The sequence below is a fragment of the Dermacentor andersoni genome, chromosome 3 (assembly GCF_023375885.2).
Source record: "Dermacentor andersoni chromosome 3, qqDerAnde1_hic_scaffold, whole genome shotgun sequence".
NCBI classification, from domain to species: domain Eukaryota; kingdom Metazoa; phylum Arthropoda; class Arachnida; order Ixodida; family Ixodidae; genus Dermacentor; species Dermacentor andersoni.
Window position 1 is genome coordinate 128350290 of NC_092816.1, and position 138232 is coordinate 128488521.

General features: G+C 47.4%; 1 protein-coding gene and 1 non-coding gene across 2 annotated transcripts; one reads left to right on the forward strand and one right to left on the reverse strand.

Moving 5' to 3' along the window:
- Positions 1 to 3601: 3601 nt before the first annotated feature.
- LOC126525290 (monocarboxylate transporter 5-like) lies at positions 3602 to 63249 on the forward strand. Its single transcript, XM_072286895.1, has 7 exons — positions 3602 to 4399; positions 40282 to 40497; positions 41536 to 41620; positions 43449 to 43592; positions 48106 to 48382; positions 60152 to 60741; positions 61957 to 63249. The coding sequence occupies exons 1-7, from the start codon at positions 4358 to 4360 to the stop codon at positions 62130 to 62132; spliced, it is 1530 nt and encodes a 509-aa protein (XP_072142996.1). The 5' UTR covers positions 3602 to 4357; the 3' UTR covers positions 62133 to 63249.
- Positions 42585 to 42657, reverse strand: TRNAS-CGA (transfer RNA serine (anticodon CGA)). The gene has a single exon. It is a non-coding gene; the product is annotated as a tRNA-Ser (tRNA).
- Positions 63250 to 138232: the final 74983 nt, after the last annotated feature.

Consider the following 138232-nt stretch of genomic DNA (forward strand, 5'->3'; position numbering starts at 1 on the left):
TCCACGCAAAAATTCCGCTTGTACGGAGTAAAAATTCTACTCCGATCATACGGAGCATAATAAACTCCGAACCAGGGGGTCTCTAGAGGACAAGCAGTATACTCCCACCTCGGAGTGATTTCCGTTTACAGTGTAGTACTCACCGCTGAGTTTCCTTCGAAACGATAGAAGCACGAAGGTCACATTGCTCGCTGCTGCTGCCGCGATTCCTCACGCTAGCATTTAGACAGGGATTGTCCACGGTGAATGTTTAAACGGGGCGTTCGACTTCCCCTGCTGCTGCGTGTGGCGCGGCCCCGCGAGCCCTGTCTTGATTACGATCTGTGATGCCGGCCGTGTAGGCGTCGAGGCGCACGGAGGGCCGATAGCGTCGTGTGCGCAATAGCACCCATACGTTTGCGCGTCGCCCACGTTCACGAAGTTAAACGTCGCTAACGTTTTGGTTGCGTGTGATACTGCATGCTACGCGCGCCTCATTGGGAACTGATTTTCTGAAGTTGCGATAATAGAGAGCTTTAACTATTGAAGCCGGTGTTTGACTTAGCCGCCAAAAGAAACAGTCGCTCGTTATGTGAGCTTGGTGCACGATGCCCGTTATCCAAGGGACTCCAAGAGTGCACGGAGGAGCTATCATAAGAAAACTGTGTTGAGTAATTACCAGTAATTGGAACTTGGCTTAGTTATGAAATTATTCGTAAGTCTGCCCCGCCGTGCCGTCTTGGAGCCCCATCGACTAACCGTGTTGCAGCTCATACTGAACGCGAGGTGACGTGGGTCACAAAAAACAAGTGTTACGGTGTGAAGACCATGAGGTCAACGAACCGACTCACGAGATAGATGTGACCAATGGGTTTCAAACGTTGCTACTGAGTCGTTCCGAAAGTAGTCATACGCTACGAAACTTACAGCAAGATCTATTGACCTAACTCGGAATAGATTCAGACGAAACATGGGCGAGAAGCAATAGCAGCAATGTCGACAAGACACTTACAAGCATAGCGAACATTGCCGTTACGTAAACTAAATCACGTTGTTCTGCTCACACCTTCCAGAGGGCTGCCTTAGCAAAAAGCTCATCAAGATAACGCGTGGACCTCTACAATTCCGACTGTAGCGTACGATATTAGACGAAGACAGTATACCCCCTGTAAGAAAGCTGTGGCTTAACCAGAACAGCGAAACACACTTTGAAACATAAATTGTAACACGTTCAATCTAAGAGTTACGCAGGAAATAAATTAATCACAATAAGTTAGCTATAAAGCTCACATTAGGTGCAAGTGTCGTCGTTCGTGGTGTGAACACCTTAACATTCTTTCTTTTGCCTGCATTAGCCAATGCTTTGTAGAAAATTCCTCTTTGTCCCCTGTGACGTTTGAAAAGTAGCAAGTGCTCGTGCTGCATTTCTCTCTTCCTTAGAAGGCTGTGCATCCTATATTATTCTCGATTACGTGAAACACCGCAGCGCAAACAGGCAACATCGCACGGGTCATGAAGCGGTATACAACACGTCAGTATATAGAGTTTCAGCCCATGATTTTCTTCGATAACAAGTTTCAGTTTTGACGTTGATATGCAAAAAAAAAAAAAGAAAACTTAGTGCCCTTCCACTTTGTGAAGAAGACTAAGCAGAGAAGCTGTATTGGGATGAATATTCTGACAACTATAATGACTTAATAACGACACATACACGTAACTTCGTGTTTGTTATCGTCTTTTGTTTTCTCTCACTCCTTACCACAGTGACGATAGCTCTGTGGTCGCTGTAGTACACTGACGAAGAAGTAGAGTGAGCCCGTCTGGAGCGTCGGCAGCAGCATCAACGTTGATATGCTCGGCGACGGCGAGCGAATACGACCGACGAGGAGCCGGCCGCGGATGCCAAGCCCAAGCGTTGCGCCCGTCGGGACCCTGAGTGCACACACTGGCGCAACGCCACCGCCGCACACTCACGCTGATGTTGATCACGCACGTCGCCGATGGTGGTCAAGTCCCCGACAAAACACAGTCGATCACACACCACACACGTGGCACCAAACGGGTTGCCCACGAATTCCCTCTCGAACCTCGCCGTCGCTCCGGGGAAACGTTCCAATGGATTGTAGTAACGTTGACGCCTTGCGTTTTCCAACCCACGGTACTACGGGTGCTGACGGACCCAACGCTTGCACTTGGCAGCCGCGGCCCGGTCCTCGTAGGTCGTATTCGCCCGCTGTCGTCGGACATATTCTCGCTGTTTACGCTACGCTCCAGACGCACTTGGTTGGTAAGTGAGCAGCTACTCGATGGTCTCGAACGGTTGGCCGCTGCGCTTTCGATGGCAGCGGCTTCCCGTCGCTTTTGCGCCCATTCGCGCTGTTGTTCAACGTCGGCGCTCTTAGAGGGCATGTTCTTCTTCTTCAAAGCAAACTACGCGCGTCCTGTCCATAGCAAGTTCAAAGTGCAACAGATGATAACGTCGCTAGGGCGATGACTATGTAAGAAGAAAATGAGGCACAACGATCGGTTGGTAGACTATGACGTTTTATTTTCTCTGTCGACGCGACTCGATAAACGGACGCAAAGATTTTCAGAACCTAGTCAGAGAAAGTTACGCCAAAAAAAAAAAAAAATACTCAGTCACCGCTTACCACTGCTAACAATATTTTACGACAGCTGCGCGCAATTGCGTCACGGGTGAGCGCCAATGGCGGTCGACTGCGGCGTGACAAGTGCAGTGCCCTATGGGGCTCCGTAGTTTATCCAACCTTGCCCACTCTCATTTATCAATGTGCCGTGATACCCCGTATTTCTTGTGCTATTTCCTTCACACTGTGACGCCATCGCATACAGAACGAACCTCGAGTTTTATTAGATGCCTTTAAAGAGAGGGAAACGAGCCAATAATGCCATAAAAAATGCGCGGCCGATGGTGGGATCCAACCTCTATCTTACAGGTGGTCTTGCCATTAGACCACGATCGTAATTTTATTACTTAGTAGGCCGCGATCGCACGCATGTTTCTCTCGTGCCAAAGGCACTCTTTAAAAAGTTCTAGTTTCTCTCATTCTTTCCTCGTGAGAGCGAACCCTTTGCGACGGTGGTGTAGACTCTGCTTAATCAAGATCGGCCGGCCTATTTTGACTACTGCCTTCGGAGTCAGCCCACGTTTTTCGTCTAACGTATACATATGCAAAGTGTGCTATTATGCTTTCGTAATAAAAATATAGATCCGTGTAGAAGTACTCTTGAACATGACAAGCATAGTCCATGCTATCATATATATGCCTCATTTGCTTGTTTCTAATGTTTCCTGAAGTGTTACGCACGCCCGATTTTCACGGTCCCAAATGAAACATTCAAGGAATGCACTTGTATAACTCAACCCGATTTTCATACTTCAGTACACCATTACGCATCCGGCATGCAGGCAGACGTCTGTCATCGCTCAAGATATCGTACCATTTTCGTGGCCGTTCCAGCGGTCGGCGTCACATTCTTGCAGTACACTAAAATTGCCGTAGCGCTGACTGGCCAGCGCATACTCTTCCTATAGGTGCTTGCAAAACTGCGGCAATGCTGTGAACGACGAGTCTGACTATGACGTGAGGGTGATTATTTCTTGCTTTTTTGCACACGCAAGAATAGTTAGAACACGAACGGCTGTCTGCTAAGTTTGCTCAGCGATCTAGATGACGTCGATTGCGCTCGTAGCGGTCAAGCGCTTGTGATGAACGAACACCTGCACCAGTTGCATGTCCCTCTTTTTTTCGATATTCTTTTCCCTAAACCCGGTGTGGCATACATTATCATCTACTTTCCTCCTTCTCTCGCCCTATCATTTTGGTACTATAGGTACCAAACACTGCACGGCTGTTATCTGCCTCCGGTTGCTTTTCATCTCCCTCTCTTTTCATGTTGTTGACGTACGGTTTTTTTTATGTCCCGGAAATGTGAACTCGAAGTGCAATTCACGCGACGAGACCTTTTTATTGCATCACATTCTCAAGCTTTATCCTAAAATCAGAGGCCCCTATACGGGACCGCGCGTGGATAGGAAACATCACGCGCCAATTGGGAAAGGGCTCGCCGTTGCAGCGCATTTGTAACGCCGTGTCAGAGCAGGTGGCAGTCGAGCCAAACACGACCGATACAAGCGGTGACCGTGCGTGCAGTTTGAAATGTCGACAGCGGATACAGCGGCGGCGGCGGCGGCGGCGCTAGCAGCAGCAGCAGCAGCCACAGCAGTGTCCTTCCATGTCCACGATTTTACGTCAAGCGACTCGCTGATTCCGCTGCCAAAACGGAAGGCGCGACCAGCGCGAATGAAACTGGACTCAAGCACGGGATTCGTGGCGGCGTCCTCGCGGGAGAACAAATGTCGGACCAGGGCAACAATCCCCCGACGGAAAGGGCGAGGGTGAGTGAGCCGTGTTGCTTTTCCCGAAGGTAAACGCTACTTCTCCCAGGGTAAAGAGTACTCTTATTTTACACAAGCCGGGATGCGTGGTCTGCATTTCCTTCCAGTGTTGCAAGGTTAATGGGGCGGTGTGGAAAAGTGATCAGTAATTGCCCTTCTTGCCGACCTGAAAACTGTGCGCCGTGGTTACTAAAGCAGAAGTTTGTTCTCACTCCATTTAAAACGAGGAACGTCGTTTCTTTTTTTAGGCAGTGTTACTCAGTTCCACAGTCGCAATTCAGCTGAAGCATAGGAAGTCTCATGCCGAGTGTGCCGGCTCCAGCCAGATCACCAGCGCTCAGATGATTCGGCACGGTCAGCCTGATGAAGGCTGAATATACGTGCTTCCAGGTTTACAGAGCACAATTCATTCCTAGTTCATTGTCGTGGCTTGACCATGTGGCAGGAAATATTTTTCCATAACGTACAATAAACGAAGCAATATATACTGAAAAGTTTAATAGAAATAGGAGTCATGTTTTTCTGCACTCGCACATTCAGAGTCTGTCTTTTATTCATCTCATATTATGCACAAATAGTAGTGGTAGCGTGTTAGATTTTCTTGTGTCTTCAGAAGGACTGAAAGCGGGGCTAGCTGGTACGGGTTCATTTGTTGTGTAATGGCGTGACATAAAGAATTCGAAAACGAAATAAAAATAACACACGTTGTTACAAATTAGGTTTACAAATTTATATACCCAAGTGTTTCTATGCCTACCCAACGAGAAAACACGTCCTTCCGTCACTCTGTGTGTACATTCGTTCATCACTTCAGGCTGTCGTTTTCAAGAGAGGGCCCGCAGCAGCGAGCGAATTGACACTCTCGCCGCCTCACGCTTCAACGCGAGGCGGCGAGAACACAGCGCACACGAAGCTATTTAGCGCTCGGTGCCCTCTGTCTCATTTGCCGAATGCTTTCAAGATAGCGCCCGCACGTCCGTGCCATACGCAGCCACTGCCGAAGTACTCTTGGTCACGGTTGGTATTGGTTTGACGCGGTTAGATCACACCTTAATTAGCGCTAACGGCTTATAACAATCGGAACATCATCAGCGCACTTGGAACTGCCACTTGCAATAGTTTGCTTGCGTCATCAATGCAATTTGTGCCGCTTTCAGCAGCAGTTCGTGTCGCCGCTGCGCTGTCGTTTATATTTGTCGAATCAAGTTTCTTAATATTTACAATCACGCCGGGTCGCCTTGAGATGAGCAAGTGGCACAGTGGTTACCTATACTTAGACAACTCGCACAGAAGTTTCTGCGTGATTTTATTTTCACCTTCGTTTGATTGCTGAAACACGATTGCACCAGAACATTTCCTGCGTCTATTGCCGTGTCGAGTTGGAGATGCTTCTTCATATTGGGGAAATGTGGACGGCACTTATGTGGTTGGTGCTCAAATATGGTATCGTGCGCAGTATGCGAATTATCGGCTGACAATACTTGCGAGTATTGTATATGTGGAGGATACTAATCATTCGGTCGCAGCGTTACGCCATCGGCCGTGGTACTATGACGTGCGTTGTTATTTGGCTATTCCAGATTTACACTGATGACGCGTGCCCTGCTTGCGGGGATAGATCAACACTTTCGCACATGCTCTAGGGATGTATCTCTATAGCAAGCCCTGACCTCAGCTCAGCCAGGTGGGAGGTGGCCCTCCGCAACCCACTCCTGGCTGAGCAACGTTGGGCTGTCCAGCAGGCCCACGATGCGGCTGGCAGGCTAGGCCTGTCGGTCCCGACGTTGGAGCGGCCCACGACGTGCTAATACGCGTTCTGCAGGACTGTAAAATAAGTTACTCAATCAATCAATCAGTCAATCAATCTCCTCAGGCTGTGAACTGTGACTGTTAGATAAAAACGTGTATTATTTCTACAGCTACTACCGAAACCTGAGGTAACTTGGGTCGGGAACTGCTACACTGATTCTGCCATGCCCTCTTTCTTTTTGTGCTGAGCAATTTGTATTTGAGATGGCAAATTCCCTTTTGCGTTGGGAATGGTTCGTGTAATCTCGTCGAACTCCTTTGCTTGTCGTGGGTCTAATGAACGCATGTCAACTGCCATAAAAGACGCAGAAAGGAAAATAAATCAAGCGGAGCCAGGTTCAACCTAAGAACAATCGTAGACTCACCAGAACTGAGTCTGGTTCGGTATCGTACATTGGCGTAAGGACGAATGCGAGGCAAACGCTAAGATATGGACAGAAACTCCACTGTTGATGTTGCAGGCATAGTGAAAGTTCTCTCTTCTGTATCGCGGAGGGTCGCTCCGTCCGGGAGCCTTCTGAAATGGCAGCAGCGCTTTCGTGTCCTTCTGCATATCCTACATGCGACACCATTGTCACGAGATCTCAACAGGAAAGTGTTTTGTGCCGGGGTCCACTATCAATGTCATTTAACAGATGTGACGTCGGCGCGAACGTGTTCTCCCTTGACAGGGATGACGCCGCCATCTAGGAGCTGTGAAGCGAAAAAGTGCATCAAGATACAAATGAGCGCCGACAGTGCCGCGTCGGCGCTGTCACATAGTTTGTCTTTCGCGTCCGATTTGCTTTTGACACCTCGTAGCCTAAGGAGTGCAGCTTGAACATTCATCAGCAGTACTCGCACGCCGTCTATGGGTTCGCTTGCCATGGCACCATCTAAGAAAATTGCTGCGCTAAGCGGCGCACAAAGGCAACGACGTCGACGGGCGGATTTCGCTTTCGTCCGGTGAGAGACACGCCAGTGTGAAGCAAAACACCTTCGCGCTTTCGCGGCGGGCGGTGCGAGCTCTGTCACTCGCATTCGTGAAGCTGAGAGCGTCGTAACTCAACTGGCTGCCCAAGACACTATGGAGTCGGAACGAAATGCTGGTACGTTCGCCGACGCTACTGGGCACCAGGATGCCACTCTACAACAGGACGCCACGTGCCATTCAAGCCTGCAACACCGTCGCCGTCACACAAATCGTGCGCCTTACGCTGCAGCGTAACGTGAGTTCATGAAGAAAACATGCACCAGCTTTTGTGAAGACACGTTTCTCTTCCGTGTTCTACAGATTCCTGTGAAATAGGGATGAACCCTATCTATTCAACGAGGAAGGTGTTCCGCGAGCCTGATTTAGAGGTGCGCGTAGGTCGAGAGTTCCATCTTCAAAAGTGCGGCTGTAGTACAGAAGGTGTTCTTTAGTTTCTTCGCCGCTGCTGGCATTGCGATTCGGCGCATCACCTGTCATTGCAATCAAGAATGAGTATGCATCGGTGACTCACACGCTCATGTGTAAGTTACACAGTACTGCTTCCTCATTTCCCAGAAAATCAGGTAAAAGGCACAGTTGCATAGAAGGACCGAGTGAACGCAATCGGTGGTGAGGGAAGTAAGGTGCGTGCCACTTCTACAATATCTAATCATGCGCTAGCTTACTTACGGGCTGTGGGGGAGGGGAGGCTGCGTCAGTCCTCTATAATGTTATCTAAACAAGGTTGATTCCTTCTAGAGTTATTCTAGCGGCTTCGTCGGCGATATTGTTGCGGGAGATATCGCAATACCGGCTCAACACTGAAATATGCACTTTGTGTATGAAAGCCTTGCACCGGCCAGTGGGCGCTATGACACTTTCACTTATTACCCAGGCGTCTTTGGCACCGGCCGTGAGGCATTCGTGGAGATTTTGACTACAATAACAACGGCAACAACTCATATTTCATCAATCGCGTCAACGATAGGTAGCGAACTCTGCCGAGTTAAAGTGGGAAAAATTCCGTGCTTTTGATCTAAATTTAAATCATTCCGAATCATACGGAGCATGCGCCCTTACGTATTTTTATATATCGGAACCTCTAGATAAGCGGTCAGAGATATTACGGCCATTGTTTGTCGCGACCCCTCCTTCTTGCCTCCGCCGCTCGTTACGAGGCGCGTTGTGGTGCTGCTGTCAAAAATGGTAATCTTTAGCGCGAGGTGGAAATCATCTTCCATTCGATAAATATTTGCTTATTTATCTATTTGTACACATACCTCACAGGATCTAAGTGGAGTAATGCGTGAAGGGGGTAAGAACAACATATAGCGAGAACAGGACATCATAACGAACAACAAACGAAAAAAAAAAAGACGCTGTTTAACATCAAGCAAACGAGGAACGACAACAACACTCTGAGCAATAAAAACGCGCATGTCTCAAAGAAACTTTTGGGAAAGAACTGGAAGCATAGGTATATATATATATATATATATATATAAAAATAGGAGGCAAGAAAGGATGATGACAGCTAAGTCAGATGGAAGAACGAAAGATATGCGCATGACTGCTCTATGGAATCTTTTTCTTTTTCTCGAAAGAAGCCCAGGTTACTAAATTCAACAATGTGGCTTAGAAGTTTGTTCCAAGCCGCTATTGGCAGAGGTAGTGCAGGTTTATGAAATGCGTTTGCATGGCCAAGCACACTTGTGAAACTGTGTGTGTCTTATAAGTGGCGAGATGTGCGAAATGTTCGGGAAAGTGCTAATGCAGTTGCGTATGGACCGTGAGTGAATTTTTGCAGTGAGAAAAAGCAGAGCTATCGTCCTTCTTTATTCAATTGATTGATGTGATACTGATTTCTTTATAGCTTTGGCACTACAATGCCCACTGTTTCTTTTGTTTTTGGCGATGAAATATGCGACATGGTATTAAACAGATTCGAGAGAATTGAATAAATATTCCTGATGTCGCAACCACGGTCCGTATTCTGAAACGTTCGCCTTCCGCGAAACTCGCCCTGGCTACGCCTACGCCAACGGCGTGCGCTGATTGGCGGTTTTAGCAAAACCGAAAAATAAACAGCGCCATTTAGTAGTTCCGGCCTACGTCATTTTACCGCCATGGCGTGAATGGGTGCTCTCGACATATAATGAATAAACGATCATGTCTTTTGGCGTTCGGTTGGTGGTGGTGTGTAGTAGATAAAAGATAGGTGGTAGTAGCCTTTTTTGTGGGGTCTTACACGCGTTTTTTTGCGGCGATATTTCATGATTCATATAAAATAAAACATTTCACACTACCTTATTCAATTGAGTTTACCTAATGAGGCCCTAACCAACCGTTGTCAGTGCGTAGAGCCCGTACTGTGGCCACTACACTCGAAAACAACACACCCGAGCCGCTCTGCACTCGCACGGTGCGCTCTCTCATGCGATGTGAAGCGTTCGACAGCGCGTGTTGGTAGTGCACGCTGACATCACGCGTAAGCAATCGCTTGATGTATTGAACGTGATTATCGCGGCGGTGAAACTGTAGCGGAAGGCAAACTTTTCTGAATACGTCCCCAGGTGGCGGATGCGAATTCGAGCTGTGGACGAACAAAAGTTCTGTACGCTATCATGAGTGGCTGAAAGGGTTTCACGTAGGTTTCGTTTTAGGTAACCAAGTGTGCTAGATGCTATTGCTGTAACGTGTTTCATATGCACCTTCAATAATATGTTTCTAATATGGGTACCGATATATTTGTGCAAGGGGATGGCTGTGAGAGTACTGTTATTAAGCTAGTAAGTGCAAACAGAGCTTCTTTGTTTTCAGTTGATGGTCATCAATATACATTTTTCTTTACTTAGTGACATTCGGCATAGCGTGCACGAGTTTGTAATTTCCTCTAGATTTTTTTGAAGAGCCAAGTGGTCATCGGGTGTCTTAATGTTGCGATAAGTTACGCAAGCTTCGGTAAATAGTCTGATTGTTGATGTAATCATGGACGGCAAAGCATAGATGTAGATAATAAACAGTAGCGGAAAGAGCGCGTTACCTTGATGTACACCAGAGCGCCTTCAGCTTGCGTTCCATTTGTATTCCCGCCATTGGCCTACGCGGCGCCGAGTCGTCAGCCGCGACGTTTTGAACAACAATACCAGTTCGCGTCCCAGATCTCACATCGGCCAAGCAAGATGAATGATTGTCAGTAAACGTAAACTGTTAACGGGATGTGAGAAAATCCCTTATCCAAGATATTGTAAGGCTGTCCAAATGTAATTACTATAGTTTGGCTATCAATGTATAATGGGGAACTCAGTTAGAGGCTTTGGCAAAGTCAATGAAAATGCTATCAATCTGAAATCTATGGTATATGCATGTCAATAGCTCATTAGAGAATTCGATAAGTTGAGTCTCACAGGAGAGTCCTTTCCTATAACCGTGTTGATTTAGATAGAAAGAATTGTTCGCTTCTAAATGCTGCACAATATTAGACGCTATGACATGCTGTAGTACCATGTTCTAGCTAGTAGTTTAATTAGAATGCTCTTTAATGACGTAGGCTGGTAATTACTTGCCTTGATTTTATTGCCGGACTGAAACATCCCCATGATTTTCGAGGCTTTACAGTGACATGCTTGATAAGGGCTGCTCATAAGTGCGTGAAATGGTGGCGGCTGTATATATTAATGTATACTTTAATATTTTATTATTAAAACCGTGAACGCTGGATGAGATGGACACCTTTGGGCTCTTCATTATAGACGACATGCCAGAGACATTCGGTCTGACTGTTCTCAAGCGGAAATCACTCAGACTCTATACCGCCCCAAACTGCAAGCACGTGGGCTCACCCGATTGAAAGCGCGGCTGGATATATCAATGTGTCGGTACTATTGATCTCAGTTGGGCTGCAGGCGATGAACGGTGAAAGTATACGGTACTATTCTAGTGGTTCACGGCGAAAAAGCACGACTGTTGACAAGCTTGATTATTTTTCTTTGCTTGCTGATGTGCATGTCAGGCACAGATATTACACGGCGAGACACTGCTTGTCATGCCGGGGGATAAATTCGCCACGCGTCAGTTTGACTAATTCCTTTCAAAGTTCCTATTGGTTTGTGTTTCTTTTTTATTAAAGAGCAATTCGCTATTATGATGTCGTGTGGTCCAAGATAACTCCTTGTTATGTTTTTCCATTCGTTGGTTGCTATGTGCTATCCCGCTGCGCAAGTGACCTTGTTTACGGTTTCGCGTCAGTGAAACGGAAACCTGCACAAACAGCGTGACATTTTGTGCGTGCTTCCGCCCGTCATTCCCGTCATACATTTATGATTGCCCTCTTTTTTTTGTGTGCAAACGTAATAAATAACGCGCCAGAATGTTTTTTACACGCTTCTGAAGCGCGGTACGCTAATTTGCGAGTTATTCTTTAAATCGGAAATGTTCAAAAATACCAGCAATGCGCCGGCGGCAGGTCACTTTGAGATCGATGATTGCTTCTAATTTTTCCTGGACTTGGTGCTCGTTTAAAACATGAGACTTTGTGCGCTGCATTCAAGAAAAAAGTTCATCGACGATTACGATACTCACTAATGCGAAATTTGAGCGCATCTCTATGCGGGTTCTTGTTTCGCGTGTCAGTATTTTGTAAAATGGTTATATCGCAGCACAGTTTATATTAGGAAGAGAAGGCTGCGGATAGCGCGCTTTGTTTCCATAGGCAGGGCGCGCACTACTCTGACGCCGTGTCGCAGCCATCGTCGGCCGTCTTGCGCGGCACCACGCTCTATTCTTCTCACGCTTTCGTTCCACCGACGACGAGAGCGGTCCTTCGTCGTGGGGAAATCGTGCCACCAGTGTCAGCGGCGACAACAACCAAGGGAGCGGTACAACGAGCCTTGCTCGCAGCCGCTCGCCATCTCCCCTTACAGGAGCTGTGATCCTCGTCGCACATGCTCGCACCGTAGAGAAATTCGACAAGAGCGGACGCTGCTTAGAGCCCAACTTCCGAATCGACTGTAGCACTCCAAGCCGCCGGCATTAATACCTGAACCACACTGCCGGCTTCGGCTTTAGGCGCGCGCGTTTTGAACGCAAGCTGTAAGGCATAACGCCAGCTGCGCTATTCGGCGCGGCATTTGTTTCTTGGCTTCTGCTGCTGAACCGCGCGCCGTCTAGGTAGGGAATCATTTTATTAAGACAAAATGAGTGCGGGCGACCTTTACGGACCTCCATCGGATATATTCCACGTCCAATTTCATAAAGTAGATGCAAGATGCCTTGTAAAATGAAAAAAAAAGAAAGAAAATGTTCATTTCGATTTATATATACGCTTCTGGCGGGTTCTTCTGTATTGATCCAACGCTGTGGCACCCGGTTAACATGAGTAATTCCCGCACGAAGCTCGGCCGGATGGCATCAGTTGAACAAAGCTAATTACAAGCATGTGTCATTTCGGTATTAACACCTTATAGGAATGCTGCATGCAGAGGCGAAACGTGCGAAAGTGGTGAACGGGCGTCATCACAAATAAAAGCAATTCACTTTTACATACATGGCGTAAAAAACATCCGCCTCCATCCCAAACAGTGCCATATATGTAATACGACGAAAATGTCAGACTTCCAAGCATTGCCCCATGTGCGGGCATTTGTGCGCTTTAAGAGCACAAAGAAACGGGTGATGGCGCGTTACCTAACTACTTGGCGTTAGCCGACGTGATAGTGCTACTTACGCAGAGGTAGCCACAACCCAGGCTCTGAACCAGACCATGCTAAAGGCTCGCATATATCCGTCTACTAGCACTCAAGAGCAATGCGCGGGCGCAAAGCCTGTTTTCAGTCCTTTAGAAGACAGAATTTTCGAGTTACAAGTTCCTGGTGTTTGTGCTCCTTGGCGTTATCCTTTGTGCATTTCCCAGCTCAAGCAACATGCTCCCGTGTTATCACCCTTGGCAATCAATCATCCCGTTTTCGACAAGTGTGAGTACCGAAAGAAGATACATGTTGTTGCACGGCCATAAAAACCCTCATAAGCTTGTCCCACTAAGATTCCGTACACGGGAAACTAACTGCGTCACACGGCCGAACTGATTTTCGCTCACTGCATCAGAACACCAGGCACAGCAAGCTTGCCTCAAATGTACCCAAAAAAGTAACAAAAATATTTACTATAATAGTCTGGATTAGAGAAAGCGTCACGAACTTGTCGGAGTAAGATTCAGTGCGCTTGAAACTGACTCCCTCACACAACCGATCTGATTTTCGCTCAATGCGTCACAACGCCAGGAGCAGTGAGCACGCCCAAAACTATTCAAATTAATTACAATAATGATGGGACTGATAGAAAGCGCTGCAAATATCCCCAGTACGTGCCATTACTTCCAAATTAACTCCGCCAGGATGGCTGAGCTGTTTTTCAGTGACTGCGTCACAAATCTAGGTTCCGTGCCATGATGCTAAATTGATTGGAAGGGGTCGCAGACTGTCGAGCAATGTTTCTCGCCTTGGCGTAGTCAAATAGTGCAGTGGTGCTGCGCCAAAGTGCGGAACGGACGCTAGAATACGCCGGGAGCTCAAAAAACCAGGCTACGTCTGAAAACAGAAAACAAATGAGAGACAGAGAGAGAGAGAGAGACGGGTCGCCAAATAGGCTAACTTCACAAGGGCTGCCGTTCTGTGAAGTCTGGCGGCGTGTCTGGTGCATGCATCTGGCTCGTCTCGCGTGCCATATTAGCTTGTTGCTAAGTAACACAAGGAAAATAAGGCGAAAATATAAGTTCGTTTATATGCAAAACTATATAGTTTTAGCGGAAAATAAAAAGAGGTAACAATGTCTGTTAACTTCATTTCACATTCTAATTTTCCATGCTCGCGGCCGCTAACGAACTGCACTAATACTAGCGTGACGTAATTCCTGTTCCCAGTTTTCACCGAGTTTCCCTTCTTGTTGAACTTTCTCTATTCTGGTACCACGGACTGACAACGCCGCGGACGGCCGCAGCACTCCCCACCTTACGCTACCCTGCTCCCCCCTCCCTCGGAACTGTAAGTGAGATCGCCCACGCAGATGCGGATGCCGTGGCTGCCGGCAACTCAACCCATGCGCAGACCGTCTCCCCTTCGCTCATTGTCCGCGTCATGCTTTCACTGTAGCGTCCTCCTCTAGTTACCTCACGCGCTATTAAGGCGGAAGCCTTTAATGGCTCATTGTCAAGGTCATCTGCCGTTAGCAGAAACTGTCACAGCTTTCCGGCCTCCTGATTGGTCTCCTCTGTGTCTTGACGTTACTGTCGCTAGGCGCAAGTGTGCGTCTCCTGATTGGCTCGCGTGCGGGACGTCACTGTTGTCAAGTGCAGGTGTCGGGATGGTTCGGCGCCGCGCGGGATGATTCATCACATCGGAACGCGTGGCGGCCGTGTGATCGACGTTGCGCCCTGACCTCACTGTCGTCAGGCGCCTGAGGTGGTCTCCCGATTGGGCGCTGTGTGGCCTTACGTCACTATCGCGAAGCGCGCGTGGTGACCGTCTGATTGGGTGTGGTGTGGTGTGTGGATTGGGTGTGGTGGGATGCCTCACCTCGCCAAACCAGTGTCTCCCAACGCGCGACGTGCGGCAGCGGCTGAACGCAAGCGGGTGAGCGTATACGTCGTATGCATGAGAGCGGCGAGGCGTATCCGACACCACAGAGTCCAGGGACGCGACGGGCCAACGCAAGAGAGGCAATGCGTTTGAAGCGACTCGCTGCATCTCCGGGTGCCAAGGCAAATGAAGCTCGGAAGCGCCGTGACCGCCATCTTGCCCCGGCAAGCCGAGCCAGTACAACTCAATCGAGCGAAGTGAATGATGAGAATGGCCAACTAATCCCCGACACCGTCATGGAAGGTGCGTCTACTCCTAATACACAAACGGCGCTGCAAAGCAGCCAGCCTGGATGTGGACCCACTAAAGCACAAGGAGTTCACCGGCCATGAGTTGCAAGCCGACATCCTCCCAGATGACAGCTTTGAAATCATGGACTCAGATGACATCGAAACGATAGGCATAGGCGTAAACGACGTTTCAGGAATTTAATAAACAAACAAACATTCACATAACAGTGTACGAGTTGTTCTCCTCCGTGGTGTTTCCGACGCAACTAATCGCCATTGGCAATGGTGTCAGGCTTCCGCCGTTTTACACTTAAGTCTCGGCAAAGTGTCTTCCGTTTTTCTTTCCCACTGCGATCCGCATTCGCTTTCATCTTTTGCTGTAGTCGTTCGCTAGGTTACGCCGCCGGAACTCGACGCAGGAACGGACGCCTGAAGAGCTGCACTCTAAAAAAAGTGAGGAGTACGACCCCCATAAGACCACTACTAACCACCATGTGTGTGCGCGAGCTTTGGTCTATTAAATTGCTGTTCGAAGTTGTAGCTATGAAAGCCATGGCACAAGCGAGTAGGCCTACTGACAGTATTTTATGCTCTTCGTTGTTTAAATTGCGTTCTCATGGTGAAGTTTAGACGTTCTCACGCGAATCTGCACTTATAAAGCCTAGAAAAAGAAATATGCAGGTCCAACCAACAAGTTCGAATTTACCCATTCGAAGGTTTTCGAGTGGGTAAATAAACGCCTGAATATTTTCTGCATAGTGTTTTTTATCGTGGCGATGAGGCCAGTGATGATGGCCAGACGCGGAGAGCCCGATTACAACAATCTCCCCGCGCCGGTCACCCTATATCACGCCGCGCATGCATAGCCAACGCCGGAGCGGAGATCCATTGCGGAGGTCCCAGTTCGAGATTCCATTGGTATACTCTCGGCCAACTTTCAGTGGCAAACAAGGAAAATCTACTGTGGCTAAGCACGCTCAAATAAAAGCCCTCCTGAATATAGTACAGAATTCCCCTTCCCATTACTTCAAGCTGCGAAAAGGAAATCATAAACATATACAACGCTTATAGTAAAATAAGACCTAAATTTGCGCCACTCAGCGTTAAATTTGTCTTCGCACTTTTCTCTTCCCCCTTAGTGCAAATGCTAAACTGTTGCACGTGCGAAACTAGACGCTGGTTCGATATCTGATCGAGAATTCGAAAGCGCTGTCGTGGTCTGGTGGAATACTTAGCGGTGTAACACATCTGCAGGAGCGACACCCCTTTAGCTTTGCCACAGAATGTAGTCCGCGAGTATAACAGAACTCAATAACAAGATTTATAACTCAACGATGGAGTTGCCTGTGTGGAAAAGAGCGGAAACGAAATTCGCTACAGTGACATGGGTGTATTGCTCTCCATGTGAGGTCGTGGGCTGCGTTAAACTGCCGGGACAGGTTAGGTATGACCTGCAGTACCCTCCTGTTTTTCCAACTATTGTTGAACGTTTTGTTCTGTCCTCGACATGATGCCATTGTGCTGATAATAATTATTGGGGCCCTACAGAAGCACTGAGTCGCAGCTGTGCAGCAAGTGAACATATAAACTTCCTGCTACTCACCTTCCTGTAACAATGCTAAGTAACAAAAACGAGGGCGCACTGAAGCAATATTCCGGTTTCTATTGAAACCAAACCATGACACCTTCCCAAAGTTCCATGTAGTTCACAGTGAAGGCAACACAACTATTAGAAAATTATCGCCTTTGTTAGTATCCAAATGCCTATCAAACACGATCGGATCAGGCTATAAAGCATCAAAGATGGCAAGCGGAGACCTCCTCCTTGAACTGACCAAGAAAGACCAAGTAAAGAAAATCGGTGAACTCACAAGTATCGGTGACATTAATGTCAAAATCTCCCCACATAGCTCGCTCAACACCAGCAGAGGAGTAATATCAAATGAAGATTTCTTGAACCTTAGTGACGAAGAGCTCCTTAAGGGATTCCAGGAGCAAAATGTAATCAATGTACAAAGGATAACATTTCGACGAAACGACCAACATATCCCCACAAAACACGTAGTACTCACATTTGGCTCGAGTACTGTGCCAAGTTCACTCGATGCAGGCTACCTCAAAATCAACGTCCGACCATACATACCAAACCCGAGGCGGTGCTTCAGTACTAGAGATTCGGACATGCATCACAATCATGCAGAGCAAAGGAAACATGCGCGAAGTGTAGTGCCAGCGAGCATCCATCTGACAACTGCAATGCTCCCGCACAGTGTGTCAACTGCAAGGGCGACCATCCAGCTTACTCAAGGAGCTGGCCTTGCTGGAAAAGTGAAAAAGAAATAATCGCAATAACTATAAAGGAAAAAATCTCATTCTATGAAGCGAGGAAAAGGCTAGGGCACTTACCTCAAGTAAGCTATGCCAGTTTGACGCGGCAGGGGGCAGCGCTACACCGGTTTCAGGAGTTTACAGGGTCGACGTCTGGTACTCCTGTAGAAACTCATACCGCCCCCTTGATGGCTGCAGCCAGTGCTGCTCCATCATCAACGAAGAGTGGCTGGCAGACCACAGTGACGCAGAGCTCGAAGTTGAACCGAAACCCACGTCCCGAGACGCGCGTCTCGGCGCCAGGATCCCGATAATCCAGTGCCTCGGAAAAGGCGATGGAGGGCGATCTGAAAACACAGGCGTCATTGACGCCAAAAGACCAGCGCTCCTTGGAGCTTTCCCAGAAGGAGAAACATATTGTAACCCCGTTGAGAAAGGGAAAGGTATCTAGAACGGTTACCGCCCTTCATAAGAGTAATCAGCTTTTTTATACACGTCACCTACAACTTGTAAGCTCACGCACATAAGTATATATATATATATATATATATATATATATATATATATATATATATATATATATATATATATATATATATATATATATATTCAATTCCAATAAGAAGATGGCTTTCATCATTCATTGCAATTGCAGAGGCCTAATTCATAATCTAGGTGACATCAAAGACATTATAAATAGGTTATCACCAGTAGCATTCTGCCTCCAATAAACGAACCTAGGACGCAAACATACACATTTCCTGAAAGGTTTTAGTGTCATAAGAAAGGACCGCCAGCACTCCAGCCGTCTATTAGGAGGTGTCGCTATTGTCGTCCAAGGAGGCATCCCCGCAATGAACGTTTTATTAAATACTCCGTATGAGGCAGTAGCTGTCACCGTTTTGTCATTTAAGACTGACACCATCTGTGAATTGTACATTCCTCCCCATAGCCATTTCACAACTCGAGACCCGGAAAATTTAATTGGCCAGCTGCCGGAGCCTTTTGTTTTAGTTGGAGATTTTAATGCTCATTGCACTATTTGGGGCAGCGATAAGAATGACCAACGACGAGAACTTATGGAAGATTTTATTTCTACAAATAACATCTGTCTTTTGAATTCAGGTGCGCCAACTCATTTTTCACCTAGGTCACGTAACTTTAGCTGCCTCGATTTAGCAGTTTGCTCTCCGGACATTTTTGCCGATTTCAAATGGGATCTACTGGAGGCTCCATATGGCAGTGATCATCTACCTACTATAATCAACATCACCTCAACGCTATTCATTATATCTCACAAACCGCGCCATTGGAAAAAACAAATGGCAGACCGGTCTGTTCTCACAGAAAGTGCTGGGCTGGAGAAGCTTATTTTAACAGACTTAAGCATTGAGAAATTAATGAAAAATTTACTAACTGTATTATTTCTGCAGCTGAAAAGGTCATTCCACAATCTTCTGGCGTTGTTCCGTAAAAGCTGAATCCTTGGTGGACACATGAGTGCACCGTAGCAAAAAAGCACCAAAATAAGGCCTGGGGAATCCTACGCAGATACCCAACACCAGATTTGCTGAATTTCAAGCAAGCCAAAGCGAAAACTCAATATATTCGGAGACAGGCGGAAAAATTGTCTTGGCAGAAATATATATCTACAATTAGTAGCACCGTCACATCGAAAAGGATGTGGGAACAGCTCAGGAAGTTTAAGGGGGACTAATCATGATACACGATACCCTTACTAACACCTTCAGGGATTCAGACAGCACTACAAGAACAAGCGAATATACTTGGGGAGCATTTCTATACCATTTCTAGTTCGTCTAATTATTCAAACAGGCTTTTAAAATACAAACTGTCAGCAGAAAAGGAGGAACTACCAACTGCTTGTATGTCGAGGGACGAATACAACTCTCCGTTCACGGTACAAGAACTTAATGGGGTTCTGTGTCGGCAAAAAAACTAATAGGTCCGGACCGGATCCATTATTCCATGCGTTCACACCTGTCCCAAGCATCCGCAGATGCTCTTCTTAAATTTTTTTAACAAAGTATTTGAATCCGGAAGCATGTCAATAAGTCGGAAAAACGCAATAGTTGTGCCTTTTTTAAATACAGGTAAATCCCCCACATCCCCAAGCAGCTTTCGACCTATTGCTCTGACAAGCTGTTTGGCGAAATCGTACGAAAGTGCCGTAAATGCGAGATTAACCTTCACGCTGGATATACGGAACTTCATCGATTTTCATCAGTGCGGGTATAAAAAAGGGTGTTCAACGACGGACCACCTCGTCCGACTTGAACACGAAATATGTGAAGCTTTCTTACACAAACAGCACTGCCTGGCAATATTCTTCACTCTAGAAAAAGCGTATGACACCACGTGGATTATCGGAATCTTACGTGACCTCCCTGCGTTAGGAATCCGTGGCAAAATGCTAAACTGTCTCGCTAATTTTATGTCCAGCAGAACATTCCATATCCGTCTAGGCACTGTGCTCTCGCGCGCATTTATCCAGGAAAACGGCATGCCACAAGGTAGCGTACTAAGCACAACACTCTTTATAGTAAAAATGAACTCTGTTAACAGTCATTCCTCCCCTCCCACCCTGCTATGCACTTCATATACGTCGATGATCTGCAAATAGCGTGCCGCGCTTCAAACTTACCAACATGTGAAAGGCAGCTGCAGATAACAATGAATAAACTAGTGGAGTGGGCTGAGAAAAATGGCTTCCGCTTCTCTACTCAAAAAACTGTTACAGTGCTATTCTCGCGAAAACGGGGATTGTACTTAGACACGGTTCTAAAATTGAATGATGTTGCACTGCCGGTAAAACAAGAATATAAATTCTTGGGAGTAATCTTTGACAAAACACTAAACTTCCCAGCCCACATTAAAACACTAAAGATTAAGGCAAATAAAGCATTGAATATCCTCAAAGTGTTATCTCATAAGCACTGGGGTTCCGACCGAAGCTGTCTTTTACATATTTACCGGTCTCTTGTGCGTAGCCTTTTAGACTACGGCTCCGTGGTTTACGGCTCAGCCAGACAGACCTACATCCAACGACTTGGACCAGTACATAGCCTTGGATTGCGACTGGCAAGTGGTGCCTACAGAACGTCACCTATTCAAAGCTTATAGGTTTAGTGTAAGGAACCCTCATTGCAGCAGCGCAGAGCATTACGCACTTTCTCTTACGTACTCAGAATTCAGTCATCATCGCAACACATATGCTACAACATCCTCACAAAATTCAACTCACGCTAACACTATACAAATTAACCGAAGATGATTAGGCCACTTTCCTGCGGTATGAGCAATATTGTCGGGACTATGACATTCCCCATGAAGTCCTCCAGATTGCCAAAAAACCACCACGGTTGTCCCCGTGGCACGATTTCACACAGTTATGTGACTGGACGCTAACACATCTAAATACAGAGACACCCACACGAATGCATTATACAAGAATTCCGTGCACTTCAGGACAAATATCAAAATAACATGAAATATTACACTGATCGCTCTAGAATAAAAGGACACGTGGGTGTAGAGGCCGTAGCGGAAAATTGGGAAACAAGTATTCGATTGCCACAACACGCCTCTGTTTTCAGGGCCGAAGTTTACGCTATATGGGTTGTTGTTAAAGAGATTATCACTGATAAACACGAAAATGCTGTCATATACACTGATTCTTTAAGCACCCTGAAGGCTCTACATCTGAAGTCTGAGTGTGAATCCCTGATAGGAGACATTTTAAAGATGGTGGCGCTTAACAAATACGGGAGGTCAATTCGTTTCTGCTGGGTTCCAAGCCATGTCAGGATACCGGGTAACGAAGCAGCTGATACATGTGCATCGGTGGCAGCGTACAAAGAGATAAACATAACACTTCCATATAAAGATAGCATCCGTGCGATTAAGAAAGCCTTAACGGAAAAATGGCAACGCGAATGGGGCTGTTGTGCCGACAAAACGCTACATCTCACTAAACCCATAGTTTGCGAGTCGAAGTCATGTTATCATCAGGAGTGGTTCATCGAAGTAGTTTTATGCCGACTACGCATGGGCACACCTCAAACACAATTGTTTACTTACGAAAGAAGACACACCAACATGCGAGAAATGTCAAGAGCCACTAACAGTAATGCACATATTACTGACATGTACACACATTGCAATACACACACGAACACTTTTGCACAAATTATATCAACTACACACACCTTTACACCCTACTCTAATTTTAGGCGATGATGCCCTAGTAGTGCCATTATGTGACGTCTGTAAATTTCTAGACGACACTGGCTTTTACGTAAAATATAGATGGTTAACACAGCCCTCTCCTTCATCAACTGTATTTTAAAACACCTCGTGTTTGGCGCAGCGTAGTCTTAGCCACTTTTGCGCCGCTAAACCACATTTAACTAGCTTTGCCTCCTGCTTCTTTCCCCGCTTCGCTAAACGACACGTATACTTTCCTTTATACTCTATCTCACAATCTGTTGAGAGCACTGTCAAAGATAGATCTCTCTCGTTCAATGTGGGTTGTAGGAATACAGAAAATAGCCATCCAAATAATATCGCAGTAGCGTTAAGGGCCCCGTGTGGAAGAAAATCTGGCGTCGTCCTGCCGCGTCCAGCGTCGACCTTCGTTTCTACAAAAACAATTTCAAACAATGCAAATCCAACCACGCAAACCTTCCGTGTAACGCAAAGAAGTTACTGAACTAATTCATTTTCTCAGATTCAAATGCGTCAGAAAAACCGCTAACTACGAATTACACATAAGGCACAGGTATGATCGTATTGGAATGTATTTTGATTATACGAGAAAACATAATTCTGTTACACCCGCCGTGGTTGCTCAGTGGCTATGGTGTTGGGCTGCTGAGCACGAGGTCGCGGGATCGAATCCCGGCCACGGCGGCCGCATTTCGATGGGGGCGAAATGCGAAAACACCCGTGTGCTTAGATTTAGGTGCACGTTAAAGAACCCCAGGTGGTCGAAATTTCCGGAGTCCTCCACTACGGCGTGCCTCATAATCAGAAAGTGGTTTTGGCACGTAAAACCCCATAATTTTTTTTTATAATTCTGTTACACGGAAACTCAAACACAAACCTCTTTTCTCGGGTTTCTGCCAGGCATAGACCAGCCACGGCGTCTTAAATGTGCTCGCGCCGACGCGTGCAAATTTGGGGTGATGAAGCAGCGCGTCCGGTTCCTTACGACACGTCCAGATGGCGCTCGCCCCCCCCCCCCTTCCCCCCCGCATCGCGGCCCACGCAAGATGCCGCGTTCTAACAGAAATCTCGCCTTCGTGCGTAGCGTTCGCCGCCAGTGCTTCCTGGTAAACATTACGGCTACATAAGCTACAGTAGCCGGGAAGCTTGAGAAGCGTCGAAGATCTTTCAATGCTATCGCGTTCTACTTTTAAAGGCGAAGCTTAAGTGCACTCCGAAGTTTTGTTAGCAACATACGACTATATTCCAAGCTATAAGCACATAAAATTAAAGCATGGTTAGGACTGATATTCTTAAAGTATAGAGAGGGTTTCAATCAGGTATTCAATTAATTGACAAAGCGGGCACGGACACATCGCTGCGGAGGCCTGTTGCGAGGTGCTGATGCGCCACCTTTCACTAGCATGGCGCTGCCCGAGTCGATTGTGTCAGCACGAGCTGTGCCGCCTGTGTGTCGCCCATCCAATGTGCGCGATTTTCCCAAGCTGGGGGAGCAGTTAGCTTTGAACGTTATTAATGCGCTTTGCATCCAGTGCGGGGCACTTCAAGTAAGAATTGACTCTTCATGAGCATGGCAAAACTCACCTAGATGGATACTGCACAAGAGAGGTGGATGCTCAAGAAGCTTTGCTTGCAGCCCAAGAAGCGCTCTCGGAATGCACTGCTGATTGAAGCGACGAACATTGTGCAGTGTCACCGCAGGTACGTGCGCCAGATAGCGCAGCTGTGACGCCAGGGCAAGCCAACTTTTTTCACCAAGGAAACGGGGGTCAACTGAAGCACGGTATCAGACCGGGCTAGTTGCAAGGGGTCAAGACCTGCGACAAGCGCAGTCGGTTGTGGTTTGACAGCACCATCTAGGTTGCGCACGAAGCACGCTGATCCGGACTCTTGACTGGTCTGCGAAACCTCAGTGGCAAAGGCAGCAGACTTACTGTGGCGCATTGCAGCACCAAACGGTATTTTTTCGAAGGCGCTGCGGAAGTCTTCTGAACTAAGAGCTCAGGCGACTACCACGATGAAATGAACGAAGACCACTACGAAAAGTACTCCCAGAACTGGGAGTACTGGGAGCTTCTGAGAGTGGTAAACCACTTCCAGTAGATGCTCCTACAGCTACTACCAGGAAGTGCTATAGTGATGAATAGCGCGCCTTATCATTCAGTGAAGAAGGATAAGGTGCCGCGCATGAGTAGCCTCAAAGAGGGTATACAGGCTTTGTTGCGTGGAGCTGCGAGCCGGCGAAGGCAGAGCTCATGAAGGTTGTCGACAACGTAAGCATAGACGGAGTGTGGACTCCATCGCTGAGGCTGCTGACCACCTGGTTGCGCGCTTACAACCCTACCATTGCTAACGGAATCATATAGAGATTTATTTGAGCGGCGTCATCGATTTCGTGGCCAGTGCAAGCAAGACGTTTAAGCTCCAAGACATGGAGTCTTTGGTTTGCAAGGTATCATGCAAGTGCGCGCTAAGAAGTGGAAGGGCTATGTGGACCATGTTATCAATGAGGAAGATGTGATAATAGAACAGGACCACATCGTCGGCGATGTTGTTGGCCATGGTCCAGAGAGAGAGAAAACAAAGATAGGAAGGCCAGGGAGGTCAAACAGAAGAGCATCCGGTTTGCTACCCTACACTGAGGGTGGGGGAAAGGGAATAGAAAGAGGAGAAAAGGGAGAGAGTAAGCACAGAGTGCATGTGCGAGAGACACCATACACAGCAACGCTATAAACAGTCTCTTAAGCCGGTGCACTTCAAGTATTGCACTAGTGCACGAATCGCTTTTCGATTCAGTGACGGGTGTGGCCATGGTCCGAGTATCTTTGACTCGGTGAATGGTCTCGAGTACGGTCGGTGTAAAGCTTCCTGCAGAGAGAGGCATTGGACATCGTAGCGAGGGCAGGTACACAGTAGGTGCTCGATGGTGTCCTCGCACCCACAGGAGTCGCACATCGGGCTCGCGGTCATTCCCAAACGATAGGAGTATGCGTTCGTGAACGCTACTCCCAGCCACAAGCGGCACAGCAATTTTGTTTCACCGCGGGAAAGGCTAGATGGCAGTTGTAGCAGTAGCGTGGGGTACAGTTTATATAATCGGCAATTGAAGGCACTGGAACTCCAGAGATCTTGTGACTTCTTGCGTGCAAGTAGGCGAAGTTCCCTGGCAGCGTCCGACCTCGCCAAAGGTGTTCGACACGTGTGGGTATCTTCGTGGGTAGACCGGGCAGCGTTGTCAGCTAGGTTGTTGCCGACGATGCCACAGTGAGCAGGAATCCATTGAACTATGATGTCGTGCCCTCTTTCCAGAGCATGGTGGTGCACTTCCCTGATGTCAGATATCATCTGCTCGTAAGTTCTGTGATGTAATTCAGACTTGATACTCTGAAGAGCTGCCTTCGAATCACAAACTACGACCCACTTCTCTGTTGGCTCCTCGGTGATGTACGTCATAGCGGTATGGAGAGCTGCAAGTTCTGCCGACGTAGATGTAGTCATGTGTGACAATTTGAATCTAACTCTAACCCTCCTAGCTGGGACGACGAATGCGGCAGTTGAGCTGGTTGGTGAAGTCGAACCAGCGGTATATATATGAATGTTGTCATGATACATCTGGTGCAGCAATAGGAGCGTAATTTGCTTCAGAGCCGGTGATGGATGATTGGACTTTGTAATTCTAGGAATAGCAAAATTCACTTGAGGCTGTCGCAGGCACCACAAGGGCGATGAAGGCTTCGCTGCCGGTGTAAAACATGTTGGTATGCACCCTTGATGAGCGCTAATCACTCGTGAAAAGGTCGCTTGAGGTCTCTCGGCTGTCAGGGAGGCCAAGTGATGGTCGCGTATCCTTGACAGATGGCGAATGTGCGCTCTGAGAGTGTCGACAGCTACATGTGTCTGGATTATATGGTCTCCGGCGATGGCAATTGACGTTGCTGTTGAGGTGCACCAAGGCAGCCCTAAAGGCGTGCGTAGGGCTTGACCTTGTATGCCCTCCACAGGGCGAAAGTTCGTCTTGCATGCATTTGACAACACTGGTAGACTGTAACGTAGCAATCTGCGAAACAATACCCTGTACAGCTGCGTCATAGAATGGACTGGTGTACCCCAGTCTTTCCCACCTGAGCACTGGCAACTGACTTCTTCTTCAGATAGACGCAGTGAGGGCCCCACGAGAGGTTGCGTTCAATGATGACGCCCAGAAGGCGATGCGTCTTAATATAGGATACAACTTGACCATTGATTGAAACAAGAAACAATATTTGTTTGCGCGTAAAACCAACCCATGCGCACTTTTCAGTAGACACACTGAGTCCTTGTTCTCGGAGATAAGATGCCGTCATGGTTGCCGCCCGCTGAAGCCTGGCTCGTACCTGAGGGCGAGTCCCCGCAGAGGCCCAGATGCAAATGTCGTCGGCCTGTATTGAGACATGGAGCGGCAGGTACTCCGCTAGTCCTACCAGGACGAGGTTGAACAAAATAGGGCTCAACACAACTGTTGTAATAAAGCTAGAGGGCGAAACTATCAGTAGTTCTGATTCGTGTTGTGATGAGGACAATGAAATCTGAACTGGAAAATAACATTTTTAATCGATATATTGATTGATTGATTGATTGATTGATTGATTGATTGATTGATTGATTGATTGATTTCGCTTCCATCAACATAGGGCCGCCATGGCCTGTATGGCACTGGAGACACTGAAGTAAATATTTGCATCAACACGTGGCAGAAACATTGAGTGAGTGAGTGAGTGAAGAAACTTTGTTATGAATGCCTGCAGAACGGTTAGCCTTCCCCTGTTAGGGAGGCGTTACCGTGACGCGGCCATGACGTCTTCGCTGCGTGTGGCGCCTCTACTTGGACCGCGGCCGCACTACTCCCTTTGGTCGACCGCGCCTGCCCCTTTTTTGGGGTGGCAGCCTCCCTCCGGTTTCTCACGGTTGTTGCCTTTCGAGGGCCGCCGAGATCTGCTGGACGTCCTGGGCTTGGACATCTTGATCATAGCACCTCGTTGCGGCCTCGAGCCACGGTGGGATCGTTGCTATCGTTGCAGCTTCGTGCGGATTCTTAGCACAGTCCCAAAGGATGTGAGCTGCAGTGGCTCTTTCCTTTCGGCACACAGAATACAGGTCACTTTCATAAACACTTGGACACACGTGCCTCATCAGCACCGTGGTGAATAACGACCCCGTTTGAAGCTGTCGATATTAAACGCCTTCCTTACGGGTCAAGACATTGGAAAAAATGCTGACGTAACAAGAACTGATACAATCAGGTGTCGATAAAAAGTCGGGCCAGTGACTTTGGAACGCTAGTTTCTCCTGGACTCTGCGGTGCGCTTTATTTAATACGGCGCTACATCTGCATGCCCTACGTAATTTCCCACTTGACATGTTTGCATGGCGTTTCGTTTCAGAAATAGCAGTAACGTAGTGTAACGTATCTTGAACTTAAGCTTATCCTGTTTCCCCGCAACCACTGTCGTATAGTAGTGGGGTTTCCTTGCATACTCACGTCACCTCCCCACAGGGGCGTAGCCAGGGGGGAGGGGGCTTATGGAACTTCAGCCCCTACCGAAATGTTTTCGTGCTGTCTATGAGCCACCAACCAAACGACCCCCGGCGCCGGAAATCGTCCTGGATTTCGTCTAGAAGGTCTTTTTCACGCTCGAAAAGACATCTCAGCGTGTACACTGCGAACTCGCACTGGATTTCGCGGCAACGCCAATGCACTTGGAGTCACATAAAGCAAGGAGCCCCACCCTAGCACAAACTTTCAAAAGCGTTTTGATGGCGAGCAGGCTCGTCGCGGCATGTCGCGGAGGCCGCGGAATGTACGGAGCGCATGATTTCAATTCTGTAACTTTATGGGTATGACGTTCTCATAAACCTTTTATGCGAAAGTGCATTGATATTCTTAAAGCTATGCTTTATATTTTCAGTTCCGGAACTTTGTGAGTATAATATTGTTATAAACATTTGGCGCCAAAGGTGCATTGATGTTTCTAAAGTCGTACAGTGGAACATACAACGAGACAAGCCAAATCAACACACTATCAGACAAGTTGACACAGCGTGTAACTTCTCTGCGAGGTCCGATGAAACAAAGCGTTGTGATGGTTCTTTCTTGCTGTTATGTCACAGAAAAAAAAAATATCAACATTTTTTTTCACCTACGCCAAAGCATCCATGTCAAGACACAAAGCCAACAAAGGTAACTGCGTTCTTATTTATTTTTCTACTTTGACTTTAATTCGCGAGGACACATTGATCATCTTCAATTTTCTTGTTCTCGCTACCCACGGGCTGCCAGAGCCAGCCAGAGCGCATGCGTTTTTGTTTTTTTCGTGTTGCCCCGACCACCGCGTGGCGCGATTCGGTGCGCATTCGTTTTTCTCTGGCGAGTGGATTATCGCCTGGCAGAGTTTTGGATGGTTTCTGGCTAGCATACGAGAAAAGGAAACAATGGTCGCTCGCCGCCATCAGCCTGGGGGCTCGACGGATTGCAACGCGTTCGCTTGAGCGGAACCTTTCCGGAAAGTCTTGCCTCGCCGGTGTAGGAAAGCGAGCACTATGCGCATGTTTCTCTGTGGACCAAGCGTCTCACTTTTTCTTCGATATTTCTTCGGTAGCCACATTAGGTGCCCAAAGTAGGCATTCGATTGCGGCCAACATGCGTTCCCTCGTTTTTTTTCTTTTCATTTCGGTGCCCCCACCCCACAAAGAAAGATATTGTTGCTGAGCAGCGAATTGTCGCATGGTGAAAGTTCGATTTTGTTCTTCGTTTGCCAAAGTGATGAGCCGCGGGGTGCTTCAGTTGTTCGATACTCTTACTATATTATTGCGATAGCAATTATGTGGACACTCCAGGCGCATTCCTGCCGTCATCGTCACCCTCATGTTCCGTATAAAGTCCAAGGGCGATAACATCCTAACTGCACGCTGCATGCTGTATTGCCGAGTGAAAGCGTAGGGGGAGAGGAGGGTTGGCATGGGTGAGCCAAGGATGGTGGCTTAGTCTTGAGTGCGCAAGGAATGAAAGTGGGGAGGAAGCGTACCGCCTTCCGTCGCGCGCCTTACGTGAGGGGGAATGGAGGGAGTGGGGCGGGCCTTAGGATTCTGTGGTATGTGAATCTGATTGCGCAACATGTTTATTTGCCTTGTTTGACGCATTATATACCGTGACTTTTCTTAGATACGTAGACTTATTAGAGACTTAGCCGTGTAATATTTAAATATCTTAATGCGAAGTTTTGTGCATACGTCAAGTGAACTTTGTTTTCAGCGACGTCTTTTTGCCCTATATCAAGCTGTGTCTCGGCATGTGTATATTCCATTGTATCTTCGAATCTTTTATTGTGCGGGGGCGAGTCAAGTAAAAGTGAGCCAATCAACTCCGCGCAATAATGGTTTGGTTCATTATCTGCAAGGCATGTGCGTAGCACACAGATATCTCTCTTTTACAGAAGTGACAAGCATGTGTGAGGATAAATGTTCTTTAATGCGCTCATACAGTGACTTGAACATGGTTGCGTGACAAAATGGACGCTCCAAAAGTTGAACAGCGTGGTGTCATGAGCTTTTTGACAGCTGAAGGTGTATGCACAAAAAGAAATCATTTGCCGTATGATTGCCGTGTACGTTGAACATTGCATTTCATTGGTCACTGTGAAGCGTTGGTGGAAACTGTTCAATGAAGGACGTGAAAGTTGCAAAAAGGATCCAAGACCGCGCCAAAGCCACCGTACAATCACACCCAAGGCAATTGCAAAGGCTGATGAGCTGATTAGACAAGAACGGACGATAATCATCGACGAACTGGCAGAGCGTGTGAATATCAGACACGGTTCGGTTCACACCATAATTCATTATCATCTCAGTCATGGTCTCTTGTGTGCGCAACGGATGCCCAAGATTTTGAGCCACCACCAGATAACGGAGCAGTTCGGCGCTGCCTTGACTCAACCAATCTGGTATCACAATGAGGGTGACGACTACTTGTCTGCAATTGGGACCGGGAACGAATAATGGTGCCACTACTACGAGCCTGAAACACGATGGCAAAGCCCACAGTGGAAACATTCCAATGGACCGCCCCCAAAGAAAGCAAAGCCGGCATTTACGCCGGATAGGTGTTAGTGACATTTTTTTCGATCTTCAGGGGCCATTACTGATAGAATTTGCTAAACCCTGAGAGACTATCAATCGTTTCCGATATTGTGACACGCGGAATCGGCTGCGTATCGCAATAAATAACAAATGACGTGGACAATTGACGAATTGGGTCATGTTGCTCCACTGCAATGCCCGTGCCTACGTCGCTGATGTGGTTAATACAAAACTGACAAAGTTCAACTGTAAATCGCTGCAACATCCACCATACAGCCCAGACCTGTCTCCTTGCGACTTCCACATTTTGGGGCATTTGAAAAAACAGCACAAGGGAACCAGATTTGTGTCGGACGATGACGTGAAAGAGTGAGTTATACTTTTTGAAGCCGCTACCACAGGCGTTCTATGAGACGGGAATCACGCGACTCGTTAGTCGGTGGGACAAATTCCTAAATGCTCTTGGAGACTACTTTTCAATAAAGTGCCCCGTCGGTGATATATTCGCATAGGATAACTTTCATTTGACTCACCCTCGTATATCTTGCAGAACTCCTGTTTTCGATATGTGTTCTCTGTTGCGACTATAATTTCGGTACAATTACTCACAATACAGGGTCATTGCACAGCTGCTCTTGAGCAATGCATTGGAACAAATGACAACTTCATTGAAAATTTTCATTGGCCGTTGCATATGTACAAAAATGTAAAGAAGGTTCTTGAATGACAACGTTTCATTAAAACATTTGTCCTCAACTTGTTCATTTCACTGCCTTTACATTGTTCATATCAGCGGCATGCACTGTTTTGCTGGTTTCGAACTGATATAGTTCTAAAGTTCGTGTGATATTTTCGTTCCTTATTAAATATACAAAAACATGGTAGCATTGATATCAGTTATTTCGGACACAATTTTTGGGACATCCGAGTGTATTATTTTGTAAAAAAATTATTTTACTTGTCTTGACAGGGCGTAGCGTTCAAGAATTCATTTGCAGCATCTTTGGCAATGACAATGCAGGTATTATTCATATACTGGATCACTCGACAAGCTCTATAAAGAGGAGGTGTCGCTGCAACGTGAGCCCCCCCACCGAACAAAATTTCTGGCTACGCCACTGCCTCCCCGCTCTCTTATATTGGAACTGCCTCTTCTCCCTCTCTTTCTCCTTTCTACAGTTCTGTGTCTCCTCTGGCGTCGGTCGCTAGTAGAAAGGGAAGCGCTGCAGTTTGGCCATTGCTTTGAAGGGGAGTCCCCGATAATTACAGCTGTCAAGCGGCTAATGTGGCGACGGCCAGGGAGCTCACGAGGGCATTCTGCACAATCGACGTGGTGGGGCGAAAACTAGCATCTCCCGTCGCCTTTTCTCTCTTACTCGCGCTGTCAGTTTTATACACGCTCTGAAACACCCCCCGACGTGGTGTGTGCGACAGCAGCCCACAGCAGCAGCAGTGGTAAAGTCGAAGGAAGAAGCAAAAAAGCTTCGCTTTAATAAAAAAAAACTAGCTAAATAATATAGTTACACCTTTTTCCGCACATATAGCGCCACCTGTTAAATCACGCGGGTGGCACGCGCGTGGTAACCCAATTATGTAGTGCGCTCTGTCAGGAGTGGCTCAGCGCGCCCTTACGATCCACAGTGCTGTCAACAGGTTGTGAGATGGAGTATAGGTGGCGTTGCTTTGCCCTGCGCTCTAAGACCCCTGAATAAAACTAAAAGTTAGCGACATACTTTTATGTTGCCGCCTCCACTGCTGCGAGGAGCATGGGAGGAGGCAGGAGAGAAGGTCTGCGCCTCCCAATTACTTGAGCGGCGTCGCGCGGTATTTTTGTCGCACTTTCCTCTATTTTTTCTTATCTTCCGCGTCTCGGCACACTCACCATCATGACAGTTAGTCGCCGATATTCCACGCCGAGGCTTCTGTAAGCGATTTCGGATGTCTTGGTAAAGTTTCGTGGCCAACCGCGTCATTGAAAAACTCAGTTTTTGTTTTGTTTTGTGTTAGTGAAATGTGCACGAAGGGAGCTTTTCTTGTTGTTGACAGGTACAGAACTCAGGCATGGATAAGATTATGCGTGGGCGCTATTCTCGGCGCTCTTTCAGATTTGTTTTCCTGATCGCGCTATCGTCAACAGGTGTATGAAGCTATGGAATGCGTAGGCTGTGTTCTTTCATATATCGTGCTAGAAACTTAACACATGTTATTGTTGTAGCACTGAACGTGCGTAGCTTTGTCAGTCCATGCTTTTGTTAGGCGCTGCGAATATATTTTGCGAGGGCAAGCTGTTCCCTACCAGTGCAAATGATTTTAATGATTGTGAGTAAGCTTTCTCGTGTGCGCCGTCACGGCAGAATAATGTGGTGCACGAGTTTGCTTGCTCATATTGACTTGGAAATGCGCAAAGGGGAAAAGTGCTCATTTAGGGAAACCGTTTCTACGTGCAACTTTCATCCTTGCCTACGCTTCGTTCACAAATGAAGTACAGGTTCCACTGTAATGTTTGCGCTTGAGAGCTAACGGCATGAGCCTATCGTAAAACCGTAGGACCAGCTTCAATGCATAAAGAGATGCCAGGGTCGTGACGAAACGACGAGAATAACTTAGATGCTACGCGTTGATCTTGTACGTTTGTAGATGACGCTCGCGTTATCTAGGCGAATATGTCACGCGCCTTGCGTTCGGTCATCATGGTACTAAGATGATTAAATTATGGTGCTGTACAAGCTAGACACAGCAGTAGATTGGGTGCACGCAAATACACACGTACGCACTTCGAGCAGCGCACACGAATCTAAGTTGTTGAACCGGCAGCTACGTAGTGCTGCACACAGGCGAGCGTATCGCCATTGGCGTGTACCGGCAAAAACTTAATCGCAGCCCTTTCACGCCGGGCAAGAGTCTTTAAAAAACTAAATAATTAGTGTGATCAATGCAATTGAAATAACTTGCGAAGCGGGTAGATCTGTGCAAGCAGCGGCAGTGTTTTTGCCTTCGAGTACAATGCATAACCGTGGACGACATAACACTCAAACAAAGCTCCAGCATCTATATAAATATTGTGTGCAATACGTAAACATTTATTGGCGAGACAAGCAATTCTGCTTTTTGTGCTAGTACTCGACACTAAAAGGAATTTATCCAACAAACTAGCCTCAAAATCCGCCTTGTAACTGGAAGCAGGTAGCCAACCCGCAGCCACAAATCAAGCACGCAGTTACGCGCCGTAAAAGCACAAGAAACATATGCGTCTGCCAGTTTCATAGCATTCCGTCATCACTCCTAGCACAATACACAATAATCAAGCCATAAATACAGTAAAAATTCATGCGCAACGACCCAACAACAATTTGAAATCCCCGCAGGGGCGTCGGCGTCAGCAGGCGTTTGGTGTGTTGCGACACCACGTACCCGAGCACACGAGGGCTGGAACCTCCCGCGTGTAGCCGTGCGCGGCTTAGCCGTGTCTGGGGAAAGGAGGATCCTGGAGGTTGAGCCGATGCTGGGTGTTTGGACCTTCGAGGCCCCCCGGCGGAGGCAACACACCTCTTCGGCCTCTGCTTCACATAGACGGCACCCCCGGGCTGACCCACCCGGGGGAAATCGGTAGTCGCCTCTTCCTGTCTCTCTCTCCTCAAACCTTCGTCTTTATCTCTCACTTTTTGATCTTTCCTGTCTTCTTCTCTCTTCCAGTTACTTCCTTTCTCCACGGCGGCAAGGGTTAACCTTGTGTGGCTATCCTACCTTGGGTACACCATATTTGGTAATGGTGACGGCGTACGGCTGGCGTCGTGCAAGCTTGGACACAAGCTCTGCCGCGTCCCCTCGTTGGGCTCCGTGGTGGGCGGTCGGCGCTGTTGCCGAACACACACACTTTCCTATGGCAGCTCAAATCTCTGTTGTCCATGATCGGCGTCTGAAAAGATGCCGCACCGAAGTACCATTTCAATTCTCCTTTCGAAGCAACGCTCCATCTTTCCCCAGATACTATGTAGTCCACAGTGAAAGCAACACGCCTGTTAGAAAGCTCTCTCCATTCTTGGTAGCCAAATGCCTGAAAGATAAAATCGGACAGACATACGAAGCCTCCAAGATGTCTAGCGGGGACCTCCTCCTAGAACTGAATTATAAAGATCAAGCAGATAAGCTGTCTGAACGTACCAGTATTGGCGAGGCGACAGTGACTGTTTCAGCCCACAGAACACTTAATACAAGCAGGGGAGTAATATATGAAGAAGACTTTACTGGTTTAAGCGACGATGAACTGCTGGAAGGTTTCCAGGAACAAAATGTCACCAAAGTGCAAAGAACAGTAATCCGCAGAAAGTATCAAGAAACCCCCAATAAACATGTTATACTCACCTTCGGATCAAGCGTAATGCCTACCTCTCTCGATGCCGGTTATGTCAAAGTCAATGTGAGACCATATATCCCAAACCCCAGAAGATGTTTCAAATGCCAAAGGTTTGGACACGCTTCACATGCATGCCGAGGACAAACAACTTGTGCTAAATGCAGCTCCAACGAACACCAATCTGGCAATTGCACCTCTTCCCCACTTTGTGTTAACTGCAAGGGAGATCACCCAGCATATTCGCGGTCCTGCCCTTGCTGGAAAAAAGAAAAAGAAGTCATTGCACTAACTGTTAAAGAAAAAAATTACCGACGATTACGTTACTTCCTAATGCGAAATTTGAGCGCAGCAAATAAGCTGTTTCACCTTTTCGATAGATTGAGGCAAAGAAATCGAGCAACACATGTATGCGCTATCACAGAATTTTTTTTTTATTTTTCACACGTATTCCTTTAACAAAGACTCCACTAACAGTTCTTGACAGTCATGAAGGAAGCTTTGTGGTCGGAGAAATAGACTGATATATGTTCGACTTGGTACACCAATGCTTGATTCTCAAAGACGAGATCTATACAAGTGCCTCGCGAGGTTGTCACAGCCGTGGGACGCGTTACGAGCGAGAGGAACGGGATGTTCTCCCGCATAAGTGTTAGGAAATTGCTGTTTGTCTTTATGTCAACATTAAAGTCCCCCACTACTAACATCGGTGTGGATCGATGGACGGTTAATGCGAGTTGCAGGAAGTGCACGACGTCTTTCGTGAGTGCGGTAGGGGGGAAGTAGGCAGCTACTACCAGCAAGATAATTTCGCAGTGGCGAACGGCAGCGGCAATTTCGGCTCGGGCGGTGCACATATACAGATCCGCCGCCACCGATCTGGCTCTCTGATTGCTACCGCACAGGGGTTGCATTGGAGGAGGAGCGAAGAAAGGAATTAAGTTCGAGCCGGCGCTTTGACAACCGGAGACTCGCAGGAAGAGGGGGGAGGGGGGCGGCGTGTACACCCAGCGGCAAACGATGGGGGCAGAAGCGCGCGCAGCAAGCGGACAACACGATAAAGGGAGGAGGGAAGAGATAGCAGCGACTGACTGATGCCGCTGACGCCGATAGTGAGTCAACCCCAGCTGCGGAGTTGGTTTCAGGGACAACGCCGCCGATGCCGACACAAACAATATGATACCCTCGCTTCCGCAGCGCTAAGAACCAGGTCTAGCCGTGGGAAGGTGGTCACGTATTCGTCGACGTGCCGGGGCCTACGTGAAATAACCGGCGCGTCGGCAACTGAAGAGCACCCTATCCGCCACACAAGAACAGGGGGGGGGGGACCCTTTCCTCCTCTTTCTGCATGGCGGCGACGGTGTTCGATGCAGTCACGTTATCTTGACTCTCTAGCGGCGTCAGCGGCATCCAGCGGTATCAGTCGGTCGCTGCTAGCTCTGGGGGGATGAAAGGGGGGCGGAGCTGGTTACGAGGCCGACGACAACGCCGACGACGACGCGAAACCCAGGAACGGACGCCAAAGAGCTGCGCTCTAAAATCTCGTTCTTCGAAGCCCGAAAACGACTGTCGTACCTTTCGCGACGCAGTTATGCCGATGTGACGAAGGTGGGGGCATCGTCACAGAGGCCTAAGGAGTCCTGCGAGCCCACGCACAGTGGCCCCGTAGTGACGCCTCCCGCCCCCGTGGTGGAAGCAGCCAGTCCTGCTCCATCATCTTCGCAGGCCCTGCAGACACCAGTCCCGCAGGGTCCTAAGATGAAGAAGGCCCGAGACACGTGTCTCGGCGCCAAACTCTCGGTCCTCCAGCGCCTCAGAGAGAGCGATGGAGGTCGACGTGAAAACCCGGGTGCCATCGACGCCCAAGGACAAGCGCTCTCTTGAGCGCTTAAAGAGGGACAAACTCCCCATAACTACCCTAAACAAGAAGGCGATAACCTAATGGGTTATCCCTCCATTGTATCTGCCTTCTTTAGATCCATGTCACCTAACATCTTTCTTATCTCCTATTCACTCGTTAATATCATTTTTTACCTTTCAATTTTATAATGGCTTTTATGATCCATTGGAATTGTAGAGGTCTCTTACATAACCTTGGTGACATCAAAGACATGTTAATAAACTTCTATCCTGTGGCCCTCTGCCTACAGGAAACAAACCTAGGCGAAAAAGACAAAAACATTTTAAAAGGTTTCACTGCTGTATGGCGAGACCGTACGCAGACGAGCCGGCTGTCAAGTGGTGCAGCCATTGTTCTGCAGGGCGGTATTGGAGCCAGAGAAGTTCCTATTAACAGCTACATAGAAGCTGTTGCTGTCACCGTTTTAGCTCATAAAACCATCACCATTTGTTCAGTATACATTCCGCCGCGTTCAAATTTTACCGTGAATGATGTAGAGTTAATTTTAGACTAGCTACCTGCACAATTTTGAATAAGCGGTTATTTTAACGCACATTACACGTTGTGGGGTAGCAAAACAACTGACACCAGGGTCAAACACTTGAAGATTTAATCCTAACAAACGACATATGCCTTTTAAACACCGGTGCGGCAACTTACTACTGCCCAAGCACAGGAGCTATGAGTTGCCTAGATCTGGCACTGTGCTCTCCCTCTCTTTTTGGAGATATTCAGTGGAGTGTTATTGATAACCCCTATGGTAGTGACCATATGCCTGCTGTCATTAAAAGAACATCTCCTTTTCCTACCATCCCACTGAGGCCACCCCGCTGGAAACTCCATCTAGCAGACTGGCCTCTCTTTACTGAAAAGGCCACTCTGAATAACATACCAGATGAGCTAACCATAGATGAATTGAATGATAAGATCACCGCCTGTATTCTTGCTGCCGCAGCAGAAACAGTCCCACAATTGTGTGGCTTCCTAAGAAAAAACCTAAAACCCTGGTGGACGAAGGAATGTACGCAAACAAAAAAACTACAAAGCAAGCGTGGGGTATCTTTCGGCGATATCCTACACAAGATAATCTACTCTACTTCAAAAAAGCAAAAGCGAAAGCCAGGTACACACGCAGACAAGCCGAAAGATAGTCCTGGAAAAATTATGTCTCCTCAATAAATAGCTCGATAACTTCCAAAAGAATGTGGGATCAGGTTCGTAAGTTTAGAGGCGACTACGCTCCTTACACGATACCCATACTTTCACCCCCAGACACGCAAACAAATTTGGTAGAACAAGCAGACATATTAGGGCAGCACTTTCATGATATATCAAGCTCAGTAAACTACTCTGCAGAATTTCTAAAACATAAAGAGTTAGCATAAAAACTAAAGTTTCCGACCACAGGAAGTTCAGAAACACTGTATAATGCCGCTTTAACACTTCCAGAAGTCAATAGAGTACTTACTACTGGCAAAAAAACAGCACCTGGTCCGGACAGAGTACATTACGCGATGCTCGCTCATTTATCTCCTAATGCAGTTGAAACCTTGCTTCGTTTTTTTAATAAAATCTGGGAAACGGGAAAATTGCCAAAAAAGTGGAAGAAAGCCATCATTATCCTTTTTTGAAAGCTGGAAAACCTCCCACAACAGCAACCAGCTATAGACCGATAGCACTCACAAGTTGTCTTGCAAAGTCCTATGAAGCCATCATCAACATAAGATTGACATGCGTCCTTGACACAGAGAACATGCTAGATAATCATCAGTGTGGATACAAGAAAGGTTGCTCCACAACAGATCACCTAGTCCGGCTAGAAGACGAGATAAGTGTGGCCTTTCTACACAAACAATATTGTCTCACTGTTTTCTTTGACTTAGAAAAGGCGTATGAGACTACATGGGGGTTTGGTATATTAAGGGACTTGGCAGATTTAGGAATCCGAGGTAGAATGCTCAAATGTCTAGCCGATTTCATGTCGGACCGAACATTCCAGGTGCGTTTAGGAGCGGCGCTGTCACGTGTATTCACCCAGGAAAATGGTGTGCGACAAGAATGCGTATTAAGCACAACATTGTTTGTGGTGAAAATGAACTCGGTCGATAAGGTAATTCGATCCTCTGTAATGCATTCATAATATGTGGGTGATCTACAAATTGCGTGTCGTGCATCCAACCTGACATCCTGCGAGCGGCAAATTAAAATTACATTAAACAAACTAACACAACGGGCGTCTGAAAACGATTTTCGTTTCTCAAGTGAAAAAACTATTAGTGTTGTCTTTACACAAAAAAAGAGGCCTACAACCAGAACCCACCCTTAAGCTACAACAACCAACACTACCAGTAAACCAAGAACACATGTTTCTGGGTGTTCTGTTTGATAAAAAGGTAAACTTCCGGGCACACATAAAGAGCCTTAAAATAAAAGCAAACAATGCACTTAACGTCCTCAAAGTCCCATCCCGGAAGCGCTGGGGCTCTGACCGTGAATGCCTGCTACGCATCTACCGTACTTTAGTGCACAGCATGTTAGATTATGGCAGCATCGTATACGGTTCAGCTAGACAGTCCTACGTCCGTCGACTTGATCCGGTTCACAACCTTGGACTGCGACTGGCAAGTGGCGCTTACAGAACATCGCCTGTCCAGAGTTTGTATGTTGACTGTAATGAACCTCCTCTACAGTAGCGTAGGGTGCCACTAACTTGTTCTTACGTACTCAGAATCCAGTCCTCACCACAACACATACGCTTCAACATTGTCACACAGTGTAACTCACGTTTACACTATACAAACAAACCAAACATGATTAAGCCGCTTGTCCTACGATATGAGGAATATATTCGGGATTATAACATTCCTCGCGAAGTCCTTCAGGTTTCGAGAAAACCACAGCGTTTGCCCCTGTGGCACGTTTTTGCACCGGTATGTGACTGGACATTGACACATTTAAAGAAAGAAGACACCCCACATGAACACATTATACAAGAATTCCGCTTTCTAGAGGAGAAATATGAAAAGTACACAGAATTTTACACTGATGGCTCTAAAACAAAAGAACACGTGGGTGTGGGGACCGTAACAGAACATTGGCAAGTAAGTATTCGTTTGCCACAGCACGCCTCTGTCTACACAGCTGAAGTCTATGCATTATGGACTGTGGTGAAAAAGATCATCGCTGAAAAACACGAAAGCACAATCATATACACTGACTCGTTAAGCACGCTGAAGGCTCTTCACCTAAAATCCGAATGTGAACCCCTGATAGGGGATATCTTAAACATGATAACAATAAACAAATACCGCAGGTCAATTAGGTTTTGCTGGGTACCAAGTCGTGTTGGTATACCGGGCAACGAAGCGGCGGATAGATGCGCATCAATGGCAGTGCACAAAGACATAATAAACACAACACTTCATGCAGTCACCAGAAACGGTTCTACGAGGTGATCTTGTGTCGACTTCGAATTGGACACACACATTTGACGCACAATTTCCTCCTCCAAAAAGAAAACCCGCCAACCTGCGAAAAATGCCTTGAACCTCTATCAGTCATACACATCGTAATAACATCTCCACATATCGACACACTGAGACGGAGGTTTTTACACAGCCTATATAATTTGCACACTCCATTACACCCTGCCCTATTACTAGCAGATGACCCCCCAGTGCCATTTGCTAACCTGTTAACTTTTTAGAAAAAAGTGGTTATTTACACCAACTATAACGTAATACAGGTTTACCTACTCTAACGTTGCATTTCATTTTGTCTTGTGTCTGGCGCAGCATGCCCTTAGTTGCCTTTGTGCCATTAAACCCAAACTAACCAACCAAACAACAATTTTTCATGTCTCGCCTCGTGTTACGAGTGAACGACAAAACTACAAGGGCGAACTACGAGAGAAAGAGCGAGCAGCGAGAAGGCCGGAAGAATGAGAGGCTGGGCGAGTGCGCTTGTTGCTACCTTTTAGTTTCATTAAGGGACGTTACTGCGCCCTAAAGCTCCGTGCTGAGCGCACCCCTTCGTACTTTCCCGGGAGCGCGATTCTCTTCCAGGCGACTTCCTCTTCCGCCGCTCGCTTCCTTCGCGGCTTCAAACATCGCATCGCCGATTTCACCGGCGAATCATGTACGCTTACGCGTAAAAATTGTAACGTATCATTGGTTTACTATAGGTTGGTTTATATAGATATAATGCAAACGTTTCGCTTAAGGTTGATCATAGCAGGGTGCCACACATGCCGACACGATCGAACAGGCTGAAGAATAGTCCTTCAATTAAAACTGTACTCTTTTTCTTTTTTGTCTTCCAGACACTATTGCAAGGCCACATGTACGAAACCGACAAGGACTGGCACGTGACCATTGTTGCTGCCGCCGCATTTTTCTTCGGCTCTGCGTCCATCCGCTCTTCGGGAATTTTCTATCTCAGCATTATGGAAGAGTTTCGGGTGTGTCGATCCACGGCGTCGTGGCCGGACACGCTCATTGATGCAACCAGCGAAATGGCCGGTAAAAGACTGCTCGACGTACTTTCCTGGATATATGTTTAAAGTGTTATAAACAAATTAGTAGCTCTAGCATATGCGTAGACAGTAAATTTGATGCTTGAGCAAGGCGGGTATTGTTTAACGAAAGTTCTGTTTTCTCTGAATGCCGAAAACTGTGTTCTAAAGAGAAATTGAGGTATCCTGACGTTGGCGCGTCTAATGTTTACAGGAGTGAAAAATTCAACAAGCGCTTCGGAGGTTATATCATTAGTTGTCTTAAGCGGCACCAAATACCTAATGGTCAAAGAAGAGATAGTGGATTCTGTCCGATATTGAAGGCTGCTCGAAAGGTGTCCAGATGTGGTCAAGCGACTGATGCATTGTTTCATTGAGTGACTTTAAAGAGGCCATGAACCACTTTTTATTGAAGTGGAGGAAGGCACTTGAGGTGGAAATAGCCTATCTAAGGAATGCTTTGCCGTAAAAAAGTACTTCGATGCATTCTGCAGAAGCGCCGTTACTGGCAATCAGACGCGACCACGGCGGATCGGGGCGTGCCCACAACGCTTCACCTTGTAAATGTCACAGGGGCGGGCAGTTCAAACTTGATTTTTGGTGTTAACCTAGACGCCACTACTTCCAATTTTGGTGCCTACGCACGCCAAAGGTAAGCCAAACCCGGTTGTTCTCAGCAAGGCGGAGTGGGCTAAGACAGTGGGCTCGTCACGGCACGCCGCGGCGGCCACGGTATCTACGCTTACGTAGCAGACCGCAGCTACTTGGAACCATAGTGGGTATGCGCAGCGTTTCCTTCGTGCACAACAAGGCTTGAGCGTGTGCTCCTCCTCGTATGCAGCAGTCTGACCATGCTACGTGGTTCGGACCAGCTTTGTCCTTGACCAGCTTGACCAACAGATAATAGCCACATCTAAATTGCGCATTTTTGAAGCGCTATAAATTATTCTGCCTCTGCCAAGGCGTCTACCCGGAGCTTCCACGAGTGAGCGCGGGCTGACAAGCGTGAGTATGGTCTGAACTTAAGTTTTGCGTAAAGGCCAGTTGAGCATTCAACACTAGTCGAAATTGTCGGGACCCAACGGCTACGACACCGACAAGCCGGGTGGCCAATGTTTATTGCCTACGCGGGTGGCCGCGGCCAGGCGTGAGCAGACGATTGTCGGCTTCTTCCAGAAGTGCATAATCATTATCGAAATTTGATAGCACACTTTCGCTTACCTCAGCCTGTTTATTGAACTTCATTAATAAATATACTCAGTAACTGTAGGCAGAAGCCCACTTATCCAAACATCTTGTTTGATTGACGTCTGCTATTGGCTAATAGAAGCTGCGTATCGGAATCCGCTATATGGCGAAATAATGCGCCCAGAAGAGAGCGGGAGGAGCATGTTTGTGTTGAAAGGAAAGTGCTTGAGAGAAAGGTCACTTCGCGATGCGCTTGCGAGCTTCACGCGCTTCGCACGACTGCAAAATTTGGTTGGGATATTCATAGCAGCATACGCCATCCACGGACTGCGTTTTGTTACCAAGCCGGAGGGGTGGTTCAGGGCCCCTTTAAGGTTTCCGTTTGTGGGACAGCAGTTAAAAGCGCGCACCTTGGCCTGGTTTTTCCGATCGTCCATCATTTAGGTTGCACTGGCGTAGATGGCGACGATCGCCTTCGTTAGCGTTGTAATCGTGCAGTCGTCAGTAGGCCTCATCATTACCTTCACACCCTACGGAAGGCCACGAAAAAGAACATTGCTCGCAGTGCACGCACTCCAAACCACCATCCAACTGGCTTACATAGCACGGCACTGGAGCGCCATGGAGCACATCTCAATTCTACGTAGTGAAACAGCAAATCACGGCGTAATAACCTCTCTTTGTTTACGCTGTTGGCTTATGGGTATCTATTACACATAAGCCTGATAATAAAATAGTACATGATAGTCAAAGGGATCACTATATAGGTTGAAAAATATAAATTACTGTGACAAATTAATCGTATGATGAGAAGCCATCAAACGCTGACACCAAGAACAACATAGGGGAAATTACTTGTTCTTAATAAATGAAAACAAAGAAACGATAAATTAATGGATAATGAAGTGGATGAAAAAACAACTTGCCGCAGGTGGGAACCGAACCCACAACCTTCGCATTTCGCGTGCGATGCTCTACCAATTGAGCTACCGCGGCGCCGTTTCCCCATCCACTTTCTTAGGTATTTATGTGTCCTAGTAGAAAGATCCCTGGGAGTGTTAGCCAGCTCCACCACTCAAAGACCTTGGCGGCGGACGTGGAACGTCCTTTTTGCCGCAGGCGTCACGAGAACGTGATCTTTTGGGGTGAAGGCAACTGGTCAATAAAAACACATATGCTACCTGAAGGCATCAATGTTGCCGAATACGAGACCCTCGTTATGTAATAAACGAGAAGAAAGGGGTTTAACCGAGGGGCCCGATATTTATGAGTCATATCATGAGAGGCCATCACAGACTGTGCTTGATGGCTTCTCATGATATGACTCATAAGAATCTAAGCCCCTTTTTTCTCGTTTGTGACAAATTAGTTGTCTCGTACCAACGCCGACCCAGTGCATTGACAACAGCCGAATAAGTGCTTAGAACAAAACTGCGGAACCACAGGATTTTAACTCACTTTCCTACAACTGTGCGCACTCAGGCAACGGGCAGGTTTATCTTTGGTAAATCGTGGGATACTACCGCTTGGTAACTCGTGTAAGGTCTTGGTCGCCTTAGATGTTCTGGAAGTGGGGGGGGGGTGAGGGGCTAGGGTGTATGTGTATTTATTTCCTGGGCCACAAAACGCAATATTAATACTGTAGATGAAGAAGACGACATTGCCTGCATCACGAATAATATATTTCTTGAGAATGATTTTCCTCGTAATATCTTGTCACTGTCGTGGTAAATGTTTTTACCGCCAGAGAAATCGCTGAAGTCTGCTTATATTTTTTTCTCTTCCAGGGCTCCTAGTGGCCGTGTTTTTCGAGCGCGTCAACCCGCTTGGAGTTATGACGGTCGGCAGCATCCTAGCCTGGGCTGGCGTCATGTGTTCGGCCTTGGCACCCAGCATCGTATGGATATCGCTCACGCTCGGTGTCACTCACGGTAGGAGCGCACTAGCACGTTTCTTTTTTTTTTTTGGTCACATGGCGCAAGTTTAACATTGTGCGATAACGCTTCGCCATCTGCAGGCCATATGGGAAAGAGCTTACTAGTGAAACATTTCAATAATACCGATGCCTAGTACTGATCAGAAAAAAAAAGCGGTCTGCAAATGCATGCACGGGGCTGCTAGTTTGTTTCGGCAAGACGCTGAAGTAGTAGCAGACAGAACACGCACTTTCAGAAGTGTTCGAAAGACGCGCATGAGTTGTGCGTTTGCTTTCAGGGAAGATGGGTTACCTGCTTGCGCATGTTACTGCAAATTGCACGTGAACTGCCGAAAACCACGCTGTAGAGCCACTGAACGACATTGATTATATCAGAATGAGGGCGTGGTAGTAATTAGCGTGGAGTGTACCAATGCATTTTGTCGGAGCCTGGAATACCAGCAACAGTGGTTGTTGGGAATTGTAAGCAATTTTTGTTTGACAGAATCCCATCAGCTATGCGCACTGCGTTTTCTTTCTTTATCTTTGTCTAAATTATGTGAGACGTCGCCATCAGGACATTTGCAGGAAGGTTTTCTTTCTTCGTTTGGGTTCTCTCCTTCATGTGATTGCTTCTTCGAGCTCAAACTTTTACCGGCTCTCCTTCATTGTCCTACATGTTCTCTCTGCTATCTCTTGCAATGAGAAACTTCCGCGTCATTGGTGCGCTCCTCATTGCAAATGAAGTGGTAATATTGCCGCGAAATTCCACCCCACTCATGTATAAGAGGCGAGGAATCCTAACCATGTGCAATGCATATTAAATGGCACGATATAAAACGCGCCTACTTCGCTGCTCGCGAGATGCTTCCAGCTTTCGGCCGAACTTTTGTTTCATAGATTTTACAGGTAAGCTGAACAAATGCCAAATGAAAACAAGTACATTGATATATTTCAAGCATTCAATGGATTCTAAACAAGAGGTAGTTCACTGGATGATAAAGGCTTGAAGTGATTAGCCCTAATAGAATAAGGAATGCCGCTGTAGCTAAAGTTTCGAAAGGGGGGCTTATCTCCGTCAGGACCGAAACTGCTCTCTTTGGGAACGTTCGCGTAATCGTGACTGTCTCCGTCAGTGGGGGAGGAGGAGGAAAATAGGATGTTGCATGGAAAGAATGCAAGAACCCCAAGTGTTTAGAAAATTGTAATTAACAACGGATTTTGGTGCTTACATGTGATAGAAAAAGAACGCGTCGTGGTGCTGCTGTGTGTCCTTTGAACAAGAATGGGGGGGGGGACAAACATAGAATGCAAGGCACACATTTACGCAGGCATTTTCAAACTCGTAAGCCTAGTTTTACCAAATAACAGGAACGCAGAACAGTTCCGGGGTGCGCTAAAGTTGACCACTTTTGTGCTGGGCAAATTAACACGACCGCCTTTACTCCAGCGTTCCTCCAGCGCGCCTTATAATTAGATCGTTGCTCTTGCTCGTGAACCCTCAGAATTTATTTACTTTATTACGCGCGTTTTTAAATACGTTTTCTTTGCAGTTTCTGTCACTAAGCTCCGCCTGGAACTGACGCCAATTTTTGTCGTCATTCTTTTGTGCCTCTCTGCGGGCGCTGCAATGCTTGCACAGTTCGTTTACTAACAAATCCAACGCACAACAGTTCTACAGTTAGTATCTGATATCGCATGACCCGAGTGCTCCCGTATACTGACGATAAATGCAATAATCAAACACACACGCCGCCCCTAGCAGACACTAGCACAAGTTCCCACCTAATACATATTGTTGCAGGTGTCAGCAGTACACTCAAATAACAATAATTTACAGAAGCACTAGGGTTGAAGATTGGGCAAGTTCATATTGGTGTTTCTAAAGTTGGTATTGTGTTCTAAACTGGAACCCGTCGTGGTTGCTTAGTGGCTATGGTGCTGGGCTGCTAAGCACAGGTAGCGGGATTGGATCCCGCCCACGGCGGCCACATTTCGATGGGGGTGAAATGCGAAAACGGCCGTCTACTTAGACTTACATGCACGTTAAAGAACCCCCGGTGGTCTAAATTTCCGGAGTCCCTACCAAGGCGTGCCTCATAATCAGATCGTTGTTTTGGAACGTAAACCCCATAATTTGAAATATTGATAAAACTGGTGCAGCGCCACAAGGAAAGGAAGAAGCCGAGCAGTCGGAACAAAGCGCTGACTTCTAACTGGCCTTATTCGCCGATTACACGAAACGTATAGCCACAAGAAAGCACCAAGCAGTGTTGTCATAAAACGTCACAAAACGGCACACCGAGAGAAGACTCCACCGTCATGTCATACAACACGCCCTATTCGGTACTACATGGTTAAACTGATCAAAAACTGTTACTTCCTGTGAGGATAGGCACAAAGATGGCGCGCTAAAACGCGTGCTGCCAGTCCTTGCTGTGAAATCAGCTTCAGTAATCTAGAAGTATGGTTCCTTGGGTTAGTTGGTTAGATAGATCAATGGGGTTCATAGCGCTGGAAAACACAGATAAGAGTGGGGCAACAGGACGAGCGCTAACTTTCAACTTAGTGTTAGAACTTACGTTCTTTTTGAATTCAACGTATGCGGAATGCAATGGACACATCTATCTTCGAAAAGGGGGGCCTTGCATTGGGTCATATCTGGCACCCATAATTAGTGACATTTCTTTGGCCACTCATTATAAGGTTATACAAGTCTGCAAGTATGAGGTGAGGATCCCCGAAATTTTAGATAGGTACTCGATTACCTTGTCCTGTTTGATTCTACTTAATCGGCAAATGACTTAGTTCACATTTGTTTCTGGATGTGTTGACAATGTGGTGATAACACATGGACTACCGGTCTATGATTCCATCTAGTTTTTAGACTTAAGAGGTTTTTTTGTTCCAGAATCATATTTGTTGAGATAATCGTCGTGGCAACAAGATGCTGCTTCCGCGTCATTCCTCTCGTTCTAAGCTATTGAATAGAGCAATCGCTAACCTGTGTGCTGACATCGCGCTCCGGGAATCATGCGCCCATAAAATGTCTAGAAGAAATTTGACATACAAAAAGAGCGTCTATCGGACGCAGGTTAGTTACCCTAACCATGTACTAGTATCAGTAGCAGAAAGTGCAATAAAGAAACAGAATGGCACGCATGTTAGCAGTAGTGACAATATGGACAAGGTGGCTGTGCAGTATTTGCATAAAGTATCAAATGCACTAAATAAACTTTGACAAAAGCCTAAACTATATGTAGTATTTTCCGTTCCGCAGAAATTGCTCAGCTTATGTAGTGCCACAAATTTGTTTGCTAAAAAACGCGCATGCTGTAAGAATAATTACCTGCCCACTCTTTTGTCATGCGTAAAGAATGTTGTGTATCGCCTTGCGTTATCCTACGGGATGGTTTACATTGGGCAGTCTGGGAGATGCTTGAATGATAGGTTAAGAGACCATAACCAAAAATTGAACCGGTACCGGGATGGTCAATGTGTCTGTGCAATGCGATGGTTGTGGGGGTAAACCCTTGTCTAAGAAGTGCTCTGTTTTGTATATAAATGTGGATAAATGTACGCCAGAAGTTCTTGAGGCTGCTTTGACAGCGAGGGCCGCTGATCACAAGTTATCCTTTAGTGGCTCACTACAAGTGAATTTGCGTTCCTGGAAGCGGCTCGTTTTCATGTGCGGTGACTAAGACTTTTCGGTGTGCGAGCCTGCGAATACGGTAGTCTTCCGGGAAATAAACATTCATTTTAAAGTTAACGCTCGTCCTGTTGTCTCGCTCTTGTCCGTCTTCTAGCGCTATGACCCCTATTGCTTAAGTGATCTCCCGCGTAAGTTGTTATCGATGATTTTTCAGCAGTTCACACCAATAAAATTCGGCTTGCACCCACAATCGCGACAGCCAATTCGTATATGTCTCTAAATAGTCTTGTGCACATTTTAATCATGTTCCTTCAGCCTTCCATTAAAGCTGCGAGCAGTTTTGCATTTATCTGTCTCTTTATTAAATGTTGCTATCATGTGGGATTAGGCGTGTAGGCTAAACTGGGCGCTGCCCTAATAAAAGGGTAAAAGAGCATGATTGAGCATGATACTGTCAATCCCTTGGGATTTTTACAGGAGAGGGCAAAACATACAAATACAGGTTCAGTGCTAATATATATATATATATATATATATATATATATATATATATATATATATATATTCTTAAGAGTAAAAAATAAAGGCAAAGACATGCAATACACATGACAATAATGAAGAAAACACTGCAGTATTCAAAACATGAACGACATTCTTGGTAAAACACTCAGGAAAACGTGTTAAGTATTGCCAAGTGTCGTTTTCTTCTCAGACTCCATGGTGATCCAATAATAAAAGAAACGGTAAGACGAAAAATAGGCATTGCAAAGAGGCGCCTGCAGTGAATGACGTCGGTGTCTTAGTCAATTCAAATATTTTATGCATGAAGTTAACGAAACTTGAATACCCATATGTTGTGCTCTCTTTTTTCTTTCAGGTATCGGCATTGGGCTGGTATTCAGCTCGCTGCAGGTGTTCCTTAGCCAGAACTTCAGCAAGTACCGTGGCACAGCTCATGGCATCATGTACGCTGGTGCAGCAGCCTCGGCCATGGTGTTCCCGTACTTGCTCGAGTACACCACGCATGTATTCGGATTCCGTCTTTCCCTCGTCATCTTTGGTCTTATCCTGGTCAACCTCACTATCATAACCCTGCTTCTGGACAGAAACTCGTGGGTGGACAGCGCCGCCACAAGGCAAGAAGCAACACCTGGGTTCATAATTTGGAACGATGATTTGCATTTTTTAATTTTTCTTGCCCTCACTCAATTTTATCTTATCAAGTCGCGTAACTATCGCCGGTAACTTCCAATTTGTGGGACGTCCCATAATACGAATATAGAATCACACAAAAATAATATTCACGAAATCGGGCTCCTGTGGCCATATCTTACAACAATGCATTAAGTTTTAAGTTCTTCATTTCTTATCGGTCGAGCGGAGTGGATGATAACAGCGGTAAACGACAGCGCGGGGGCGTTTAGAATGAGCCTACAACGACATTTGTAGCGAAATCAAATGAAACAATTATCTACAACATACCGCTTCCGATACTGTGGCAACCCTCTTGTGCTCCATCTAATGTTGTACTTAGTGAATAACCGCCAATAATATCGCTCCGATGTATCTCCGAAATAGAGTTGACAATCGAGTCAAATCGGCGACGCGCATCAACCTATACGGCGCAGTATTTTTTTAACAGAATTGCTGTTTCCTGGTTCGTCAGTTTAATGATTCTCCATATTGTCTAGTTTTTAAGCATGAAATTATTTTACCTACCGTTGTCGGCGACCTTGAGGTGCCCTTGAGCCATAAGCCATACTCGTTATCCGAGCTCTCAAACGAGAACATCCGGGCAAGTAGCGAGAACAAAACTAAATCAGGAAGTCAACCAACCAAGACTCCATTACATTCGCTAGTTACGTCCCAACAAAGCTAAAAAATGACCGAATAAGCAATCCGTACAGATGGTTAACCAGCGAGGCTGAAACGTGTGGCCCCGGTGTTTATCACTGGGTTAATCGCGGCGGTTCGTTAAACGACGACTTGATAGGCTGCCGGGTCCTCGATACGTAGTTACTGCTTGTGTTCAACTGCACGAGCCTGTTCTTGTGCCCGCGATGCGACATCGGCACGGCGTAGACGAGCTCATCGAAAGCAGCCTCCTCCTCAGGAGTCCGTATGACGCGTGGCCTGGCCATTTCAGAGCCGGAGAGAAACTGCGGCGCGCGCTCTCGGCTGCGACTAAGGGCAACGGCGCCACTACTGGCACAGCCAGTCGCACGCCTCTCTTTCTGTTTATTTTTGGTGCATGCGCGTGAGGTTGCGCGGGAGGAGTTTTCGGCGTACAGGCGACGGAAGGACGAATCAGCTACCCATACGCAACATCGCTGTAAAATGTTGCTTCCGAGTTCTTCCTAAAGTTTGTACAGAATATCAATCGAGCTGTAACTTGCAGTACGCTGACGTTTGTCGCTTCCAATAGCGACGTTCCGAAGGCAGATACAGGCCTGCGTACACTTGATTTTCATCTTTTGGCACTGCGTGCTCTTTCCAACGCCAGCGGTCCGCGAGTTCCGTGATGCGTCTGGCGCGCTGGCAGTGTCTGGTGTGCCCCGCGAACTGCCGTTTGACTGAGCCGATACGTGAAATGAGGTTCTGTCTGCGACAGGGAGCTATTGCGTCCATGCGGACGAGTATAGCGTGGTACGGTGTGATGTGGTGGGGTGTGCGGCTGCCAACGTGCACGACACCCATTTTAATATTGCCTCTAATGTCATCCCTAACCAATCTCATTTACCGGTAGCCATTTCATGCTTACATCTACTCTCGATTACGGAAGGGCCAGCAATTTTTTCTTCCCTGTTGTCACTGCACTTTGTCCAAAAAGAACAGCACTTGAGGTTAGTGTCCCGCTACCCACACCTAGGAAAAGAAGAAAGAACGTTAAAACGTCGAAAAAATAAAATGACGTATGGACTTGTGCGATCTTGCAGAATCACAACCCAATTTCCAGCGAGGCTGTTTTGTTCAAGCAGATGCAATAAGAACATCAATTGCGTGTAACTATATAACATCGTTTAGAACGTTGCGCGTTCTGGTTCGTCGAAAACTGCGCTCGAGACATTGCGCCGTTTCTCAATATAATTTATAATCTGGAGCGCTTGAACAGGTGGTTTACTAAGCTGGTATATGTTAACGCAAACAATTTGAATTTCGCCGGTACAGAACCCATACCATGACCATTATTTTCGCCAAATATAAATTTTGTTTAACGTAGTATTCCCTCGCGTTAAAACAGCGTAATCTGGCCATTTAATTCTTTCAAACTCATGTCACAGGATTTTGTTGCACTGGTTTTATTTATTCCACTTGCATTTCACTTCGCTCACACACTTGCCATAGCCTCACCCCTCCCCCACCCCTTATTTCCTAAACTTTATCTCCGTGGTATTTTAAGTTCTGTCAGGAAAACAGACTATGTTTTGCGTGCTTGGAACTTGCTCATTACGTTCGAGAGCGCTGGCACACGTAATTTATTACAAAGTGCACATATAACCCACACAGATGCAGCTTTGCCTACACATTACCCGTTACCAGGCCCTTACTTCTACCTAACATAAACAAGGCCCACCGTTTAATTAACCAAAGACACCGGGTGGACCTCGTATGTCCGAAAGAAATACAAAGAAATAAAGAAAAACGTACTACATGTACACCTATTTGCCTTAGTGGTGCTCCGTTTCTGCGAACATTAGTTAAAGTGGCATCTCCAGTTATCGCAGCACCGCATACCAAATGAAGACATAAATTTCGGCCATTTGGTTTGGGTTCATTGTAAGCATTGTAGCAGCACAGCTCAAGACACGCACAAAAGAAAGGCAAAAACGGCAACACGGTGCTGGCTGTTGAGAGTCAGCGCCGTGTTGTTTTTAAGTTCCTTTTGTCTATGTCTTGAGTTGCGCTGTTACCAACCGCATACGAAATTTTGCGCCACTTTAAAATTTATACATATGTGCTATGCGGTGCATAATAGGTCATTTAATTCACTCGCCTCGATAAACGCAAAGGTTGAATTCGGCCTGCACATAACTCATAGCGGGCCCCCTAATTTAGTCAATACAATGTGATTCAACAAACACTTTATATTAAAAAAAAGTCGTCTGGCAGATAGCCCAATTGTAGTCCATGAGCTGGCCTGCTCGAGGAGGCTGACATTACTCGAATAAAGAATTAAAATACATAATCACCTCACTACCTTGAAATCACAAATTAAGTTCTTAATTACATTATGGCGCTTATTGCAATTTACGAATTCTAGCGGGTGAGACTGCAAGGCATATTTCTTTGAAAAGAGTTGTGTGCATGACACAATTTACGCAATATTCTCCTTCAAACGTGCGATTGAAATGCACTGTCGTCCCACTTACTTTCTTAACAAAACGTCGTTTTATCAACTGAAGCTTGAACTCCAACGAATTTCTTCGCAAAGTTCGGTTTTAATATCTCGAAATTGGTGTCATTCTCAGAGTTTGTTCCAAGTGGATCCGCCTTGCAAACTTCCCGGACAGAAATTGTAAATTTGAATATCTGCCATAGGGCAAATGAGTTAAAAACTTAGTGAATTTTCAATAATTATTCCGATATGCATTTGAAATTTTTGTGCAAGTAATGTCCGCCTTTTCCAGTAGACGAGCTCATGGACTACAATTGTGCTATCTGCCAGAAGGAATTTAAAATACTTTTTGCAAGTGTTCGCTGAAACTGCCGGTACATGCTTTGTGCAACGTAGAGATACCATGGGGCACTAGAAAGCTTAGCCTAAATCTTCAGAAAGAGCTGTTTTACGAGGCTGCATTTGATACACGTGCATACAAGTTCCCACTCAAGTTTCCGGCAGCGTTCTCCCCACGTTGGCTAAATTCAATCTTGGCTCGATGTTTAGTCACAGCGGGGCAACGGCCTCCATTTAGCGCCAGTAGTAAAAGACTCATAATGCTCCAGGTCACTTTCTCAGGAAATTAATCTTAATAGTCCCAATCTAATAGGCCCATTTAGAGGCGTTATTGGAACATTTACAAAGCTTCACCGCTCTGTTTGAGGACTTGGAATGCGCCAAATTTCATATTTATTGAAAATACAAGCCACTTTATTGGTTGCTTCTACGGAATGTTTCAGGTCATACGCTCGGAACACATTAACGAATTCTAGTTTTCTCCCAATGTTTATGCTTTATGCGAATCATGCACGTGCGTCTTCCTGGTCTTATCGGTAAACTACGCAAGCCACGTTGCGCATATTTGGTTGAAGCAGCACGTATATTGTGTCTGCTCCAAGACTGAAATATTTCACTTATTCACGCCAATTTCAGTTTTGTGTAGAGTTTCTTCGGTACACTGGGAAACACACCATAAGAGGGCCATATACCGATTTGGAGCACTTCATAAACGAATGTTTTACACAGGCTGTATTTCATCTACACGCATTTCAATTTCAACACCTACTTGTCACAGCGTTCCTCTCAAGTTTGCCACATTTGATTTTTGGGGCAATTCTAGTTATGACTGGGAAGGGGGCAAAATTTATTGGCGCTTGTGAAACCTGAGTAGTCGTAATGCTCTGGAGCATTTGCATGTGTAATGTGCTTCTATGTCACCATCAACCCAGGTACTTTTAACTTCCCTGCACAGTGCCCACAACGTTCCCCGTAATTTCGTGAAATATAAATAACATGCGTTATTGAGTCACCGAGGACATGGGAGGAACAAAACCTCGTTGGGAGAAACCAACATGTCACATTTTCCTCCCAAGTTTGTCAAATTTGATTTTCGTGGCATTTGTATTTCTGACGGAACTGGGCTAATTTTTTGGTGCTTGTAAAACCTAAACACTCAGAATGCTCTGGAGAACTTGCGTACGTAATGGTCTTAAGTCAAAATCAACCCACGCGCTTTAACTTCCCCTCACAGGGCCCACAACCTGCCCCTTAATTTCGCCAAATATAAACAACGTATGTTATTGAGTCACCGATGAAACGGGAGACACAAAACCTCCTTGCGAGAAACCAACAACGGACCTCGTATGACCCATAAATATAGGGGAAAAACGATGGTTCTTTTAAAAGTTCCAATGCATCTAATTGAAAAGATCGGGGACCTGACTTCAGACATGATCAAGCTGGGGTCTAAGGGAACGCCCCAAGGGGCAGTCATATCCCCACCCCTCTCTAACCTCCTCATGATTGGACTAACCAGGACACTCTGCTATCGACGATATCAGTCATAGCATATACGCAGACGATGTTACCATCTGGTGTACGGGAGGTAGTGACAGATAGGTAGAGACGGCCCTGCAAGAGGCGATTGATGCTACCGAGAGATACCTTGAGTCCCCGGGTCTTCGTTGCTCACCGCACAAGACGGAACTGCTACTTTATCGACCCAAGCGCAGATGCCCGAACCCAAAGGGATGGAAGCCACTCGCCGAATGCGGCATAAAACCGCGCACAAACGACGGAGGCTATATTCCGAGGGTGGATGCTATCCAGATTCTCGGCACGATGGTAGAGTCGAGTTGTTCAAACAACCAGACAGTGCTGCGACTAGCAAAGAAGACGGACAATGCCTTCAGACAAATCAGAAGACTGGCCAACCGGCAGCAAGGCCTCGGAGAAGATAACCTCGTGAGATTGATACATGCATTCGTAATGTGTCATTTCACTTACGTCGCGGCCATGCACAACTGGCAAAGATCGGAGCGGGATAAGCTCAACGCATTAATCAGGAAGGCAATCAAGAGAGCTCTCGGCCTCCCCATATACACTCACACGGAACGCTTACTTCAACTAGGCATGCATAACACGCTAGAAGAAATAACGGAAGTATAGGAGAGGGCCCAGTTCGTCAGGCTATCTACCACACAAGCTGGAAGACACATCTTACAGGAGCAGGGCGTTCCCCCCACAGTAATCAAAACAAAGTTCTGCAGCATCCCTCGAGAGCAGCAGGACCGCATCACTGTCGCCCCTATCTCACGAAACGTCCATCCAGAACACAACGTGGGAAGACGTCGGGCACGCGCGAAGGCTCTACTGGAAAAGGCTCGTGAACGGGCTTCGGAGAAGAGTTTCGTAGACGCTGCGCGCCACGCCGACAGACAGACCTTCGCTATAGTTAGCGTAGATCATGAAGGGAAAATACCGAACGCAATCTCGCTTCGGACGACGTTCTCTGAGATCGCAGAGCAGGCTGCAATAGCGATGGCCTTATTGGGCGACAAGAGGACATCAATCTACAGTGACTCGATATCAGCTGTTAGGGCATTTGCCAAAGGAACCATATCCGAGCTGGCCCTAGGGATACTAGGAAGCAAGGAGATCAAGCCACACACATTGATCTGGTTTCTAGCTCACATGGGACAGATCGAGGGTGCCCCCCCGAACCTCAATGAGTCGGCACACGGAGCTGTGCGAGGGATCATCAACCGCGTAGCTGCCGGGCAGCGTGACGCTGGGGGTACTGACAATCGGGACTCTCCTTCATCGTACACCGAAATTACTAAGCACTCTTACTTGGCTCGGAGGATCTACCCCCTGCCACAGTGCAAACTCAATAGACCTCAGGCTTTGACACTAAGGCTTCTACAGACGGGGACATACCCAAATCCCCTACTTCTTCACAAGATGTACCCCGAAATTCAGACAAAAAATGCATGTGCACTGTGCAATGACTTAGCGAACTTACCCCACATGCTTTGGCGATGTCCCGCGGTACGCGGCGATGAAAGCAGCACTTCTTCACGCTGGGATGCGGTCCCTACACAGCCCCAACCTCGAAGAACAGTTATGGGCTTTCCAACGGGCCCGCGATGCGGCGGAGAGGCTCGGCCTCTCTGTCCCGACGTGGGAGCGGCCCGCGGCGCGCTAGTGCGCGCCCCAAAGGACCCCAATGAAGTTTTTCATCCATCCATCTAATTGAAACAAGAACGTGAAGATCTCGGCAGACATAACGTACCACTTATTTTGGTTTCAATTTGAATTTCCTTTCTTGCACAAATATATTAGTTCTTTGGAAAACGTTGCAGATAACCGCAGTGTAAAACACTGAAACAGTGGAATAACTAACTTTCGGTAAAATCTCTAATTTACCTACACAAACCAAACATTTTTTGTTGTCTAAAAGGCAACATACTTGCTACTTCAATGAGATATATGCAACGTGCCTCGCATAGTTTACCGATAAGACCAAACAGACGCAAGTGCATGACTCGCATAAAGCGAATAAATTGGGGGTAGAAAAGTATTCGGTGTTGTGTTCAGAGCATATAATTAACGCAGATACCTGAAACATTCTCTTCCAGTCACAACTAAAGTGGCCCTTATTTCCTCCAAGTATGATGTTTCGGGCATTTCTGGTCCTGAAACAGAGCGGAGAAGCTTCGTAAGTGTTGCGTATGAGATCTCCAAATGGGCCGATAACGAGGGTTTAGCAATTTTTGTTTAACGCCTAGCTGACAGACACTTCCAAACATGTCTGCACGTTGCCCGAAGGACTTTCCACGATACGTCAAAATATAAACTGCATGAGCGATACATATCATTGTTTTATTTTTTTTGTCATAAGGCCGCTAAAAGCGGTATGTAACGCTCATGAGCGATTCTAGTGGCATTACCGGCTTCGCTGTAAAATGTCCCCTTGATAAAAATAACATACTAATTGAGGTGTTATCAAAATACCAACAAGGTGCTAACAACATTTACTCCGGCCCTAGCGCAGCCCGTTTCTGCAGTCAGTCTTCGAGTTTGTTTTGTTATTTACTTGCAAATATTTCAAGATTTGAGTAGGTACTCGCAGCTATTGTTAATAAAGGCGCGAGGAGGTTCAGAATAGTTCATTCAAGACCTAAATCTTACTAATACTTTCTTCAATGATACGCAACGTTTGCTCCTAAAGAATGAAAATACTTGCGTCACACATTTGATTACTTTCAAAGAAGCTGGAATAACGTTCGAACATTTAATTGAAGGTGTAACGCTCTTTAGGCAGATGCATTCACTTGCGAAAAGTGTCTTTTCAGAAATGTATACTAGCAGTGAACTAGAACAAAATGACCGGATTTGTGACATGTCAGGAATAAGCCTGGTGATAATAAATAATGAAAATTTATTGTTCAAACAGCTGCGGCAGAATTAAAGAATGATGGCAAGTTAACGAAATCTTTCTCGTTACGACGAGATGGCCATGCTTAGGAATAATAGGCACCCGTAACTTTTCATTGTCTTTGCAGCGTCAATACATGATGTAGGCTTTAAGCGCCAACAGACTCTTAATATATATATATATATATATTCGTTACCTATACTACAAAACACGATGTGTAAAGAATCGCCCTTGACATTTCGATGAACTTTAAACTGTTCTGCGATCTGCTTATATAATACAGGTTTCCTTATCGCACTTTAATTGCGTACCTAATGTTGAATATTTGGTATCTTGTGTAAATTCTCCTACAAAGCTTCAGTAGTTACCATGCCGTAATTACTGTTTGCAACCTTTTGCTGGAATACTTTGACTCTGCCCTCTTTTCGACGTGGGGCCCTGTAACGTAAAACTATTCCAATTGGTATTTATTGAGTCTCCTGGTGTCAAGTTTACCTAACCGCTGTCCCAAGCATCGAGCGGTCACCCGCAGAGGTGTTTCAACCGCACAATGAAACGCTGCCCTCGTTTATAGGAAATTATGTTTGTTTACTTTCACATCGACTAGCATTGCCCACTTTGACAGGCTTTTCATAGTTAATCGGCTGACAAAAGGCATGGAGGCCACACAACTGGATAGGGTTTCGTTGGCGCCAAGCTAGCGCAGCGAAAGTAGATAATCGGACGAGGAAGGTAATTCTGGCGCGTGGGATTGGCGCGCTTCCGCTTGCCTAGGTTGCGGTGGGTGGCCGAAAATTGCGGTGCGCCCAACAAAAGGTTACAAATGGTGGCAAAGCCTATCCTCAGCAAAGAAGAGCGATGACGTACACGTATCGAAAGGCCTCGACAACGTTATACTGCGACGTGAAGGTATTTATTACACGCAAATAAATTCGTTTCCCCAGAAGCTTCGAGTAGCCAGTGCCAGAGCAATCGGTTGGCTGACATCTTCTGTTCTTTTCGGAACGGGCAAGTCTACGAGTATTAAAAAAAATTGTTTTGTTCCGTATAATAATGACACATTTAATGTGTAAACGCCACTTTGACGCGGCGAGATGTTGCTGAAATATGACTTAGCGTAACGATAATCGAACTGAGCGCTGCTCGAATGCTTTTGGCAAATTGTGGTAGATCGAAGGTGCAAAGGGCGCGGGATCGGAAATTATTGCTTGTTTTGTTCAGTCACTTTATGCCTTATCAGTGTCTATATGTCATATAAGATGGGGAGTTCTTGCGATTTGTGCGAGGTTGCGTGACGTACAGGCAAAGGGTGTAACTTAAAATTTTTTGACCTATCTTCGTGAAATTGTAGAATTCGGGCTCATTGAATAAATGGAATAGAAACAGTTTCGAAGAGCTGTACCTTAGAGCCCCTGTGGTCAGGTTCGCTTGAACCAGAAGCTCTACAGCTATTCGGCCTAGTATTCGTCGCAAATCGTTTTAGAGAGCAGCTCTTAAGCCTGTTTCATATGCAAGCGAAAATGCTCGCGAATCCTGCCGCCACGCCGCCGAAATCTGTTTCGAGCGGCGGCGGCGGCACTAGCGGCGGAAGCGGCGAAGTTCGGGCAAGTTGAAATTCAATCGCAGCGGCAGAGCGGCAGCACCGTTTCCGAACGGCCCGCCTTGACACGTGACCAGTGGAGGACTAGTACGGGAAAGCCTGGGCATAGGACAATGTTTATTTACTTGCTACATGTGGTATGGGCAACACGCCAAGAGAGTTTTTAACGAATGGTTAATTGCTAAGCGCAGGATATATATTTATAAAATAAATCTTTGAGAGGCAGGGACAAAGCAATGCTTATGTTGGTAGTCGCAAACTAACGAAACTGGCTGAAAGTCCCGTGTTTTTTGCCAGCAACATTGCTATTCGCAGCGGAGGAAAACGCGCGGCAGCAATACATGTGAAACGAAACCTCGCGAAAACCTTCGCAGTTCCGCGCCGCTGTTCGCTCCATTCGCTCAATCGCTTGCATGTGAAACAGGCTTTAGGCGCCCGTTCCTGCGTTGAGCGTCAGCTCGCCTTGGTGTCGTACCTCGTAACCGGGCGAACCAGCATAGCGAAATATGAAAGCGACGCGAAGCGCAGCAGGAGATGAAAGAAGAGAGCGCAAGGGGGAAAGTAGAGGAAGAGGCCACAGTGAAAGCATGAGGCGGAAAGTGGAGAAGGAGCGGTGGGGACCAGCCTGTGCATGCGCATACTTGCCGCCGGCCACGGCTTCCACTGCCGCGTGGGCGCTCTCATCTGCGCTTCCGAGGGAGGGGGGAGCCAATGTGACGTGTGGTGGGAGGGCTGCGCTCCACCGCGGTGTCTGCTTTTGAGGTTTAGTCTACAGTACCACCGTGTGTGACAGGAATCGCTGCTCCTGCAAGGGGCGATGGCTAGCCGATACAAGTAAGCCTAGGCTTCATGTGACGTTCCCTTAGATGTTGTCGCCGCTGACACTGGTGGCATGACTTCCTCGCGATGGAGGCCCGCTCTCGTCGTTGGTGGAACGAAAGCGCGAGAAGAAAAGCGCCGTGCCGCGCAAGACGCGCTGTGCCGCGACTTCGGCTACGTTATAGCGCCAATGTAGCGCGCGTGGTCTGTGCGACAACGCTCCTCGTCATAAAGTTTACTGCAGGTTAAATAGTCCCAGGTAGCCAATTGTAATAATTTACGGTCTGCCACTACACCGTGCCTGATGATGGTTTTGGCACGTAATATTCTAGGATTTTTTGAATTTCTTTATCGTTGTAACTTATGCTTTCTTGATTTCGCGTTTTCACGTATGTAATGTTCCATTTATACAGAGTCATGTAGCCTTTGAATTGCCGATATTTCGAGCAATATGAACACCGCATGCGGACCAGCATAAGTTAGCCTTACAGCTTGTCAAAGCCCCTCCGCGAATTTAATGTGCAGCGCTGCGAGTGCGCTACAGAATGGGCCCTGCGGCAGGCGATAGTTCTATTAATGCTGCACGATCCCCGAAATTTCCCTGTTTGATTTCGGATACTCAGCTTGCTTTCAAATTGTGGTATTTCTTTATTTTCCGGGAGGAGAAACAAAAACACATCCGAAGCGAACAACGAGGAGTGTGCACTGGACTGTTATACCAATGCATGCACCGCAGAATCGAGAGTAAGATGTAATAGTATGCTACAGGCGCTGCTATATCTTACGCTTGATTCTACAGCCATCAACAAAGCTGAGAACGAAGCAGGTCAGAAATGAATATAACCCACACGATGAGCGGATGCATGTTGTGAGTGTGATGGCTATATCAAAACAATAACCACTAACAGACTGATTCATGAACGTGTCAATGAATGTAACGTGAATATAATCCCACTTACGAACCTCATGTACTGCGGTGAAGGCTAGGGCACGTATTAGTCTGTCAATAACGAGAGCAGGCAATGTACCAAAAAAGAGAAAACAGCTCGTCCTGTGTGCGCTAGTAATCTGGACATGTAACATTCCCTCAGTTTATGACACATGGAAGACAATCGGCGGCGCTCATTGCAAGGCCCTCATTATATTTGTTTTTCTTTTCTGGTGGGCTAACGCCACGCATCGTTTTCGACTAGATGGGGCAAAGGGGAGTACGTATATCAGCGCTGCATTGAACGGCACTTTAATATGCAATATGACAAGTGCTACGAATGTGAATACGTTTCCGGTGGCCAAAATTAGCGTGTATTTCCGGCGTTTAAATTCCATTTTGCGCAGAAATCAAACAATCTACGAAGTGAAAGCACGGAAGTCCTGACTGAGCTTTACCTGTCACGTTGATGCTGCAGGCGAACAGCTCGGGGGAGTCTTTACAAGTCCACCAGTGACGGAAGGGTGTCATCTACAACCGCTGTCCACGCAGAGAGCAGCTTGCCAGAACCGGGGTCGCCTTCACACACAAACATTATTCTCCGGGAAGGCAGGGTATTCAGTTGCCCGATGTACTACGTCATACTGGGCACGTGGATCCTCTTCAACTACTGCTTCGACATGTTCATCGGCACTATCGATGATTACGCCACGGACAAGCAGTTGGGTTTCCTGAAGACGATATCTATACTGCCCATAATCTCCACGACGGACATCTTCGGCGGCGTCTGTCTTCCTGCGCTCGTCGACAAGGGGCTACTAAGCCGGAGTGCTCTCCTCAGCACCACTTACCTCGGCCTCGGAGTCACCACAGCGCTTCTGCCTGTGATGACAGCTTTCCTCCCGTTCGTGGGCGTTTGTCTTGTGTTGGCAATGTTCATGGGCTCTGGCAACGCCATGTATGGTGTCCTGCAGGCCGACTACATCCGTCAGGATCGACTACCCGTTTCGTACGGCACAGCAGGATTTGTCGCAGGTATCCTGCTCATCGCCAAGCCGTTTGTCATAGGTAAATATGGCTAAAAGAGTCGCAGTTTTGCCCGAAAGGCAGAGCACCGATTGCGATATCAAATTAATAGACACCTAAACAAAGTAAGGGTAGTAGCTATATCGTCTGTATAAACTTGTAAAGATTCGCTTACTAACTAAATTAACAAGCATAGTGTGACGCGCTCACATGTTAACATGAACACATCTCGCTCAATAATCGCGGTAACTCGCTGTAAAAACTCTGGAGTGCAGAGGTGCGGCAGCACCAGCAAGCGAATGAACCTTCATGCTACGTCTCGCTTCAACGCGAACGACGCGTCGAAAGCACTGCGCATACGAAGCTACCGATACTCGGTGCACGTTGTCCACATCACAGATAGCTTTCAATATATGGAGCACGCGTGACCGCGAGCACTGTACGCAGCAGCCGTAGTAACAGAACGCCACCCTCCCTCTCCCTACCCTCTCCCTGATGCCCCGGGCGTGCCGGAAGATGGCACGCTTTCTCCCCGTTTTCCTCTGGACGCGCGAGATTGAGCTACGATCGTCGGCTAACTCTCGCAAGCTTTCACTCGCACATGCAGCATAGGGTGCACAGTGACGATGTTATCGTGCTTGGACTATATACGCGATAGCACGGCGACGCCGACGGCAGATATGCGCTTGGAGGGTCCCTATAATTGCTATCGCATTAAAGGACTGTAACGAACCTTAGTGTGAATTCCAATCAACTGGCCCAACTTGCCGTCCTCAAAAGAAAGGAGAGACTGAGAAAAAAAAAACGAGAAAGTGAGCCAAACACGATCACGGTGATAACGTATGCTTGTTACGACGTGAAAACAAATCAAGGTTTAGAAGGTATACCAAAGCTTTACACAGCAGCGTATCTGTGCAGCTAAGTGAGGTATCGTCACGTTTTAATTTTGTCTGCACCAATCTATGGTATCTCGATTACTTCAAGTTGCTTCTCATTTGGTCTGGCCTCTCCGGAATTTTCGGAAAGCTATAGCTGAGAGTATAGTTCTCGCGTGCCTGTCTTGCCTTACAAAACTACTTACTACTTGCTTATTTACTTGCTTGCTTACTTACTTACTGACTTGCTTACTTTCGCCTAATGTTCCCTATCTCTGTCTAAAGTTTTCCGAGAATTAAGTGTACGTGAGAGTGTGACAGTATCTCTTACATACCCTCTTTCCTTGCGCAGTCCTTGAGGTTCTTCTGCGTTGTCTTGCAGGTTACTTCCGGGACTACCATAAATCATACGACGGGCTCTTCCGGATGTTGTCTGTGATATTGCTTTTTCTGGGGTTATCTTGGCTCGTCGTGGTAGTATACGAGTGGCATGTGAGCGGCTCGTGGAAAAGAAAGAAAAGAAGACAGGCTGTGATCGGAATTCTTCAAAACTTGTGACTTTCGTAGTGAAAAAGAAGACACTTGCACTGTGTACTTTCCCTCCGTAAGCAGCAAGTTATCGTGACATCATCTTTACCTTCGATGGGGCGTTACGCAATTGTATAATATTCATCGCCCTCCATGACACAGGCCAGCGGACTTATTTGCTGGTGTCCAAGTTCATTAGCTTTTCGTGTCTGTGATAAGACAAACTTTCAGGTGAAGAGAGTGAATTAAGTGTTATCTACACAATATTCTGCAGAGTAACACCATTGCTGTGATATAATGTGAATATCTTACACACTCGCCACTAAGCCTGCGTCGCAGGTGAGAACAAGTGTTCCGAAAAGGGAACACCAAGCTGGACCTTCTTTAATGCATTGCGAAAAATAGCTTGACTTCGCCAACTGGGAGAGTGCTTGGCGTTGTCACTGAATCACAGGTAACAACGAAGAAGATAACATCTTTAGCCGTATATACTATGCAATTTGACAAGGTGGTCATAGAACCACTTAAGTGCTAAAATTATGTACTCCAGTACGAAAGCAGGTTGGGTTGGCAGTATTGAACTGCACACTCTGCGACGTTACAAGAAGTATCCATTGAAATTGAGCCACAACTTACGGCTACGCGTACACCAGACATTCATAAACATCAATTCCTGGAATTCACTTGCTATTTATAGCAGTGTCGCTGTGTGTTTATTCGTCGATATCTCTAAGGTCTACTCTCCCAAGCATATTAGCCTCCAGAATTCTTGCTAGGTAGTAAGTCAATTACGTTAACCTTGCTGTCTCAAACTACGCGACTACTTGTTCTGCGCGCAAATCTGTTAACCACATTCAGCACAGCAGCCTGTGCTTAAACTTTTTCTGAAAATTCTCGATGCTCTAATGTGCGTCCTGATAAATGTGATTGGTGTATCACTGTGCAACATTATTCCCTTATTATCACCCCGTTGTCGATGAGCATTCTCTGGAACTTTTCTACCAGCGGGAATTAAGACGAGTAGAATATACAACGTTGTCAACCATCATGCACGAAGGATTAAAAATATGCAAATGCCACGTAGCTAGACAGAACCAATGTAATGATCTTTGCCGTCGCTTGGAGATACTTAACTTTGTTGGCATACCACCTAATTGCACAATAATTCTTAACTGATTAATCAACTTATCACATATAGTAACTAAATGAATAGTGTCACAGAGAAAATTGTAGACGAAATTGAAAAACTCCCGCTACAGCATTCGGTTGCAATACGCGCTACATTCCGCAGCGCGAAAGAGGTGCTTCGAGTGACCAGTCGGGCGGCAGTGTTTCGTATATTCGCGGGCTTCTTTCATGCAAGGAAAAACGCATTTATGTAGCCCGTATTGAGCAACAGAAAGCTGTATCGGGAGTTTTTGATGCTGCACCACTATTTTCTCACTGACATTTCTCATGTACTTGTAATATTTCATAAGTTTATGAAATAATTAAGACTAATTATATAATTACGCAGAATGCGAAAGGTATTCCGAGTATCTCCAAGCCATGACAAACAACACTACGTTAGTTCCGTCCAGCTACGTGGCATTTACATGAACCGGGTGTTCTAAATTATGCTTTACTGTGTTCTTAAAATTAGGCACTCGGAGGCACACGGAGACCACCTGTGCAAATGAGTTATGTGGCCAGGGGGACACAAAGTGAGATGATAATTATCATTGTAAGCAGCCCGATTACTTAAATTGAACAACTAACATTTTATTATCTGCAGTAAGTGTGCATGTTTCCATTCAAAGGTTAAAGGCAGTCGCGTTTCTAGAGAGTTTCACTTGGAAGAATTCTTCTAGCGTGTCTGTGCTCCAAGATATCAGACTCCAAATTCTAATTGTAACTGGCATGACTATGGCATGCAAGAAAGCGAGGATCGGCGCAAAGCTCGTCCCTGCTGTGACGCGGCTGTTGCATGCGGCGTTTAGTCTGACAAGGCGGAGGCATAGGCGAAGATGGCTGTTCGCCTCTTGACTGGTGAAATCAAGATATGACAGCGCGGCGTGCCGTGCAGTTGTGCCTCTTGATTTCAATGAAACTTACAGCACTTGGCAATCAGCAGTCACTTTGTTTGTGTAGCCCAGGCAAGGACCATGCCCGCTAGTCTAGTCCCCATTACGCACGCGCACTGCCCTCCGGCTTCTCCGCTCGGGGAGAAGCCGGAGGCAGTGCTTTGCACTTCGTCAAAGCCTCCTCCCCGCTGTCAGACTAAACGCCGCACGCAACAGCCGCGTCACATCAGGGAGGAGCTTCGCACCGAACCTTAACTCCCTTGCATGCATAATCATGCGAACGACAATTCAAATTTGGGTACAGCACAGACACCCGAGAATAATTCTTTCAACTGATTGCGTAGAACCACGACTGCCTCTAACTTTTCAGTACAAACATACCCACTTACTGCAGTTAACAAAAAGGTAATTATTCAATGCTACTTATTTGGGCTGCTGACGGCGATAATTATCATCTCACTTTGTGTCCCGCTGACCACATAACTTATTTGCACAGGCGGTCTTCGCGTGCCTCCCGGTGCATAATCTTAAGAACACCATAAAGCTTAATTTTGAACACCCTGTATTCTAATGTTGGTGCATTACAATTAGGGCACCATGTATAAGTAACTCGTTGCTGACCGTGATTTCCTCAAGTGTGGCACACCAGTTTAAACCCACAGGGGTGGGTTCAGTCCGAACCTCTAAGACAGGTCGGTGATGTACTGACCCAATGAAGGAGGCAAGTTATTCGACGTACGCGCCATTCTTACAGATAAAAACGAAGAAGTCATTCACTATCCTACAGTTTTAAAGTGAACGCCCGAAATGATCTCTTCGATCGATTGTGATCAGTGAACTTTTTTAGATAAACAAGGAAAAATACTCTCTGAACTCCATTTACACCTTATGTCACGGCAGCACAAATTTTTGCTGTATAATTAAGGAAGCAAGTTCACTGTTTTCTTATTTTATATCATGAAATTTTTGCCGAGCCCACCAACATTTTCTTCCGAGCTTTTTACTCATAACTATGACAAAAGCTGCCTACAGACGTCAGCCGTTCGGTTGGCAGCGTATCATGTGCCATGTTCTTTCTTTAGGGTTAACAAAACTTTCAAAATATGATGTGGTATATAGCACAATTCTACTCATCAACGTGGGTCACTTCAAGAGGCGGACTATAATTTCACAGTAAATTGAACTGCATAGTTGAATACTTAGCAAAACGTTATCACTAAGCCACTGAACGTAGGACACGAATTGTTGTTAACAAAGAGAAGAAAATGAGCCTCGAGGCATATTCATTTTGAAGAAATTTGAAATTAGGCCCCGTTTTGAGTTAAGCGCCGTCAATACTGTCATAAGAATGCACAAGCGTTTGACCTACTATCTTAAATAACACAATTTTTCATGCGTTCAAGGTTAGACATAACTGGAAGCGAAATGTTTTTCGCCGCTCTTGTTAGGAATGCATATATGAAAATGTTTGGCTATGTGGCAATCGGTTTCCAAGTAAGTGCGCCTTCCGAAATTAACATCTAAAAATGCTAATTATGCATTTAAATTTCTCGCGCAAATAACGCCCGCCTATTAGTGTAGTGAAGGTCAAAAAGCTAAATAATGTGTACGCAACAGACAATTGAAAAAATAAATTATTGTCTGCTAAAATTATAAAAAAAAATAAAAACTCGCATTACACAGGCAGCCATCGCACGCGTTTTTAACAACGGGTGTTCTTGGCTGTCGAACTCGCGTATTGAGCTCTTTGGTGGGGTTGCTAAGCTCTAAGTACTAGGTGAGCGTTCTCGCAGCTTTGACCAGCGAACATTATTTACAGTCGACCTCATTACGCTTTGTGTAAGCGACACCGTCTCTTCTTTCCTGGCACACTTCGCCTCAGTGACAAGGCAAAGCTCTACACGTGTGCCCTGCTTGTGCAAATATTTCTGAACTCTTATATGCGGTAAATAAATAAGGTCTGCGTATGAGATCAAAGATTTAATAATCAAAATACTCGCAGTGATTTAATGTCAACGCATTGTACGCGCATGTGCGGCTACTAAGCCTTTCTATGGAAATAGCCCCTGAGGTAGTGCTGCTCAACTTCGTAAAAATGGTAATGGCGAATGTGTCCTACAGACAAGGGTAATTTTGTATAAGCCCAAATCTGTTGAGTGCGTTAACTGCAGTGGCATGTTTCTCTTCTTCATTATTGTCCCTGGCGCCATCATTTCTGTTTATGGTAGCCATCGTGTTCATAATATCTTAGGTTTCCAGGATTGGATCAAGGTTATAAGAATTTGTGATTTCAAGATGTGTCACTGTATGCGTTGAATACATCTTTTGTTTGTTTTTAGGGCACCATCTGATATTGTTTCTTTCATTCATCCACTAAACATAGGTGAATTTACTTATCATAAGCTGGCATCTAAGACAGACACATGACGTTCATTCCTTGTATATAGAAGTGCGTAGAATAAAAATATCAAAACATTTGTCTGCCGTTTGCAATACTGTTTTCGCGCCTGTCGAATCATCTTACAAGCCAAAAGTAATTTACTATTCACAGTAATACTAGTGTATTTCCTGTGAATGACTTCCTTTGGTGGAGAAGCAAGCGCATTGTCTAAGAGTATTTGAGAAATGAACTTGGTCAAAACACGTTGGTGGGCTAGTTTTGTTTGAATCCATTATTTAATGCGTAATCACGACTGAACGAAGACGTAGAAAGAAACAGACACACAGAGAGCGCTACTTCAAACTATAGAATTTGTTTTCACACGCATCGATAAATATATACCGAACGTGCGGAAAAAAAACGAGACCAAAGAAGGCATTCAGGGTTGCATGTCGATAAAGCGTACATACGTGTAAGGCATGATAAAAATATTCACTGCACTAGTTGCAGCGATAAACTGAGGAATCGTAATATTGTATAGATAGCGACACTGATGGCTCGCTCGCGCACCTTTCTTGTAATTTTGGAATTTCAAGGCCTGCGCAATCTCCCTTTTCATCCTGCAATGAGGCGTATACAAAATAGGTGTACTTTCAAGCATGGATTCAGAGGGCAATCTCGGCAATTAATGTCCAGATGGCCCGATATTACTCTAATCACGTCTCTCATTGACGCATCTGCCAGTTTGACCAACATCCGTTGTTGCGCACGAAAACGTAATGACATAGACAACGGTAGAGTGCAGATTACAAATTGTTTGCGGTGTTGAGTAGAAAATGCGTTCCTTTCTTGTTATTTACTGAATTAACCCGCTTGCATAGCTTCTGTAGACGCTCAGGGGCAGATAAAAAGGCGTCAACCCCCGACTGTGCCGCTATTCTTCTGAGGGTGTTTGCAATACAATGAATGTATGGTACCACAGTGACTTTATTTGCTCTGGCAGCGCTACTGCATCCCTTCGATGCGTTTTTATTATTCCTGCTCAAACCCTCCGAGACGGAGGTGAGCGTATGCATCGGCTATCCAGAATCAGCCTGGCGCTTTGCCTGATCTGTGAAATTGGTCACATGAAGTCATGTGGCCACAAAGTGGGAACCAATTTCTGAGATTTATATACTCAAGAGCATCAATATAGCGTGATTAGAGTAATGTTAGGCCATCGGGGCATTCATTGCTGAGATAGATACTGTAAATCTGTTTGAAGGTATATCTGTATTGTATAGGGCTCATAGCAGAATGACGGGGGAGATTGTGGACGAAATCAGCGCTTGTCTTCGACGTTCTTTTTCTCCCTCTGTCCACGTATGCGCTGTAAGTGAAGTTTGCAATGGAATACCTTCTAGCCCGTACCCAAACTCTGATCATTGGTTTTCGATCGAAACCCTTTGTGTCAATCCCGAATTCCTCACACAACAGCAACAGGTCCAGCTTCTGCATCCTGCTCAAGTCCATGATCCTTCCGAGTGCCTGCTACTTCGGAGACAACAATCTGAAAGCACCTAACATCTAGGGTTGCAGCAAAGTTATCTACCAGTTCTAAAATCTAACCCGCTTTTAGAACACGGTGAACATCAAAGGAAAAGCGAAGCACTCACTCATACGGGATCAATGTCACCAGACAGGTGCTCTCTCGCTGGCAGACCGTTGTTGTCCCTTGTACCTTCAGGTTTTAATGCTGGTCATCAGTTGTTGCTGTGCTAGGTTAGGTCTCGAAGCCGGTGCAATATGATAGCCTGGCGGAGGCTTCAGGTTGAAGAAATCCGAAGCTCGGAAGTTTGCAAAACGGAAAGCAACAGGTTACCTGGCAATTGTACAAAACTTATTTACATTGTTGAATTAAAAACACAGAAAAAGGTAAAGTGCTTAGTAATGAGCGTCTAGATGAGCTTCGTTTCTATGGCCCAGAGCAGCTTGTTCTCTCGCTGCACCGCCATTATAACACATCCGTTCAAACGCTCCCTCCTGGCGGTAGCCAATCGCACACAGGTCAGAACCCTCCAGGACGAAAGCCAACCAAGAAGCACAAACAACAGTGTCACAGTTCGATGAACTGTAAAATGCTTCGTTTTTATAAACACACCCATCCTCTCTGCAAGCTGCCTTGTAGCCGGGGTGTTCTTGTCCAGTGTCACCAATTGATAGAACCCAAATATTCGACAAATAACAAGGCAAGTAAACATAAATGGTGGTCTGGATGATGGGAGAATGCTTCTGTCGCAGCAAATGAGTTGATGGTTGAAGTAATCACTGGTCTCTGCTGTCTTGTTTTTTTTCTGCAGAAGTGTATTTTATCGTATAAAGTACAACTGATTTTCCTCATTTTGTTCTCTTAATGCCATTGTTGTGCGGGTTTTATGTTGTCAACTAAAGCGGCAAACACCTGTTACAATGAATAAATAACTAAATTTATATAAGTAGAACATGAATTGTTACGTACTATTGCAAGAAAGCAGTCGCTCGCGTTTCACTAACCAGACGAGGGTTGTCCAACCGTATCCCTCACTGGACAGCTGATGTTCAATCGGAAAATCGTCCGGTTCGCCCACAAGCGTACAACGCAAAACGATAGCAAGGTTGAGCGTTGCGCCGAACGCTTCTCCGAATGCTGACGTGGTCTGGAGTGTTCCAGCGGCGTTGCAGGCACCGCACGTCAGTGGCGCGCGAGACTACAACGAAAGAGAACCGTCGGCGTCGAAAGGAAGGGCTGCGTAAATTTAGCATAACGTTGGCTGTCTGTTCCGCTCAGACCCGTTATTGCACCGCGGTGTGCTATGTAACGCAGCTGCTCGGTGTAGGAACACCGATCATTGTGGGCGCAAGCGGCTCGCGTCAGAAGTGCATACCGGAACGCTCCTGTGACTGCGCCCGAGCCGACAGAACGGAGCGTGACGGTGCGCCCACTTCGGTTTTGCAGTCATAATGGACTGCACGTCTTTTGGGGGCGTTTATTCCGGCACGCGAGGCCCCCGCACGCACCGTTGATTGTAAGAGAGCATGGCGATGCCAACGGCGATGGCACGCAAATGAGCTTGAAACGTCACTGTAGGTACTATCACAATGAAACGTTCCCCAATCGATCACTTTGTCCCTACGAAACTTGATACGAAACTTGTCCCTACGAAACTTGAAGTTATGGCCTGTCTCAGCGGTGTGCTTGGTGACGTGTCTGCGTGGGCTAGAGTACCTCACGTTAAAGTCCTGCTTTTGTTGAAGGGTGCACGTAGCTGCTAAAGTACTATATAGTTTACTCGGCCCGAAGTCTTTGACCTTAAATTAATAAAATAAATATTATAATTCTGCGGTTTCATGTTGCCGAACGACGATATAATTAAGGGGCACGTCGTAGTGGATGACTCGGCATTCATTAGGTCACGCGGGCTTCTTTACCATGCTCCCAATGCACAGTAGACGCTTTGTTTTTTTTTCCTTTAATTTCGCCCCCATAGAAATGCGGCCGCCGTGACCGTCATTCGATCCTTCGCAGCGCAACGCAAATGCTACTATATAGGCCGCAGTGGCGGCTGACCTTCAATGATTGCCTGTGTTGTGGGGTTGTACTTCTATGCACGTCCAAACTCATCACCAATCTACCTTGACTTGCCACTCGTGAACAATTCTTTCTTTTTCTTTGCGATGGATGAAAGGTTCTTCTATTGATATTATCAATTTTTTTTTATAATGCTATGTTGTCTCGCTGCTAAGCCCGAGAGCGCGGGACCAAATCCCTCCCCCGGCTGCACCGTTTCGAAGGTGGCGAAATGCTCAAATTCCCGTGTACTTAGCCGGGAGTGCATGTTCTAGAACCCCAGATGGTAAGCATTATTCCGGAGTGCCCCTCTACGGCATGCCTCATAATCATGTCGTGGTAGTCGCACGTAAAGCCCCGTAATTCCTTATTTTGTTCTTGAATTTTTTTCATTGTTTTGTATTTAGTGCGAAATGCGTGTTCTTTGTTTTATGTTGCTATGTATGTGTCTGTTGTTTTAATTAAGCCTTTGTCGCATGGTCATTTTGCTGTTTTCTTTCCTATTCACTCCTCTTGTCCTTATCTTTACCTGCTGTTCCTATTGCCTCCTTTCGAAGAGTAGGCAGGCGTTGTGCACTTCTCGGTGGCCTTTGCCAACCTGCTTCCTCTTCATTTTTCTCTCCGTCCATTCGATGTTGAATAATGATCATAATTAGAGATAAGGTACCTTCTGGCGGACATCTGTAATAGGCCATAGGAAGGTATTTTACAACAGGTATATTGATCACGAAAAATATGGCAATGTGGGCGAATAATAATAATAATAATAATAATAATATTAAATCAACTGAATGTTTATGATAGTGTCCATGAACAACTGCGGAGCCTTCGTACTTCTGGGCTTAAAAAGCAGTGTGCAAGGCAAAACCTACAAAGAAGACATATATGGTAGGCAAAACAATGCGAGATGGAGAAACAAATCGGTAAACAGCAAACGAGGAGGCGGACATCAAAGAGAGTCAATCATACAACCATATTGTCAACATTTATACAAAACCCAGCAAATGAACTCTGAAATATATCAATACAGGCAGAATATTTATTACACGTCTTTTGGAGTCGAGTAATAGGGGAGTCGTTAATGTAACAAGGCGGGGCAGAAAATATGGAATGTTGTGTGGTATACTTCTCCGCCACGGAAATTCGCACATGATAAGAATCTTTAGGCTGTGTACCATGTCATGGGCCAAAAAGTTCGAAGAAAAGCTCTGAGTTATGACTTTATTTTGGAGGTGTGAGGTGACGTGTAATTGAGAAGGCTGGACTATGGTGGCCAGAACGGCAAAGGTGATGCTTGAAAATAGAAATCAAGTTATTTTGGACGCTCTCAAATAAGGCAGAATAGAATTTGCACGTTACGCCCCAAACTACATATGTATACTCTATAGCAGTGGAAGGCGCATGTTAGAATGCAATTTCACAAAGGCAGCGGCGCAGTGGAAGTCATGGGATATACGACAAACAATACAAGGAGCTGGAAGGGTGCTTTGTTTCGCATAATGAGCGTGTGAAGAGAAGATTAGTATTATGTATTAGTATTAGTATTTTGGTAAATGAACCAAGCTCGTTCATTTCATCGACTCTAGGCAGTGGAGCGCCCTGTAGCGTGTATGGAAACTTCATCTAGTGTGTTTTCCGGTATAACTTAGTTGCACAGTTTTGGAAGCATTTAAGAGTACCTTATTGTATCTGAAGCAGCGTGCGAGTGAACAAATTTTTTTTTAGAGGTTCGTGCTGTCCGGGACACTGTTGACAGTTTTAATTAGCTTAAAGTGGTCAGCGTATAGAAGGAATGAAGAGTGTCGAATTGCCGAGAAAATGTCGTTTATGAGCAGTAGGAACAGATCAATTCCAAGAATAGATTCCTAAGGAACAACTCTGGTGACTGTAGTGGCTAGTGAATAGAACTATTTGTATTGATGACAACGAAGAACGCTCTATTGCTTAGATAATTTGATACCAGGGCTGTGATAGAAGAAGGTATGTCCATTTGTGTGACCTTTCTAATAAGATCATAGCAAACTGCATCTAACGCTTTACTCAGATGAAAGCAAAGAGCCTATAAGTAGGCCCTATTATTTACCACACTGAAAACATGGGTGATAAATGTACTCAAATTCATTGCGGAGCGCCGGCAACAAAGCCATTATGTTCATCTAATAGACTGCTCTTCACACTAACAGAAAGCAGCGATTGTAATACAGATTCAAAATTTTTGGCGCAGCGCAGAGGATAGATATGCGCTGGTAGGTAGTAACTGCACTGCTAGCCCCCGATTTGTGTATGGGCACTACCCGTTCTACCTTCCAAGCGCTAGGAAACTTAGTTGACTTGAGGAAACTGATGAAGCTGCTTGTGGGAACAGGTACAAGCATGATTTCGTGGTGTAAGGTGGTGCTGGACGGATACTATCAGCGCCACAAGAAAGCGAAGGTTTGAGGCGCTTCAAACACTTGTAAACCAGATCTTCATGCAGTGTTAGCCTACGCACCATATCAGACGGAGAAAGAAGTTTACTTGAGGTGGAAGCATCTTTTACTCAAAATACAGAACCGAAACGTTCTGCAAAAGTATCAGCAGCGTTCGAGACGACAACGCCCTTTTCATGAAGAAGACATACATCTTCGGTAATCTTTATTTATGAATGTCTCCCTATTACGCTGACCTCCTCATTTTTTTTACCCCTAATCGTTTCTCTACGTGATATTTTATTTTATGCCATATTTTTTTCTGCACAATGTGTCTGGCGTAATACGTCTTAAGTGTACCAGTATGAATATTCTGTAGCTGTTTGGCCCAATAATAAAGATTCTATGGTTTCATTTATTGATTGGTTCATTGGTCGAATAATTGATCGGAAAATTATTTGATTTGGGAGCATATATACTACTGACAAAGAGAAAAAGGAGAGTGAGGACCAGTCTGCATGGAAACTGCCACCAGGACCACAACGCCTGCCTACTCTAAAAACATGGAATAGAAGACTGGAAAGAAACAAGAAAGAAACAGGTAATACGTGATGTATAAATGAAATAAAATGATGACAAACGAATAGAAGTAGAGAAGTAGAAACCGAAAAGATGACGTCAGATGGAAAGTAAAAAAAACAATGGAAGAATGGGCGATGTCAACTAAGTTAAAACAGGCTCATTGCATAAGCAGTGCTTGCTGGTAATGATGACGCCGATAAGGCAGCTCGGACGTCAAACCAAGAAGACCGCTGCGTCCCCATTCCGCTCTCAAGGACCGACGCCGCGAGACAACTTGGCATTCTGGCACGCACGATCTCCTTAGCAGAGTGGAATACCGTACATACAAGGCGCACAAGACTGCACCGACTAAACCCATCACTTCAACTCAGACCTCCAGCCGGTGTGCACCGGCGTGAAGCGTCTCTTCTGTGTCGGTTATGGCTTGGAGTGGCCTTCACGAATGCCTACTCAGCACTAATTGGAATGGCTGATAGTCCGGCATGTGATGTTTGCGCATGCGAGGAGAACATTGACCACATATTGTGCCATTGTCCTCAATTTCAAGCACAAAGACAGTATTTGTCCGACACATTGAGGAAACTAGACCATCGTCCTCTGAGTGAACAGACAATATTAGAGCACCGTCCCGACCGATCATCGGCTCAGAAGGCAGTGAAGGCACTTTTGTGTTTTCTCAGAACTTCTGGTTTGCTCGAGCGACTTTAACTGAAGTGCTGTCCATACACGTACTTACACCTTCTCTCTCCCTTCTTTCTCTTCCCCTTCTCCCTTCCCCCAGTGTAGGGTAGCCAACCAGACTATTGACTGGTTAACATCCCTGCCTTCCTGTATTCTTCTCTCTCTCTCTCTCTCTGCTGTCGTAGTCGTCCGCCGTCCTAACGGTGGAAAAAGCTGCATGTGCGAGAAAATAAAACGGAAAAAGAACGTTTCCTCGAAATCCTTGGCATACCGGCTGAAATTATGTGTTACGGCCTATGTGCGCCTGTTCAACCACTGAAATGCTTTCATTCACTTCAACGCTGCACGGCTCTGCTAGAGAAAATATCAATGTTTTGCTTATGCCGTGGTCTCTAAAATTTTGCTGTCCACTGTACATATACGAGTTTTCTTTGACTATCGCTGTCCAAGTTCCCATACATTCCACAGGGCCTCGTGATTTTCTCTCGCATTTCTTTTTGTCCGAAAAAAAATAACGAGCGCTTACCTTGCTAGCCTTTCGTATGATTTCCAGAGCAGTGAAACCTTTCAACTTTTCAGTTGTTTTGCAGGTTGCACTATTGTGCGGCAATAAGAAAACGAATCGGTTGAACAAATGAATAACACAGCATTGTGTTGTATACACAATTAAGCGCCTTTATGAGCAAGTGTTCAGGACTCTCAAAATCTTTCGTTATACAAGTCAAATCGTTATAAAGGTCGCAAATAGTGCCGCTCACAATACCACATGCTATGCACGTTCCACAAAAGAAGAGCTGTATTTAACAGGAATCGAAGACAGACTTAGTGAGATGGGATCGCTATTTTTCTTTGCACACTTTCTCTGACAGAATGTGAGACTCCGCATCCAAATGCAGCAGCTACGCAACACAGACCGGCAGATCGTTGGATGCCGCTCTCGCGTCGCTTGCCATCAAAACTCCCGGTTCGTCTACAGAATACAGGGTGTTTCAGCGAACGCTTTCAAAAATCTTAACAGGTAGCTTGTGGCAGATATCACAATTTTAGTTCATGGGTTGGTCTACTTGAAGCGGCGGACAATACTTGCACAAAAAATATTGAGATGCAAAATTGTCTAATGAATAAAAATTCACCAGTTAGGTTTTTAACTGATTACAGTATGGCCCATATTGCAATTTACGAATTATAGTTCGCAAGGCGGATCTACTTTGAATGAAGTTTCAAGATGACAACAGTTTCGAGATATAAATACCCGAACTTTGCGGAGAAAGGCATCGGCGTTCCAGTTAATTTGTTAACAAAACGTCGTTTCATGTACTGGAACGCCAATGCATTTCTCCGAAAAGTTCGGGAATTTATATCTCGAAATTGCTGTCGTCCTGCGAATTCGTTTCAAGTGGATCCGCCTTGCGCACTCCGCTGCTATAATTTGTATATTGCAATGTAGGTCATGAGATAATTCGCTAAAACTTAATTAGTGAATTCTTGTTAATTAGTCAGTTTTGCATTTTAATTTTGTGCGCAAGTAGTGTTCGCCGCTTCGAGTGGACCGGCTCATAAAGTAGAATTGAGCTATCTGCCACAGGCAAGCTCCAAAAAATTTTGAAAGTGTTTGCTGAAACACCCTGTATATCACGGTTTACTTCATTGACATTCGCGTCATTCTTGCCTGAGATGGCTTCGAAGACGTCGTCGGTCCTGAGTTACGATTACATCATCACGTCGCCAACTGTAACGTATTCTTTAGCCGCTATACCCGTAGAGGCGTTACAACAAGTAACGTTCAAGCTGAGCGACTCCTGGAGCAGTGCACCAGGAAGAAACCTTTATATCGGCTCACTCTAGTGTACGCTGCTGACGTGTCCGGTAGCGTTAACGCAGAAGGCGCCTTGGTTAAGTCGGCGGAGGGCTGTGGTGGCATCGCTAGAAGGTATTTGTAATAAAGCAACAAATAAGCCATTGGGGACACCTCAATTCCAAAAGTTGTACCGGCAAATTCGTTGTAGAGGCGTTCACGATACATATATCCGATAGTTGATTGATTGTGGCCTAATCAATCGTTCGTTATACAGGTAATTTTGCTGTAGAGACGATTGTTCTAGAAGCGTTCGACTCCTTTATACAGGATAATTTTCAGGATTTATAGAATTTAGAGATCGCCTCAGGCTCATGGTATAACTCTTGTCCTTCTGCTGGATTATTCGAAAACCTGCACATTACCAGTACAAGAAATCGAAACACGTATACAACTAATTACCGAAAATTCGCTATTCGCCTGCTTACTTAATTATTTCACGGCACATATTGAAATTTACGAATAAGAGCCGTTGAGCTTGCAAGACTGTTTCCTTAAAACAAATTTCCAGGATTACACAAGTTTCGAGATATAATTTTTTAAAGTCTTGAACGAAATGCATGGGCACCACAGTTACTTTTGGGCTTCAATGAATCAAAAAGCTTTATGTTATAAAAGTTTGCGGAGCAACGGGGCATTTTTACTGCATGTTTGATGGCGCATATCTTCAAACAGGCGTCATTTGTATATTTCTTCAAAGTAGGTTCACCTTGAAAACTCACCGGCTACCACTCGCAAATTGCAATATATACCCTGAAGTAATTAATTCAAATTATAATTAGCGGAGTTTTGTGAATTAATTGAGTGTGTGCTTCGATTTCTTGTGCTGGTAAAGTGAATATGTGTTTGGATTTCTCGTGGAAGTAATGTCCACGTCCCTGAACACTGCAGATAAATGATTTGAATTATCTTATCTACAACAGGCTAATTCTAAAAAAATTCATTAATCTTAAAGAAAGGTCACCGTGTACGCCTGTATTTGTGCATCCTGCAGACGCACGAAACTACGGCAGCTGCACCGTGACTTCTGCTGCATTCTTTTGGTGGTGCATACCGAAACAGCTGGTTTGAGCTAAAACACGGATGACTGCAAAATACTTGTGCTAGTCTGCGTGGGTTGGTGTTTTGCGTGCCTCTTTCTGACATCTGGGTACGTTCGTACAGTGCGAGCGACTTCAATAAGTGACGTCTCTGGACAGCGTCACAGCCGCCATTTGAAACGCTCCTCTTCGTAGTCCTCCAGTCTCACTCGCCAGTTCCGGGCGCGCCTTTGGTTATGCTTCGCGCTGAGGCTTGTACGTCACACATACACACACACAGTCGTCCCCGACCTTGGATTCACGTTTCGCATACTCGTCGCCCTCTTATGCTGGTTGCGTGCGGCAGATAGGAGTTAAGCGTGTGTTGCCCTGACGGCCTCATTTGCGCTAGCTCCCTTTTCCCGAAGAGCACTGAAATGCGGCCCATGGCGAGTCGAGAGTTCCTTTCAGCGTTTAAGGCGGCAACGGCATCTAGAAAGTGAAAGAATATTGTGTGGGTAAGCACATACTTATTTTTCACATCGTTTGTTTACTTTAGCATGGATTGAAGTTTTTGTACAACTTTCACTTATTGGCCTGCGTTCAAGAGCCTACAGCCAGCAAATGGGCTGTCAGTCAAGGCGCCCACGTAAAGGATGAAACATTGTTTTTAGAAAAGTCAATTTTTATGGTAGTGCTTGGGCTCCAGCGAGGAGAACGTAGGTCGAGTGCGAGTGTCTTCAAGACAAAGAAATTCGAGCTTATTTACGCAGTACTTAATTGGCGACACGAAGGAGACACCACGTACCTGCAGTAGCCAGAAGTAGTATTGTTCATTATGCAGAATATTTCGACCACCACTATTGCAACTAGCCGAATTAGGGTTACCGCAGGAGGCACTCCAGTAATAGGTGTCTCGTGTAGCCCGTTTGTCAAACAAAACAGACTGTAAATAAGCAAATTTTACTACCACATAGAAATATCTGCTATCCGTGCTTGCCTGTTCTTTTTTTGCATGACAAAGATTTCGCTAACATAACACCACGAAACATTAGGCGATTCATCCATTAGCATTTCTTCCTCTCGCTATGTTTGAGAATTTCATCAACCTGGATTTAATCTGTAGTGCATGACGTTCTCGTGGCATTTGTAACAATATGCCCATCAACTTATAGCGTTACCATTAGAATTGTCAGTGGGCAAAAAATGTGTGTGCGTGTGCGTATGACATCTCTCTCTCTCTCTTTCTTTCTCTCTCTCTCTCTCTCTCTCTATATATATATATATATATATATATATATATATATATATATATATATATATGGTGCAACTGACGCCGGGCTGAAGCAGACCAACCTCAGTGCCACTTCTCTTTTGAAGAGCCAGTGCTTATGTAGAGTGAGCCACTGAGCAACAGTTTGCAATTTGGCGGACGTGGTTTAAATCATGGATACGGGAACTCAAAGACGCGCGACGTAATGCTGGTGCAATTATTACACACATTTACCGCAAATAACCACATACTTTCTTCCGTACGTCGAACCTTGCAGGTACTACGAATGTTCACGCCATGGTTGTTGCTTTCGTAGCTACGTGGTCTTCTTAGGTAAGTCATTTGGCTCGTTCTATAATTTGTATTTGGTCCATAGTCCCCACTCTCAGTGAATAAGGAAGTCCGAAGGTTAGCTGTCTACTCGCCTTAAGCAAAAATTATTGCGTTCTCGAGGGTAAGATTCAAGCCACGTTAGTGCACAATCCCGCGAAAGCCGCTTGTGAGCTATATTACGTGTGGAGAAATGCTCTTGGTGAAGGGGCGTTTGTTGAAAAAAAAAAAATGTGACACACGCCTGCCATGGTCTCGCGCACTCTTGGTCCTCAACTTTCCAGTGCATGCAGCGGCCGTGTACGGTATGCCGCAACATTCAGGAATTCCCGTCGGCTTTCCGGAAACCTGCAAGAGTCACTTGGTTAGGTATTCGCTTTAGTTTGTGTTTCCGGTAAAATCAGAGTCTCCCGGAATTTCACAAGAAACTTACCCGAAATTTCCTGGGGCCGAAATCACAAAGTGTTTCGTTCAAAGCGTTTGTCGCTGGCCGGCCACAATCACTAATTATATGTCCAGCATTGGGATCCAATAAAATTGGCTCTCAAGAAGCAAATCCAGCGTAAGAGGCTTTAAGAGTACCGGTCATGTTTAGCACAGTGACCTTCTTCACTGCGTAAACTCCTTAACGTGGTTCGCAATGCCTACATTTGGTCGACGAGGACCGTTCACTCTTTCGTATTGAGAACTCAGCTTCAGCGGCAGCATTGAAAATATCACGCATTCTTGTGACTTATGCTTTCAGTATTTACTTATTTAATTATTTACATGCTCTCAAGGCGCGAAGGTATTACAGAGAGGAGTGACAAGTACATATTTAGTCGTTGGCAATCTTCTGGAATCTGTGGTGTCACCGATAGCAGCGATGGAGGCGGAAAAGAGGTTCCAGTCTCCGGTAGTGCGTGGTAGAAATGGTTACAAGTAAAAGTTCGAGTTTCATGGTGATACCCCGACCTTCATATGGTGACCGATGCGAGTTCAAATGTAGGATAGATGAAGGAACAACTCATCTTTAAGATCCGGATTACTGTAGTAACTCTTGTGAAAGAGGCGTAAACGCATAAAGGTACGACGTACTGCAATGACTGGCAAACCGAGCGTCAGTTTCAATGATGATACGCTTGCGTTACGCGCCTAATTTGATAAAATTAAACGGGCAGTCCTGTTCTGAAGGTATTCTAAAAGATTTGTTACATTAGCTTGACCAGGGTCCCAGATTGAGCAGGCACACTCTAGTTCGAGACGTACCAATGCTTTATAAAGTTGTCACCTAATGTGAACAGTCGCACTAGAAAAATTGTGACGTGTAAAACCGAGCATGCGGTTAGCGTTATTAAATGTGTATTGGAGAAGTACGTTCCACGAGGGATTACTAGTGATATGTATACCGAGATATTTGTAAGATGCTACAGACGGTAAAGGTATGTTTTGGACGGTATAGTTGAAAAACACGGCAAGTGGAAGTCCGTGTGCGGAAGTCCGCATGCTTTTATATTTATTAAAATGATGGGTCATTAAAGAATCGGAGCACCAAGATGATATAATGCTATGGTCGGATTGTAGGGCAGCATGATCAGGTGCGTTAGGGATGACGCGGTAAAATACGCAGTCATCGGCGAAACGTTTTCTAGAAGCAACGAACTTGGGGAGGCCATTAAGGAAAATCAGAAAGAGCAGTGGACACAAATCAGACCCCTGAGTTACACCAGACTGCACAAAAGTGATGGAAGTGTCATGTGCGTTAGCAAATACGTATTGGAAGCGCCTATAAGCATTCAATCCAGCGCAAGACATTAGTATCGAAATTAATTTACGCAACTTAATGAAAAGCAATTAGTGAGACACAGAGTTAATGCAGAGTGGTCTAACCATATGAATATAGAACAAAAGTTGTCCTTACTTATTGTTTACTTTTTATGGTCTAGCTTATATGTTTCATCAGTTATGAAATTAAATTTTCAAAGAACACGTGTGAGGTTACTACGAAGGCAGCGCGAAAGGGACGGCGACACAGAGAAAAGGGCGTACACAGGACAATCGGTGAACTAACGGCGGATAGTATTTTTGTTATTGTTTTTTTGCAAACTGCAGAGAATAGACAAAATCATACGGCGTGGGCACCATTATACTGGTTGCTTATGTAAAATCTTATTAAAAGACTGTTTTCACATTCAAGCAGATGGACCTAAGCTAGCTGTATGAGGGCGCGTATGCAGGCGTCTCCTTTGAAAATATTTTTGTACTTATGCCGGAAACACAATTAACGAAAGCGGCTGACGAATGACACGCAACACTTAGGAACAAAAAGCTTCGAGAATTAATCCCAAGGAACGACGCCGCTGGTCTCGGCGTCGTTCCTCGTACATTCGCTGTTCCCTGGACGTATGAACCACTCTCGGCGGTCCCATGACAACGTCGGAGTGAAAATTAGCCTTTATCCCCTGATCATACAGGCACTACCTCACAGACACGTGGTTTCAGACACAGATGGCCGCTACAACCGCGCTTCGATGAGAAAGAAATGGACATTCTCTTTCCCTTCGTGGTTTTCTTTTTTTTCGCGCCCTCGCTCTCGGTTTTGAGCTCACTCGCTCGCCCTGTGGAGGAGCGGTTTCTTTTCGCTATCAAACGGTTTGCGCCAGGCGTGGACAGCTTCGGTGTAAAAGGTATGTAAAAGTACGTTGGCGGGACAACAAGGCTTGAAAAGCGCGAATGTAGCGTGCTATCAAGATTGGCCACTTATATTTTCGCAAGTGTACCGTGGTTTCTCTGCGCTGTGAGTAGAAAAAGAAGTTCAGAGCTATTTATAGATGTAGTGCGCATGCGCAATATTCATGGATTAAAAATTACGGTGTTTCTAAGAAAGAATTCAGTAGAACGCGCCATGTGAAACGAACAGCTCATTCGAAATGCATGTGTGTATGCTGTATTCAATGGCGCTACGCATAGTAAGCCGCGAGAACTGAAGAGGTATAGTATTTCGGTTGCAGAAAAAAATATACCAGTCAGATTACAGCAACTATCCAGACAACTGCGTGCAAGTAATTTATTAACAAAACAGTGTGCACAAATAACGTTAATTTCAATGTAAGCGAACAACCCTAACGAACGAGATAGGAACGTGCAAATTAACCAGCGACGGAACGAACTAGTGACAGTGCCCCTATGCCTCTCCCCCGTTATTACGGAGAGTGACATTGCTCTCCGTTACACTGATCCAGCCAAGAATGTCTGATGACTGAACACTGATCCAGAAAAAAACGAGCGTAGCCACCTTGCTCTTTAGCTTTGTTTCTTCAGGAATGAGAAAAAGACATGACTTTTGTCCATTGTCGCAATCATCGCAACAATGCGGAACACACTGCCCCAGCCGTTTCCTAAATAACCAAACTGGGGCCCATTAGGACAGCACTCGGTGACCTCACAGCACACGTGTATACGGCTTCATAGGGTGGTACTTCAGAAGAATTTGTGGAGTGATATGTCTGTGTTTTAATTGTTGCGGATTCCGACAGCACGCACGTGTTAGAAGGGCACCACGGCAGCAGCGTACTCCGAGCAGAGCTGGAGCTAATAAGAAATGGTAATTAGCCAGTACAAGGGCTCCTTTTAGGCTTGCCTCCGGTCAACACTCCATCCAAAATACACAAACGTCACAGCAAGAGCGAGGGGCAGTGCCTATGGGTGTTTTATGATTAAAGATGTCATGTGCAACATCGGTGACTTTAAAGCAGAACGTTTCCTATCTTGCACCGTTGACGTTATGCAGTTAAAGAAATGCTTGGCTTCTTCCCCTACGTCACTGTGAAGGAAATAAGAAAAATGGCAGTGCGCGAAACATTTTGGTGCGCTTCTCTACGACACTGGGTGTACAGGTAGGCTATACCGAAACTATGGTTTCAAAATCTTCAAAATAGCGTCAGCATGTTTCTGGTTGACAGCGGTAAACAAGTACACTTTGCATATTTGGCGCTGACTTTGGAACCTTCAATTAAATAACATCACGCAATTGTGTGTACAAAGAAAATGTGTGTCTTCGTTTTTTTTTTCGGCGTACTGTTTTGTGTTGGGTCGCTTCAATCGTTGCGCAAACGGGTAGCGCTATCACGCTTATCACTTCAGCTGTCATTCTGTTTGTCTGCTTCTGGCGTTTTCTGCACACGTGCACGCCTTTGGTGTCTACCGTGTGCTGCAAGATTTTCTTTGTGTATCAGCCAGTGGTTCCAGCAAAGTAAGGAAAGCGGAAGAAAGGCCACCAGGCGTTTTCCGCGACCCTATGTTGGGACGACGCACGGAGCGACAGGAGGAGGACCAATTTTTTCCGCTTCGAAGAAAATTAAGGGTAGGCATACTTTTTACGCAGTCGTTATGTCGCGAACAGCCGCTGACCTTGTCGAAACAGGTATAAGATGAAGTGAACGGTCATTCATAGGCGATATATTGGTCGGTGGTGTGCAAATGCATAGAAGCTACCTATGAACAGCAGCTTCTTAGTGGGGTGAGTCTTAGCTGATCCACTGACGGAAATTGCGCTTCGTTTTATTTCGGCGACTGCTCTTTGCTTTCTTCAGGAATAATTTTTTTATTAATTTTTGCTGAAGATGTTTAGATGCCTGCGGAATGGACGAGATGTTAAGCTTAGAGAACGCTCTGCTTGCCTGCTGTTAAGTATTCATTTGATATTACAAGCCGTCTAGACCTTGGCGAGGTGCTGCAACCAATTGAAGGAGCACTGCGCAGGCGCAACGAGTACTGCACCATCAAGGACAACTCCACCTACCCCGAATCTCTGTCTCGTCTGTGTATGAGTATGCGAAATGAGCTGCCTTCAGCCTTTCAAGCGGTCTCGCTCACTGGTAATTCCTTGAGTGAGTAATCACCAATAACTTTTGCGACCAACGATTTGGTCTTGTAGGATTGTCACATGAAAAGAAAAAGAAAGTGACTTTTGCTATTTAGAAATTCTTAAAAGCTTTGTTATGCATTGATGTGCGTATAGAATGTGCAGTTTGTATTGTAGGTGGGCGATAATCAGCCATACAATATTGTTTTTGTACTGTAACTCTTCTTTTGCAAAATTTTGTAATCAAAATGCGTAATTAGGTACATTTCTCTGCCTATTAACGTCTTGCTAAAACGCAATAAACGAACGCTATGGCATGCTGGCTCGCGTATCTTGAACAAAATGTGGTAAACTTTTAAGAAGCACAGTTGCCCTGTTGCTACTTAATTATTACCTGACCAACCACACAGACACAAAGTAATCGTCAGAAAATGACAGTTCTCAGGAAAAAAAAAGGGCTGCAACAGCAAACACAACTCGGGCTCGTTTCCTCTTGCGCTTCTGCTGAGAAAATTTTGCTCTCATCAAACGGTCAGCGGACCACAAGCAGGAAGGTGCCTCCCATTCGCGCATCAACCGAACCGTTGCCATGACAGCAGGCTCGCTATTGTTACCTTATTTTTATTTTTTGAAGCCTGGCCTACCAGGCACCAGGGGGATAAACTGGCGCTTGTGATTCAATTCCCGTTTACCAACTAACATAGACGGGGCTACGAGGCTTAATCGATGACATTGCCCTCGATGCGTTCACCTTGTGCGGCGCTAAGAGACCGGCGGAAGCTATCAAAGGTCACTAAATTTTACCAACGGAGGAATATGTGAAACTTGTAACAAAACAACTGTCCAGGCCAACAAGGCGACCATCACCGTTTACTTCTGTTCCAAATGTCCCCCACTTCTGCGTCTTCAGGAGCTCATTCCTCGCTTCTTAGGCTAGGTTACGAACATCATTAGGGAGAACATTCGTTAAGGTTCCAAACGCGAACTGGACTACCTTGGACCAATTGAACTCGACTGCCGGTAGTCAGGGCCGTTTGATGAAACAACAATATTCGCGGTGGCCCACACGGCCATTCATGGTTCCGCATCTCGAGCACCGAAAGAACATTTCTGTATGCATGCATTAGTCAATGCTCAAGTAGGAACCGGCGCCCAAAATGACACCGGTAGGTTACTTTAAGTAGACGCCTGGTTGCAGTTCTCAGCAATAAAGTGCTTTGCACTGTAACTTTTACAATGTTTCCCATTAGCTCCATGACAGCACTTCGGCAATGTGCCAGCTACCTCAGAAATAGCAAGACCACTTGTGCGGCTGGTGAGCGTATTGGGAAAACAAACAGCAGGCCCGAGCTTTCTACATAGAAATCCTATACCATCCATTAACCTCAGCAACTGTAGATTGACGGCATCATGACATGCTTTAATGTGTGACTGGAAATGGAGTGATGTGCAAGTGAACGCAGGTTTGTCAGAGACTATACGTGATAAGAAGTGTTTGACGTAGTAGTTCTGCGGAAACCTGCAAGGTGGAGAAAAGTAATTAATAAAGGGAAAATCAGCTTCGTGTTGTCGACACAGTCGACTTCGCCCTGCCATCTGCTAGCCGCCTGGCTAGCTCAGATGATAGAGCGGCTGCCCCGGAATGGTGGTGTTTCCGGGTTCTAGTTCCGGACGAGGACAACTTTTCCTTCAACTATCAGGCTTTTCTTTTGAAGAACCCGTATGGGTTTCCTTTGCAGCAATTGCTACGAACGGGTGGATGTCTTATTTTCCCTTTATTAAGTGATAAGAAGTAGCGCATGAGATATACAGCGTTTGAGAAAGTTCGAGGGGTAGGAGCCTAGAGACACAGATAGGAGAGTCAGCAAGAGCACACAAACGCGCATGGCGCAGTTAGTTTTCATCTTTGGGTTGTTTCAGTCTTGTGTGGTGCAAGATAACCACGCGCTCGTATTTGGGTGCCTTGTTTTCTGGTAAACGCTCAATTACTAGGCATGGCTTTTACGCTAACTATACTTCTTTGAGTCTGTAATGTCTTACGTATCAAAGCACGTATCAAAGCACGATGCAGGAGAGAGGGGAGGGAGAGAGAGAGAATATTGATAACGTTGTGATAACCTGATATATTTAACTTGACCCAATACCGCGTCGAATTGGACATGCTACTCAATATTGAGTGGTTTCCAACGCATGTTCTGATGAAACCAACAGCATTTTTCTTTTGAAAAGATAGGGCACGACGCCCCTTGTTCGCAGAACAAGAATGAGAACCTGCGGAGGGCAACAAGTCGATCGTTGCTGGCACATGGCTGCCATTGCCTTCGCTGCTCAGCTGCTGATGTCGTTCCCCGACCGATGCTCTGGGTTCCTGTATGTGGGCTACATGGACGTCTACCAGGTCGACCGACAACAGGCTGGCTGGCCACAGAGCGTCTCTTTCACCGTCAACTTTTCGGCAGGTTTGGAACCTACCCTTTCCTTCTGTTTTATACGTTGGTTGTTCAGTAATGCAACCCTGACTACAATTTTAAATTTCTGAGCATTTGTGCTGCTCTAGCTGCCTTAGCTCCTGCACTTGGAGAGAGAGAAAGAGATACAGAAAGCAACGAGAGGACTGGCAAGGAGGTCATCCAGACGGGCATGCGGTACGCTGCCCCACATAGGAGGTAAGCGAAAGGGGAAATGTACAAAGGAAAAGAGAGAGACAGTGTACACGCGGGCAGGTTTATACCCCTCCTGTGAACCTATATGTAAGAAGACCCTGAGCAGCTCCGCACCGGCGCTCATATTGTATCTTTGCGCTCGCAAAAAGATGTTGGCACTATTTTGTAAAATTTTCTTACTACATAATACAATTCTTAAAGCGTTTTATGAAGTCACCTATTACTAAAATTTGTAATTAATGTTGCTATAGTTTTTAGGAACCATAGTACACCCACTACATCCCACTTTGACCCCTACATGGGTACGTTCCCTTCATTTTCAGTCCCTGCGTTTTCTCAGTAAATTATAATTTCTTCGTCTCCCACTCATTCTCAAATTTCTGAAAGTTGTGCACGATTTCGAGCAAACGAGCTCATTACTGTCTTCCTGTGGAACGAGAAATTTTATCTTTTTCTGTGACCGCATTTGATAACCTTCGTGCTCCATCCGCAATTTAGACAGAGGACTTATAGGTTACATCCGCCCATATGCCTCATTGGTCATGGCGTTCCCTAGGTGAGCACAAGGAGCAGGTTCGATGCTAGGCCGAGGCCGAGCTGGTGCTGAAAGACGACCGATAGGGGTGCGCGAATACTCAAAATTTTCTAATAACGAATCCAATGGTGACCTATTCGACTCGGTCTTCAAATCAAACAGTCGCTATTCATAAGTGCAAGTATTGTCGAATACATTTAGAATAATTCTAAATGTAAACAGCGCTCAAGTAAACCTAAGATAGGACAATAAGTACGGTAACTTTCCCCTACTGTAGGCATAGTACAGCCATAAAACATGAGACTGCGTAGTGGAGCAAGCTACGACATTTGGGGTCGCCATACTTTAAAACCTCTACAGCGATAATTTGCACTAGATTAAGAGCACTGTGCCTGCCAACAAACTTGTTTGCTGCTAATGCTCCATTTCTGTTTACTGTTTTATAAACAAAGCTTCATAAAGGACTACGTAATTACAGAAATTTGCTACCTTTAAAAATACTGTGCTTTGAACATCGTTTTATAGTAATTGCGATAACGGCTCTTTATTATACAAAAGCTATTCGACATCGGATTAGATTAATTTCTGGAACTATTCGGCGTGTATTCGATCGCGTCTCGAAAATCACTATTAGCACATTCCAAGCGACAACGCTCGCGCACAGAGCATGAGACGGACGTTAAAGAATACCAGATTTTCGAGAAAGAAAGAGAGAGAACTGCGGAGCGAAGCGTTGGGAGGTCAACCAGAGGCACCTCGGGTTTACTGCTCCACAAAAGCAAATAGAGGTTAGGTGGTGAATAAAAAAAGAGCTGCAATTTATGCTTTGTAGGTAGTCGGTCAGTAAAGTTTTGGTATCACCTGATCCGATAGACAAATGGGACCTAGCCTTGCCCTGGGTCCCGCAGAGCCTGATCACAATGCCACTGAGCATATTGACGTTGCTGTTCCTTTCGGCGTTCGTCGTATTCGCGAACCTCTTCAAGGTTCCTAACTGTGCCTGGCTTGTTTTGAACAGGAACCGCTGCGTCCCGCCTAGTCTGAGCACGATGCTATTGTGCGTATTGAAGTTGGTGTTCCCGACGCCGCTCATCGTGTTCGCACAGCATTTCGGGAGTCCTAATTATGCGTGACCTTTCCATAGCACTATCAGAGCACAAACGAAATGAGTTGCTAGCAATGCTCTTCTTTTACATAATAAAGTGTAGTTACCTAACCCCCTGCTTCGTATCTTAAGTTGCGGCTTCCTGGCAACTGCAGCTTATGCAACTGTAATCTTTACCGGGAAATGCTTGCGGCGAACACTATGCGCGAAGGCGAACTTTCTGGTTCTTTTTTTTTTATTCTTCCCGCGTGGCTGGTGACGCCGCTGCCGTGGTAGCGCAGAGGCGAGCGCCATCTGGTAGTGCTGCAAGTGACCCAGCGGCGCACCTGGCGCGCACCTCTCGTTGTGATTCGTTGAGTTTTGGGTGCGGAGACGAAGAAATCCCGGGATCTTAGTCATACAGCTTCGCTGTAAAAAGAGAGAGCAAGCTGAAACTGTCCATGGCGACTAGGTCGCTGAGGTTTCTTGTCTTCAAGAACTGCAATAATGCGCGTCTCTCTTTCTGAGCGTGCCACGTATATGTGGCCACAATCCAAAAAGCATTGTCACCGTGAATGAGCTTTAGTCGAGGTGATCTGCCGAGGCGCGCAGGTGGAGGCACTGGTCACCATAGCGGTGACAGATGTTGTGCATGTGTTCTAATGACCACTCAGATCGACAACTGTCACGTGAAGTTCAGTTAACTGAGAGTACTTTCTTGAAGGTAATCGCTTGTCGTGTCGGATTAGGAACGATGCGTTTAATAAGCCGGCATTATGGCAGACTGCACAGAGCGTTTGATAACAAAAATGTAAGACTGAAACGGTTCTCGAGGACCAACTTCTGATTTCTGAGCGAAAATTTCTATACGTACACAAATCGCGGTGAATAAAACGCGGCTAGATCATCGTAAAGTATAAGATTTCACCAACACGTGTAAGCGTATGTGCCATTGTGAATATGTGGGATTGATGTTCATGACATGAGTGGTGTTTGTGCTTGATTTATCTGCCGTGGCGAGCAATAAAGGATAACGGGGTCAAGTCAGGGTTACAAAACGGATATTGTCAGGTGGTAGTGACGGTGAAGAAAGAAGCAATACGGTGGAATACAAAACTAGCTTTTATTGGGCGAACCTGTGCCCACAAAAACAGGCTACACTTATAGCACAACGATAGCGGCGAACACGGTCGGCGATCGTCGGAAAACTGATCAGCGGGTCAAGCGCGTCGGCTTTTATACAGAATCGTCGAATGTTCCAGACTAATCGTTGGGACCCGCGTGCCTTCCACAAAGTTCTACACCATTCGCGTCAGGCGAATAAATCAGATAACACAAGGTTCGGCGACAACAGACTGCGGATAGAAGCATCGATAACTTTCCAGAAACTTCGGATACATGCAAGCGCGTCCCGCGCTGTGCGATAAGATTTGTTAGGCGGCGAAACGTGGTCGCCCGATAAATATAAGTACACGTGTCAATACCCCCCTCTTAAATAGCATCGTCCCGATGCTACAAATATAAGAGAGCGAAACACAAAAGGACACTTATTAAACATAAGTAACAAAACAACGAAAAGAAATCAAGTCCAAAGGTCAGTTATGCGAAGTCCCAAAGTTCGTCAACGCTGGTGATACGGCTTGAGTCGCACAACGTGGACAATTTCAGGTCGTGAGCGGCGCCGCTGTGACAGCGAAATGCCGTCTGGCACGACCTCATAGTCCAGTGCGCCAATACGTCGGATGATCTTGTACGGTCCGAAATAGCGACGCAAGAGCTTCTCGCTCAGTCCTCGTCGGCGTATAGGGGTCCAAACCCAAACACGGTCACCGGGCTGGTACTCGACAAAGCGTCGTCGGAGGTTGTAGTGTCGGCTGTCGGTACGCTGCTGGGTCTTGATCCGTAGGCGGGCGAGCTGTCGGGCTTCTTCGGCGCGCTGGAGATAGGTAGCGACGTCAAGATTCTCCTCGTCAGTGACGTGCGGCAGCATGGCGTCGAGCGTCGTCGTCGGGTTCCTGCCGTAAACCAACTTGAATGGCGTGATCTGTGTTGTTTCTTGCACCGCCGTGTTGTAGGCGAAGGTGACATGCGGCAGGACCGCGTCCCACGTCTTGTGCTCGACGTCGACGTACATTGCTAGCATGTCGGCGAGGGTCTTGTTCAGGCGCTCCGTGAGACCATTCGTCTGCGGATGGTAGGCAGTTGTCCTCCTGTGGCTCGTCTGGCTGTACTGCAGAATGGCTTCGGTGAGCTCTGCTGTAAAAGCCGTTCCTCTGTCGGTGATGAGGACTTCTGGGGCACCATGTCGCAGCAGGATGTTCTCGACGAAAAATTTCGCCACTTCGGCTGCGCTGCCTTTTGGTAGAGCTTTGGTTTCAGCAAAGCGGGCGAGATAGTCCGTCGCCACGATGATCCACTTATTCCTGGATGTTGACATCGGAAACGGCCCCAACAAATCCATCCCAATCTGCTGGAATGGTCGACGAGGAGGTTCGATCGGCTGTAGTAATCCTGCTGGCCTTGTCGGTGGTGTCTTGCGTCGTTTACAGTCTCTGCATGTCTTGACGTAACGGGCGACGTCGGCGGTCAGACGCGGCCAGTAATACTTTTCCTGTATCCTCGACAGCGTCCGGGAGAATCCGAGGTGCCCAGCGGTTGGATCGTCGTGTAGGGCGTGCAGTATTTCTGGACGGAGCGCTGACGGCACCACAAGAAGGTAGCTGGCGTGGACTGGTGAGAAGTTCTTCTTCACGAGCAGGTTGTTTCGTAGCGTGAACGAAGACAACACGCGCTTAAATGCCCTAGGGACAACGTCGGTGTTCCCTTTCAAATACTCGACGAGGCCTTTTAGCTCCGGGTCTGCTCGTTGCTGTTTAGTGAAGTCTTCCGCGCTTATTATCCCAAGGAAGGCGTCGTCGTCCACGTCGTCTTGCGGCGGGGGATCGATTGGGGCGCGTGATAAGCAGTCGGCGTCGGAGTGTTTTCTTCCGGACTTGTATATTACCGTTACGTCATATTCTTGTAGTCTGAGGCTCCACCGCGCCAGCCGTCCTGAAGGGTCCTGTAAGTTAGCTAGCCAACACAACGCGTGGTGGTCGCTGACGACTTTGAATGGCCTGCCATAGAGGTAAGGGTAGAGGTAGGACGGCACCGAGGCCTAGGCTACTGGCGTCAGTGTGGATTTCAGTATCGGCGTCCTCGTCGAAGTGTGCAAGTACCGGCGGCGACTGCATGCGTCGTTTGAGTTCTTGAAATGCGTCGGCCTGCGGCGTTTCCCAATTGAACTCGACATCAGATTTCGTTAGATGTGTTAGCGGCTCCGCGATGCGCGAAAAGTCCTTGACAAAGCGCCTATAGTAGGCACACATGCCAAGGAATCTGCGCACTGCCTTCTTGTCGATTGGCTGCGGGAACTTTGCGATGGCAGCTGTCTTCTGCGGGTCGGGGCGCACTCCAGATTTGCTGATGACATGGCCTAGGAATAGAAGCTCATCGTAAGCGAAGCGACACTTTTCCGGCTTCAGGGTGAGCCCTGATGACTTGATGGCCTCTAATACTGTCGCAAGCCGCTTAAGGTGATCGTCGAAATTTCCGGCGAAGACGACGACGTCATCCAAGTAAACAAGACAGGTCTGCCACTTCAATCCTGCTAAAACCGTGTCCATCACGCGCTGGAACGTTGCAGGCGCCGAGCACAGTCCAAATGGCATAACCTTGAATTCATAGAGGCCGTCTGGCGTGATGAAGGCGGTCTTTTCGCGATCCCTTTCGTCGACTTCTATTTGCCAGTAGCCAGACTTGAGGTCCATCGATGAGAAGTATTTAGCATTGCAGAGCCGATCTAATGCGTCGTCTATCCGTGGGAGGGGGTATACGTCTTTCTTCATGATTTTGTTCAGTCGACGATAATCGACGCAGAAACGTAGGGTTCCGTCCTTTTTCTTCACTAAAACAACTGGAGACGCCCACGGGCTTTTCGACGGCTGGATGATGTCGTCGCGCAGCATTTCGTCGACTTGTTGTCTTATAGCTTCGCGTTCTCGCGTCGAAACTCGGTAAGGGCTCTGGCGTAGTGGTCGAGCGCTCTCTTCGGTGATTATGCGATGCTTTGCGACTGGTGTTTGTCGAATCCTTGATGACGTCGAAAAGCAGTCTTTGTATCGTCGAAGCAGACTTCTGAGCTGTTGCTGCTTAATCACGGGGAGACTTGGATTTATGTTGAAGTCTGGCTCGGGAACTGCGGTCGTCGGGGTAGATGCAACAGAATCCGATAGGGCAAAGGCATCGCTGGTTTCCTGTATTTCCTCGATGAATGCGATCGTCGTGCCCTTGTTGATGTGCTTGAACTCCTGGCTGAAGTTTGTCAGCAACACTCTCGTGTTTCCTCCATGCAGTCGAGCGATCCCTCTTGCGACGCAAATTTCACGGTCGAGTAGTAGACGTTGGTCGCCTTCGATGACGCCTTCTACGTCAGCGGGTGCTTCGGTGCCGACCGAAATAACGATGCTGGAGCGAGGCGGGATGCTCACTTGATCTTCGAGCACACTCAAGGCGTGGTGACTACAAGGGCTCTCCGATGGTATCGCTTGATCTTCCGACAGCGTTATTGACTGCGACTTCAGGTCGATGATTGCGCCGTGTTGGTTCAGGAAGTCCATGCCAAGAATGACGTCTCGTGAACACTGTTGCCGGATAACGAAGGTGGCAGGGTAAGTCCGGTCATGAATGGTAATTCTTGCCGTGCAGACTCCAGTCGGCGTAATGAGGTGTCCTCCAGCGGTCCGAATTTGGGGGCCCTCCCATACAGTCTTAACCTTCTTCAACTGGGCGGCGATGTGTCCACTCATTACGGAGTAATCGGCCCCTGTGTCGACTAAGGCAGTGACTGCGTGGCCGTCGAGAAGCACGTCAAGGTCGGTGGTTCTTTGTCTGGCGTTGCAGTTAGGTCGTGGCGTCGGATCACGGCTGCGTCGTGTTGAACTGAAGCTGGAACGTCGCTTCGTCAAGTCGTCTTTCGTCGGTGTAGTCTTGGCTTCCTGACTTCGTCGGGACGGCGGCGTGTCGTCATTAGGTCGTCGAGATGGTTTCTTCGTCGTCTTCGTCGGCGGCGGAGGATCTTCGTCAGTTCGACGAACAGCAACCGCACCTCCATCGGTTGCTGCTTTTAGTTTTCCGGATATGGGCTCGCAGAGCGGCCCCGGGCTGGGCCGGTGTATGGTCGGTGCTGCGGCGACAGGTAGCGGCCTGGTGACGGCGAACGGGACGGTCGTCGAGGGCTCCACTGAGTAGCGGCGAGGTAGTCGGCGATGTCACGAGGGCGTTCACCTTCCCTCGGGCGCTGTGCGTTCACGGCGAAGCCTCGCAATCCCAGGTCGCGGTATGGGCATCGGCGGTACACGTGGCCGGCTTCGCCGCAGTGGTAGCAGAGCGGGCGGTGGTCGGGGGCGCGCCAAATGTCCGTCTTCCTCGCGTAGGTGCACTGGGCGACGGGTGGGCGTGCTGGCGGCGGCGGCGGTGGACGACGGAATTGTGGCGTTACAGGGCCCTGGCGTTGTCGCGGAGGGGGAGCTTGACGGCGTGCGACGGCGGCGTAAGTCATCGCTTCTGGCTGGGGCTGCGGTAATTGTGGTTGCACCTCAGGAACTCCTAGCGATCGGTGCACCTCTTCTTTCACGATATCGGCGATCGAGGCCACTTGAGGCTGCGACGATGGCAAGACCTTGCGCAGTTCTTCGCGCACGATGGCCCTGATGGTCTCGCATAAATCGTCCGTGGCCAGTGATTGAATTCCGGAGTAGCTTGTTGGCTTGGTGCGTCGGTCAAATTGCCGGTTCCGCAATTCCAGTGTCTTCTCGATGCTCGTCGCCTCACGAAGAAACTCGTCGACGGTCTTCGGTGGGCTTCTTACCATACCGGCGAAAAGTTCCTCCTTTACACCACGCATCAGTAGACGTACTTTCTTCTCCTCGGACATTTCTGGGTCGGCGTGGCGGAACAGACGGCTCATTTCCTCAGTGAAAATCGCGATCGTCTCATTCGGCAGCTGCGCTCTTGTCTCCAGTAGAGCTTGGGCTCGCTCTTTTCGCACGACGCTTTGAAATGTTTGCAGGAAGCCGCTTCGGAAGAGGTCCCACGTCGTCAAGGTGGCTTCTCGATTCTCGAACCACGTCTTGGCGGCGTCCTCCAATGCGAAATAGACATGTCGTAGCTTGTCGTCGCTTGCCCAGTTGTTAAACGTAGCGACCCTCTCATACGTTTCCATCCAGGTTTCCGGGTCCTCAAATGTGGAACCGCGGAACGTTGGTGGTTCCCTGGGCTGCTGCAGCACGATGGGGGACGCTGGGGCTGCCATTGCGGTTGCCTTGGCCACAATCTTCTTGGTCTTCTCAGGTAGAAGTCCGTGCTCCGGGGGCAGCTGTTGAAGACGGCGGCTTGCTCGGTGGTCCGGGACTACGTTGGTGTTCTGTTTGTGGTCTGGGCTGGGATCACGGCTTGTCGGGGGCGTCCTGTACATGGACGAAAAGCACCTCCACCAGATGTCACGTGGTAGTGACGGTGAAGAAAGAAGCAATACGGTGGAATACAAAACTAGCTTTTATTGGGCGAACCTGTGCCCACAAAAACAGGCTACACTTATAGCACAACGATAGCGGCGAACACGGTCGGCGATCGTCGGAAAACTGATCAGCGGGTCAAGCGCGTCGGCTTTTATACAGAATCGTCGAATGTTCCAGACTAATCGTTGGGACCCGCGTGCCTGCCACAAAGTTCTACACCATTCGCGTCAGGCGAATAAATCAGATAACACAAGGTTCGGCGACAACAGACTGCGGATAGAAGCATCGATAACTTTCCAGAAACTTCGGATACATGCAAGCGCGTCCCGCGCTGTGCGATAAGATTTGTTAGGCGGCGAAACGTGGTCGCCCGATAAATATAAGTACACGTGTCAATATGAAACTTCTTATGTTTCTTCACATGAAAGACACTACTAGGCGACTAGGTATCAGAAATGGGTCGTCTATTTCAAGTCATAGTCACGTCTGGCGTTTACGGCCACTTGGTGTTCCCCTCATAGGAGAGGAGCTGGCGCGTTGAGTGCAGTCACTCGCCTCTTAGCACTCGGGTGGTTGTTAAAAACTCCAGGGCCACACAGATGTTGTGCTGGTTCACCTTTGAGGCCATGGTCATTCGCCGTTAACAAGCAGCTTCTTCTCGAGGAATTCAAGAGATGCTGTCTAAGACCACCCATGGCTGCTTCGCCGATGCCGAGTTTTTACCGCATTCTGGGCTGGCTATAGAGTGGTCACCCAATATTCTTTTCATCCATGGCCTCCGCTAACACTCCTTTCGCTGGTGTAGTAGCTTTCCACCTGTGAAGGTTCCTATCAACACACATACACAGTGGCAAGCACGGCATGACGCCGTAGATCACTTCCACACGTGAGAGGTTCTGATGCTCTCCAGCGTCGAATGGCGTCAAGTGCTATAGTGGGCAATGATGCGCATGTGGTGACCATGAAAAAATAACTACATACGGTGGTTCTGCTCGCAACCCACAAAACGTGGCTTCATTTCTTTTATTCCTGAAAATAGACGTGTAGAAAATGCACATAACTACCATAGCATAGCCAGCTTTTTTTAAAAATCTACCCGCCGTGGTTGCTCAGTGGCTATGGTGTTAGGCTGCTGAGCACGAGGTCGCGGGATCGAATCCCGGTCACGGCGGCCGCATTTCGATGGGGGCGAAATGCGGAAACACACGTGTACTTAGATTTAGGTGCACGTTGAAGAACCCCAGGTCGTCGAAATTACCGGTGTCCTCCACTACGGCGTGCCTCATAATCAGAAAGTTGTTTTGGCACGTAAAACCCCATAATGTAATGTAATTTTTTTTGAAATTTATGCTGCTGTCAAAAACAATTGCTATATGAGTTTTATTTGGGCGTAAAAGCCCCCTATGGTAGTGATATCCTCGAAAGGTTTGAAAGAAGAAGCACATTCTTGTGTACTTCAAATCTCACTCATCTTAAATTTTTATTTTGAATCTTAAATGCAAAATGGGTATAAATAGATAGGCAGAAAGCCAGGAAGAACATCTGTCGGCAGTTTGACAACAACATAGCATTTAGAGAGAGTGCAACTCAGTAAGGGGTTACACGTAAGCCGCTTCTACGCGACGTCCTCAACATTATACATGACTGTCGACGGCTCAGAGAAACAGCCGTTTGTAAACAAAGTAGATTGCTCTATCTCTTACTTTCCATCGTCATAACGTCTACTAGTATCTACTTAGCATGAGGTGTGTTTTCAGGTAAATAGCTGACACCACAGTTGTCATTAGCGATCTTTTAAAATTAAAATTCGGCAGAACTCATCACACGATGATTGGAGATGGTCATTCGCAAAACTTTGAAGCAATATAGCGATGCAACGTAGTGCTTGACATAAAAATTGTTACAGCGCAATCACATGCAACCACAAGTATGAAGGACGGAACACAAGCGCCGTCCTTCATACTTGTGGTTGCATGTGATTGCGCTGTAACAATTTTTATGTCAAGTATGCACAAACTCACCCAGAAAGAAGTTTTAATGAAGCAACGTATTGCCACCATCGAAACACCTGGTGCATGAGGCGTGTATGGCAGCTTAGCTCCTGTCTCGCACTTCTCTTTGAATACTCTGTCTCATACAGTGGCGCTGCCGCGAAGGCGCCGTGTTGCCTCCGAGATATACGGCGCACGGATGCATGCAACGAGAACCGCATCATACGATGGGACTCCTCTCTGGCGCTTCTTTCTAGACATGTCGCACCATTTGGCAGAGCTGCCGAATAGTCCGCTCATGGCCTCCCAGATGCGTGGGGCGTCATTGCGTGCGAATGCTGTGAGTTGTTCCGTCTCTGGCTACGCAAAAGCAACGGCACGTGCTCATCGACCAAAGTCGGCAGGAGGTTCATCGAACAGTAACACGTACCCCCTGCATTCATGTTGCAGTTCGCCAGAGCGTCGGCGTGAAGGAAGCTGATTGAGAAGCGGGTCATGCCCACAGTATTTGCAGAGTACTCTTGCTAACGCATCGGGCTGTTCCCTTTGGAAAACCCGTGTCAAGTGGGTTCGATTCTACCCAGGATGAGGTAAATTTCAAAAGTATTGTTATGATACATTGGACTGGCCGAAATTTCCGTTCGCAAAATCAGCTGTTCAAAATATAGCTGGGCTTCTCTTCCGCTTTACTGCTGCCACTGTACGCTGCTTCCCACTGGACACACCGCACCGTCTATCAGCGGGGCCCTAAAATCCAAGCTAGGCGCGGGTTCGACTCCTTCGAGGATCAGAGAAATTAAAAGGGTCTTTTTTTTCTTATTATAGAGTGATACAGTCACAGTGGCAATTACCTAATTACCGAATTTGGCGTCATAGACATTCATAGAAGAGTGGAAAACACCTGCTGTCACAAAAGGACTTCTTCTTGTGCAAGTTGGTGTTTAAATTTTCTATGTGTACTTTAATGTGGAGCGAAATACGTTTCGTGAAAAGGGACAGAAAAAGAAGACAGTGAAGCGCCAACACTTTCTTCACTGTCTTCTTTGTTGTGTGCCTTTTCACGAAATGAATTCCGCTCCATATTCAATTATACCTTAGAAACGTGCTGTCACATACAAAGAGATCCACTTCCCAAGAAAAGCAACGACGCATATATGACGCCCGTCACCGCCATTCCCACTATAACCCTGGTTGCATCGTGCTTCTTTGAAAACCAGCACGGCGAGCTGGACTTTGTGAGAAGCTGATTTCACCCTACTCAGGCCCATACCGTGTCTTGCGTGAAGTGACAGACGTGACCTACGAGTTACAACATCTCGATACCTCCACACCGCGATCCTCCTCTGATATCGTTCACGTCGCTCGACTGAAACCATACCACTTAAACCTACTAAGCGCCGGGACAGCGCCTTCGTGGCTGGGGGTCATGCTACGAGGCGCTGCAGGAGCGAACGATGGTGAGAGGACTGACGAAGACGACGATCGCCGATAGCCGTGCGCCCGGCTTCCATTTTGTTTGCCTGTCTTCTGCCCGTTGTATATATCTTGTAAATATATTGTCAAGCCTCTTTTCTCCCCGTAACAGTGTGGTTGTGACTCAATCAAAGTGTCGAGCGGTTCTGGTTAACGTGAGCGCTAGAACGGCCTTCAATATTCTACTGCGGAAGCCGCAAAAATTAGCAGAAAGGAAAGCGATTGGCCTCCACATAAAAAGTCGTTTCTTTTGTTGACGTAGTCATCTCAGCGAGGGACTATTGGTGCGTTCACGGGGGTTCCAATACCTGCACATTCAGCGCAGTCATTCTCCTCTTGTGAGCCTGTGATGTCAAGCGGCACCACCCTTTGTGGCTAGCTTTGTAGCCCGGCTGAGCTCAGGAAGTGGTAGATGGCAAAGCGGTGACTGTTTTTTCAGGGAGGAGGGCGATTAGTTCGACAACGATAGGGGAGCTGGAACATTTCCCGGGCTTGCGACGTTGAATTTCAGGCCGACCATACCAGTGCTGAGCCTGTTCTTGTGTTATGATTCACGACAGTGCGTGTTCGTGTGTCATAACACCCGAATTCCTTGCGCGGGCCAAGCCAACGCATAATGACTGTGATCTATATTAAGTATACTCTCGTCCACTATGAACGGGAACAGCGGAATTATGTTCAAAGGCCGTACTTCTTATTCTGTGTGCTTATTCAGGTAGAGATTGATGAACGGGATTCTTGGACAGGACAACAACATAAAAAAAGCCCGTTTGCAGGAATCGCGTTTCGAACACGGGCGACGTGTTCCCTTTATAGAGAATAAAGGCTTACTTTTGCTCTTAAAGCCGTTGCAAGTAAAATAAAAGTCCATGGCGAATACCAAACTCGCTGAAATACTATAGAAGTCCCCCTATATCTAAATGCAGCACTATGACGGTGAGCGGAGTCAGATATCTCTAATGATGACGTAATACGAGCTAAACACCTTCATTAGAAAAACGCGTGCTGATAAAAAGTTGCGCAAGAAACAACGACAATGCGCTAGAACTTCAGTACGCGTGCATCTCTTGAAGCTAACCAGTGTGACAGGATTACCTGCCTTGTTCAGACGTTACTAATTTCATAAGTGAACTTCTGCACAGAAAAGAGCAGAGCATATGTCTTACACAACTCGCACGACTGGTATTCTTTGCCTTGTATGAGAACAATTGCTACAGTCTTCTTTCATATAAAGTTTACGCAATCTTCCCCCAGGTTTGCTGGTCTCGGGGCTACAAGTGTACCTTTCACTTAGGAGCATCGCTATGCTTGGGGCCCTTCTGACGTGGACAGGACCGATTGCTGCAAGTTTTGCCGAGGACATAACTGCGGTAACAGCATGCATGGGATTCATCCACGGTAAGTGAACATCTATGTATAATTACCTCTCTGTATTCTTAGAAGTTGTGTGATTTCTCTTGGCCATGGAATCTAAATTGAAACCTACGGAAAAACCACGAACGGCGAATTTGAGCCGGTGCACGATGAAAGCAACTGAGTATAAGCTATAGCCTACCCTGCACGTTCGTTGCTTCATAGCAACTCCTGGGCTCTAGAAAATGTAGTTACTTACCAAGAATATAAAGTTTATTAGTATAGCTAAAGAAACTCATAAAGCATCTGGAAGTGTCATTGTACGGTTTATATTATCTATCTTTCATTTTTGACTCAGCCTGTTCTAAAGGAGAACGCACACAGCCCGCAGAAATGTGATGCTAATTTTTCAAGCGCACCTATGCTTGCTGTTATAAAAAGCAATCGACGCCCTACATATAGATGTGTTGAACAAATTGCTTAAACTAGAAACTTCGGCACGTAGATACATTTCGCATCAGATGCTGCATAGTTATGGTAGGCAGCTCTTATAAGGCCGCCGATGCTGTGGCCTGAAATGAAACACTGGAAATGAAAATGAGATTTTTACAGAGTGAATTTGACTTCTTTATTTGCAGGACTCGGATCAGGCATCTTCTTCGTGGCCATCTCGATATCCCTAATGATGTACTTTGATCGATATCGGGGCATCACCAGCGGCATAAAGAACCTCGGTGGTACGGCAGCCTCCGTCACGTTTCCCAGCCTGATGCTGTTCATCCAAGGCATTTATGGCTTCAGAGCTTGCCTTCTCCTATACGGAGGGCTCGCAATGCACCTCACAGCTCTCGGTATGATCACGAAGGAACCACCTTGGATAAGTCGGAGTAGCACGTCAGAAGCCACCAGCCCCGCCGCCAGATTCCAAGAAAAGTGCGGTGACAATGCTGCTGTGTGTGAGGAGGGAGCAGTTGACACTTCGGACGAAGGAATGAGCCACCGTCTTAACGAAGCTGTCAACACAAGAAATTCGCCTGCGAAGGAGCGACTGGGCATTCGAAAGATTTTCAAGAATCCCGTGTTTTACGTCATCGTCTTGTCCGGCGTTATTGGTTATTACACGCAGAACATCTTTTTCGCGACGATCGTGGACTTCGCAAGAGACAAGGGCTTTTCTCTCAAAGAGTCAGCGAGCGTCATGGTGTATTTCGGCTTCACGGAGACCGTCGGGAGATTGTGCCTACCTCTCGCGGCTGACAGAGGCCTTGTCCGGCACAGCACGCTTATGGCTGGCAGTTTCGCGGCTATGGCTGCTTCCATGATTCTGGTGGAACGAGGCAGTACGTTGTTGACCCTGACTGTGGGAGCATCGCTGTTTGCTGCCTTCTTCGGAGCGGCTGTCACCGTAGAGGGTGTCGTGATCGCTAACTACCTGGGAGTGGGCTGCATGTCCTTCGTGTTCGGCTTCACAGGAGCTGTCAGCGTGCCCTTCTTTTTTGCGAACCCATTTGTTCTGGGTAAGTGCTTTCACGCGCCGGTGGGTAGCCGAAGAATAATCGAAAACTAAAGAACGGATTCCTAGTTGAGATATTTGCACAAATACCGCTTATACATAGCATTTTAGCGCACAGGGATAGTTTTCTCGAGCATTTAGAATCATTAAATTGGGAATGGAGCGATATGTTAGTGTTACTTTAATGCAATGTTGTAACTCGTGCATATGCTTGTTTTGCTGGGTAAAAATTTTCAAAATTATAGATACCAAATTTATTCAAAACCAACGTAAAACATATAGTTATAGTTATTCCGCTATATATAGTTGTTCCGCTGCGTCCATCAATATGCGAATGTCTCTACTGGATAGCACAACCGAGGAACAATGACTTAAAATACGAGTAGACAGACTAAAGACCGCATGACAGCAACGCACGTTCCGTCTCTTTGCAGAACCAACAAGCCAATATCATTTTCCCTTGTGTAATTTATCTGCACAAGAAAATATGCTAACAGAAAGCAAATAGTTGGAACGACTCCCATTTAACAAGCTCACACACTCACTATGTTTTCTCGAACCCTGTTCTGCCGCGTCATTACTAGCCATCGCTGTTTCCTTGATCATGCTATGCGTTTAGTTATCTTTACCAGCTTTTTCACATTTTGGCGGCTTAGGACAAGTAAAACAAAGGTACATAGAAGAAAGTCTCTCTTCCTTGGTCTTTTCCTCAAGAGTTATTTAGTTTTTCATGTTGTGATTGGGCGAAACACCTAAGCTACACATCTATGCCCCATGCAATATATACCCCTAAGATTGTTGCAAAATATGTGCCATTGCTTTTCACCAGGTTTCTTCCGAGACCATGTTGGTTCGTATCACCACCTGTACAAGATACTTGCGGCGTCCTATCTTCTCATCGGGCTGACTTGGATACCTGTACTGTGGTGGGACCACCCCAGCTACTCTACCTGCAGTGGCATTTCATCCAAAACGCGGAAACAAGTTAAGCACTGCCACACGTTAAAGCGACATTCTGTTAAATGCACAAATTGCCCGGATGCATGTGAGAGCGGCACAACCGAGTCAGCGTAACAAGTGTACAAGTGGCATTTTTTCTCAGTGTACTCACGGTGGTGTGTACAGCCGGTTTCGTTTATTCGTTGAATGATGTTGCAGGCTATTTATGGGCCACTGATGACTTCCGTATTCGTGCATTTATTTCGTCATTAGTGGCTTTTCCTATGCGCTTCATAGAGCGCTTTATCTTCAGTTTTTGAGATAAATTATAATAATTATATTTGGCTTAGTTACTGCGATTCATGCCACGTTCTTATTTAATTTACGGTGACAGCTGAACCACGCAACACATTTTACTGTGTTTTTGTGTTCTGTCAGGCTGCGGCGTTTGTTGTCTTGTTGCAATCTATGAATTGTTTCTTCAGTACATGATACCATCTATGCCTTTGTTCTGCGTCTTGTCGCAGTCACCATGGCGCTGCCATCGCCGTCGTATAGTCACCATCTTCATCGCCCTCTTTGTCACTAGCTGTCGTTCTGGCCCCATCGTCATGATCCTAGCGCCATAGTCCTGATGCTGCGGCAGTCATCTGTCATCGTCATCTCGACACCCCAATCACTGTTGCACAAATTTTATTTAAATTACTATTTTTGCCTACTTCAAGTGTTTTGAGCCCATCCATCCACACACCCACCCACTCACTCACCCACCCATTTATCCATCCATCCATCCATCCATCCATCCATCCATCCATCCATCCATCCATCCATCCATCCATCCATCCATCCATCCATCCATCCATCCATCCCCCCGCCCGCCCGGTCGCCCGTCCGTCCGTCCTCTTACGCCGTCCCAGACGCTCAGTTTGCCTGAAACATCACTTAGAGCGCGTACACAGACAGGGACAAAAAGAACGACGACGAAAAGCGCTTGTCTTCCTCATTATTTTGGTCCCTGTTTATGTACGCGCTGTAAGTGATGTTTGAGACAATGGAATACTAACTAGACCGTGCCCAAACCCAGCTTCAATTTGTCTACCAGCTTCGGTCACTAGCTTTGCTGGCGGTAGCGATGCCGTAGTGTTTATTGTATCGCCATCAGTCATTCCAGCTTTGTCATCATGCCATCGTCGTCACACAGGTTACCTGATAATCTCGTTGTCACGCCATTATCGACATACATTTGCGTGCTTCCCATTGTCCTCAAATCGTTGTCATGCCATCGCCGCCAATGCGTCGTCGTCATGCAGTCGTCGTCACGCATTAGTCGCCATACCGTCATCGTATGCTGTCGCGGTTGCTCCCTCGTAGTGATGATAACTTCGTCATCCGACTCTCACTTTAGCGTCGTCTTCACGCTATCACCGTCGTAAGGTCATCGTTGTACCATTGCCTTTATGTCATCGTCGTCATGCTGTCGTTGTACCATCATTATTACTTTAGTAGCATCAGTCCATCGTTGTCATGCCATCGATGTCATACCGCCTTCGGCAATCATCGATGTCAATCCTTTTTCCCCAATCTATCACGATTAGGCCGCCATTGACTGCCTGTCTTCGTTATGGTTCATCGTCAGACATTCGCTATCATGCATGCCGCCTTCATCATGCCGTCGCGATTGGTCCATCTTCATTGCTTCATCGTAGTCATTCCGGCCTTGTCATCCGACTCTCGTCATGACATTTTCGTCACTTAGGCTTCGTGATACAGTCGTCGTCGCTCCATTGTCATCATACACTCGTCGTCATATCACTCTCCTCACACTGTTGTTGTGCCATCGTCATCATACAGTTGTGATGGTGCATTCGTCATACCATTGTAGCGATGCCGTCGTGGTCATTCGAGTGTCGTCATTCAAACTTCGTCATCCGATTTTCCTCAAGCCATCGCTGCCACGTCAGTATCGTCGCAAGGCCGTTGTCATACAATTTTCTTGATGCCATCGTCGCCGTACTGCCTTCGTCAATCTACCAACCTCATTCCTGCTTCATTATTCTATCGCATTGATGGCGTAGTCAGTCATTCATTTGTGTTTATGCACATGTGCTATACAGTCGTAGTCATTGCACCGTTGTCCGAAATTCGACATACCCGCCGTGGTTGCTCAGTGGCTATGATGTTAGGCTGCTGAGCACGAGGTCGCGGAATGAAATCCCGGCCACGGCGGCCGCATTTCTATGGGGGTGAAATGTGAAAACACCCGTATACTTAGATTTAGGTGCATGTTAAAGAACCCTAGATGGTCAAAATTTGTGGAGTCCTCAACTACGGCGTCCCTCATAATCAGAGAGTGCTTTTGGCACGTAAAACCCCATAATTTTTTTAATTAGCCATCATGCATCCGTTGTCACACCGTTGTCGTCATGCTGTCGTCATAGAACCTTTGTCGATCTGTCGACTACATTGTTTCGTCATTCCTTTGTCGTCACTGGGGCGGTAACATATAGTCATCGCAATGCCGCATTGTGATTTCTTGTACAAGTAGCGGGACCGCCTCATCAGTAATATTGTTCAAGAGTTCGACATGTGCGGTCTGACACGGAAAATAAAAAAAAAATGATGCAGATAAAAAATAACTAAGCATCCAGGGCATTGCTTCGCACCATGATAATTCCCCCTAGGGATTTCGCGGCGCGGCGGCGTTTTCTTTTCTCGAAGTGATGGTATTGCAACCCCCCCCCCTCCCCAGTAGTAGCACTGTCACTGTACTTATGCCTGCACAATGACACCACAGTGAATACTTGTACGTCATCGCCTCTTCGGTACATATGCTATGAAGGGCCCAGCTAACATGGACCAAGCTCTAAAAACAACGAGCGTTATAGATATGAGACCAACGCTATTTTAGCAGCAGAAGTCTAGCAGCGGAACTACAGTGCATCTTGTGGTTTGTTTATTGAGCTAAATATGAAAAAAAGAGATTTACTGGTTTAAGGGAGTATCTACCAGTGCCGAAACAGTGCCTCGATTTGGCAACCACCTGTTTCTGACCCAGTACATGTTCAGTTTCAGTTTTAGTTTATTATTTGTACATAGATTTTTAGTACAGCAAATATTATACAGAGAAGGCTTCCATTGTCAGAGACTTCAACGGTACCCTTATTTTTGACGCTTCAATGTTTAAGAAAAACCCGCCATGGGGCCGTGGAGTACAGACGTGTCTCACATGGCCGTCCGCTTCTCGCACTTCCCACCCGGGAAGAAGGCCAGAAACAAACCCAAGTTTTGCACCGGCACAACCGGCAAGACAAGAGAAATCGGCGGACACTAGCCACTTTCGAGTGAGTGCACCTTATCTCAAGATATCAAACGTTATTCCCGATGACTGCCTGCCCGCCCGGTTAAGCCTAACGCCAAAACCGGCTTCCACAATCTCATCGGAAGAAACGCCCGCGCGCCGCATGGGCACGAGCGCTCGTCCACGCCGCTGCGAAGAGCCCATACGATGAACCGAGAGGCAGCTGCGGCAAGCGAAATGTCAAAGAATCAGAAAGAAGATGAAGTAAATGCAATGCGACCGCGCGGAAGAAAACACCGGGGAAAATATACCTGGAACTATGACGCAGAAAGCGGCCGAACAATCGAAGCGGAAAGCGCCTGCATCACAAGAAACAGAAAAGGCAAGAACGACACTTCAAATTCAAAGACACCGAAAAAAAACAATGAGCAAACGTGTTCAATTCAGCACCGTCATAGCAACAACGCAGACCCTGCCACTTGACGACTTTAAAGGGTCCCTCGCCAGGCCCCATAGCAAATTTGGGTTATACGCTGGACGTTTTTACATGTCCTCTAGGGAGCGTTCTGCTGCAAAAACGTTTCAAATCGGCTCGTTAATAGCCGAGATAGAAATATTTCAGTGCCGCGAACCCATGACTTCAGCAGGTGGGCTCCACTACCAAGCAAGACACTATCTCCACTCACCCCGTCTAGCCTTCGCAAGCGAAATTCCTTCCCTGCGTTCTCCCATATCAGGCCTCGAGGATCGCGTGACGCATACGTCACAGGCCACACCTTCATTTTTTTTCTCCTCGTTTTTTTCCCTGCACTACGCATCTCCGCTGACCACGCGAGCTGTTGTCTCGTTCGCGCAGTGCACGACTTTGCGCGCTGCGCACAAGTAAACATAACCAGTAGTAGAATTCAGTACTACACGAATACTGAGGAAGAACACGCGGATCGCGGAGCGTGATCACGAGCTGTAACATGGTACAAAATTGCTTAGTTTCGGTACCTGCGCACGTGACCGCACGACCGGGGGAACAAGCAGATGAAGTGGAAGTACATGTCTCTTGCTTCAGTGCGAAGTAAAACAAAAAACACACAGGCATTCCGTTTGTGTTTTATTATTTCTCTAAACTTCAATTCATCAATTCAAGCAACAGATCAGACAGATGACAGATGTTGTCTTGAATAATTCTCGAAGTCACGTGTCACCACGAAAGACGTCACACTGCGGACACGATTACGTAGGCGCGTGGGCACGATTACGTCACCGTCCGGCTGGGAGTGCGGTGGCCGCCAGTGAAGAGGAAAACATCGTTCGGTTTGAAATTTCAAATCTTTCCGTGGCGCGTAGCCATGTAATACTTTGCAGACACGATTGTTATTCAGGAAAGTATGCGCTGGGCTTGTCAGCTCAAAATGACCAGACCTGGTGAGAGGCCCTTTAAGATTGCCTAACGCCCGCAAGCAGGCCTCGACTTCGCCAAATGGAATACGGTCGCAGTCATGCACGCCATAGTTAGAGCGAGTGCACTATCGCAGCAGGACTTCAATGACAAAGTACGCGTACAAGTACAGAGAATCGAAAATTTAAGCATCGGAAGCACTGCCGACAACGCAGACGCCAGGATCCTGGTCAGCATCAACAGAATACAGCTCGGAGGCACTTACGACATCAAAGGCAACTTAGGAACACTGGAAGACGTCTCCCGAGGCGTCATCAATGGCTTCATACCAGGAACAAGCACCGTAGAACTCATGGCCGCAATCTAACCACCGGCACGATACACCGTTCTTCATGCCCGAATGACGGGTAAATCAATCGCGGCAGTCGTATTCCTCTAGCGACCGCACGTTGCCTACTACATCATCTTCCAGAGAGTAGACTTGCGCTGCAGACCATATCGCAAGTCAGTGCAGTACTGCCGCACCTGTGGCAACACGGGACACCGCCAAGACGTCTGTCCGATCCGATCCCAGTTTTTTGCGACAAATGCGGCAAGACGGGCCAACCACAAGACCATGATTCCAAACCAACCCGCAAGCTCTGCAGAGAAGCGCACGGAACTGCAAGTACAGAGTGCAAGAAGAGGCTGTTGCCAAGCCCTCCTCCCTACAATATACGGCAAAAGTGCCTCAACAGACTGCTTGGCCACCAGCTCGAGCAGTGTCAGTGCGGGCAGCTCCTCCAGGCGCAGCAGCTCCAAGCCAATATTGCAAAGTGTCTCGCGGTCGGGTTCCCGCTCTCGCTCCCGCTGAGTCAAGCGCGCGAGCTAAGCCGACGCGGTAAGCGGCTTGAGCGACTCGGGTGGTACGAGCAGCTTGGGTGCATCGGCCGAAGCCGCAGTCATACAGGTCCTCGAAAATAAAAAAGCAGATCCAGCAGAGTAAACTGCAGAATCAGCACAGCTAATTTCAAAGCCAGCAAAACGTCATAGACAAGCTACTCCACAGTCTACAGAAACAGCAAGAGCTCACCTATAACCTGCTTCAAAAATGCAAAGAACAACAAGAACTCACCGACAAGCTGCATCAAAAATGCCAGGAGCTCGAATACATAAACAGACAGTCGGAAACGACGTATACCAAGGCGGACGTTGAAGCCATAGTAGATGCAAGGCGCCTAATATTTCAAGAAGGCTGTGTGAAGAACATTCATGCCACAATGGAAAACAATTGTCCAATCAGCAGTCGAAAAAACAGCCGCAACATTCAAAAACAAGATCGCCACGTTAACCGCCAAATCGATGGGATCGCGCCACAGGTAAACAATTGTATCGCGCACGTAAAGAACAGCTATATCACCAAGGCACAGCTCGACAATTCGCACCACACGACTCGGAAGAAGGCGCTGGCGAACAGCCACATTGACTCTCGCTCCGTCTCCCCCACTCGCCATGGCCGACGCGAATTCGAATCCATCGGCGATGGCAACCCCTAACCAAAAGGAAAGAACCAGCATTCAACTATACGCATATCTCAATAGCACTGTCGAGCATACTGCCGTCGACACCCCGACCTGCAAGAATTCGTCAAGCTGAATCAACACGACGTCATAGCACTGCAGGAAACTAACACGCAGAACGCCTGACTGCAAGGATACGCCACATAGGCACAAACGCAACGCATTGCCACACTGGTGAAGAAAACGCTCACAGCCCAATATAATGACGTAGAGAACACGCAGACAGAACACACTTTAGTCAAGGTTTTACCGGAACGAAAGACGCAGAAAAGCCTGTTCGTGGCCAACGTGTACAGCCCGCCTCGCGACCAGCTACCGGACTTCGATCACTTTGTACGAGAAACCAGGAAAAGCCACAAATGGACACAACTGGTCATAGTGGGGGACTTCAACGCCTCACAGACGGCACGGGCATACCACACGGCATACCACCACAAGGAAGAGTACTAGAGTGCACTATATCGCCCAGAAAAACACTCACCTTCTGGAATGATCCTCTCCAGACCACGAGAATTGGAAATAGTGGCTCCAAGGGCACGAACCCCGATCTTACATATACTGCGGATGTCCCCTGGGCAGATTGGAGTGGACTCCAGGAAACCTTCAGTAGCCATCACCATATCCTTCAGTTAGATGTAGCACACGCCCGTAGACAGACCAAGACCAGAATTGCAGATCTAACCGAATGTTAATCTTTTCGGGACACGCTAGATTCCAGAGCAAGCATGACTGACATTGACGAATGGCTCAGAAATGTATTAGACACAGCAGAATGTCACACGAAGACCATAAAACTCGATGCGAATGTACCTGTGGTCGACGCGCCCCTCCTCCATCTCTGGGTGGCTAGAAGTGGCCTCCTGAATGGATGGAAGCGACAAAAGCTTAACAGAAAGCTACACACGCATCGCTCTCCTTACCAAGCATGCTGAAGACTATGCGGACCACCTCGTCAGGCAGAACTGGCACGCTCTCTGTGACAAGCTACAGGGGACTCTGAGCACGAAGAGGATCTGGCACCTTCTGCGCGCACACCTGGCCACTGAACCCACCAAAATGAAACAGAAGCAACATCTCCGCAGTCTTATCCACAACCACGCCGGGTCATAAGAATACCTCCTGCGAGAAATACAAAAGAAACTATGTGGAGACGCACCCTCTCCCGCGTCAACTCGCAGCAAAGAATACTCCGGAAAACCAAATTCAGAATTTGACCGATCCTTTACGCAGGCCGAAATCCACGTAGCCCTATCCAAGCTGACTAGAAATACCAGCCCTGGCAAAGACCGAATCCTTAACAAGTACCTACGCAACCTACCGCAGCAGACCACCTAGGCGCTCCTTCGTTAATACAACGAGTGCTGGGAGAAAGGAGAACTGCCTGCTGTATGGAAACACTCGGTGATCACCATGATCCCCAAGCCCAACAAACCTCTCAGCTTGGAGAACCTACGGCGACCTCCCTCACCTCGTAGGCAGGAGAGCTTTTCGAACCTAACGTGCACGACCGCACTACCAAGTGCCTGGAAGACAACGGCCACCTACGGGACACCATGTTCTGCTTCAGGCAGCACCTCTCAACGCAGGACGTACTCTTATAACTAAAAGAAGGTCTCCTAGATCACCTAGACATTCGAAGCCAATACTTCATAGTGGCCGTAGACGTCAAGGGAGCCTTTGATAACGTTAGCCACTACGCGATCCTGAGCAACCTCGAAAGCACCGGCTGTGGTACTAGGATCTACGCGTACGTCAGAAACATTCTTGTGGACCGTACGGCAATAGTCGGGATCTGCAACATCCGCAGCGAAAGCTTCCTACTTCGAAATAGAGGCAACACGCAAGGGTCAGTCATTTCACCGCTACTCTTTAACGCAGCTATGATCAAGCTACCCACACTCCTTGAGACCATGCCAGATCTGCGTCACGCGATGCATGCTGATGACATCACGCTCTGGACCATAGCTACGAACACTGGAAGGCAAGAAAGCAGCTTACAAGAAGCCGTAGACACCATCGAAAGCTATCTCCGAAATTGCGACCTCCGCTGCGCCCCCGAGAAGTCTGAGCACCTCGTCCTGAAAGCAAAAACAAGAGGCCGGCCACCCAACTACAAAGAGCTCGACCCCAGCGTCACCCTCAGTGGGACAACAATCCCGAAAGTCGGCACTGTACAAATACATGGACTCCACACCCACAAGGAAGGATCGGGGGCTGCCAGCTTACCGAGACTACTACAACGCACCCTTTCGCAACTCACACACCTCGTCAAGAGGATCTCAATCCACAGAATCGAGCTCAAGAAGCAAGGCCCGCTATGAAAAGTACAAGCACTCCTCGCCAGCCGCATCATATACTGCTCGCCGTACCTAGCTTTGAAGAACGCTCAAATAGAAAAGCTCAGCATCATGATAAGGAAGCCAATCAAAATCGCCCTGGGACTCCCCGCCATGGCCTCCATTTCACGTCTCCTTCAGATGGGCGTCCACAACACTTGGCAAGAGCTCGCCAAAGCGCACGAGAACAACCAATTGGAACGACTCAAGCTCACGCCCACAGGGAGATCCGACACCTGAGTACAGCGAGACGTACGTCGCAGGCACGGAGAAGAAAGAGCGAGTCCCACCGGACGTCCGAGAGTTCATTCGCATCGCACGTGTCGAGCGCAACATGCATCCCAAGAGCAGAAGACAGGCTAAAGCCAACGCCATCAAACGAAGTTTCAAGCACGACCCTGAAGCTCGCGACATCGATGCGGCCAAGTTTCCGCATCGAAACGCGTACGCTCTCAACGTCGCATACTTCCGAGGCGGCGAGTTAGCATCGGCAACCGCCAAGGCACGCAACTCAGAAACGCCACATGCACAGACGAAGCGGTGATATTCACCGACTCTCAGGCCGCCTGTAGAAACTTCTTGAAGGGCCGCATCTTGCCGATGCACTCAATATGCTAAAGAGACGAAGCACTCCGCTCACGGACACCCAGCGTTAGGTTAAAGGGGGCAAAGGGGGCTGCAGCCAAGGGCCTCAACTCGGAGAGTAGGAGAAGGGTCCCATTTATTCTAACCTTCTTAGTATGTGGAACCATGGGCAACGGAACTTCGAGCGACATGTATGAAGGGAGAAAACCAGAACCAGCAGACGAGGCCCCCCGCCTAATGTAACAGCATGCGTTTAGCTTGATCATTTGGGGAGAGCTGGTCGATCTGCAAAAACAGGAATCTCCCGCCACCCAGGCGGGCCCTCTTTCTTACGAAGCGAGGTGCATTTGCTTGGAAGTATTTTCGTGGTTTCCTGTCAGTCCGCCTGTCCAGTGCTGTCTGGAGAGGAGGGGCAAGGGGGAAACACCTAAAACATGTTATGTCGGGTGAGGACCTAAATCTCCCTTGCCCCTCGTCGCCACCACGCCACCCTCCACCTCTCAAATAGTTCCGCCGCTGTTCTTCTCATAGAAAGGGTGTGCTGCAGTACCCAACAGTGCCTCCCATTCGACTTTTCTTTACCGTGATGATAATTTGGGCTGGGGAGGATGAGTCCGATAGCAGATGATGATGAGTCTGATGGCAAAGTCTAGGTAGGAAAGGGAACAAGACGCCACACGTGTTTCTGTCCACGTGCCGTGGGGCATGGATTTTTCACTGTTCGGGCTAGGGTTGTGGAAGAGTGAAGGGGGAAGTTTGAGAGCTCGACACAAAGGCCTGTCTCCAGCACTCAGGGCCCGTTCTTGCCTAGGGGCTGCGCACCCTCGCGCGCGCTCGACGGAAATAGTAGGTCAGACTGGCTGCCGAACTTTCCAGAAAAAAGTAGAAAAAGATGACTCAGAGGCGACGGAGAGCGCGTAACTTCGCCCGCGCTAGGAGTCGCCCTCTCCCCATTGGTTGTCGCGCTCGGCGTCGACGAGGCGAAAGAAAAATCGAGAACATCCCAGAACAGATGATTGCTCCTAGGCAATAGGAAGACGAGACCGGAACAGGAGACTGAGTGAGTTTGTACGGAGAAGGAGGGAATTTGTACAAGGAAGTCTATGCGTATGTGAACGCCTGCTTTGGCGCTAGCAACAGACACACGCGGCGCGCGTCTATAAAAAGAAGTTTATCGCAGGCTGCGATTCAGCCCCGAGCCGCCGGTTAAGCTGGCATGAGCCCGCCCACTGAGGAGCTCCCGAGGGACGCACCACTCTCGGCCAGCCACGGACCATCTAGATAGCGTGCGCCAGTCATCGGGACGGCCACCGTTGGACAGCTGCGGTCGCGTCGGACTGACGAAGTGCGCCGTGAACAATTAACATCCATTCATGCGAAAATGCTCGGTCGGAAGCATCAAAGTGGTGCGTCTAAACGAAAGGCAAAGTTAGGAAGAGAAAAACGTGAAAAGAAGCTACCAAAGATGACAAAGCACCTAGTGAATGCAGCTTGCGCGGAGCAGTATGCTCGCTCTTCCCAGAGTCCGTGTCAAACTGCCAATAGTATATGCAAATCTTCGTTGTTCGTCTCTTGTTTGTTCTTCTTGTAATGTTGTTGCGTATACCCTGCCGAAGTATACAGACTGAATGGGGATGCAGGCGCTTGCACTTCACGAAACCTAACCGTTGACGCGCGATGCCTAGACGAACCTCGTTCTCCTCGTCTTGAGTCCACTTGCTGTGCCACACCATGTGGCACTACCCCCTCTTCAAAAAATAATAATAAAAGAATGAAAACATACATAGGCTTGACATGAGAGCGCCGAGATGGCCTAGGATGAACACATAGGCCATAGTCACAATCACTGTGGTGTGCGATGTAGTCACAAGGCACTGAGGGACGAGCAACAGCAAAAACTAACCTAAGCGGCTGAAAACGTCGAATTTTAGGGTCTATGGTACGGTTTCAACCGCACAACATGCACAATCTCAGATTGCGGTTGTCGACGTCGGGGAGGCTGGCTTCCGTCAGGAAGGACTTTGTAATTCACGTCACTAATTCGCTTCAGCACTTTGTAAGGTCCGAAGTACCGACTCAAAAGCTTCTCGGATAGTCCTTTTCGGCACACGGGAGTCCAGTCCTAAACTTGATCGCCAGGTTGGAACTCGACTTGTCGATGGCGGAGATTGTAACGTTGCGCATCGATGCTCTGTTGTTTCTTTATGTGCACTCGGGCAAGCTGACGGGCTTCTTCCGCGTGCGGCACGAAGAGTTCGGCATCTTGGGCGAGATCGAGGTGATCGATGTTGTCGCATGGCAGCATTGCTTCTTACATACTCTGCACTTCACGGCCGTAAACGAGGTAAAACGGCGTGAAGCGTGTTGTTTCTTGTGTAGCAGTATTATAGGCAAACGTTACGTATGGGAGTATCTCGTTCCACGTCTCGTGCTGTACGTCTACGTACATAGACAGCATGTCAGTCATCGTTTTGTTCAGTCGTTCGGTCAAGCCATTTGTCTGGGGATGATAGGCAGTTGTCCTTCGATGGGTTGTGCAGCTGAGTTTAAAAACGTCTTCAATGATACTGCGCTGTAAAGGCTTTGCCTCGGTCTGTGATGACGTGCGATGGGGCGCCATGTCGTAGGATGATGCTCTGTATGAAAAACTGGGCAACCTCGGAAGCTGTGCCTCGAGGCAACGCCTTTGTCTCAGCATACCGCGTTAAATAGTCTGTGGCGACGATTATCCACCTGTTGCCAGAAGATGACAGTGGAAACGGGCCCAGAAGATCCATGCCGACCTGGTCGAAAGGTTTGCCAGGTGGGTCAATCGGATTCAGCAATCCCGCCGGCTTCACAGATGGCGACTTTCGGCGCTGGCATTCACGGCAGGCTTGGAAGTACCGCTTAACACAGTCCGTAAGTTTCGGCCAATAGTAGGATTTGCGCACTCTATCAAGTGTTCGCGTAAAACCCAAATGGCCAGACGGAGGCTCGTCATGACAGGCGAATAAAACTTCAGCCGGAGGTCTGCTGGAACGACCAGAAGGTATGTCTTGTTGGTGGCAGCGGAGTTCTTCTTATACAAGACGCCATGTCGTAAACAAAAAGACGCCGATCCTCGAGCGATGTGCCGGGGTATTGATGGGTTTCGTCCTTCCATATGTTCGAATATAGGTCGTAGTGAGTCGTCTGCGCGCTGCCGTGTGGACAAATCACTAACGCTTACGGCCCCAAGGAAAACGCTGTCGTCCTCAATGTCTTGGTCGGTAGTGTCGATAGGGGCACGCGAGAGTGCGTCAGCGTCTTCGTGTATGCGGCCCGACTTGTACACGATGGTCACGTCGTACTGCTGCGAACGTAGACTCCACCGTGCCAGTCGTCCAGAAGGGTCCCACAAATTTGCAAGCCAACATAACGAGTGATGATCGGTTACAACTTTTAATGGGCGGCCGTAGAGGTAAGGTAGAAATTTGGCCAGCGCCCATACGATGCCGACTCTTTCGACTCTTTCTCCGTAGTGGCGTAGTGGCGTAGTGGCGTAGTTGGTCTCTGCACTCGATAGTGTGCGACTTGCACAGGCACTCACTCTTTCAATACCTTCCTGCCGCTGTACAAGCACCGCACCAAGACCGACGTTACTAGCCTCTGTATGAACTTCCGTGTCCGCCGCCTCGTCAAAGTGGGCCAGAACTAGTGCTGACACCAGACGCTGTCGAAGCTCAGTGAAAGCAGTCTCTTGCTCTGAGGCCCAGACGAACGATACATCGTCCCTCGTGAGTCGAGTCAGCGGCTCCGCCATCTTCGAAAAATTTTCGATGAAACGCCGGTAGTATGCGCAAAGGCGCAGGAAGCGTCGGACACCTTTCTTGTCGGTCGGTGTTGGAAACGTGGCTACAGCGGCAGTTTTCGCGGGATAGGGGCTAAAGCCTTCGGCGCTGACCACATGTCCCAGAAACATAAGGTCCTTGTAGCCGAAGTGACACTTCTGAGGCTTAAGGGTGAGGTTAGCCAATCGGATGGCTTCGAGAACTTGCCGCAGTCGTTTCAGGTGGTCATCAAATGTCGCTGAAAAAACAACCACGTCGTCGAGGTAGACGAGGCAGTTTTGCCACTTCAGACCGGCGAGAACGGTGTCCATCATTCGCTGGAAGGTTGCTGGTGCCGAACAGAGCCCGAAAGGAAGTACCCTGAATTCGTAAAGGCCATCTGGAATGACGAAAGCAGTTTTTTCGCGGTCTCGTTCATGTACCTCAATTTGCCAGGAACCGCTCTTTAGATCGAGAGACGAAAAATACTTAGGTCGCCGCAACCTGTCTAAAGAGTCATCGATACGTGGCAGTGGGTACACGTCCTTCTTGATGACATCGTCGAGGCGTCGATAATCAACACAGAAACGAAGCGTTCCGTCTTTTTTCTTGACCAGAACGACGGGGACGACCACGGACTGTGCGAAGGCTGAATGACACCATCATCTAGCATCTCATTGACTTGGGCTTGAATTGCCTCACGTTCTTTCGGCGAGACACGATAAGGCTGTTGTTTGATGGGGCGTGCGTCGGCGGGTGTCGTTATTCGGTGCTTCGTGATCGGCGTTTGGCCCACCTTAGTAGACCGAGCGAAGCACGCGCGGAATTCGTTCAGAAGTTCCTGCTGTGCGCTATTTTGGTCGTCCGTAAGCTCGGAGTCTCCATCGATGTCTCTGAGTGAACCGTCGTCTGTGTCCACTTCAGAAGCAAAGCACTCGACGATGTCCGTTGATGGTTCGGCGTAGGCGACGGCAGTGCCACGAAAAATGTGCCGATGCTCAAAGGTAAAGTTGGTAACGATGACCGCTGTCTGGCTATCACGAAGTTCCACAAGGCTTCGCGCTACACAAATACCTTGGGTCAGCAACATAGAAATGTTGCCTTCTACGTTGGCTTCCCCGTCTTGTAGCTCGTCGGACTTGACCGGAACCATAGCAGTTGCACGCGGCGGTATCGTGATGCTGTCGTCCGAAACGCGAAGTGCGGATCTGTGTCCAACGGCGTCGGTCTGTGTTGTTGCCCTTTGCGTCGAGAAAGTGATGCAGTGCTCGCGGAGGTCAATAATGACGCCATATTCCCGGAGAAAGTCCATCCCAAGGATTAAATCGCGGGAACATTCACGTAGAACCAGACAAGTGGCGAGAAAAGGAGCACCGCGAATTTCTACTGTGGCCGTGCATAGGCCAAGCGGTGTGACGACGTGACCACCTGCAGTGCGAACTGGTGCCCCGTCCCAAGGCAACGTAACTTTTTTCAGAACCCTTGCCAATTTGCCACTAAGAATGGAGTAATCGGCGCCGGTATCTACAAGTGCATTCATTTTCTGCCGTCGATCAACACAGGTATGTCCAGTGAAATCTTGTTGGGGGGAACTGGTTCTGGCGTCGTCGTGTTTTCGTTGTTCTGCGGTCGGCACGATACGAGGTCTTCAGCGCGTCGAGTGTCAGCGGCCCCGCCTCGGAAGGTCGCTGACGTCAGTTTTCCCGGCGTGGACTTGGTGATCTGCCTTGCGTCGTCCTCGAGGTGGTATCACGAGCAGGGAAATATCACCGCGGTGATGGTGAGCGTGACTGCCGCTGCGATGTGCCCGGACTGCGCTGCTGCTCGATGTCGGGAAGCCTCTGGCCAAACCTAGGTCTAGGCGAATAGATGGGAAAAGCCCGCAGGCCGAGTCGTCGGTAGGGCCACTCCCGATACACATGACCAGCTTCGCCGCAGTGGTAGCACAGCGGTCGTCGGTCGGGTGCTCGCCAAACCTCTGATTTCTTCGCGGGCGTTCGGCGGTTGTCGAAGTACGGCAGCGGAGTTGTCGGAGCGGCTTGCGCCGATTGCAACGCGACTGGCGACGCATTATAAGTAGGTGCGAAAGCTTGGGCGGGGCTCAGTAATGTTTCTGCGTAAGTCTTCCGCCGGGACTCACTTGGCAGAGGTGGCGCTTCACTGTTGGAAAGAGATGCCTGCAGTGCCTGCTGTACTTCGTTGCGTACGACGCTGGCGAGGGAGCTGACTGGCGGTGGCGACGTACCGTGGTGCTTCTGCAGCTCGTCGCGAACCACTGAGCGAATCAGCTCGCAAAGCAAGGTGACGTCGCACCCGAAGCCTACCGGCGTATCCGGAGTGCAGGCGGAATTTACTTGTCGGTTGTACATGTTCGACCGTTGCTGCAGCGTCTTCTCCATTGCGGTCGCTTCGGTGGGCAACTCCGCGAGAGTCTTGGGCGTATTCCGAACAAGACCGCCAAAGAGCTGTTCCTTTACGCCTCTCATCAGATGACGCACCTTCTTCTCTTCCGACATGCTCGGATCGGCACGCTGAAAGAGAAGCGTTATGTCCTCCACGTAAATCGTGACGCTCTCGTTGGGCTATTGGACGCGTGACTGAAGGGCTCGCTCCGCTTTTTCCCGGCGATCGGGGCTGGAGTAAGTCTCCAGTAGCTTGCGCTGGAATTCAGGCCATGATGACAGGGCACTTTCGCGGTTCACAAACCACGTGCGAGCGCCATCCTGGAGGCTGAAGTAGACGTTCCTGAGTTTGGCGTTGTCCCACTCGTTACACGCAGCCACGCGCTCGAACTCCGCCAGCCAGTCTTCCACGTCTTCAAATATGTCGCCATGAAAAGCCGTCGGCACTTGGGGGTTCAGCAGCGTTTGGTAAGTCGGCGTCATCCTTTCCGTAGAAGTCGCAGTGGTCGTAGTCATCACTTTATCCTGGAGGTTTCCAAATTCTGGGGCGAGGCCTCCTATTCGCCGGCTTGTGCGGTGAACTGGAGTCAACTCCAATTGTGCGAGGTTCTTGCTGCCCAGTGGGGTCTCCTGCATAAGTTGGGTGTACCGAGCAAGCTCCACCAAATTGTCGCGTATACCCTGCCGAAGTATACACGCTGAATGGGGATGCAGGCGTTTGTACTTCACGAAAGCTAACCGTAGACGCGCGATGCCGAGACGAACCTCGTTCTCCTCCTCTTCAGTCCCCTTGCTGTGCCACACCATGTGGCAATATTTAGCGTGCTTATAAAGAACTGTTTTTGTTGTTTTTGATAGTGCCACGTTTATTTGGTGTCTTCCTTGCTTGTCTTACCTCTAACGAAAATATTTTCAGATAATGTTTTGTAGTTACAGTTGGTAATTTTCATCTGTATGTATGGCCATAAGTGTTGTATATATCTATTGTATAATTGTACAGTAACGTGTGTAACGATTACTGCAGTCTGATGCTTGAATTTTCATAAAGAATGTTTTGGATACAACCATGCGTCTCCTCACGGGGTTAAACTTAGTGATGTAAACAAAGCCTAGTTTTAAAAGGATCGACATCTGAGCTGTGTTGTCTTTTCTACGTTCTTGTTCGTCTTGAGTGCACTAAACCTTTCCTTGAAGCTTAGCTTTTGCTGAAAACGGAATGCAGATTAATCACGAAGTGAACATATGTGTTCGTGTTTACAACAGCACGCGTTTCAAGCAAGCTTTGTTGTTGTCCTTATAATAAGAACAATAATAATAATCCCGTTGATCGCACTTCGTTCTTTTTAATTTGGTGGAATTAAAATGAAACATAACATATTTCCAGCAGCGTAACAGGCGACGGGGGGGGGGGGGGGGGGGTCAGTACAGGGAAAGGGGGCCTACATGCGCATTAGCCCAGGGCCCCCATTTTTTTTAACCTGGCCCTGCGTTCACCTGAGTGGCGTGGGTACCCGGACACGACGGACTAGAGGGGAACTATGCGGCCCACGCCGCTGCCCTCGAGCACGTCAACCGGGTTCTCCTCTACCCACGCGTTCTCCGAGTCGCGACAGAAGAGGCGGAAATCGTGCCCACCAACTATTCGGCCATAGTACAGCACTACAGGCTAGAGCATCGAGTGTACCCTACACGGCACCGTAAACTCGCCAGCGAAGAAAGCATGATCCTTACACGCCTGCAAAGTAACACGTACACTCGGGGAAGGATAATGTATCGCCTCTACCCGACGCTCCACGGCTACCTCTGCCCACTTTGCAACGTACTCGACACTCTGGCACACTTGCTCCTGGAATGCCCGTGGCCGGAAGACAGCGAAATGCAACCGCAAACGGACGAAGAACGAGCACGAGAAGCAAACAAACCATTCGAAACATGGCACGCCAAGCTCACCCTCGGGGACCTGGAAGACCAATGACAACTCGTCGCCAGGGCCAAGAGGGCAGTAGAAGACGGAGGGTTCCTGGACTAAGGAGCCTTCCCACTTGAGGGTAATACCGTGCATCGCACGGCACACTGTTTCGAATTATAAACGTTTCTTTCTCTCTCTCTACAATGTTCAACTGCGAAATAGAAAAAAAAAAGTTGGAGGACGCTTAAGCTTCGCCTTCAAGAGTGGAACGCGATAGCGTTATCGCACCCCGTTCGCACCGCTTACTCAAACTCGCTACGCCAGCCAAACGTCGCGATCGACACAGATAGCCCGGCCCCGACGCGCCATGAAGGCGGACGCGATCATGGGGCGAGTGGCGCGCCACGTGTCGGGGCCGCGCCGTACATTGCCAGGAGGGGGTCTTCTGTGTTTGCCGCAAGATGGCTCTGCGCGTGCGCAGAGCGCAGAAGAAATGTAGCGGAAACGTACTTCGCTACTCGTGAAACTGCGACTTCTGTAGGTTACATGGTCATAATTACCGATATACACCGCAGTATAACTTTATACGGCACGTTTCTAAGGCAACACCGCATTCACTAGAGGCGATTTTGTCCCGTTTTGAAGGAGTGAACTCGTGGCTGAGTGGTAGCGTCTCCGTTTCACACTCCGGAGACCCTGGTTCGATTCCCACGTGCCTTCTGGTATTTATCGCTCACGGTCAACGCCGCTGACGCCGATACCGACGCCGACGACACCGGCTTTTCTGCGACACGAGCTCCTTAACGCTGTCGCGTTAATAATATGAAAGGAGTGAACACCCGCGCCACTCGCGTGCAGGGCAGCAGCGCTCTGAAACAGGGTTCAAATCAACTGTCTTGTTCATTTGACGAATTTATCGGCCGCGAACAGGAAGCATGATTGCTTTTAGCATCACCAAACAGTTACACCGACGTCTCGTCCCTTTTACGTGGTTGAAAGTCCGTCATGTAGGTCAGGCATGTGTTTGAAACAGCATTTCAGAGCGTTGCATTCGCTTTTTGCATTTTCTCATCATTCTTGAATTTGCAGCCACAACTTCGAAGCTTTGAAAACATAATTACGAGAAGTGTAGCGCACAGGAAGCTATTAGCCCCGAGATCTTTGAGTCGCACGTTTTAGCGTGTGACGACAGTTGAACACTCGGCTGCCGCGCCGCGCGTGCGCTCACTACGTGAAGGCAGCTTGAAGCTGTCGGTTGCTGTGCTCTAGTCGAGTATTCTAAACGTAAGTCGGCAGGTCCGTAGAGCAGTATATATGTGTGATGTGTGGTGCGCGACATTGTGCGGTGATCGCGACGGTCAAGAGCAGACGACAAGGAGTGCGCGCGCCGCGACCGATTCCGTGCTGGAAGGAGAAGCGACGACGCCAAAGAACGTCCGGCACGTGAACGCGTGGCGCATGAAAAGCAACTAAAAGAAAAAAAGCCTCACCAATCAAGAAAGACCATGGGGCGTCAGGCAGCCAATCCGAGAATGCCAAACCGGCCCGATCAGGAGAAAAAGCGTGGTGCGCTGGCAGAACGGGGGGACACGGAAGAGGGCACGCAGGGAGACGCCGGGGAGACGCCAGGTGAGTCCCAGGAAGCGACGGCGAGAGGAGGTCAACCACCGGAGCGGGCGTTCAAGACGGGCCGTCGGGTTCCGGACCCGAGCCCACCAGGACTTCACCCGACCGGGGCCTCCTGCCAACCTGTTCCTGTGCGGCGCCCGTCTACCTGAGCGTGCCGTCAGCTCCTCAAGGCCGGTGAGCTTTTGCGCCAGTGGGCAGAACGAGAACAGTCGGGCTTCGGGCCCGAGTTCTACGCCAGCTGCCCGGCCAGAACGCCACCCCGTCTGTCGGGCCGCCTGCTGCCCGAGGCCGGCGTTCGAGCTTCCGTGCCCGTGGGCGAGACAGGAGCAGTCGGGCTACGGGCCCGAGCTCTACATCCAGCTGCCCAGCCAGAACGCCGCCGCCGTCCACTCTTGCCACCAAGCCGCCCACTTTTCCTCGCCAAGCCAGGGCGGGCGCACTCCGGTCGCCCGGTCGGTCAGCTTACACCGCGACCTATGGTGAGACCGGCATCACTCCTTTCGCCAGCTTGTCGCCGCGTCGCCGCGTCGAGACTGTGATGCGTCCCCACCCTCGGGGCAAGCCCGGACTCGCACACTCGTTAACCTCATGCAAGCCCTATGTGTGTTCCTTGCCGCTATGTCTGCTTGAGTGTTTATTTTGGGCATGTTTTGTATTTTCTTCTATTTATCTTAAGCCTTTTCTTTAGTTTGATTAAAAGTCTTTGTGTGTGTGTTCAAACCAACGGCTTTGTCCTCAATTGGGTTCTCGGAGGCTCCGCCTAAGAGAGCCGTTAAAACATTGAGTACACGAACCTTTGCCCCCATAAGTGGGTCATCACAACATGCTGGGTTCAAGCACACTATTCCCTGTTAAAGCAAGCGAAATCGTAGTCGTGACCAAGGTCCACTTAAATAGGTCGCGAAGATTGGAACGAGAAGAGTGCCAAAAACCTATCGCCGAAGATATCAGTTGGTGGCGCACGATCGAAGCGCGACTACGTAGGGACCAACACTGAACATAAAACCTATGGGAAACAATTTTTCGAAATTGTTTTATCAGAATACTGTTCTGCGATTAAATATTCCGTTTCAAATATTTTTGCTGTACTAATACAACAAATTTTAATTTTTCTCTTTTACAAGTTATCAGTTTTCCATGTTTATTTATTTTATTTACTTATGCATACTGAAACCCTAAGAGGGTTTCGCAAGAGTGCGTTACAAGATCAAAGGTGCCACACACACAGCAAAAGGGGGTACACAAATCAAACATACAAGGCACATAGCAAAGCACTAGTGTAAGAAACATGTTGAAAAAGAAAGATATCATCACAATACATACATATATACATAGTACATATACATGGTCCTGGGAATCGCGGGTATCAAACAGGGATTGCCTTAACAAAATTAACAAGTGTCAATTGTCAAGTGGGGAAGCTTGTCCCGCGTTTCAATAGATCGGGGAAAAAACTATATTTCAATTTGTCAGTCCGGACGTACAGGGGTGTTACATTTGGAGGACGAAAATTCCGTATGTAAGACGCTTTAGCAAACTTGATGTATTCGAAAGTTCGTTCTTGGTGACCCCTACGAACCAGTTATTCTGGCGCAAGGCTTGGCAAGACTGTGCAAACCAGCTATTATGTCGTAGGAATGGCATTGCTCATTGGAACGCGGCGTTTTCAACCGAGTTTTAGAGAGAAACTGTATATGGATAGCCGATTCGTCCGTCCGTCCATCCGTCTTTGCGTCCATCTGTCCGTTGCCTGTACTCCGAAAACTCCTCCGGCACAACCCGATGCGCTTGCTCGGACAAACAAGTGAAAAATGGGCGCGCGAATGGCCAACACCACCTAGATAGCACAAGGCCCGTTTACTCCGATCCATCACGTCACGCTACCTGGCCTGAAATTTTCAATGACGAGGCTGGCGTGATGAAAACGTCAAAATCACTGTTGCCTACTCGGGGCATCCCCATCAACTTCTATGGCAATCGGGCAAGCTAACATCAGCTCATTGATCGGAGTGAAAAGGCCTTGTGCTATGCAGGTGGTGGTGGCTTAACTACGCCAGTAGTGACGTTGTTGCTCTCTGTATCTGAGCACGCGCGCGCTGCAGTTTCTCTTCGGCTCCGAAATGGGTAGGCCACGGGTGATACGAGCATCCCCATCAAATTCTATGGCAATCGGGCCAGGTAACATTACGCCATTGATCGGAGTGAAAAGGTCTTTTGCTATCTAGGTGGTGGTGGCTTAGCTGCGCCAGTGGTGACGTCGTTGCTCTCCGTATCCGAGCACACGCGCAACAGTTTCTCTGCGGCTCCGAAATGGGTAGACCACGCGTGATACGTACTCCTGAAGAGCCGGCAGCTTTCGATCAGCAACGGCGCGAGCAGAACCGGGAACAAGCTCGTTAACGCCGTATCTATGCTGCAGCCGGGGCACAAGAACAAGCTCGTGCAGCAGAGCTCAAACTGCAACTGCGTACCGAGGATCCAGCAGCATACAAAGCCATCACTTAATGAACCATCGCGATTAACCCAGTGATAAACACCGGGGCTGCATGTTTCAGCTTCGCTTGGGTGGTGCAGCTTTTCTGTTTCCCGCGTCAGCGCTCTTTCTGTTTTCCTTGCGCGTTTCTTCAAGACATAGCATGCGCTTCCTTTGAAATTTTGCGTGACTTAGCGCACAGCATTTGCTGGCGAAAGCTGTGAGTGCAGGTCTTTTGTTATAGTGAAAGTTCACGTTACGGCATCCCACGCGCTCTGTCTTATCGTGACGATAAATGAGGAGTGCTACGCGAAAAAACATCGTGCCATGTTCATTCACTCTCCGTAACATAGGGTCTGAGGGTCCAACGGGCCGTAAAATTAGTAAAGTTGAATTTCATTGGTAAATCCAGATTAAGTTTTTCTGCTCTTTATTTAGGAATCCTATTCCAATGGCAGAATTAGAGCGCAAGCTCTTTGTTCCAATGGCAAAATGGGACCAGCCAGCCGTTTCGGATTGCTCTGCGGAGCAAAAATATTTGCTCCACCGAAATCGGCAGGTTTGACCGGAAGTCCGTGTGACGTAGTTTCTTCACCCGCCTCTGCTTACTGTCACGGTCGCCTGTTTCCAGTTGCGGGAAGCTATGAGTGACATAGACAACGTTGACGCTACGTCGCGCCATGAGTTTTTGTTCCTGCTCCTGGGTAGTGAGAGCTCCGCATCAGACACAATAAGTTCACACTCCAGGGATAATTCTTCCAACACGGAAGAAAAACTAACGCACGGGACGCTGGGATGATCCAGATGGTGATGGTGATGGTGATGAGGCCTACCAGATCCATCTCTAGTATAGGGCCCTATCGCTTAATTTCCTTGTGCTAAGTACCCACGTGGCGGCGCAGGCATTTCATTTGTACATTTGGCGAGAGCGATCTCTGAGCACTCGCGATCTGCCAATGGAATTCAACATAAGTGGAATGTTTTCTAAATGGTAATATGGGGCAATGTTGTCTTGTCTAATAACTGTCGGATATGGATAGACGTCAAATGGAATCGCGAATGATTCTGTGAAGATGTTTCGCATATGTTCCTTTACATTGCGACTGTGTCCTGGTCATAGTACTTTTCATCCATTGAAACATGTTTTGTTTGGTCAATCATAGTTGTTGCGTTATTCTAAACGGATAAAAGTGCGGTTGCTTTTGAAACCTATGAGGCACTGTCATTTACTTCCATCCTATTCGCTCACCTTCCTCAGGAACCTACTGGAACAATTACCGTCAATAAGAGCCTAATTATGTTCGCTCTCAGACATAGGCTACTCCTATAGTTTAATGACAGGATGGCGCTTCAGCTGAGGCAAGTCGCAAGCTCGCCTCAGTCTCAAAAGAAAACTAACTGCTGGCCTTACAGCCGAAAGGCGGGACGCTAAAGAAATTCAAACATTTGCGCCAAGCAGCATATGATCTTGATGTCACTTCCTGACATGTGTGCTTCTATGAAAGCTTCGCTACCAGTTTACATATACCTTGGTCGTGACCACGTTTCGGGTGGATTGCATGGATGTACACTCTAAGAAGAAAAGCAGGGAATAGAGTATTGAGGTTACTCCTTTAGGGGAGTAACTGATCTGCCACAACCATTCTTCTCCTTAGAGGGTAAGTGCAAGGGGATGAACTGTTATTCCCCATGTCGTTACTCCTTCGAGTATTCACAGTTGCTCTTTTGCGATGCTCATCAAGGGAGTAACGGTAATTATTTCCGATGCTCCGCATAGGTGGAATTAATGAAATTAGGGATTTATATCCTGATAAAAAATTACTTAGCTGAAAAAAAGAAAGAAAAGGTACCCGAAATTAGGATTCGAACTCACATCCACGCGCTCACATGTCAGGTATCCTAACCACTGCACCGCGGCAGATCGGTTGACTAGTAGGTTATTGAGACAACTTAAGCATCGGAACGCAGGTGCGGCAGTATAAACGCGACTCGGCATTTTGTGTATGCTGTGCAGGGAGAGTCTAACGTTGAGTGTACTTGCAACCATAAGCGTGTGCGAAAAGAAATTTGCCCGAGTATTCTTAGGGTGATTTAAACTGAGGCATTACACGATCTATACGTGTAGCGAGCTCGAACGGGGCACCGAAGATGACAGAGAATGTCTCTGTTGCTCAGTATGTCCCGTTTGAGGTGCACATCGCTTCAGTTAAGTTCGTAATCTCTTTGGAATGGAAGGAACTTAGGTACTATTGACCAGCAAAATCTAGCAGTCTATCAATAATTTGCGCGTTTAATGTGTATCGCTCATTTATTGTGTGCGCACGAAGGGCATGGCTCTTCACATTCCAGCTTTTAAATTTTACGCAATTTTCTCACGAAGAGGCAAAGTGCTCTTTTGCATGTAGTTCAATAGACAATGCACGGACTTCAAACTATTCAACATTTATGGACAATACCGTTTTTGCCGCACCACTCCACGACACGGACGAAAACAGCGGAGCGCATGAGGAGTAACTGCTGTCGTTCGTCCTCCCGGTTGCTCTCTTTCCAACCAGGGACTAAACACTTACGCTCCGAAATTTGCACAAGGCACGCAAATTCATGCAGTTCGTCCATTGAGGGACGAAAGTGCCCTTTTTAGCACTAACTGTCCAGTTACTACAGTTTTCCGCGGGATTCTTTTTAGTATGTACATAGAGTTTTCTCATCTTGGTGCTTGTGGATCAAGACGTTCTTGTGGATTCGTTTGTTAGCTTTGTACGCCTTGCTTGTCGTGAATTTCAGAGCACTCTGTACTTTTGTAAGTGCAGAAGGCGCTGCTAACAAGCACAATTGCTACTATTTGCAACGGTTAGGCTTGTCGAGGTGGCCAAATCGAAACGTGCCAAGCGTGCCGAGGCACTGCAGTGCTCGCGATAAATTCATAAGGGTGTTGTCTTATATGTCGTTTGTCGGTGCATGGGTCCGTGGCGTAATAATTTCAATATCAAGGTTCTCTGCTAGAGATCCTGTCTTCGAATCCTGCCGTGGGAGAATTTTATTATTGTTTATTTATTAATTTATTAAGCGGTACATTGTTGAACATGACACTAGCACCAATGTTCCCTCTAATATGAAATTGTATGGAACTCTAAGGATTGCAATAGTCACGAGTGTGTAGACGTGCCTTCACGGGGGTGACGTTTCATCATTGCCGTTGCGTTATCGTGGCGCACTCACAATGATTTGTCGGCGACGAGCTGCAGCATTTGGCCTTTAGCTACCACGCCTGCGCTGTAATGCCGTGTTTGTCTGTCCAGAACGTGCTGCGTGCTCGCTCGCCTGCTCCGTTGGCTGCAGACATTCCAGTTTTGGGGCTGTCCAGTGCGTTAAGCAATTCACGAAAGACGTTTGATCGCATTCTCAAGGAAACTACGTGGTCACTGTGGTGCACTGCGTTATCGGGATTGCGGGAAGACGCGGTCCGGAACATCCGATACAAGGGTGGACAAAATTAGCGGGGAAAACAAGATTTGCAATCTTGTGCTGCAGTGATGACCTTCGCAAGATAGTTTTATTTAAACTTGGTAAATTTCACCGTGGCACAGCTCGTTTCTGCATATTAATCGGTTCAGCATAACCCTTTGGGTTTTTGCTCCTGCCGTGGGTAGACAGCATGCTGCAAGGGTGAGGTTCCATTATCGATGATAATTGGTGCATTTGTGTAACAAACACAAGCAGCAAAACCGGCTTAGGCCACTGCTTTTAACATGTTTTGTTCTGTAAACGCGTCATACGTATTTAGAACTTAAGCAAGAAAATTGAGAAGCTTAGGTTTTCTGGTACTTGACCGAACAAACAGCTGGGGCGCTAAACGCATAACACGGTAACAGACACTAAGCACACAAAAGGTACAGTGAAATGTTGACACACTTTCGGCGTTTTCTTTATCTTTATAAAATACTATTTTTATAACGCATCATAACATTTTTGCGTTAGAAGGTCGTAAAACGATTTTTACACAAGTATAATGCATGCATGTAATGAGTGCGAAACATGATAGATATTGGTGCATAATATGTCCGGTATAAACGGCTTGTCAGTAAGCATATTTTTGTTTTAAGAAAAACTTTTATATTTGTGACACTAAGTGACCTGAATTATGTGTGAAATCTAGAATTTGTATTAAACTACAGTTTCGCTAATTTGACACGAAATTTGCGAATGAGCCCTGTGATCTAGCTTCACTTCAATATAAGCGTAGACGCTCCTTTACTCACTCGGCACGATATTTTATGACTGAGTCAAGAGTTTTATGACTGTCCCTGCCCGCGAAAGCTGTGGTTAGAAAATAAATATTTACATAATAAAATTAAATTCTGCGATTTTACGTGGCGAAACTACCATGTTATTATTAGGCACACCGCAATGGAGGACTATGAATTCATTTTGACTACCTGGTTTCGTTACCGTGCGTAGCTTTTTCGAATTTCTAAAATCGAATCAGTGACCTCGAGCTTGGCAGCGCAATGTCATAGCCACTGAACTAGCTAGCACATCGATGCATTATATAGCTAGAATAGATGCATTAAATATATAACCTTTGATGTTCTCGCAATGCTGGCATTTATAAATGTAACACTAGTAAAAATAACATTGACAGTCACTTTAACATGCGCTAAAGAGGATGAAGGCGAAAGCCTGCCCGCTCAAAAGACGTCCAATGCATTATAGTTGATATTTTAATTCTAATACGTTGTTACTTCCTAATATTTATTTTCTGCCGCCAAAGGTCCTGCGTTTTAGTGCCTTAATTACCTCTACCTTAATTAAGTGGGCATCAATGAATTTCGTCATAATACCAAAGCATGCACGTTCGACTTTCACAAAATGTTTGTGGGCACGAGCGCCTTCACTATCTCTTAATTATGTGTAGCTTAATTAGCTTCGCCTGAGTTAACACCAAAGTCGTCGGTTCGAGTGCCACCAGAAGTCTCGGTTTTGTCTCCAACTCCAACTGTGGTCGTGGGTGCGAGTGCCTTAATTAACTCTATGGTAATTACCTGCACTTGAATTCATTTTGCCTTTACTAACCCCACAGATCGGGAGTTTCGATTCCAACCAAAAGTCACGGGTTCGACTCGCGCCAGAGGTGATGGGTTTGAGTGTCTTAAATAGCGCCAGCCTCATTTACTCTGCCTCATTTAAATGCGTCTGAATTAACGCTACAGGTAGTGTGTTAGGGTCCCACCAAAGGTCGAGAGTTCGATTGCCAACAATGGTCACGCTTTCCACTCTCGACCCTCACAATCTCAACTGCAATGAAGCATGGAGATACCTCCAAGTGGCTGCGACTCCCACCCAAAGTCATGGGTTAGACTACGAACGTTCGTGATGGCAAATGGAATCCAACTTGAAGATATGGCCAGTTCGCCCATATCTGGAAGTGGGTTTGACTTCCACCGAAGGTCATGGGTTCGACTCTCTACGTTGGCGATGGCAATTAAGATCAAAACTGGAGATATCGCCGGTTCGCCCATATCTTCATGTGGGTTCGACTCCAACCAAAGGTTGTGGGTTTGACTCAACGTTCGCGATAGCAATTTGTATCCAACTTGGAGATACGGCCACTTCCCCCATATCTGTAAGTCGGCTCGACTACTACGAAAGGTTGCGCGTTGGACGTTCGACGTTCGGGATGGCAATTGGCATTCAACTTGGAGATATGACCGATTCGCCCATATCTGCAAGCCTGTTCGTCTACAACGAAATGTTTTGCGTTAAACCCTCGATGTTCGCGATGGCAACTGAAATTCAACTTGAAGATATGGCCGGTTCGCCCATATCTACAGGTGGGTTCGACTCTCCACGTTCACGGTGGCAGTCGGAAACCAACTTGGATATATGGCCGGTTCGCCCATATCTACAGGTAGGTTCGGCTCCCACCAAATGTCGTGCGCTCGACTCTCTACATTCGCGATGGCGATTGGAACCTAACTTAGAGATATGGCCAGTTCGCCCATACCTGCAAATAGGTTCGACTACGACGAAAGGTTGCGCGTTACACCCTCGACATTCGCGATGGCAATTGAAATCCAACTTGAAGATATGGCCTGTTCGCCCATATCTGCAGGCGGGCTTGGCTCCCTTCAAATGTCGTGGGTTCGACTCTCGACGTTCGCGGTGGCAGTGCCATGCTGTTCAACTCTCGACGCTCACAGTAGCAGTCGGAAGCCAACTTGGAGATATGGCCGGTTCACCCATATCTGCAGGGGGCTTCAGCGGCCATCAAATGTCGTGGGTTCGACTCTCGACAATCACAGTGGCAGTCGGAAACCAGCTTGGAGGTATGGCCGGTTTGCCCATATCTACAGGTGGGTTCGGCTCCCACCAAATGTCGTGGGATCGACTCTCGACGTCCGCGATAACAACTGGAACCTAACTTGGAGATATGGTCAGTTCGCCTTTATCTGCAAGTGGATTCGACTCCCACCGAAAGCCGTGCGTTCGACTCTCAACCCTCACGACGGCTATTGGAACCTCCATCCTGATGATATGTGCGGTTCCCGAATATATGCAAGTGGGTTCTGCTCCCACCAAATCTCCTGGGTTTGACTCTCGACGTTCGCGATGGGAACTGTAACCCAACTTAGAAATATGGCTTGTTCGCCCATATCTGAAAGTGCGCTTGACTCCCACCAAAGGTGGGTGTCACCCATTACGCGGCCGCGCCTGCACATATCAGCGTCATCAAAGTGTCTATGTATGGGAGCAAGGTGTTCACGTCAGGCTCGCTACTCAGAGCAGCGCGTTTACTTTGATGTTCATCATCATCATCATCATCATCATCATCATCATCAGCCTGGTTAAGCCCACTGCAGGGCTTAAGCCATACTTCTCCAACTACCCCGGTCATGTACAAATTGTGGCCATGTCGTCCCTGCAAACTTCTTAATCTCATCCGCCCACCTAACTTCCTGCCGACCCCTGCTATGCTTCCCTTCCCTTGGAACCCAGTCCTTAACCCTTAATGACCATCGGTTATCTTTCCTCCTCATTACATGTCCTGCCCATGCCCATTTCATTTTCTTGATTTCAATTAAGATGTCGTTAACGCGCGTTTGTTCCCTCACTCAATCTGCTCTTTTCTTATCGCTTAAAGTTACACCCATCATTCTTCTTTCCATAGCTCGTTGCATCGTCCTTAATTAGAACCCTTTTCGTAAGCCTCCAGGTTTCTGCCCCGTACGTGAGTACTGGTAAGACACAGCTGTTATACACTTTTCTCTTTCATGTTAGTATGCAATAATTCGCGGCATCTATCGACGCCCCATGGAAAGACCACGTGGTCGGTTATTATCGCCGCTCGGCCCAGTAACAGATGGACTGCTTCTTCTTTCAGATGATTCCCATGGGTGGATGCTGTTTGAAGGCGCTGCTGTCTCTTTCGTGTGGTCGTGTAGTAACAAGTTTTTTTGTACTCCGCGGACTTCCTATTTTCGCCGGATGTGTACGTGCGACGTGTACATTTTCTCGCGCAACATTTCATACTGAGGCACCTTAAGATTATCTGCAACTCATTTGTTGACATCTTGACAATTAGAACAATTTAAAAACTAGATGATTACTTTTAAGCAACTGATTAGATGTCAGGGAATAAAAAATACTGATCGCTTTCTCAGCTACACACCGAACGACGTGCACTTGCTGTTGTTCGCATACGAGTATCTGCCTTTAGTTATAGCTCGGTGCTTTACAGCAGGGACATCCTGTGTACTGGAAAAGAGCAATGTACAGCAGTATCCTGACTTGGAACAAATACCTAGATTTCGTTAAAAATAGCTCGGCCACTTTTCCCGGGCTAATGACGTGGGCAGCCCGCTGGTCGCATAACGCACGCATGTGTAGTGGTCGGCGGCTTCGTGCTCGCGTCCGTCAGTCACTGGGCTGAGTGGAGCAGGTGCAGGAAGAACGTAGAGGCTTGTAGAGAGAGCGAAAAGAGTAAGTGGGGACGCGGCCTCTATTCCAAACAGCTGCCGATGCCTTAGTGGAGGATGATACTCGTACACTGCCGAGTTTCCACGTTCTGCCGCCGGCTCCATTCAGAAAGAATGACTGAACGTGTGTTTCCAGTGGCGTGTACCGCTACTGACAGACTTGACTGCAATGAAATGAGTGTTCACTAAATAAAGTATGAGTGCTGGTCAACGCTGGAAAACTTGCAGTTTTGCAACGCATAGAGCGAAGATTGATGACGTTTGACATTTTGACCAGGGATAGAATGAAAGGCGAGCGTAGAGCGTTGTCCTTGAATGAAGCGCGCATATCAGCGGTGTTATGCCTAATTTATAAAAGACATTCCCGCTATTCAGTGGACAAGACATACAGGACGAAAAAGAGATCACGCAAAGTTGATGCAAATATAGGACGCAGTTGCCGCCATGTTTCAGGTTGTATGCAATAGTCCTTATCAAAACGACTTACAACCTACCCATAGTTCTACACTCATTTAATTAGGAAGTTCTCAACTACTTTCAAGCTGCTTTATTACCAGCACAAGAAGAGTAATGTGACAAAGAAGCAATGACAAAATTCTGTTGAACAATTGTCGCCTGTCGATCAAAAATAATCACGGTCGTCTTGCCCTGCAACGCTACCAAGTCATCGACAATAGCACTGTACTTTATTTACTTATTTATTTATTTCTTTATTTATTTATTTATTAGATACTGCAGACCACAACAGTGTCCAAGCAGGGCAGGCACAACATAGTAACTGTACAACATGAATAACAATGCGGAACACACGGCGGTACAGATGGCTGAACAAAAAAAGTGCTATTAAAATTACGCTCCGCTAGGGGGCCGTGGAGTACTGACGTGCCTCACATGAGCTCCTGCGTCTTGCACTCATTTCTACAGCAAGGCCACTCAACCCTTTAATTTTGCACCGACAGAATCGGCAAGCTGCAAGGAACAAGCGGATACCACCTACTTTAAAAGTGAGTGCGTTTTTGTCAAGATTTCGAGCTTCATGTTCACCGACCATCCCGTGCCTTGCTAAGCCTAACGCCGCGCGAGACCCCACCGGCCCGCCGGGGAGAACCACCGTCGCACGTGCAACAGGCACACGGTGCGCGTGAAAGGAGGCCGACAGCGCCCGCTGCCGCACGTGCGTTGCACGTGCACTGTGTGTCGAAGAGGAGGCTCGGCGCTCGCAGGCGCTGCGGCTAACAAGCAGGCTTTGAGATGAGCCAAGAAACACCCGCGACGGACGCGACGTGAAGCGAACGACAAGAAGAAACAAGCGCCATGCATACAGACTCAGCGGAAGAAGCCGACGTCGCGCAATCTTGGACTTACGATAAAAACAGTGGCAGAACTATAGACCTCAACGACCAATGGCTGACATGGGAAAGGAAAGCCAAGAAGGAAATCACGCGCATCAAAGCCCCCGCAGTGACCCAATCCACACAACAGCCAGCCATGCCGCCGCCGCCGCGCAAATCCAGAACGCCACCGCTACCTTTGGACGACATCAAGATTGTCTACCGCCCTCAAGCTGGCCTTGAATTCTCCAAATGGTTACTCGTCGCAGTCACTCACGCAGTCGGAAGATCCAGCGGAATATTGCAAAAAGAATTCCACGACAACGGGCGAGTACAAATGCAAAAAGAAGAAAACCTCATCATTGCAAGTACAGCAAACAAGAACTACGCTCAAAACTTAGCCAAGGTCACTAGCATACAGCTTGGAGGCAACTTTTACAACGTAAAAGCCAACTCTCGTCTACCCGAAGATGTCAGCAAAGGTGTTATCTACGGTATCACGCCGGGGACTTGCAGTGCGGAACTAATGGATGGAATTCGAGTGCCAGCACGTTATACAGTCCTCAACGCCCGCATGCTCGGACAGTCCACGGCGGCGGTCATCTATTTTGAGGGCCCACACGTCCCCTACAACATGATTTATCAGAGCGGCGACTACCGATGCAAGCCCTACCGCAAATCAGTTCAGTATTGCCGAACCTGTGGCAACCTCGGACATCGTGAAGACGTTTGCCCAAAACCAACCCCAAATTTCTGCTACAAATGTGGCAAAACAAACCAACCCCCGAACCATGACTGCCATCCCACGTGCAAGATTTGCGGAGAAGGGCACGAAACGGCTGGGAAAGAATGCAAGAAAAAGCTCAAGCCCAACCCACCGCCTTACCAAGTAAGACAGCAATGGCAAAACAGGATCCAAGAGCGAGACAGTCGATGGAGCTCCAACCGCGATGAGTTCCCTGAACTAGGTGCTGCCAATGGATGCGCCGCCAACCCAAGTGACGCCTCCAGTGGCAACGCAAGAACTAGCAGACCCAAGTCAAGATCGCGGTCGCGTTCCCGAAAACGCGTGAATTACGCTGACGTGCCCAGTGCATGCGCCGCCAACTCAAGTAACGCCTCCAGTAGCACCGCAAGAAATAACAGACCCACGTCAAGATCGCGATCGCGTTCCCGAAAACGCCTGAATTACGCTGAAGTGGCCAGAAGCTCAGGCAGTGCCGTCGTCGTATCGGCAGAAGCGGTAACCGTAAGAGCCCTCGAGAGCAAGCTACAAAATCAACAAAGTCTCATAGACAGACTATTCTAAAGATGCAAAGAATATGAACAGGGAAGCAAACAATCATTTGCAGCGCTAACCACGGACGCAGTTCATTCCGCTATCGAAGCTAGAGTTCAAAAGCACCTCCAGGCTTTCGAGGACGTCTTCACAAAAAACATCCTTGCCCTGATTGAAAACATCACCAAGCCTATTGTCGAGAAGATTGCGTCACTTAACACCCAAGTGACCACCCTCGCAAATGAAGTCCCCACTCTCACAAGCCAGGTTACCGGCCTAACAGCCCAGGTCAAAAATTTTATAGCACACGCAAAGAACAATTATGTCACCAAGTCCTACCGCGACAGCCTTCTCAACACGACCGAGCAGGGTACAAAGAAGGCTCGCACGAACAGTCGTAATGCCTCCCGCTCGATCTCACCCAACCATGAAGCTGCCTGCGAAGCTGAAGATCCTCATGAGGGCGACAGCTAAAACCACAACAAAGCGCCCGCAAAATACTCTGCGCATCTGACAATGGAACTGTCGATCCTTCCGTCCCCGGTATGCAAACCTACAAGAACTCGTCAAACTGGACCACCGTGATGTAATTGCCCTACAGGAAACCAATACCCACAACGTCCGACTTCAACGATACATCGCTCATGCACAAACTCATCGTACAGCCATCCTTACCAAGAAAACTCTCACAACGCAGGAACACGAAATAGAAGACATCCCCATCGAGCACACCCTAGTGGAGGTCATACCAGACAGAAAAACGCAGCAAAGTCTCTTTATCGCCAGCATATACAGCCCTCCTCGTGATCAACTTCCGGAATTCGACCACTTTGTCCGTGAACTGAGGAAACGCACGAAAGGCCATCAAGTTGTTATAATGGGAGATTTCAACGCCCCACATACAGCATGGGCTTATCCAAACACCACCAAGAAGGGAGCGCGAGTGCACGACACTGCTCAACACCACAGGCTGACCCTCTGGACCGACCCATTGCAGGCCACGAGAGTCGGGAACAGTGTCTCCAGGGACACAAACCCGGACCTTACGTTCACAGCGAACGTCCACTGGGCCGAGTGGAGTCGACTCTCGGAGACGCTCGGAAGCGACCACCACATTATTCAACTTGACATCGCGCATAACTGGAAACCAACCAAGACTGGAGTTGCTCGACTAACAGACTGGAAGTCCTCCAGAGACAACCTCAGCGGCAACACAACAATCGACGACATCGACCATTGGCTCAAGGGCCTTCTCATCACCGCAAAAAACCACACCAAGAGCATCCAGCTAAGCACCAACACCTCCGCAGTCTATCCGAATCTCCTTCATCTGTGGGAGGCCAAAAGAAGCCTCCTGAAGAGGTGGAAGAGACAAAAGCTCAATAGAAAACTTAAGCAACGAATCGCCCTTCTCACCATACAGGCCCAAGATTACGCGGAGCAACTTAGCAGGCAAAATTGGCACACCTTTTGTGACAGCATACAAGGGACACTCAGCACCAAGAAAACCTGGCATCTTCTACGCGCTCTCTTAGCTACCGATCGCGCCAAAACGCAACAGAGGCAAGATCTGCGCAGACTGATCCACAATCATGCTGGATCGGAGGATGACCTCCTTCGTGAGCTTCAGCAAAAACTCAGCAGCGACAAGCCTACTTCATCAGCGAGCTGAAAAACGTACGGCGGTGCACCAAACCCAGATCTCGATCGACCATTCACCCAGGCAGAGCTCCACGCAGCATTAGCCAAGCTCACCAGAAACACCAGTCCCGGCAACGACAGAATAACTAATAAGGTCTTACGCAACCTCCCGCAATCTGCCACTACAGCACTGCTACAGCACTACAACCACTGCTGGGAAAAGGGGGACCTACCAGCTGCCTGGAAGCATTCGGAGGTGACCATGATCCCCAAACCCAACAAACCCCTTCGCATCGAAAACATACGTCCCATTTCCCTCACATCTTGAGTGGGCAAACTCCTCGAGCACATGGTGCACGACTGGTTAACAACATACCTCGAGGACAACGGACACTTGCCGCACACCATGTTCGGATTCCGACAGCATCTGTCCACGCAGGACGTACTCCTGCTCCTCAAAGATTGCTTGATTACCTCGATCACAGACGCGAATCATCAATCCTGGCTATCGACGTAAAGGGCGCATTCGACAACGTGAGCCACGAAGCCATTCTCCGCAACCTCGAAGATACAGCCTGCGGAGCGCGGATCTATAACTATATCAGCAGCTTTTTGACACACCGAACAGCAACAGTAGGCGTCTGCAACCTCCGAAGCGATAAATTTCGGCTACCCAACAAAGGAACCCCACAAGGATCAGTTATTTCACCCCTCCTTTTCAATATCGCAATGATCAACCTACCGAAACAACTCAACGCCATCCCAAACCTATGCCATGCCCTTTACGCCGACGACGTCACGCTCTGGACCAAAGCGCCTACTACTGGACAACAAGAACGCAATCTACAAGAAGCCGTCGATACTATCGAAAGATACCTCCGAGACTGCGGTCTCCAATGCGCACCCGAAAAGCCGCAGCTTCTCGTCCTGAGAGCACGGACACGAGGAAGACCACCTAATTATATCGAACCCGATCCTAGCGTCTCGCTCAACGGAACCAAGATCCCTACAGTCGACTCTCTTCGCGTACTCGGACTTCACATCCACAAGGACGGATCAGGGGCGGCCACTCTCCCGCGTCTCCAACGCACACTGTCACAAGTTACGCACCTCGTCAAGAGGATCACAAACCAAAGAAGCGGACTCAAGGAGCACGACACACTAAGCATAATTCAAGCGCTCCTAACTAGCCGTATCACCTACGGAACTCCCTACTTGACGCTCAAGCCGGCAGAAATAAAAAAACTCAATGTTGTCATTCGAAAGGCAATCAATGTAGCCTTGACGCTCCCACCCATGGCATCAACGGAGAAACTCCTCAAGCTCGGCGTCCACAATACGTGGGAAGAGCTTGTCGAGGCTCATAACATCAGCCAACTAGAGCGGCTCAAGCTCACACCCACCGGACGTGCAGTTTTGCGCTACCTCAAATACAGTGAAAGCTTCATTGCAGACCCAGACCAGAAAGCAAGAATCCCACCTGCAGTCCGGGACTGCATCAGCATTGCAAGTATACCGCGCAATATGCATCCAACTTATCATAAGGAACGTCGGCAAAGCAGAATCCGCGCACTCAGCAAGAAATACGGGAGCAACCCTGATACGAGGTACACCGATGCTGCCCGGTATATTAAACGAAACGCCTTTGCCCTAAGCGTCACGGATCACCAAGGCAAAGAACTTGCAGCTGTCACCATCCGAGCAAGAGCCCCTGAGACTGCAGAGGAAACGGCAATTGCTCTGGCAATAACAACCTGCCCTGAAGTAGCAGTAATACTAACCGACTCCCAAGCAGCTGCTCGCAACTATCAAAAAGGCCGCGTATCAGAAACAGCGCTCAAAATACTAACAAATCACATCGCACGCGCCCCGCTCCCCGACACTTACGTCAACTGGGTTCCAGGCCATCAGGGCATGACAGGAAATGAGGCGGCATCCGCCGCTGCCCGCGAGCATACCAGCCGGGCTTTCCTGCCATCTCACACTAGGCCGGCCACCAACGTTGATGATATCGCCCTAAAGTACTCGGAGCTTCTGCAACACCACCGACTCAGCAGAAGAACGTACGCTTTACCAAACAAGAATCTGAGCAAAGACGAAGAAGTCATCCTGCGCCGCCTACAGACCAACACCTACGTGCACGGCATAATGATGCACAGACTGTATCCTACGCAGTACTCGTACATATGCCCCCATTGCGACGTTCCAGACACCCTGCAACACATGGTCCAGGATTGCCCACTGCGTGCCACATCCACAGACCCTACCTCGCAAGCTCCACAAGACGACTCCAAAGAAAGCCGCCCCATAGAAGCACAAAATGAGCGCCCCAACTCACCGCAGATCCATACGATAACCGAAACGTGGGAGGCCAAGCTTTCCTCCGATGACCTGGACGACCAACGCAGTCTCGTCGCCCGGGCCATAGAGGCAGCCCAAGCCAGAGGGTTCTTGGAATGAGGAATCCTCCCACCGAGGGTGAACCGGGTTCTGACTCGGTTTACCGTTTCGGAAAATAAAAGTTTAGTTCTCTCTCTCTCTATTAAAATTACGACGAAGTTGTAAGATGGATTCCATTCAGATATATGGTACGTCGGAAAAAAGAAAATTTATAGCAGTTAGTTTTCGCAAAAGGTGGTGTTAGTGAATGCGTGTGATGGTGTCCGGTATGTCGGGTGGACATAGGAGATAAGTATAAGGAGGAGTCTATTGCGAGTATTGCGAGTCTATTGCAGTAGCAGTTGAAGGATGTAAAGGCGAGATTTACTTCTTCGATCTTCAAGTGTTTCAATATTGTTAGTCGCCATAAGATCGGTAGGAGAATCCGTTATTTTGAATTTTGAATAAATAAACCTCAGAGCCTTTTTTTGAATCCTTTCAAGATTATTAATGTTTTGTTTACTAAATGGGTCCCACACTATAGATGCATTTCCTAGTTTCGGTCTGATGTAGATGCAATATGTTAGTAGCTTATATTTCGTGGGGAGGGCATGCTTTAGAAAACATAGCTTACGGAATGCAGGCGAGCATATATTTTCTGTATGCAAGTTCCAGGTAAGATCGTTAGCTATTGTTACGCCTAAATACCTGTAACTACAAACCAGTTTTAGTGTTGATGAGCCTAGTTGATAAGTATGGATTAACGGAGTCTTTTATGGGTTATCTGAATAAAAACAGTTTTTTTCTGTGTTGACAGTGATAGAAAATTCACTGCACAAATCAAGCACATTGTCTAGACGCGTTAAGTTCGTTTTCATTTTCCGCGCGCGTAATTTGACGAAAAAACACAATCATCTGCAAACAATCGAATTTGTGTTCCTGGTGCAATGACGGTAACGATATCATTAATATACAGCAGAAATACCAATGGCCCCTGGTGCACTCCTGAGGTGACTGGAAG

Excerpts from the sequence above, each read along its gene's own strand:
- LOC126525290 (XM_072286895.1), top strand. The coding sequence starts at position 4,358 with ATGTCGGACCAGGGCAACAATCCCCCGACGGAAAGGGCGAGG. Across the intron at positions 40,498-41,535 it reads CCGGTAAAAGACTGCTCGAC|TCGAAATTGTCGGGACCCAA; the intron begins GTACTTTCCTGG and ends ATTCAACACTAG. Across the intron at positions 48,383-60,151 it reads AGGCAAGAAGCAACACCTGG|GCGAACAGCTCGGGGGAGTC; the intron begins GTTCATAATTTG and ends TTGATGCTGCAG.